This window comes from Chiloscyllium punctatum, chromosome 17 (genome assembly GCF_047496795.1).
Source record: "Chiloscyllium punctatum isolate Juve2018m chromosome 17, sChiPun1.3, whole genome shotgun sequence".
Lineage (NCBI taxonomy): Eukaryota > Metazoa > Chordata > Chondrichthyes > Orectolobiformes > Hemiscylliidae > Chiloscyllium > Chiloscyllium punctatum.
Window position 1 is genome coordinate 51,062,297 of NC_092755.1, and position 144,179 is coordinate 51,206,475.

At 41.1% G+C, this 144,179-nt stretch overlaps 2 protein-coding genes across 4 annotated transcripts in view; both read left to right on the top strand.

Annotated features, from left to right (window-relative positions):
• Nucleotides 1-2,890: 2,890 nt before the first annotated feature.
• Nucleotides 2,891-76,738, top strand: top3b (DNA topoisomerase III beta). 3 transcript variants are annotated; one of them, XM_072587109.1, is made up of 17 exons: nucleotides 2,891-3,058; nucleotides 12,337-12,468; nucleotides 12,869-12,975; nucleotides 13,535-13,612; nucleotides 21,667-21,863; nucleotides 25,379-25,535; nucleotides 34,329-34,442; nucleotides 35,886-35,976; nucleotides 41,180-41,334; nucleotides 45,268-45,373; nucleotides 51,407-51,553; nucleotides 52,218-52,391; nucleotides 65,709-65,837; nucleotides 67,669-67,818; nucleotides 70,394-70,494; nucleotides 72,772-72,973; nucleotides 74,717-76,738. In XM_072587109.1, the coding sequence occupies exons 1-17, from the start codon at nucleotides 2,989-2,991 to the stop codon at nucleotides 75,202-75,204; spliced, it is 2,598 nt and encodes an 865-aa protein (XP_072443210.1). In that variant the 5' UTR covers nucleotides 2,891-2,988; the 3' UTR covers nucleotides 75,205-76,738. The 3 variants fall into 3 exon arrangements, with proteins under 3 accessions (XP_072443210.1, XP_072443211.1, XP_072443212.1); XM_072587110.1 differs by having other exon boundaries at nucleotides 13,538-13,612; XM_072587111.1 differs by having other exon boundaries at nucleotides 2,981-3,094.
• A 7,283-nt stretch (nucleotides 76,739-84,021) lies between these two features.
• Nucleotides 84,022-144,179, top strand: part of ppm1f (protein phosphatase, Mg2+/Mn2+ dependent, 1F) — an 82,712-nt gene continuing 22,554 nt past the window's right edge. The window contains exons 1-2 of the mRNA XM_072587112.1: nucleotides 84,022-84,350; nucleotides 123,984-124,105. Of these exons, the coding sequence (XP_072443213.1) occupies nucleotides 84,145-84,350; nucleotides 123,984-124,105 (328 nt within the window). The 5' untranslated portion in view covers nucleotides 84,022-84,144. The remainder of the gene's footprint in view (nucleotides 84,351-123,983; nucleotides 124,106-144,179) is intronic.

Sequence of the window (144,179 nt, forward strand, 5' to 3'; positions counted from 1 at the left end):
ATTAGGAAGAGTCAGTATTGGGATCTTTACTATGCATGATATGGTATTGATCCAGATTTTGATGTGCAGGGGACAATTTCAAAGTTTGTAGATCACACAAAACTTGGAGTCATTGTAAACATTGAGAAACACAGTGTAGAACTTCAGATGGACACAGACAAGTGGTGGAGTGTACAGATATATGAAAAATGAGGTTCAATGCAGAGAAGTGTGAGGTGATGCAGTCTGTAGGAAGAATATGAACAGATAAAATAACGTGAGGGGTACAATTCGAAAGGGGGTGAAGGTGCATAAGGAACTGGGTATATATGTGACAAGTGGAGAGTGCGTTTTTAAAAAAATCATTCAAGGGGTAAGGGTGTCGCTGATTAGGCAGCATTTATTGCCTCTCTTTAATAACCCAGAGGGCACTTAAGAGTCAACCACATTACTTTGAGTTTGGAGTCACATGTAGGCCAGACTAGATAAGGATGGCAGTTTCCTTCCCTAAAGGCATTGATGGGTTTTCTGACAATCGATTCATGGTCATTCTTAGACTTTTAGTTCCAGATTTTATTTATTGAATTCAAATTCCATCTGCCACAGTGGGATTTGAACTCAGGTCCCTCGGTACATTATCTGGATCTCTGGATCAATAGTCCAGAATAATAGTCCAGCCACCAGGCCATCACCTCCCGTTAATAAAACATACAATATCCTGGGCTTTATTAATACAGGCAGGGAGTACAAAGCACAAGGAGATGATGCCGAACTTACATAAGTCACTTGTCAAATCTGAAATAGTTTGCATTAAGGTCTGGGTACCATACAATAGGAAGGATGTGAACACATTTGAGACAGTGCTGAAGAGATTAACAAGAATGATTCTAGAGATGAAAAATTTCAGTTATGACAATTTGGAGAGATTGGAACTGTTCTGCTTGGATTTTAAAAAATGCTAAGAGCACATCTGATGAAAGTTTTCAAAATCACAAGAGGATTGGATAATGTAGAGAGATAAACTGTTCTTGCTCAGGAAAAAAGCAAAAGGGTCCAGATTTAAAGTGATTTGCAAATGAAACAAATAGAAGGTGAAACAAAATTGTTCATGCATTGTTTAAGTCTGGGATGTGCTGGAGGCAGGTTCAATTGAGGCATTCAAGATGGCATTGGATGATTATTTATATGGAAAAAATGTGTGAGAGTACACTGTTGACATCCTGGCTTTCATTGAGTTGGCATGTCTGAGTTCTATCCTGATCTCAATTAAAATGGTGATTAAGGATACTTGAGTTAACTTTAAACGATGATGACGTATGTGAACATTTGAAAGTGTTATCAGATCAAGCAGCAAAGGAGATCTTGAGAAAAATCTACAGTCTTAATCTCAGAGAGAAACACTTTGAAATGTGGCAATATGGCTGCATTCTCATGGGTGCTGATTGTTGAAATAATCTGGTATTGTGAGGAATCCTGCTTTCTCTCAGTGTTCAGTAAATTGATTATGGTCACAGCAATAATAAGACAAAAGCCAATGACAAATTGTACATTGGCTTAATGGGTTGCACACTTGCTTCTGAGCGATGGGATTGTGTGTTCCAAGTCACGCACTAGAGATTCAAAAATACAATTGACATTGACATTCCCCTATTGTGCTGAAGTAAATCAGAGATGCTATTTTTCAGCTGTGACTCAGTTAAGCTCTCTTGGCCTCTGAATTACAAGGTTCTGTGTTTCAATCCCACTCTAAGGCTTCAACTTTGGGCAAATACCATCAAAGATGGTACTGTGGTGCAATACTAAGGAAGTGCTGCACTGTTAAAGGTGTTGTCCTCTGGATGAGAAGTTAAATTGGTGTCCCATCTACTTGTTCAACTGGATATGAAAGATCCCACATAATTTCAAAAACAAAAGTGTGATAAACTGTACCTTTAAGAGAGAATTGTTGTGTCCTGTTTCTTTTGAAGAGGGGTGTTGTAAACCTTGCACTGAGGTCTTTGCTTCATGGAAAGCAGAGTAAATAGCTTTAGTTTTTTTTAAAAGTACACAAAAAAAGCAAGAGTGGGTGGAGCCAGACTCTCAGATCTAGAGTTTTAGTTTTTGTTGAAGCAGTGGTTTGCAGCAAGATGCTGGATACAGCTCTCTCTCTGCTGCTAGATTCGTTCCATCAGTATTCCATCTCCTGGATGAGAGGAGATCACAATTGAGGAAAAACTGTTTTGCTGAATTTGCATGTGCCAAAGGTATGTTTATGGGATGCTGCTATATTGGAACAGTTAATGAACAGAAGTTAAATAATATATAATTTTGTTAAGCATCTCAATAGAGTTAAAGTTATGCCTTTTTTGTTTGTATTTTAACTGTGGTGTCAGAATAAAGTGTGTTAACTTAAAGCCTAGTCAATAAACCAATTGAAAGCATCTGGAATGCAGCTCCTTTCACTTGCCTCTAAAAAAAGATAAAAGTTAGAATGGTCCATAACAGACGGAAAATTTCGTTGATGTGTGCTAGGGCCAATATTTAACCCTTTATCGACAAACAAATAAATTATCTATCATCATAATATTGTAAACCACATTTACAAATGGGCAGAATAAGGCTGCTGGGATGTCAAAACAATCAAAGCAGAAGCTTGTGCAAAATGGTCTTGTTCAGATCCATTCTTTTCATAAAATGGCTCTAATTTTTTTTAATGTACAACATGGCTTTAGCATTTTTTTTTCAAAACAAGTGATAAGACATCAGTTTCACCGATTGTCAAAATATGTAGTAAATGATTTACGTTTTTGTTCTTTGGAAGAGTCCCTCTGGTTTCCTCGGTTTGGTCGCAGCTTCCAGTGCCCCGTCAGCAATGAGCAGAGGCAATCGATCACCTGCCAGACCCCGCGGTCACCATGGAAACCGGCCGGAACCGGAACCGGAAGTCTAGTCAGGAGCGCCGGAAGGCTCGTGCGTGGATGTCATGCCGACGGCCTGAGCGCAGTGGCCGTGCTGTGTGAGGCCGGCATCATGAAGACGGTGATGATGGTGGCTGAGAAACCGTCTCTGGCTCAATCCATCGCCAAGATCCTGTCGCGGGGTGAGTGATCCCGGACCGGCAGTAATCCGTATGAAGGTGTGGGCTCGTTCCTGCGAGCTCAGCCTTTTCGCGGCAGATCCGAGGCCAGTTGTGGCACCGCTTCGGTGGCTGTTTGCGAGTGTGAAGCTGGCGATTTCCTTTTATTTCTCAAGCAGTTTGATGTACCATGATGGCACATTAAAGCGCGTTGGAAACCATCTGTTCACTTTGTAAAATTTGTACCCTGTATTAGTGTAGTCTGATTGTGGCGTTTACAACTCAGGCACAACATTTGAGATGGTTCAAATCTATCTTTGATTATCGAGGACACGTTTTGGTGCGGAGACTTGAGCGAATTTTTCTAAATTTCACGTGTCCTATTTTAGAAGGGGTGACTTTATAGAGGTTTACAAAGTCATGAGGGGTATAGAATAAGGTGAAGAGCAGCTGTCTTTTCCATAGAGTGTGGAATTTCAAGGCTGAAGGCATATTTTTAAAGCGAGAGGAGAAAGATTTAAAAAAAGACACAAGGGGCAATAAACTTCCAGAAGAAGTAGTGGATGTGGACACAGTTTTAGCATTTAAAAGATATTTAGATAAGTATGTGAAGTACAGGAATTCTATGAAGATGTATATAATAGAGTTGACAAGATGTTTGATAAAGTCCTGCACGAGAGATTATTGTGTATGATTAAAGTGGATGGGATTGGGGGAAGTGTATTGAGAACTGGTTGACAGAGAAGAAACAAAAAGTAGGATTTAGTGGATCCTTTTCAAACTGGCAGGCAGTAACTAGTGGGTTGCCAGAGGCATTGGTGCTGGGACCCTAGCTATTCACAATATATGTTAATGATTTGGATAAGGGAACAAGATGTAACATCTCAAAGTTTGCAGATGATACCAAATCGGGCAGGAGGGTGAACTGTGACAAGGATGCAAAGATCCTTCTGCACAATCTGGATAGTTTGGGTCACTGGGCAATTCAATGGCAGATGCAGTATAATTTGGATAAATGTGAGGTTATTCACTTTGAAAGCAAAAACAAGAAGGCAGATTACTACTTGAGTGATTGTAAATTGGGAGAGGGGAGTGTGCAGTGGCACCTGGGTGTCCATGTGCACCAGTCGCTGAAGGTAAACATTGGTTTACCTTCAGGTCCAGCGGATGGTAAAGAAGGCAAATGGTAAGTTTGCCTTCATTGCAAGACGTCTTGAGTACAGGAGCAGGTATGTGTTGTTGCAGTAAGACAGGGCCTTGGTGAGGCCACACCTAGAATATTGTGTAGTTTTGGTTTCTTTTCTGAGGAATGATTTTCTTGCTCTCGAGGGAGTGCAGCGAAGGTTTACCAGGCTGACTCCTGGAATGGTGGGATTGACATATGAGGAGAGATTGACGAGGTTAGGATTATTTTTGCTGCAGTTCAGACAAATGAGGGGGTATCTCATAAAGACTTATAAAATTCTAAAAGGATTAGACAGGGTAGATGCAGGGAGGATGTTCCCGTTGGTGGGTGTGTCAAGAATCAGGGGTCACAGTTTGAGAATTCAGAGTAGAACATTTAAGATGGAGATGAGATATTTCTTCACCTAAAAAGTGGTGAGCCTGTGGAATCCATTACCACAGGGAATAGTTGATGCCAAAATATTGAAAATAAGAGATCTGTCCAGCATGAAAGAAAATCTAATAATCTCTTGGGGGTGTTCCTCAGCGTTGCCATAACTGAATTCCCTATGATCAATGTTGACCAGAAACATAACTATATAATTAAGCTCTATAAATACTGTGGCTATGGTAGCGGATCAGAGGTTGGTTATTCTGTGATGAGTAATTTACTTTCTTACTCCTAAAGCCCATCCCGCCTCCCGTCAGCCTCACACCAGCCACCGCTGCTGCACGGTTAGCTCTGTTGGCTTGCAATACAGAATAATACTAACAACTTGGTTCAGTTGCCACACTGGCTGAGGTTACCATGAAGAACTCTCCTTCTTAACCTCTCCCTTTGGGGCGTGGTGACCCTCAGGGTAAGTCATCACCAGTCATGTCTCGTTAATGAGAGAGGGAAGCCCTGTGGCATGGTAGGATTATCTCAACTTCAATTTTATCACCACTGGCATACAGTAACACAGTGTGTCCCATTTGAAAGATCCAATACAACAACTGACCAAGACTCTTTCAACAACAATGTTGAAACTAGTGCCCACAATACCTAAAATAACAAGAGTAGCAGATACATGAAACTACCACCACTAGCAAGTTCCCCTCAGGTCATACACCATCCAAACTTGAACTGTACAGCATTTCTCTGATGCTAGGTCAAAATCTTGGATTCTGCTCCTTCACAGCACTGGGAGTGTACCTACAGAGTTTCAAGAAGGTGGTTCACTATTATCGTCTCAAGACCAACATTCTTCTTGGGGAGGAGTGTGTGGGATTCATGCATTTATGGGGACTCGGCTATGGAAATGGTCTTAAGGACTTTATAACCTAGATGTTATTGGAGAATAAAGGCATATGCTGAGCCATACATGAGAAGTTAGCAAAGGTAGTTTTTAGCAGGGAGAAGGTTAAGAGGTGAAGCTATTTTCAACTGGGATGGCCAAAATAGTTGGAGGTCTCAAGGACATATTGTGGGACAAAGGTAGGGACAAAAAGCTGGAGTCAGAGAATTGAAAGCTGAGGGAGAGAATAGAGGGCTGGTTGGTGCTGTGGAAGGATTTTGAGATGGAAGATTTTAACATCAGTTTTAAAAATAGAAACAGTTCAATAAATGTGGCAATAAGTGCAAGCACAGTGGTAATATAACTGGATTACTTATACAGAACTCCAGGCTAATGTTCTAGAGACATGGGCTTGAATCTCACCATGGCAGTTAATTAAGTTTAACTCAAGTGAAAAATATCTGGAATTAAAACTAGCTTAAGGTCAACCACGTAACCACTATTGATTATTGTAAAAATTCATCTAACTCACTATTGCGTTTATGGAAGGATATCTACTTACTTGGTCTGGCCTACATGTGATTCTAAACTCATGGCAATGTGACCGCTAGGCAATTAGAGATGAGGAATTTTGTGAATAAATGTGGAACTTGTTGAGGGACAGGATATCAGCAGTTGTACCTTGGAAGTGTTATTCTTGGAACCTCTGCTGAATCTGGACTAGAGACGACAAGTGTGGATGCAGGTTTCAACTGTGGTGAAACCGAGGTCAGATACGATCTGCTAGATATTTTGAAGCTGGGATTTGAAGCTCTAGTGTTGGATGAATAGAATGTTTATTATTCATACAGTGTGATTCATCCATATAGCTGTATTCTGCAAATCCCATCTGAGAGGATAAACATAAGAGTTTTGGGTAAAATGTGTACGGGCAAATCAGCTAAGTACAATCAAAGGTGAATAATTATTAAAAATTCTCAATCAAGTGACTGAAAATGGAAAAATGATGAACTTTGAAACATAATAAAGAAGGCATTCGGACAATGTGGTTAATCAGTGTGGTTGGATGAGTGTAAACAGCTTCACTTGGAAAAGAATTAGTTGTTAAAATTTACTTTCTATGAACCTGTTCATTGAAAAACTGTGAAATGTGCACACTTAAAATAATATGAGACTAAATTTAAGGCAGTTGTAGTTGCAGTATTGGTGCATTCACGGTTATCCCAAATGGCAAGTGTTTGCTTATTTTTGTTTTCTGTCAAATCATGGTTTGCTGCTAGGTTCCACTACCTCTACTCTTTTCCTGTATCCCTTCATTTTATTTTACCTTCATATGCTTATCCAAATTGAATCTGACTTCATCACCCTCTCAGAATGTCATTCTAGACCTTTACTACAGGCTGTACAGGACGTTGGTTCGGCCACCTTTAGAATATTGTGTGCAATTCTGGTCTCCTTCCTAGCGAAAGGATGTTGTGAAACTTGAAAGGATTCAGAGAAGATTGACAAGAATGTTACCAGGGTTGGAGGATTTGAGCTATTGGGAGAAGTTGAATAGGCTGGGACTGATTTCCCTGGAGCATTGGAGACTGAGGGGTGACCTCATAGAGGTTTATAAAATCAGAAGAGCATGGAAAGTGTAAATAGACAAGATCTTTTCCGTAGGTGGGAGAGTCCAGTACTAGAGGGCATAGTTTTAGGGTGAGAGGGCAAAGCTATAAAAGAGACCAAAGAGGCAACTTTTTCCACACAGAGGGTGGTGCATGTATGGAATGAGCTGCCAGAGGATGTGGTGGAGGCTGGTACAATTACAACATTTAAAAGGCATCTGGATGGGTATATGAATAAGAAGGGTTGAAGGTATATGGGCTGGATGCTGGCAAGTGGGACTAGATTAGTTTGGGATATGTGGTCAGCATGGACAATTTGCACCAAAGGGTCTGTTTCCGTGCTGTACATCTCTACGACTCTACAGACTGCATAAGAAAATATCTCCATATCATCTTTGATTCTTTTACCAATCATATTCAGTCTGTTTCCTTTGGTTTTTGACCCCTTCACCAAGTAGAACAGTTTCTCTCTCTTCATGATTGCGAACACCTCTATCAAATCTATACTCAACGTTCTACTCTTAAAGGAAAGAAAATCTCCATTTCTTCAAAAGAAAAATAATGCGATTCTAGAAATCTGAAATAAGACCAAAAAGTCCTTAAAAGCTTAGCAGGTCAAGCAGCATCTTCAGAGAAGAACATAATTAAAGTTTCAGGTCAGTGGTCTTTCATCAGAACCGAACAGAAGTAGGAGTGTAAGTATAATTTAGACAGTGGAAGGGGAAGAGGAAGCAGTTTCTGAAACCTTAGTTTCTTCAATCCATTCTCATAATTGGTTCCAGAGATAAGAATTTCATTCTTGTAAATACTTTCTGTAGTCTCTTAAGTCTTTGCACGCTTTCTAAAGTATGATGCCCAGAAATGGGCACGATATGCCCATTGACACCCAACTGGCATCTTATAAAAGTTTATCAGGGCTCCTTTGCTTTATTTTTTAACAAACCTAGAATCTTATTGAGTCTTTTATCCACCTTTTCACCCTGTCTGTCACCTGTAACAATTTGTGCATGGATAGTGCCATGTGTTCTTGTTCCTGTACCTCTTAAGAGTTATGTTCTTTAGTCTATATTACCTTTCCTCAGTCTTCCTACCAATATGTCTCACTTCACACTTCTCTCCATTAAACTTCATCTACAACGTCTCAGCCTGTCCACCAGCCATGTGTGTCCTTTTGAAGTTTAGGTTGGAAGATTATGGCTAGTCACTCTGCAGCCTTATCCCTTACTTCACCCAACATCTTATCATCCCATCAGGTAAACTATAAAACTAAAAGATATGGAAGCAGAAGCAGGCCATTCAGCCAATCGGATCTGCACCACTAATCAATTAGATCATGGCTGATCTGATCATCATTAACTCAGCTACCTTATCCCCCATGACTTTTGATTTCCTTCCTGATTAAAAATCTGACAATCTCAGAAGTACAGCCAAACATTTTAAATAAATCTACTAGATCATTTATCCAATCCATTATCAAAGTTATTTCCTCATTTCCTATTGTTTTTGCTATTCCTTGTTAAATCACGTTTACCTAGGTGTCTGAATTACTAATCCAGTGACATTGTCTCGTTCTCCAGTGGCAGTACAGTGACATATAAAGTCATTTTATAATCTTGACAATACATATGATTAAAACTCAGATCTGGCATAGGCTTGATAGACTAAACGCACTCCTCCTTGTAACATGTTATGAGTATGTATAGAAATCACCCTGATAATAGAAAATTCTTACCTTGAAGAAAGACATGGTTGCCTCATAGTATGGACTCTGCAGGTACCAGAGAATACTGTGGATTTGCAAAAGGTTCTACAGAAAGTGCTGTTTGTTCTTCATGTTATATAAGGAATTTCGCCTACATATTAAATTGTTGAATGGCTCATTTCTCATTTACGTAAGTATATTTTAGTGACTATGTACACTATTTAGATCATCTATGTCTCTTGAATAATCTCAGTTGTAATTCATTATTGTTGTTGGATGCTCTTTAATCCCAATGAGCTTTTGGGATTACAGCTAAGGCTTCCTTAAGTGCAGAGGTGGTTATGGTGCTCTGCATCTGTCAGATGAGATTGCAAATGAAAAGGTTTGTCATGTGAAATATTAAATTAATTTTTCATCTCCCATTCATTTCTGAAAATTGAATAGAAGGGAAAAGAATGCTTTGCTCCCTAGGAAGTGCAAAAGGTTTATTGATGCTGTGGTTGTTTAGCTAGGAGAAAGTGAGGACTGCAGATGCTGGAGATCAGAGCTTAAAAATATGTTGCTGGAAAAGCGCAGCAGGTCAGGCAGCATCAAAGGAATAGGAGAATCGACGTTTCGGGCATAAGCCCTTCTTCAGGAATGTGGAGGGTGTGCCAAGCAGGCTAAGATAAAAGGTAGGGAGGAGGGACTTGGGGGAGGGGCGTTGGGAATACGATAGGTGGAAGGAGGTTAAGGTGAGGGTGATAGGCCGGAGAGGGGGTGGGGGCGGAGAGGTCGGGAAGAAGATTGCAGATCAAGAAGGCAGTGCTGAATTTGAGGGTTGGGACTGAGAAAAGGTGGGGGGAGGGAAATGAGAAAGCTGGAGAAATCTGCATTCATCCCTTGTGGTTGGAGGGTTCGTAGGTGGAAGATGAGGCGCTCTTCCTCCAGGCGTCGTGTTGCCATGGTTTGGCGATGGAGGAGGCCAAGGACCTGCATGTCCTTGGCGGAGTGGGAGGGGGAGTTCGTGTTCAGCCACGGGGTGGTTGGGTTGGTTGGTTGGTGCGGGTGTCCCAGAGGTGTTCTCTGAAACGTTCCGCAAGTAGGCGGCCTGTCTCCCCAATGTATAGGAGGCCACATCGGGTGCAGCGGATGCACTAAATGATGTGTGTGGAGGTGCAGGTGAATTTCTTACGGATATGGAAGGATCCCTTGGGGCCTTGGAGGGAAGTGAGGGGGGAGGTGTGGGTGTAAGTTTTGCATTTCTTGCAGTTGCAGGGGAAGGTGCCGGGAGTGGAGATTGGGTTGGCGGGGGGTGTGGATCTGACGAGGGAGTCGCAGAGGGAGTGGTCATTCCGGAATGCTGATAGGGGTGGGGAGGGAACTATATCCTTGGTGGTGGGGTCTGTTTGGAGGTGGCGGAAATGACGAAGGATGATATGATGTATCTGGAGGTTGGTGGGGTGGTAGGTGAGGACCAGTGGAGTTCTGTCCTGGTGGCGATTGGAAGGGCAGGCTTCAAGGGCGGAGGAGCGGGAAGTGGCGGAGATGCGGTGGAGAGCATCGTCAACCACATCTGAGGGGAAATTGCGGTCTTTGAAGAAGGAGGCCATCTGGGTTGTCGGTATTGGAATTGGTCCTCCTAGGAGCAGATGTGGCGAAGTAAAAGGAATTGGGAATATGTGGTGGCGCTTTTACAGGGGGGCAGGGTGGGAGGAGGTGTAATCTAGGTAGCTGTGGGAGTCAGTCAGTTTATAGTAAACGTCCGTGTTGAGTCGGTCGTCCGAGATAGAAATGGAGAGGTCTAGGAAGGGGAGGGAGGAGTCTGAGACGGTCCAGGTAAATTTGAGGTCGGGGTGGAAGGTGTTAGTAAAGTGGATGAACTGTTCAACCTCCTCGTGGGAGCATGAGGTAGCGCGATACAGTCATCGATGTAGCGGAGGAAAAGGTGGGGGGTGGTGCCAGTGTAGCTGCGGAAGATGGACTGTTCCACATATCCTACAAAGAGGCAGGCATAGCTGGGGACCATGCAGGTGCCCATGGCTACTCCTTTGGTTTGGAGGAAGTGGGAGGATAGGAAAGAGAAGTTGTTCAGAGTGAAGACCAGTTCAGTCAGTTGAAGGAGGGTGTCAGTGGAAATTGCGGTTGAAATTACTGGTTGGTTCGGCGGGAAAGGAAGAAGCGGAGGGCTTTGAGTCCTTCGTGATGGGGGATGGAGGTGTATAGGGACTGGATGTCCATGGTGAAGATAAGGCGTTGGGGGCCGGGGAAGCGAAAATCATGGAGGAGGTGGAGGGCATGGGTGGTGTCCGACCGTAGGTGGGGAGTTCTTGGACTAAGGGGGCAGGACCGTGTCAAGGTATGCAGAAATGAGTTCGGTGGGGCAGGAGCAGGCTGAGACAATGGATCTGCCGGGGCAGTCAGGCTTGTGGAGTTTGGGCAGGAGGTAGAAACGGGCGGTGCGGGGTTGTGGGACTATGAGGTTGGAGGCGGTGAATGGGAGGTCCCCTGAGGTGATGCTGTTATGGATGGTCTGGGAGATGATGGTTTGGTGGTGGGAGGTGGGGTCATGGTCAAGGGGGCAGTAGGAGGAGGTGTCCACGAGCTGGCGTTTAGCCTCAGCAATATAAAGATTGGTATGCCAAGCTACCACCACGCCTCCCTTGTCTGCCGGTTTGATGGTGAGGTTGGGTTTGGAGCAGAGGGAGTGGAGGGCTGCACGTTGCGAGGGTGAGAGGTTGGAGTGGGTGAGAGGGGTGGACAGGTTGAGGCGGTCAATGTCGTGGCGGTAGTTGGCTATGAAGAGATCGAGGGCGGGTAAGAGGCCAGCACGGGGTGTCCAGGTGGATGGGGTGTGTTGAAGGCGGGAGAAGGGGTCGTCAGAGGGTGGGTGGGAGTCCTGGTTGAAGAAGTAGACGCAGAGGCGAAGGCGGCGGAAGAAATGCTCAATGTCTCGCCACGTGTTGAATTCATTAATCTGGAAGCGTAGGGGGATGTGGTTGTTTAGCAGTGGTTATGTGTAGGGATAAAAGCTATAAGGCTTAAGATTTCAATAGACATTATTGATGTTTCCATAAGTTAGACCTTATTCAAGCTACTTAATTCCTTCCTGGCTATTAAGGCTATTGTGGCACAGTGTAGTGACCATACCTCTGAGACAGTTGACCTGGGTTAAAGTCCCAATTGCTCCAGAGTGCCTAAAAACATCTCTGAACAGGTTGGTTAGAAAATATCTTTCCTGGCTGTGAGGAAAACACATGGTGCAGTGATAGTGTACCTATATCTGGGCCAGGAGGACTGGCTTCAAGTCCCACCTGCTCCGCAGGTGTATCATGGCTAAGGCTCTTGCCTCTTGTCAACGTGGGAATACTCCATAAGCACTCCAAAGCACTTCACGCTTTGGAGTGGGTTTCACGGTGAAACAGTCCTGAAAAAAAGTGTTGAATGATTGGATTTGAAAGCAAAATTTGAAAAGCTGACTGACAGTGGGTGTGTGAAGTCTGTATTTGGCCTCAGCAGCTCTGAAATTCGCTGTTCATTGAGCTTTATTTTCATTTATCTTTAATACAGGTAACTTCAACTCCCGGAAAGGGTTAAATGGCGTATGCTCAGTACATGAGTACACTGGAACTTTTCTGGGGCAGAATGTTCGATTCAAGGTGACATCTGTCTGTGGCCATGTGATGACCTTGGATTTCATCGGTAATATGGATCTTGTTGTGGCTGTCCATTTGTGGGGGAAGAGGGGGAATAGAAGAGAATGAAAATTTCTTGTTTTTAGTTTTTAGTAATTAGCTTACAAGTACATTCCAGAAATGAATATTCCTCTATCTGCTTTGTTTAAAAATCATACATTTTGAGAATGTGATTGTTCGCAATTCCTTCATAGCTTCATCATTGGTCCACATCCATAATGAAAGTCTTATCACTCATTAAAGTGGAAAGCTCTTAGATTGGATTCTGGAACCGGACTTGGATAACATGGATGGCTTTTCTTGTTTGATTGCCATTCTTGTGTTCAGTGTTCTGTGACAGTAGGAGTATTTGACATTAATTGTTATGGATGAAGCAATTTAGACTATGTCTTCACGTTTATTTTCAGGTAAATATAACAACTGGGATAAAGTTGATCCAGCAGAGCTTTTCAGCAAAGCTCCAACGGAAAAGAAAGAAGCTAACCCCAAACTCAACATGGTGAAGTTCTTACAGGTATGAAAATTGAGACCCTCAGGCAAAGTGGTCATGTTCTTACTGGCATTGTAAGTTCCACCTCCAAGCTCAATTGATTAAGTATGGGTAAGTAGCATACTGGAGTGCGCATAACTGTGATTAATTTTTAACAGGTTCTGGTTACTTACTATGAAGCTGTATGTAAGTTTGTTTACTGACTAGATGTAGAGTTGCTACTTATTCAGTATGATAGGGTCACTCACTGTACTAATTAGTTGTTACCATTTATTGAAGCATTACAGCACTGTGATTTTTGGCAAAGTTCACTTAAATAATGATAATGTTGTGTCAAATAATATACATCATATAGAAAAAGAGTGCAGCAGGTTTGGCAGTATATATGGATAGAAAAACAGCTTCAAAGTTTCAAATCAAATATAATTAATAAGGTTCAATTTGCTGAGTTTCACTAACAGTTTCAGTTTCTTTTCATGTTTCAAGAATCTGTAGGATTTTGCTTTAATTCAACATTAATCAAATATTGCTGAGATTTTTTGAGCGCTTAATGACATTCCTTCATAAATTTGTCTGTTTTGAGCAGGTAGAAGGGCGAGGCATTGACTACATTGTGCTGTGGCTGGATTGTGACAAGGAAGGTGAAAACATCTGCTTTGAGGTAAGGTGTTTTTTGTTCTGGGGCTCTATATAATCAAGTTCTATTGCTATGTCATTTTCCTAGTATTTCTAAGCTCTAGATAATCAACATCTAAGTTCAAAACAGAAGCTTTTAACTTGGAACCAAAAGTGAGAATTGGACAAAGATAGCAAATTACATCCATTACTCATTACAGGATGAATCTTGTTCCATAGTGTCGTTTAGGTGTGAGTATTCAATAATTGGGTAGCTTAAGAAAAATAGCAAGCTCTCTGGAAAAGTGTGTTTGTGAGATTCTTTATTAACGTTTAGAACCTTCCATGGCCTTATCTCTCCATAACTCAGTCATCTCATGGAGCCCTGCAAACCTCTGAGATATCTATTTCCTCTAATTTTGCCTACTTGTGCATTCCACATTATAATTACGCCACCACTCATAGCTGCATTATCAGTTGCTTCGGCTCCAAGTTCTCTGTACTCTATCTCTACTTCCCTTCTTCAAGATATTTCTTCAAATATACCTTTTTAAACAAACTTCATTTGACGTATACCCTTATTAGGTTCTATGGCACACTCATTTAATATTGCTCTCTGAAGCACTTTCAGAAGTATTATTGCATTTAAAGTACTATATTAATGCAAATTGTTGTTAGGTGAGCAATGGGAGATTCTTCCATTACATTTGTCTATTCTAAAATTGAAATGTCATCCTTTGAAAGCGTAGTGATAAATAGCTGAAGTTTGTCCACACCAGTATATAATTTAGGGCAGTTACTGCTTTGATTTGAATGTGCAAAATCACATTAAAATTTTGAAAATCGATGATGGTCTTGATTTTAGTAAAGGTATGTGCTAAGAACCTATATAATTTTGACTTCACTAATACCTTGTAATTCTTGATGCAGGAATGCAACATTATTCCATAGACTTTAAACTCTTTAGACTTTGAGTTATAATGTCAATGCCTTTATCAGTACTGGTCAGAACCAGAAACGTTCCTTCAGTGCACAGAAGGGTCTCAGAACTCAAAATGTTAATTCTGTTTTCTCTCCATAGATGCTGCCAGACTTGCTGAGGTTCTGTCTATACTTGCCTTCTATCGTGGTAGTTGCATAAATGCTTGTTGTCATAGCATGGCACTGCAATCTGCCATACAGACCTGTAAAGTCTGATTCTTTCTATTTGCTCATATTATTCAAATATGACAGTTGTGCCTGAAACCAGGAATGTTTAGAACAAAGAACAGTTTAACACAGGAAAAGGTTTTTCAGCTCTCTAAGCCTGCGTCACCACGTTTTGCCCTTCCATACTGATCTTGCCTTTATTTAGGGGATCTGTATCCCTCTATTCCCTTCCTATTCATGTATTCATCTCGGTGCTTCTTGAATGCTGCTGTTGTGTCTGCTTCCACTGTCTCCTCTGGCAATGTGTTCCAGGTAGTAACCACCCTTTGTGTGGTAAAACCTGCCTCACGCATCTCTTTTAAACTCTTCCCCCACCCCCAAACCTGTGTCCCCTAGTAATTTGACCCTTCCAGCCTACTTTCCACTCTATCCATGCTAATTGTAATTTTATAAACCTTTATCAGATCACCAGTCAACCTCCTGCATTCTATTGAAGACAAACCCAGGCTATCCAATCTTTCTTCATAGCTAAAATCCCCCATACTAGTCACATCCTGATAAACCTTTCTATACTCTCCAAAGCATCTGTACCCTTCTGGTAGTGTGGTGACCAGAAGTGTATGCAATATTCCAAGTGTGGCCCAACTAAAGTTCTATAAAGCTACAGCATAACTTGTCTATCTTTATACTCAATGCTCCTTCCAAAGAAGGCAAGCATGCCAAAGCCTTTTTTACTACTTTATCTACCTGCGCTGCCACCTTGAGTGATCTGTGGACCTGTACACGCAGATCCTTCTGCATATCAATACTCCTTAGGGTTTTACCATTCGTTGTCTAATTTCCATCTGTACTTGACATTACAAGATGCATTACCTCACATTTGTCTGGATTAAACGCCATCTGTCATTTTTCTGTCCATGCCTCCACCTGATCTATATCCTGCTGTATCTTCTGATAATCCTCCTCACTATCTGCAACTCCACTAATTTTTGTATCATCTTCAAACTTATTAATGAAACCAGCTAAGTTTTCCTCCAAATCATTTGTGTAGAATGCGAACAGCAGAGGTCCCAGGAATACCACTGGTCACATCCCTCCCTTTCGAAAAGCACCCTTCTGTTGCTGTCCTCGTAATTTGAAACCTCTGAACACGCGCTGGCTCTGATTAATGTTAAGGAAATTATGGCACTTGCTATTGTTGTATTACATTGAATAGATGCTGGTATAGATTGGAATTAATCCATTGTGGCAATGATTGGCACAAAATATGTGGTAAAAGCGGGCACATTAAGCATAATTCCTATAACTATAAGCTGACAGTATGAGACATTTCTCAACAATGAACTTTCTAGCACAAAAGTCCTGGAAGCTCAGAAACTCTGGTTTCTGTTTGTGATACAGCAACATAGGAAAGGAGTAGACCAATCAACCTGTTGAGCTGTCCTGTCATCAGTATGATCATGGCTAACTGAACACCTCAGTGCCTTTTACTCACCCCATCCCAATTACCCTGTTTGCCTTTGACAAGCCAAAATCTGTCAACCTCTACCTTAAATATAGTCAAAGATTAAGCTTCTGCAAATCTTTATGGTAGAGAATTTCAAAGGTTCACAACCCTCTAAATTAAGAAAAACTTCTAGATTTTAAACAAAGTGGCATTCTTCTTATTTTTATAATGTACCCCATGGCTCTAGAATTGTCAACTTAGTGTAACATCTTATCTCATCTACCTCTTATCCCATTTAAGTGTATTGTAGGTTTCAATGACGTCACCTGTCATTTTTCAAAACTCGAAAGAATATAGGCCCAGTTTATCTAATCTCTCTTAATAGGATAGTCTGGCCACCCTGGGAACAAGTTTGGTGAACTGTTGTTGCACTCTTTCTGTGGCAATGACATCTGCCTTGAGATAACGAGACTAAAACTCTACCCAAGTACAATCTAACCAAGCTTCGATACAATTGAAGTGAGACTTCACAGCTGTTCTCAAATCCTCTTGCAATAAAGACTACCACTCTAGTAGCCTTCCTGATAACTTGCTGCACCTGCATGTTATGAGTTTGTTTGATTTATTGTCACATGGACCCCGATATAGTGAAAAGAGTTGTTTTATGTGTTATACAGGCAGATAGTACCATACAAAGTGCATCAGGATAGCAGAACAGAGTGCAGAATACAGTGTTACAGAGACAGAGAAGGTGCAGAGAGCGAGAGGTCAACATGAAAGTTTAAAAGCTCCATTCAAACGTTTGATAAAGTCGAGAGGAAGTTGTCCTTGAATATGTTCATACGTGTATTCAAGCCTTTACATCTTCTGCCCAATGGAAGAAGGTGGAAGAGAGTTTAATCAGATTCGGAGGTGTCTTTGATTATGTTTGAGGAGAAAGTGAGGACTTCAGATGCTGGAGATCAGAGCTGAAAATGTGTTGCTGGAAAAGTGCAGCAGGTCAGTCAGCATCCAAGGGGCAGGAGAATCGACATTTCGGGCATTAGCCCTTCTTCAGGGTTCCTGAAGAAGGGCTCATGCCCGAAACGTCCATTCTCCTGCTCCTTGGATGCTGACTGACCTGCTGTGCTTTTCCAGCAACACATTTTCATCTTTGATTATGTTGGTTACTTTTCCAAGGCAGCGGGAAGTATAGATGGAGACAATGGATGAAAGGCAGGTTTGCATGATGGATTGGGCTGTGTTCATAACTCTGTAGTTTCTTGCAGAAGAGCAGTTGCCATACCACGCTGTGATGCATCCAGAAAGGATGCCTTCAATGGTGCATCTTTAAAAGTTGTAAGAGTCTTTGTGGACAAGCCAAATTTCCTTAGATTTCTGAGGAAGTAGAAGTGTTGTTGTACTTTCTTGACTGTCATGTTGACGTGGGTGGACCTGGACAGATTGTTGGTGATCATCACTCCCAGGAACATGACGCTCTCGACTTCAGCACTATTGTTGCAGACACAGGCATGTCTTCCACTCCACTTCCTGAAGTCAATAATCAGCTCCTTTGTTTTGCTGACATTGATAGACAGTTTGCTGTCTTTACACCATGCCACTAAGCACTCGGCCTCTTTCATGTACTCTGTCTCTTTGTTGTTTGAGATCTGACATGCAAAGTGATGTCGATAGCAAACTTGTAAATGGAGTTGGGGCAGAATTTGGCCGCACAGTCAGAAGTGTATAAAAAGTATAGTAGGGGGCTGAATACACAGCCTTGTGGGGCACCGTGATTGAGGATTATCATCAAGGAGCTGTCGTCACCCCTCCTTACTGCAGTCTGTTGGTCGGAAATTCGAGAATCCAGGGAGCAGAAACCTAGATCCTGGAGTTTAGAGATAAATCTGTTTGAAATAATGGTTGACATAGGCATTCTTGTTCCTGATGAAGAGCTTTTGCCCGAAACGTGGACTCTCCTGCTCCTCCGATGCTGCCTGACCTGCTGACATGCTTTCAACTCTAATCTCCAGCATTGGCAGTCCTCACTTTTGCATAGGCATTTTTGTAATCTGGACATTCCAGGGATGAGTGAAAGGCCCAGGACCTGGCGCCTGCTGTGGACTTGTTGTGATGGTAGACGAATTGCAAAGGATCAAAGCAGTCTGGTAGACTGGAGTTGATGTGAGCTATGACTAACTTCTTGAGGCATAGCCTTTCGTGATTTATTGACAAGGACACCAAAGTCCCTTAATACATCTACACTTTCCAACCTCTTACAATTTAAGAAATACTCTACACATCTGTTTCTCTTACCAAAGTGGATAACCTCACATTTTTCCACATTATATTCCATCTGCCATGTCCTTGCCCATTCATTAAATCTGTTCAAATTCTCCTGAACAACCAGGGCCCAAGTACTGATCTTCATGGTATCCCACTAGTCACAGCCTATCAAAGCTGTAAATGGCCTATTTATTCCCGTTCTGTTTTCTGTCTGTTATAGAGTCATAGAATTGTACAGCACAGAAACAGACCTTTTGGTTTTACTCATCCATGCCAACCAGACATCCTAACTTAATCTAGTCCCAATTGCCAGCACTTGACCCATATCCCTCCAAACCCTTCCTATTCATTTACCCATCCAGATGCCTTTTAAATGTTGTAATTGTACCAGTTCCACACTTCCTCTGGCAGATCATTCCGTGCACACACCATCCTCTACATGAAAAAGTTGCCCCTTAGGTTCCCTTTTAAATTTTTCCCATCTTAGCCTAAACCTACTCACTCTAGTTCTGGACTCTCCCAACCCAGGGAAAACAGTCCTCTCCCTATAGCTCAAATCCTTCAACCCTGGCAACATCCTTGTAAATCTTTTCTGAACCCTTTCAAGTTTCACAACATGCTTCTGATAGGAGGGAGACCAGAATTATACACACTATTCCAAAAGTGGCCTAACCAATGTCTTGTACAGTTAACTAATCATTTATCTATGACAGTACATCACCACCTATCCCAAGTTTCTGACCAGGCTCCTGTGGGAGACTTTATCAAAGCTTTCTAAAAATCTAGTTAAGCTGAGTCCATGTGCCCCCCCTTATCAATTTTGTTAGTAACATCTTCAAAAAAGTGACAAATTCTCTGCCTGATCAGATCATTATTGTCCAAGTGTCTTTTTATCACATCCTTTGTAATAGATTCTAGAATTCTCCCTACAACTGATGTAATACTAACAGGTTTGTAGTTCCCTCTCGTTCCCTGCTTAAATAGTGGGAAAGCTGTGTCACTGTTCAATCCACAGAAATAATTCCAAAAGTATTGGAAGATAATCACCATTGTATTAATTTCTCTAGCTACATCCTTCAACAGCCTGGGACTTAGAACATAAGATCATAGGAATTTAATAATTTGCAGTCCCATTAATTTATCCAGTACAATCATCTTATTAATACTTAATTTCCTTCACATCCTCATTCTCCCTAGCTACTTGGATTTCTAGTTCTGGGAGATTTCTTATATTTTCCTCAATGGAAACAGACTCAAAGTAATCATTTAACAACTTTGTCACTTCTGTCTTCGCCATTATAAATTCTCCTGTAATGGACCCATGTTCACTTTAGCCAATATTTTCCTTTCTGCATACCTATAGGAGCTTTAAAAGTCCATTTTTATTTTTTGCTCGATTGCATTCATAGTCTGTTCTCCCTGTTTTTATTGGTTTCCTGGTTCTCCGTTGCTGTATTCTCAAAACCTCCCAATCCTTCAATTTACTGCTATTTTCTGGCAATTCTTTTGCCATTTCTTTTAACCTTGTGTGATCCTGAACTTCCTTTAATAGCCATGGTTGACTGATGTTTTTATAAGTTGTTATAAGTCATGTCATAGTTTTTTGAAGTCTACCTGGTACCCTGTCCAGTTATGCCTTTTGTTGTATTTTTCCAGTCCGCCTCATGCATTCAAATTTCTCTTATTCATATTTAACACCCTTGATTCAAATTGAATCACCTCATTACCAAATACAATGTAAAATTTTGTCATATTGTGGTTACTTATCACCAAAGGTTATTTTACAACAAGATTGTTAATTAACCCTTTTTCATTATGTAAGAGGTAATGGTGCAATGTATTGTCGTGGGACAGGTAATCCAAGTAATCAGTAACATCCTGGGAACGGTAGATAGTGGAATTTGAGCTGAATAAAAATCTGGAATTAAAAATCTAATGGTGATCATGAGACCATCATTAATTGTCAGGTTCATTAATCTCCTTTAGGGAAGGAAAGCTGCTGTTCTTACCTGATCTGGAATACATGTGACTAACTCTTAACTATCCTCTGAACTGGCCTAGTCTTTTAGTTAAGGACATTTTTAGGGATGTGCAACAAATGCTGGCCTAGCAGTGCCACCCTCCTCCCATGAATTAATATTAAAAACAAAAATTAGATCTAAAATATCATGTCCTCTAGTTGGCTGCTAGAAAACTACCCCAACACTCCAGAAACTTGTCCTCCTTAGTCGCAGTGCTCAGTTAGTTTAACAGTCTAAATACGATTTGAACTAACTCATAACAGTAATGCCCATACTTTTCTTCTCTTATCTCCGAATTAATACCATGCCTCTCACAGCCGGTACTATTTGGAGAGCCTATAGAAAGCTCCAATCAATTTCTGCTGCCTATTGCTGTTTCCTAGTTCCATCCAAACATTGTTCTTCTGATCTGACATCTTCTCTTACTGATTTATAAATCCCATCTCTAATTACAAGCAGAATTGTCTGTCCTTCCAAAATGTCGATTATCATTGAATATTCAGTCCCAGTACTGGTAATTCTGCAGCCAGGTTTCTGTCATGACAATTAGATCTTATGTATATATCTCTACATCTGAAAGAAAATATCTCAGAATTACGTTACAAGTCTAGTAGGCCCACCTCAGTGTCTTTAGTCTCTTGCTGTTAGGTGTTATCATCTAGTTTAGTTGGGCAGGGATGCCCAAGACCAAATGGAAGTTGGAACAGGTGAGTGATTATGTTAATTAGGTATTCATTTGTTCTCCATATATGTGTACATGGGGAACAAACAAATCAGTTTGTTGGAGTTTAGTGATATGTAAGTTGAAATAAAGCTCTAACCAGAAAAGTATCTGTCTGAACTCTGTCCAATCAATCTTTCAACCTCTGTTTGATAAAATAACCTCCTGTAAATTGATTCAAAAGTATACCAACAGACTTCCTGTATAGTGAAAGACTTCAAATTTAAATGTAATTTGAAGCTTTTTTTTCCAGTAATCTGCATTAGAATCACAGACCAGAGTTGTACGAATTATTCAGTTTCCAAAGTAGAACATGTGAGCATAATCAATACAAGCCTTACCCACATCTTCAGAGACTGACCAGCTGCCCGCCAATCCCTAATGGTCACAATACCAAAGACGTTATCACTAGATGTTTAATTAGATTCATTTTTATACACCAGTTAAACTTTACAATCAGAATACTGTACTGTTCTGTGTTTTTTGTACTCATTCAGGTAATTGATGCTGTTCGACCTGTTATGAACATTGCTCGTGGGAATGAGAGGATGATTTATCGTGCAAAGTTCAGTGCCATAACAGATACTGACATTAATAATGCCATGAATCAGTTGGGTGAGCCGAATCGGAACGAGGCACTATCAGTGGATGCACGTCAAGAGCTAGACTTGCGAGTAGGATGTGCTTTCACGAGGTACGGCAAGTGTATATGCATACGTTATCTATTAACGCTGACTGCCGTATTATTTCTATTCACTCGAGTGATGTGGGCATTGCTGGCTGGCCAGCATTTATTTCCCCATCCTTGATTGCTCTCAAGAAGGCGGTGGTGAGCTGTCTTCTTGAACCGCTGTGGTTTATATGCTGTAGTTAGACCCACAATGACATCAGGGAGGGAATTTCAGGATTTTGACCCAGCAAAAGTGAAGGAACAGCAATGCTTTTTCAAGTCAGGGTTGTGGGTGGCTTGGAGGAGAACTGCAGGTGGTGCATTTCCCATGTATCTGCTGCCCTTGTCCTCCAGATGGAAGTGGTCGTGGGTTTGGAAGATGCTTTCAAAGGATCTTTGTGGAATTTCTGCAGTGCATCTTATAAATAGTACATGCTGCTGATACTGACCATCAATGGCAGAGGGAGTGGATGCTTGTGGATGTAGCGCTAATCAAGCAGGCTGCTTTGTCCTGAATGGTGTAAAACTTCTTGAGTGTTGTTGGAGCTATACTCATCCAGGCAAATGTGGAATGCTCCATCACACACCTTGTTGATGGCGGACAGTCTTTGGGGAGTCGGGAGATGAGTTACTCGCTGCAATATCCCTAACTTCTGACCTGCTCTTAGCTACTGTATTTGTATAGTGAATCCAGTTGACGATAACCCACAGGATGTTAATAGTGGAAGAAATTCAGTGATGGTAAGGCCATTGAAAGTAAAGAGGCAGTGGTTAAATTATCAATTAATGGAATTGTCATTATTGGGCATTTGTGTGGTCCCAGTATTACTTGCCACTCTTCAGCCCAAGCTTGGATATTATCCAGTTCTCGCTGTATTTGAACATAAACTGCTATAGTATCTGCGGAATCGCAAATGGTGGTGAACATTGTTTAATCTTCAGTGAACATGCCCACTCTGAGCTTATGATGGACAGAACGTCAGTGATGAAGCAACAAAAGATGCTTGGGCATGGGACACCACCCTGAGGAACTCCTGCAGACGTGTCCTGGAGCTTAGATGACTGACCTCTAACAAACACAACCATCTTTCTATGAGCCAGGTATGACTCCAACCAGTGGAGATTTCTGTTGATTCCAGTTTTGCGAGTGCTCCTTGATGTCAAGGACTAACACTCTCAGCACGCCTCTGGAATTCAGATGTTTTGTCCATGTTTGAACTGAGGCTGTAATGACGTCAAGAATTCATTACCCCGACCCTCGGCGTCAGTGAGCAGGACATTGCTGAGCAGGTATGGCTTGATATCACTGTTCATGATGCCTTCCGTTGCTTTACTGATGATCGAGAGTAGACTGATGGAATGGTAATTGGGTGGAATAGATTTGTCCTGCTTTTTGTTTACAAGACATACCTGGACAATCTTCCACATTGTCAGGTAAATGCCAGTGTCATAGCTGCACTGGATAAGCTTGGCTAGGTGTGCGGCAAATTCTGGAGCACAAGTCTTCAATATTGTTGCTGGAATATTATCATAGCCTTTGCAGTGCCTTCAACCATTTCCTGATATCACGTGGTGTGAATTAAATTGGTTTAAGACTTGTATCTGTAATGCTGGAGATCACTGGAGGAAGTCAGGGTGGATCATCCACTTGACACTTCTGGCTGAAGATTACTGTGAATGCTTTCGCCAAATGTTTTCCACTCATATGCTGGGCTCCTCCACCTTTTGAGAATGGGGCTATGTATGGAGTCGCCTCCTCCAGTGAGTTGTTTAATTGTCTGCTACTATTTGTGACTGGATGTGGCAAGATTGCAGAAGTTAGATATGATCCACTGGTTCATGGATCACTCAGCACTCTGTTATTTGGTGTTTACTAGCTTCACCAGGTTCACATCTCATTTTTAGGTATGCCATGTTCTTTTTCTGTCATGTCTTCCTGCACTCGCCATTAAGCCAGGGTTGAATATCTGGCTTGATGGTAATAATAGAGTGGAGCCTCTGCAGTGCCATGAGATTATAAACTGTACTACAGAATGACTCTGCTGCAATTGTTGGCCCAGAGTGCCTTATGGATGCTGAGTCCTGAATTGCTAAATATGTTAGAAATCTGTCCCATTTAACACGATGATGGTGCCACACACAGCGGAGGGTATTCTCCATGTGAAGGTGGGATCTTGACGCCACAAAGACTGTGCAGTGATCACTCTTACTGGTACTATCATGGACAGATGCATCTGCAGCAGACAGCTTGGTGAGAATGAGGTCAAGTATGTTTGTCCCTCTATTTGATTCCCTCAGCACCTGTCGCAGTCTAGCAGCTATGCTAGTTTCTTTAGGACCTGACCAGCGTAATATTGCTGCCGCTGAGCCACTCTTGGTAGTGAGCATTCAAATCCCCCAGCCCAAGTACATTCTGTGCCCTAGCCAAGTACATTCAGTGCTTTCATCAAGTGTTGTTCAACATGGAGGAGTGCTGATTCATTGGCTAAGGGAGGCCAGTATGTGGTAATCTGCAAGAGGTTTTCTTGCTCATGTTTAAGCTGAAGCCATGAGCTTCATGAAGTTTGGAGCCAATGTTGAGGATTTCCATAGCAACTTCCTCGCAAATGTATACCACTGTGTTGCTGCTTCTGCTGGTGTGACAGGACTTACCCAGCTAGCAATTTAATGATATGTCTTCAAGGAAAGTGGGTCAGTATTGGTAGATGGTAGATCATCAATTAAGTGCTTATGAAGTAAGTTGATAAAACCCCTATTGTAAATTCAGTAGAAATTGGTCACTCATTCCCAGTGCAGGTTTAGCACCGATGCTTCCAGATTCTATCTTAGCATTGAAAGTCTCCCATATGGGCGTTGAGAAGATCATCAAGGGGTATTAAAAGCTACCGAAGCTAGTTCTTAGTCATGTTTTGACCACAGTTAAATTATCATTTGAAGACTGACCTGGAAGTTAACAGTTGACCATCTCTTTTAAAGAGGCCTTGTGTTCTTGGTAATTTGTTTGGTGCAATTGGATGACATTATATTTCTTCAAATTCTAACTGATGGTACATGGGATTTTAAAGCTGTGTTTGGTTGACTTTTTTTATTCAGTCTGCAGTATTAAGTTGAATTTGCGCCCCTTGGGAGTTTTCTCCTTGGTGGAAGAATTGGTAAAATAGATAATTTCCCTTCAAGGATTCTAATTCTTCAAATTGAAGCACCCTTTACACACTGCTCATGGCCTTCTGGCTATTTATTGTCTGCTTGTAAAATCTGTTGTTGTTCATTGTGCACTCTGGGAATCATTTATTATCTTTACTATGGATACAGTAAACTTCTGGTCTTTGGGAGAAGCCTCCATTTTATCTTGAAGTGTTGATGAAAGATAGTGATCTAACTGACAAAGAAAAAAAAATGCTTGAAGAGTGTTGCTTCTCCAGAACCCTTTGTTGCTCTGCCTTATTGATATGTGGAGTGTACTCATTGACTAATAATGTGCTGAAAACCTATTATTTCCCATTGCAGAATGATTGCTTTTGATGCCATGTTTTTTTCAGGTTTCAGACCAAGTACTTCCAGGGAAAATATGGGAATTTGGACAGTTCCCTCATCTCATTTGGACCCTGCCAGACACCCACTCTCGGTTTCTGTGTTGAGAGGCATGACAAGATCCAATCTTTCAAACCTGAGGCTTACTGGGTCTTGCAGGCAAAGGTATGTGTTGAAATTTCCTGAACTCGAGTAGTCTGCATCAATTTAAAGAGAAGTCAAGTAACATTAATACAGTGAGTGGTTCAAACTTGATCTTGTTAAAGTTAAGGTCAACAATTTAAGACTAAAGTTACTTTTATTGTGATTGCTACCTTCTAAATTCCAAGATCTCATGTTAATCCTGTCTCATTACACATGACTCAACCTAAAATAGCCTGTTCCTAGGTATGTTGTGCAGCATATTGTTCCAAAAAGCCAACCCTGATGCACTCACAAATTCACCACTCATGTTACTCTTGCCCATCTGATTTATCCAGACGAACTGCAGATTAAAATCACCCATGACAATTCCAGTGACCTTCTAACACTCCTCCATTATTCCCTGATTTATTATTATCCTACAGTAAAGCTGTTCTTCACGGACCTATTGATGACTCCCACCTGTGAGTTCATTCTTTTTGCCATCCTTTATTTCCACCCAAACTAATTCCGCTTCATAACCTATTGCACCTATATCATGAATCACCACTGATTCCTTCCTTCATTAACAATGCTATCATACATCATACTTACCCTTCTTTTCTGCTTATTTTTCTGAAACGTCAAATACGCTTGAATATGGAGTCCCCAATCCTGGTCACAGTGCAACCTCGTGATTGCTGTCAAGTTATATTAATTTATTTTTGTTTGTGCTGTCAACTCATCTATCTTGTTTCAAATGCTGTGCACATTCAGTAGAGTTTTGACTCTTTACCTTAATTACTTGCTCTGGTTCTAATTTCTACCTTCTTTGATTTATATTTTCTACCCCTTCCTGTAATACTTGGGTTATTGTTCACCTGTTCACAACCTGTCACATCTGGCCCCTCATATCTTTTGAAATTTTGAAAACTTTTCTTCAGTTGACCCCACCCCTTAATTAGTTTAAAGTCCTATGTAGAACTCTAATTATACGATTCATCAGAAGTATGCCCCAGCATATTTCAAATGAAGCCCATACTATCAGAGCAGCTTTTTTCCCCAGTCCCAGTACCAGTACCAGTGCCAGTGCTCATGAATCAGAGCCCATTTCTCCTCTACCAATTTTTCAGCCACACATTTACCTCTCTAACCTTATTTGCTCTATGCCAATTTGCATGTGGCTCAGTGACTTATTTGGAGATTAAAACCTTCGTGGTTTTGCATTTTAATTTAACCCTGAGATGCCTGTAATCCCTCAGCAGAATGTCTTTCCTAGCCCTAGCTATCTTATTGATACCTATGTGGACTTTGACAACCCAATCCTTCTGAAGACAGGTTACATTAACTCTGCTTTCTCTCCAGACCTGCTGAGTTTCTCCAGGAATTTCCTGTTTGTTCTTACCAATTACCTACCTGATCTATAGATTCCTGTGATGTTACACATCAGCTCAGACAAGTAGAAATGGGTTAAGGGACTCTCTGCCACTGAATTTTATCTCCTGTCACTGCAGCCCTCCTCATACAGGTCAGCTGTCTCAGTCTGCTTCATAATAATGCCAACTTCCTCATGGCCCTTCAGGTCTGCTTCACAGTGATGCTGACATTCTGTGCACTCCTTCCAGCCTAATGGGATTTAATAGTTTTGGATAAAAATTGGAGGCGTCTAGTTGTAGCAGTTGCCATTCCTTTCTAGCTGTGACAGTTGTGGGGGGGGGGGGGGGGGTGGAAAATGATATTTGTTTCCTTAAACTGATACTTATAAGTAAAGAACTATACTGTAGTGTTGTGGTACAAGAAAATACTATGACTGTAAGACTATTTAAAAAGTAATTAAGTATTTAAGAAATAGTCAATTCAGACTTAGGGGGTGAAAACCTGATAGTTATATGAAGCAATGTAGAGGGAACACAGTAGCCTCCATCCTTTGGAAAAGGTAAATTTGATTAGAATACCATGATTATCTTTGATTCTAACAGAGCGCAGTTATAGACTGAAGAGAGCAAGTAGAACAGAGTCAGTTACAATTTTTGCTGTCTGTCTGCTGAGCAATCCATTCACTACTCTATCTAAATGTAATCTTCCAAGTTTACTTCCTTCAAGTTGCGATCAAATTTCTTTTCCACCATTCTGCTTACACCACACTCCTGAGTAGTGAGTTCCAGATCATTGACACGTGTTGTGTCGTTCTTCCACACATTTCTTCTTCGTTTCTTGCCCAAAATCTTATTTCTGCGTCCCCTCGTCCTTGGCACCATAACTTAATGCAGCTTTTCCTTGCCAACCTTATCCAAACCCAGTCATAATCCTGTGCACTCTTTTCAATTCACTCTAAATCTCCTTTGATCCAACCAGCACAATCTCAGTTTCCCCAGTCTAACTTTATAACTAAAATTCCCTTCTCCAGGACAATTCTGGAAATTGCCCTCTCAAGGTCTCTTGCATTTTTCCTGAAGTGTGTTACCCAGAACTGGATGCAGTATTCCTCTCACCTTCTACCTATGACCTCCAGTTTTGGACTTCCCCACCCTCAGAAAAAGACCTTGGTTACTCACCTGATACATGCTCCTCATGATTTTATAAACCTCTATAACATCACCCCTCAGCTTCTCCTTAAAACTCTAAGCCTCCAGTCCAGACAACAGCCTGTCTAACAACATCTTTCATATAGAAGGGTGTCCAGAATTGAATGCAGTAATCTAAAAGTGGCCTCATCAATGTCCTATACAGCTGCAACATGACATCCCAACTCCTTTACTCAATGTTCTGATCAATGTAGGGAAGCATGCCAAATGCCTTCTTCACCACTCTGGTCACAGTCAAAAAACTGCAGATGCTGGAATCCAAGGTAGACAAATGACGGCTCCTTGCTTGTCTACCTTCTTCACCACCCTGTCTACCTGCAACTTTACTTCCAAGGAGCTATGAAACTGCACCCCAGGTCTCTTTGTTCTGCAATACTCCACAGGACCTTAGCATTAACTGTATAACTCCTGCCTTGATTAGCCTTACCTCATGTTGATCTAAACTCCGTGTGTCGCTCCTTGCCCCATTGGGCCGTCTGATTGGGCCACTGTTCACGACACCATCTATTTTGGTGTCATTTGCAAGCTTATTAACCATACCTCCTATATTTGCATCCAAATCATTTATATCATGACGAAATGCAGTGGACCAAGCATCAATTATTGTGACACGCTGTTAGTCACAGTCCTCTATCACCCTCTCTCTCCTTTTTCAAGCCAATTTTGAAATAATTTGCTAGCTCACCTGGATCCCATGTGATATAACCTTATTAAACAGTCTACCAAACAGAACCAACATTTTACTGAAGTCCATACAGACAATTTCTTCCACTCTGCCTTCATCAATCTCCTTTGTCACTTCTTCAAAACTCAGTCAAGTTAGTGAGTCACAATTTCACACACACACAAAGCCATGTTGACTATCCCTGATCAGTCCTTGCCTTTCCAAATGCATGTAAATCCTGTCCCTCAGCATTCTGCCCAGCAAATTACTCACCAATCTATATTCACCTGGCTTTTCCTTACAGCCTTTCTTAAATAACGGCACAACAGTTTTCCGTCACCTCACCTCATGGCTGTCAATGATAAAAAATATCTGAGCAAGAGGCCCAGCAATCTCTTCCCTAGCGTACCACAAAATTCTGGGAAACACCTGATCAGCTCCTGGGGATTTATCTATCTTTATATATGTTTTAAGACCTCTAACACCACTTCTTCTGTAATATGAACTCTTTTCAAGACATCATTGTTTATTTCTCTAAGGACCCTCGCTTCCACGTCCTTCTCCACAGTAAATGCTGACGCAAAATATTCATTTATTATCTCACCTATCTCCTGTAGTTCAGCAAATAGTTGGTCACATTGATCTTTAAGGGGCCCTATTCTCTCCCTAGTTACTCTTTTGTCCTTAATGTACTTATAGAATCTCTCTATAACTCTATTTGCAAAAGCTATCTCATGTCCCTGTTTTGCCTTCCTGATTTCTTAAGTATATTCCTACTGCCTTTAGGGATTCACTTGATCCTAGCTGTCTATACCTGTTATATGGCTCTTCCTTTTATTTGACCAGAGCCTCAATTTCTCTGGTCGTCCAGCATTCCCTATACCGACCAGCCTTGCTCTCCACACTATAGATGGAATATAATGTAGGAAAATGTGAAGTTATGTACTCTGGCAGGAAGAGTAGTGGAGCTGAATATTATTTGAATGGAGAAAGACTGCATAAAACTGCAGCACAGAGAAATTTGGGGATCATCACGCATAAATCACAAAAAGCTAGCACCAAGTTCAGTGGAAGGCAAATGGATTTTTGGCCTTTATTTCAAAGGGAATGGAGTATAAAAATGGGGAACTTGTGCTAAAACTAACATGGTGGTAGTTAGACCACACCTAGAATATTGTGAACTGTTTTGGGCCCATTATCTAAGGAAAGATATAGTGGTATTGGAGGCAGACCAGAGAAGGTTCACTAGGTTAACCCAGGTGTGGAGAGGTTTTCTTATGAGGAGAACAAAGAACAAAGGCCATCCAAGCCTACACCAATCCAGATTCTCTATCTAAACCTATTGCCTATTTCCCAAGGATCTGTATCTCTCTGCTCCCTGCCCGTTTATATATCTGTCCAGATACATCTTAAATGACACTATTATGCCTGCCTCTACCACCTCCGCTGGCAATGCGTTCCAGGTATCCTCCACCCTCTGCGTAAAGAACTTTCCACGCATATATCACTTAAACTTTTCCTCTCTTACCTTGAACTTGTGACCCCGAGTAATTGAGTCCTCCACTCTGGGGGGAAAAAAGCTTCTTGCTATCTACCCTGTCTATACCTGTCGTGATTTTGTAGACCTCAATCAGGTTCCTCCCCTCAACTTCTGTCCTTTTTGTGAAAATAATCCTAATCTACTGAATCTCTCTTCATAGCTAGCATCCTCCATACCAGGCAGCGCCCTGGTGAACCTCCTTCGTACCCTCTCCAAAGCAATCACATCCTTCTGGTAATGTGGCAACCAGAACTGGACGCAGTATTCCAAATGAGGCCGAAGCAAAATCCTATACGACTGTAACATGACTTGCCGACTCTAGTACTCATACCCCGTCCGATGAAGGAAAGCATGTCATGTGCCTCCTTGACCACTTTATCGACCTGCATTGCCACCTTCAGGGTACAATGGACCTGAACACCTAGATCTCTCTGTACATCAATTTTCCCTAGGGCTTTTCCATATACCGTATCGTTCTGGAATTGGATTTTCCAAAATGCAATCACCTCGCATTTGCCTGGATTGAACTCCATCTGCATTTCTCCACCCAATTCTCCAATCTATCTATGTTCTGCTGTATTCTCTGACACTTCACCAATCTTAGTGTCATCTCCAACATCCTTTCTCGCTTCCCCCAGTTACCTGGGATAGATCCCATCCGAACCTGAGGACTTATCCACCTTAATGCCTTTTAGAATACCCAACAATTCCTCCCTCCTTGTGCCGACTTGACCTAAAGTAATCAAACAACCATCTATGCCTAACCTCATGTCTCTCTCCTCGTGAATACTGATGCAAAGTACTCATTAAAAATCTCACCCATTTTCTGACTCCATACATAACTTTCCTCCTTTGTCCTTGAGTGGGCCAACCCTTTCTCTGGTTACCCTTTTGCTTCTTATATACAAATAAAAGGCTTTGGGATTTTCCTTAACCCTGTTTGCTAAAGATATTTCATGACCCCTTTTAGCCCTCTTAATTCCTTGTTTCAGATTTGGGTCCTACTTTCCCGATATTCTTCCAAAGCTTCATCTTTTTCAGTCACCTTGACCTTATGAACGCTTCCTTTTCCTCCAAGCTAGTCTCACAATTTCACCTGTCATCCATAGTTCTCTAATCTTGCCATTTCTGTCCCTCATTTTCACAGGGACATGTCTGTCCTGCACTCTAATCAACTTCTCTTTAAAAACCTCCCTCATATCAAATGTGCATTTACCCTCAAACAGCTGCTCCCAATCCACATTCCTCAGCTCCTGCCGAATTTTGCTATAGTTGGCCTTCCCCCAGTTTAGGACTCTTCCTTTAGGACCACTCTCGTCTTTGTCCGTGAGTATTCTAAAACTTACTGAATTGTGATCACTATTCCCAAAGTAATCCCCTACTGAAACTTCAACCACCTGGCCGGTCTCATTCCCCAACACCAGGTCCAGTATGGCCACTTCCCAAGTTGGATTATTTACATACCGCTCTATAAAACCCTCCTGGATGCTCCTAACAAATTCTGCTCCATCTAGACCTCTAACACTAAGTGAATCCAAGTCAGTGTTGGGAAAATTTAAAATCTCCCATCACCACCATTCTGTTGCTCCTACATCTTTTCATAATCTGTTTATATATTTGTACCTCTCCCTCACACTCACTGTTGGGAGGCTTGTAGTACAGCCCCAACATTGTTACCGCAGCCTTCCTATTTCTGACCATATTGCCTCACTGCTTGAGTCCTCCATAGTGCCCTCCTTCAGTACAGCTGTGATATCCTCTCTCACCAGTAATGCAACTCCTCCACCACTCTTACCTCCCTCTCTATTCTGCCTGAAGCATCTATGTCCTGGGATATTTAATTGCCAATCTTGCCCTTGCCTCAACCAAGTCTCAGTAAGAGCAGTAACATCATACTCCCAGGTACTAACCCAAGCACTAAGTTCATCTGCCTCAGGTACAACACTTCTCACATTAAAACAAATGCATCTTAGACCACCTGTCCCTTTACGTTCATCATCTGCTCCCTCCCTACTCTTCCCCTGAGTCATGGTGACTTCGTTGTCTAGTTCCTTACAGGCTTTAGTTACTACATCTTTACTGTCCACTAACCACTTCCCATCCCCCTGCCACATTAGTTTAAATCCTTCCCAACAGCGTTAATAAAAGCACCCTCAAGGACATTGGTTCCAGTCCTGCCCAGAAGTAGACCATCCGATTTGTAATAGCCCCACCTCCAACAGAGCAAGTCCTAAAGTTCCAAAAATCTGAACCCCTCCCTCCACCATCTCTCAAGCCATTCATTCATCCTTGCCTATTCTTTCATTTCTACTCTGACTAGCACGTGGCTCTGGCGGCAATCCTTAGATTATTACCTCTGGGGTCCTACTTTTTAACTTGGCTTCTAACTTCCTAAATTCTTTTGTCGGATCTCATCCCGTTTATTACCTATATCATTGGTGACTATATACACCACAACAGCTGGCTGTTCACCCTCCCCCTTCAGAATGTACTGCAGCCAATCTGAAACATTCCTGATCCGTGCATCTGGGAGGCAACATGCCATTCAGGAGTCTTGTTTTCGACCACAGAGCCGCCTATCTACTCCCCTTACAATTGAATCCTCTATGACTATAGTCCTTCCACTCTTTTTCCTGCCCTTCTGTATAGCAGAGCCAGCCATGGTGCCATGAACCTGGCTACTGCTACCTTCCCTTGGTGAGCTACCTCCCCCAACAATATCCAAAACGATATACCTGTTTTTGGAAGGAGATTTTTCTCCACTGGCCTCCTGCTCTTGCATGCCTTTTGGTCACCCATTCTCTTTCTCCCTCAGTAGTCCTAATCTGCAGTGGGACTGATTCGCTAAACCTGCTATCCACGACCTCCTCAGAATCGCGGATGCTCCAAAGTGCTCCATCCGCAGCTTCAGAGCTGTCATGCAGTCTAATGAGAGGTGCGGCTGGACACACTTCCTCCATGTGAAGGAGCCAGGGACGTCAGCCACATCCCTGAGCTCCCAATTGAGCAAGAGCAACATGACACGGATCTGGGATCTCCTGCATTTTCATTCTTAAGCTTAACTTAGTCAACTGTAATATCAAATAATAGATAAATGAAATAAATGTTTTTCTTTTAAACCAATCACACTACTTCTCAGCACACGATAAAAAAGAAAAAGAGAAGCCTTACCTTATCAACACACTAGAGTTTAGTAGGTTGGACCTGTACTTATTGGAGTTTGGAAAAATGAGAAGTGCCCTTACTGAAGTACATGAGATTCTTAGGGGACTTGAAAGGGTAGTTGTGGAGAGATTGTATTCCTTTTCGGGAGAGTCTAGTCTCTCAGTCATGGGTCACCCAGTCAGAACAGAGATGAGGAGGAATGCAGAGGCTGTATCGTAAAGTGTATTCAAGGCTGTGATAGTCAGAATTTTAATCGGTAAGGGAATCAAGGATTTTGGGGAAAAGTCAGGCAAAAGCAGTTGAGGATTTTCAGACTAGCAATGATGACACTAAATGGCGGGGCAGACCCATTGCCAAATTATCTATTTCTGCTCCTACATCTTATGGTCTTAAATAATTTTTCTGCTTCTGATATTAATATATAAGACTTTCATTTAATTTTTTTTTAAATGGAGTGTTGCTAATGTAACTCAACCATTGAATCATTAGTGATTCCCCAATCATTCCAGTGCGACTCCCACTAGTTATGTAATATCTTAGATTCTCATTATTGCACACTTGCACCAATTTGCCATCTTGCTACTACCAGTTTGCTCCAGGAAATTTTGTAACAAGCCTCATCAGTTCTCTAGCTTTTGTCAGTGATTAATCGACAACTGATTGATCAGGATTATTGTCCATGTTTTAATTTCCTGTCCAGTGTTTTAAGTTGTGCTGATTTTTACATACTGGTGCCCTGCTTGGAATGCTGTTGATATTGATATTATCATTTTAATCCTTGTTATAGATTTCAGAAATTGAAAATAATGCGTTTCTGGGTTATGAATAGCTCTAGAGGTTCAAACCAACAAAATGTTTATTCTGAACCTCTTTGTTCACACCAGATCAGTAACTGTGCTGGGGATTCCATGGTTCTGGACTGGGACAGAGTTAGAGTATTTGACCGGGAAGTTGCACAGATGTATCTGAATATGACAAAGTCCACAACAGATACAAAGGTAAACAAGGGAAAAACTATAGATCTTTAATCCCTTTCCTTGCACAAGGATTGCACCTTTTGGGAATGGGTAAAAAGGGAGCAAGATAGCCCTTGGCTACTGACGTATGGTATTGCGGTGGTTTTGGTATTGAACCAGTAATCTCAAGATCTGGAATAATGATTCAGAAAATTCGAGTTCAGATTACATCATATTAGTTCAGGAATTATAATTTATTTGAAGAAATTTTGAGTTATAAAGAAAATCAGAATAGCCTGGGATCTTTTTCACTGGAGTGTAAAAGCTTGAGAGGTGATCTGATAGAAGTTTATGAAAGAATGAGAGGTATAGGTAGCATTGATGGGAGTTGTCTTTTCTCTAAAGATGGGGAGTTTCAAGATAAGGGGACACATTTTTAACATGTGAGGAGAGAGAGATTTAAGAAAAACTTAAGAGAATGTTTTTTACGTAGAGGGTGGTTTGCATGTGGAATGAACTTTGAGAAATTAGTGGATGCGGGTACAGTTAGAATGTTTAAAATCCATTGGATGGCTACGTGAATAAGAAAGGGATATGGGCCAGGAGTAGGCAGGTGGGACTGGTTTAGTTTGGGTTTATGTTCGGCATGGATTGTTTGGACTGAACGGTCTGTTTCCATGCTATAGGACTCTGACTCTCTAAATCTGCAAATGAAAAGCTGTTATCAGTAAAAGTGATTTGTTGTAAAACTTTTACTTTGAGAAAAATACTTGCCTTTTCAATCAGTTTTGATTTGTGTGTGACTTATTGTCTCCAGTTACCTTCTGAAGTGGCCTAAAAATCACAGTTGTAGCCAACTGCCTAGAATTATGGACGACAGTGGTCCAAAGAGAAGGCATACTACTTTATCAATTAAGAATAAACTTTTGCCTTGGCAATGATACACATTCTGAGAATGAAAATGATTAAATACATAGGAAGAAAATAAATTGCGGAATACACAGGTTTGCCTCATTGCCTGGATTGAAAAAGAGTACACAATCTGTAGAACAGAGAGAATCTCTTAAGCAATCCAGATGTGAAGGGGTGAAAAGCAAGTATATGGTGAAGGGGGCAGGAGAAAGAAAAGAGATTGGAGAGCTGTAGCTGGTTAAAAAGTGAGAGAATTATTTCAGTTTAAAAGTGAAAATGGTAGATGCAAGATTCTACAACTTACAGAATCGAAGGTACTTTTGTACCAGGAGGAAGGCCAGTACCTAAGTGATCCTTACACAAATAGTAAGCCTTCCGAATGTAACTCCAAAGAGTTCCTTCTGTTTGTAGATTGTTTTCCTCAGTCAATTTTTGGACTTCTGATTTACTAAGTGAATGCTGTTCTCTGTGTCATGTAGCTGCTTGTGGAAGAAAGCTGCTACCTTAATATAGAAGCTTTCTTAACATCATAAGTATCTTGTAACTGGATTTGTATGTTAATTTTTGTTACAGGTGGAATCTGTGAGTAAAAAGGAAAAGGTGAAGCAGAGACCACAGGCCCTGAACACAGTGGAGATGCTGCGTGTGGCCAGCTCTGCCCTGGGTATGCTTGTGTTATGCCCATCCTTAACTAATTATTGCTTTGGGATGAGTTGGATTTCTTAGCTGCTTAAAGTATGTTGCTGCAAAAAAGACACATTTTGACAATTTTTGTCTTGCACTCAGAACAATGTGCAAGAATAGCAATTCAAGGGAAAGCCAGCATTTACAGAACAACCTGGGTTACCCAAACATCAATTATCCAAATTTTGGATTATTCGAAAAAGATCTCAACATCCCGAAGATTGAGATTGGAAACTGGACTCTCTACCTGCAGAAACTCTCTTTCCAAGACAGAATAGCCACCAGGGAACTCAGCAACTCCTCTCTTGCTCTGCCTCTGTCATTTATTTTCTTTTATCCTTTCTTTCTGCTTCTCGTTTTAAAATATAAAATGATTGAGATGAACTTAACAGGACAGGACATGGTTGACTAGCTCCTGCAACAGGTTTCCAGAAGTGGGTGGAACTGTTGTGAGAGGATCCAGAGGTAAACTGTGTTGCACCCACTTTGTGCCTTACCTACCTGGTCCGAGGTGGTCTCTGAGTCTAGCTGAAAAGGTTGGAGATGGTGGTTTGGTATACACCTGAGGGTGGTTTTCCCACTAGCTGAATTGTCTGGTGCAAGTTTTTAATTATTAAATTAATTCAACCTCCTGGTCATTTTAACTTCATTTAAGATATTTACCCAATTCTGACCAGTTATCCAAACAATCAGTTATCCAAACTAAATACTCCCCACCCGTCTCATTCAGATATTTGAGGTTGTTCTGTATACTGCATGAAAGGAGAGTGCTGATTCATTGGCAAGAGAACTCGGTAGAGGCGTTTCTGTAGAGAATTTACAAATTAATGTTGATTTACATATAATAGTCAGTTTTTCTCGAAATTTTAAACCAGAGTGGGTGACTCCGATCAGGGTATTGCTGTGAGAAATGACCCAACAAATGCCTGTGATCTATTTTGTTGAGTTGAAACAGGTGAGATGTGTGTACGCGTTCTTTCTGTCTGCAGAGAGCAGGGCCTGATGTATTAATAGATGTAGCTTCCAGTAGACGTGAGTGTGCCACACTGTAAACTGATTAATACTGAGAAATTATTTGGCATTGTAATTCTTCGCACATTGAATATTTTCCAGCAAGTATTATCCAATTACTAGCATGATTCATGTTTGCAATGGAACAGTCAAATGAGCTCCTTTTCTTCAATGTCCAAGTTGAGAAGTTGGCCAGAGAGTTCTCTACTACTGTCTGCCACAAACCGATTCTCACTGGCAAATATATACGTTGGGATTCCTACAGTGCATGCACCTTAAAGTTGGCTTTTTCCGAAACCTTGTAAGTTGAGCTTGAGCCATTTATCCACCTAGCCAATTTGATATCGATAAAGGCACAGTAGAAGCATTCACATCACCCAAATTCAGGAAATGCCCTAAGACAGTCACTTTCAGTCCTAAAAAGTGTCCCGTCTGCCTTGGATTAAGACATCTCGTTTGTTTGAGCAACAGGTGAAACTAGTATTTTATGCTGCCACGGTACAGTAGGAACATGGGTGATGTCTTCAGCACTAAGAGTATTCTGCTATCAAGTTTAAGAGATGTTTGGCCCATCGCACAAATGAGTAAAGTGGTTTAAAAATTTCCATGCCAAAGATTGGAAAATTATATAAAACAGTATACGCCTTTGGCTGTTCCTAACAAGCAAGGTACTGGCCCAACCCAACCAGCCAAACAGCATGGTATCTGATGTTAGATTTGTTGGATAATCCTGAACATGCGAGGAATTGTGCTGACTATAAATTTAGAGTTGAGATTTGGGGTCAGTTTGTGGCACACCTGCATGTATTGAAAGCTACATTTATTGATACACAAGACCTTATTCTTTGCAGACATAACATGTACACACACTGTGCCTGGTTCATTTCAACCAAATGTGTGACAGATATTCAGTTAGTTTTTCAGCAGTATTCTGACCAATCAGGATCAACTTGTGTAGTATAAAATATAAACAAAATCTGGAAGTTTACTGCTGATCATCACTAGTTATTAAATTCTTCATGGAAGTGCCTCTACCAGTCAGAGTCCATTTGCCAACCAATCAGCACTCTACTCTCCTAGAATATGTGTTTCATCCCCCTTGAATTACTATTCTTATGAATTGTCCTGATAAAAATATTTTCTTGTCCGCATGCTCAAGTTTTGTACTGCCAAATACTGGGCGGCTCAGTGGCTAACCCTGCTGCCTCATAGTGCCAGGGACTCGGGTTTGTTTCCACCCTTGGGTGACTGTTTGGACTTTGCACATCCTCCAGCTGCTCCAGTTTTCTCCTAAAGTCCAAAGAGTTGCAGGTTATGTGAATTTGCCACGTTAAATTGCCCATGGTGTATAGGAATATATAAGTTAGGTGGATTAACCATGGGAAATATAGGGTTACAGGGATGGGGTAGTTGCGTGGGTGTGGATGGGATGCTCTTTGGAGGGGGCAATGTGGGTTCTATGGGCTGAATGGCCTGCTCCCATTTTGTAGGGATCCTATGATTGTATTTATGAAAAGTTTTTTAATGCTGCAAATTATACAGTTTCCTTTTGTCTTTTTATAAAAACAAATTTATTCATGTTTGTTATGAAAACATTTTGGACCTGGCCACTGTGAGCTGTGGCTCTAAAGGTATAAGCTTCCAAATCATCTAATCTTGGACTTCAGAACAGTTAGTCATACGTTTTGCATAATACTCCTCCTGTATTCTAAGCAGTGTGAATTGTGTGCTGCATAATCAGTTCTGCGCTTGGGCCTGTGCCTACTTGGGTTCAAGCTTCCTAAACTGATTTCACATGGGACTGTTATGGATAGCAAACAGAGATACAGCAGGTCTACTATGTAACAGGATTATAATTCCTAGATCACATGGTGAATTCTAATACTGACTGAAAACTGCTACATTGAGCACATTTGTGTTCATTACAGCCACTGTGCTGGGTATTGCCAAAGCAGTGCAGAGTGTGGCTATAGAGGTGTGGTGAGATGTTATTCCAGTTTCAGTAACTGAAAGTAAATAAGTAAATTCTGAAAGTCTTCAAGACTTGAAAGACAGCCCCAGGACGTCACTGTATTTTACAGGTTAATATTATAGACTACAGCAAATCCCCTCAAAACATATGTAAACATAGCCTATACCCTGACTTTTATCTTAATTAAAGGCAAGAGTAAGGTGCTGCATTCCAGTTGTGTTTCGATTGGTCAAACTACTAGGCTTTAAGCAAACCCCACTTTATTCTGACACCACAGATAAAATATACACCAAAGAAGAATTGGTGTTACTTTAACTCTGTCAAAATACTTAACAAAATAATATATATTTTAACTACTACTCATCAACTGTTCCAATACAGCAGCATCCCATAAACACAGTCTTGGCACAGGCAAATTCAGCAAAACAGATTTCCTTCACTTGCTGTCTCCAGTCCAGGAGAAGAAACACTGACAAATCTAGCAGCAGAGAGAGAGCTGAAGCTTTTTGCAACAGCAGAGCGAGACAACTGTATCTAGCAGCTTCAATTCCAAAAACCCCAACTTGACCACTGAAAGCAAGACTAAAGCCCTGGCTCTGTGTGAGCCTGACTCCACCCAATCATGCTGCTTTAGTTTAATTTTTTTTTTAAACCCAAAGCTATTTGCTCTACTTTCCATGGAGAAAACACCTCGACATCAAGTTTATAACATCTGTCTTCAAGAGAAACAAAGCCAATCAAATCACTCTTAAAGATACGTTTTGTAAACTAAGTGTTTCAATTCTGATCAGCTATGTTCCGTAGAAAGTAGACAGGATTTTCCAATTAACATTCATTGTTTTTTCGACATTCTGGGAGTGGTAGTGGTAGAAAATGTGGTTGGGAGACTTCAAAATCTGGAATTTTCTGCAAGAAATGATGTTGCCTCTGAAATCTACTTCATTGAACATATTTACTGTTGTTAATATTTTAGTCACCTGGGTGTCAAGAATGCTAGTAATTGGCCAGGACATGTTAAGTCACTTTAATTTGGAAATAAAAAATAAAGAAGAAGTTGCGCTTCTTAATTTTCCCTACTCACTTTTCTGATTGTATATGTGTCAGCCTCTTATTTCCAGTTCTGCAGAAGGGTCACCACTCAAACTGCAAACTTCTCTGTTCTCTCCAGCGATACTGACAGTTGTTTTTTCAACCTTTCTTCTCTTTGTTTCAGATTTCACTGCTGCTAGTGAGTGTTATTAAAGTAGCTGAATGGAGCTAACATGTTGCCTAACATATGATGAAAAGCTGAGGATTCTGGGCTTGTATTCATTAGAGTTTAGAAGGTTAAGGGGAGATCTAATAGAAACTTACAAGATAATGCTTAGCTTAGAAAGGGTGGACGTGGGAAATTGTTTCTGTCAGGCGGGGATACTAGGACTCGTGGGCACAGCCTTAGAATTAGAGAGGGTCAATTTAGAATGGGAATGAGGAGACATTTCTTCAGCCAGAGAGTGGTGGGCCTGTGGAATTCATTGCCACGGAGCACAGTGGAGGCCAGGACGTTAAATGTCTTCAAGGCAGAAATTGGTAAATTCTTAATCTTACAAGGAATTAAGGGATAAGGCAGAGTGCAGGTAAGTGGTGTTGAAATGCCCATCAGTCATGATTGAATGGTGGAGTGGACTCAATGGGTCGAATGGCCTTACTTCCACTCCTATTTCTTATGGTGTTATGGAGCATTAGCCATTCATTTTAACGGTGCCAAACCATTGCATGATTGTTTAATTATTTGTAGGCAAAGATCATCTCTAGCTCTGAAGAAGAGTCATTGGACCTGAAATGATAACTCTGATTTCTCTCCACAGATACTGCCAGACCTGCTGAGTTTTTTCAGCCATTTGTTTTTGTTTTTGTTTCTGATTTCCAGCATATGCAGTTCTTTCGGTTTTTGTTTAGTAATGACCTCTCATGTTCTGCAACAAATCAAGTCTTTAGTTCACATTTCTGTTTTCTAGATTGTAGAGGTGGTAAAAGGTGAATCTGTATGCTCTCACTCCACCTATTCAAAGGCCCTTCAATCATTGAACAATGCAGAACAGTAAATTGCTATATAGATATAAAGGTGAATATCTAGAATGTGCTTTTTTTCCCAAAGATTATCTTAGAATACCACAGTTATATAGAATGAAGAAAATGATGGATTTCCTTGTGTGAATAGGGATGGGCCCACAACATGCCATGCAAATAGCTGAGAAACTCTACACCCAGGGCTACATTAGCTACCCTCGAACAGAGACCACCCAATATCCAGAAAACTTCGATCTCAAAGGAACTCTTCGACAACAAGTGAACAGCCCCTACTGGAGTGAAACGGTTGGTAAATGTGTGACCTTTGTTTAAAGGAGTTGCTTCAGTTGTAGGGGAAATTGGAAAACCCAGATTAAAGGAGGAGGTAACAGTGCAAGTTAGCAATGTGGCAGATAATAACTGGACAATAAAGGTGAGGGACAGAACTGATGAATGTCTTTATGCACCAAGGAATTATAAAAAAGTAGGAAAATTTACCTGTCGAACAAATTTAAAAGCTTTGTATCTAAATGCACAAAGCATTCAAAACAAAATTAATAAATTAAAGATGTAAATCAAAACAAACGGGTACGATTTGATAGCAATTCCTGAAACATGGTTACAAGGAGACCAGAGTCAAGAACGTGGTGCTGGAAAAGTACAGCAGGTCCGGCAGCATCTGAGGAGCAGGAGAATTGACGTTTCGGGCATAAGCCCTGGAAATTGAATAGCCAAGAGTACTCAGCATTTTGGAAAGATAGACTGAAAGGAAAAGGAGACGGTATAGCTTTGCTGGTGAAGGAAGGGATCAATGCTATAATGAGAAATAACAGGAGCTTAAGATGTGGAGTCAGTCTGGGTAGAAATAAGAAATAGCAAAGGGAAGACTTACTTGTTAAGAGTAATCTATAGTTCTGCAATGGGGTACAGTATAAATCAAGAAATATTAGAGGCTTGCAAGAAAGGTACAGCAATAATCATGGGTGATTTTAATATGCACTGAGATTGGAAGAATCAAGCTGGCAAGGGTAATCTGGAGACAGAGTTCATTGAATGTATTAGAGATTGGTTTCACAACATACTGTTGTAACAAACAATCAGGGAGCCAGCTACTCTAGACTTGATATTGTGTAAAGAGAAGAGATTAATTGATTACATCATAGTTAAGGATCCTCTAGGGAGTAGTGACCATTGTATGATAGAATCTAAAATTCAGTTTGGATTTGAGAAAGTGGAGTCCCACAATAGTGTTCTGCAATTAAACAAAGGAAATTACATAGGCCTGAGTAAATTGGGCAGGAAGGCTAAATGGTAAGACAGCAGATGAGCAGTGACAAATGTTTAAGGAACTATTCAATTCCTCACAACTAAAATATCTCCCATTGAGGAAGAAAGATGGTAAGGTGGGTTAAAAAAAAAATCCATGGCTAACCAAGGAAGTCAAGGGCAATATGAAAGTCAAAAACTAAGGTATACCATGTTGCAAAGGGCAGTGGCAGGCTAGAAGAATGGGAGACTTTCAAACACAAGCAAAGAAATACTAAAAAATTAATAAAAAGATCTAAGGTCAATTACAAAAGGAAACCCAGCACAAAATATCAAAACGGATAGCAAAAGCTCCTGTAGGTACATAAAGGGTAATAGAGTCGCTAAGATGAATGTGGGTCCCTTGAAAGATGAAACTGGAGAGTTAATAGTAGGAGACACTGAAATGGCAGAAATGCTAAATCAATATTTTGCCTCAATTTTAAAGTGAAGGACAATAGTACCATTCCTATTGGAATGGACAAGTCAGAGGCTATAGAAAAGGTACAACTTAGAACCATCAACATTGATAGGGAAAAGGTACTCAGCAAAGTATTAGGATTGAAGGCAGACAAGTCCCCTGATGGTCAACATCCGAGGGTGTTAAAGGAAGTAGCAGTGGAGATAGTGGATCCATTCAGTACAATGCTCCAAAATTCGCTGGACACTGAAAAAATACTAACGTAACGCTCTTATTTAAAAAGTGAGGGAGGCAAAATGTGGGAAATTACAGATCAGCTAGTTTAATATGTGTTGTTGGGAAAGTGTTAAAATCAATTATTCAGGAAGCAACATCAGGACATTTTGGAAAAACAAAACGCTATCCATCAGAGTCAGCTTGGTTTTATGAAGAGGAAATCATGTTTGACTAATTTGCTAGAGTTCTTCAAAGTTGTAACAAGCAAAGTGGATAATGGGGATCCTGTAGATGTAGTTTATCTGGATCTTCAGTATGGTCGGCAAGGTGGCTCAGTGGTTAGCACGGCTGCCTCACAGAGCCAGGGACCTGGGTTTAGTTCCATTCTCAGGCCACAATCTGTGTGGAGTTAGCACATTGTGCATGGGTTTCCTCCGGGTGCTCCGGTTTCCTCCCACAATCCAAAGCTGTGCAGATCAGGTGATTCGGCCATGCTAAATTGCCCAGAGTATTGGGTGCATTAGTCAGGGGTAAATATAGGGGAATGGGTCTGGGTGGACTAATCTTTGGAGGGTCGGTGAGGGCTTGTTGGGCCAAATGGCCTATTTCCACACTGTAGGGAATCTAATCTTCAAAAAAAAATTTATGAAATGCCGCGCAAAAGCTTAATTCACAAGGTCGGATCATATGGGATTAGGAATAATTTATTATCTTGCATAGATGACTGGCTGATTGGCAGAAGACAGAGAATCAGGATTTTTTTTCTAGATGGCAAAATGTAAGTAATATGGTGCCACAGGTTTTGGTCCTTGGACCCCAGCTATTTAAAATCTACATTAACAACTTGGATACAGAGATAGAAGGCTCTAAAACCAAATTTGTGGATGACACAAAACTAGGAGAAATGGTAAATTGCAATAAGGAAATAAGAGGCCTTACAAATGGATATAGATAGGTTAGGAGAGTGGGCCAAATGTGGCAGATGGAGTTTAACTTGGATAGTTGTGAGGTCGTGCATTTTGGTTGAAATAAATGGGAGGGTGAGCTGTTCTCTAACTGGGGAGAGACTTTGGTGTGCTCCAGTGCAGAGGGATCTGGGTGTCGTTCACGAGTCACAGAAAACTAGCATGTGGGTACAGCAATTAATAAAGAAAGTGAATGGAATGTTGGCTTTTACAGCTAAAGGAATAGAATATAATGGTAAGGAAGTATTGTTGCAACTGTACAAGGCATTAGAGAGACCGCATTTGGAGTATTGTGTACAGTTTTGGTCCCCTTATTTGAAGAAAGATGTAGTGGCATTGGAGGCGTTCAAACGAGATTCACTAGATTGATCCCAGAGATGACGGGTTTGTCATATGGAAGAAATTGAACAGCTTAGGCCTATACTCTCTGGAATTTAGAAGAATGAGGGTAGATCAAGGTGAGGTTTTCAATCTGATAAAAGTATGGATAAAATAGACATGGAGCGGTTGCTTCCTCTTGTGGGGCAAATTTAAAACAGTTGAGGAGAAACTCCTCCTCCCAAAGGATTGCGAATCTGTGGAATTTGCTACCTCAAAGTGTGGTGGATACCACGACAGTGAGTAAGTTTAAGGAGAAGTTAGACAGATTTTTAAATTGGTAATGGGTTGAAGGTATATGGGGAGAAGGCAGGAAAATGGGTGTGAGGAGCATATCAGCTATAATTGAATGGCGGAGCAGTCTTGATGGGCCAGATGGCCTTATTCTGCTCCTATATCTTCTGAACTTCAGTTTCAAATGTTTTAATATTCAACAGGAGACTGTTGGCACATTTATCTCAGATATTGTCACTTGTTGCTTGGCAGGGGGGGGAAACTATTCTCTTGAAAAGTTTGAACCCTTTAAGATTTTCAACAAGTCACAGAGGAACTGCATAATCCAGATGGCAAACTAAGAGCAGTAGTATGTGTTTGTAGATAATGGAGAAGGAGACATTGCAATGTGTGATTCACTACCCAGATTTAAATGTTTCAATGATTGGGCCCCGTTTGCTGATAGAATGGACAACTGACTAGAGCACTGTAGTGATAAGTTTCCAAAAGTCAAAGTAGCCATCTCTGTCTGTTCACTGCTACCTCTTCAGCAATGTATTCTTTTTCCTGTCTCTGACCTTTCTTCTAGTTTGCCAAGGTACTACACATAAATTATATCATTTGTTCTCAGTAACTCGATCACAGTCTTTATTAGTTTACCAGATTATGTTGACAGAAAACTAATTAAGGGAGAAGGTATGACTTATTTGACAATGATGCTTGGTTATATTATTTTTGTAGGTGAAGGCATTACTCACTGAAGGCATCACTCGTCCTCGAAAAGGTCAAGATGTTGGCGACCATCCTCCTATCACTCCCATGCGATCTGCCACAGAAGCTGAATTAGGTACGTCTTAATAGCTTTGTCATTGCAGAATTGTCCAAAATATATCCCTTGTGAATCATAAAGCCTTGACAATATTTATGCCTAGCTGTGAGTTATTTGTGGAACTTTCTTGTTCACGTAATTCTCTGAGTTAAATTTCACAAGTTTGAAGGGTTGGCTGGGACTACTGTTGGTAATGTTGCATCATTGATGGAAATGGGGGGCAGACAATGACATAGTGGTATTATTGTCGTAATCCAGAGACCCAAGTAATGTTCTGGGGACTTGGAACCCAGGAAATCCATGTCAGATCATGGAATTTTAATTCAATAACAATCTGGAATTAAAAGTCTAATGGTGACCATAAAACTATTGTTGATTATTGGGAAACAATCTTATTCACTCATGCCCTTTAGATTAGGAAACTGCTGTCCTTACCTGATCGGGCCTCGATGTGACTCCAGACAAACAACAATATGGTTGATTCTCAATTGCCTTCTTAAATGACCTAAGATATATTCAGTTGTGGCTCTTTGGTTTACATCTAACTGACTCATGGTGTGCAAAAGCATGGATAGTCCTGTTCTGTGGAAAATGAAGTATCAGATGATGCTATGTGGTCAATGTGGTTTCTTTGAATTCTTAATAAAAGAATTGTTAATAGAACTGTTTTATCCCTGATCCTAGCTGAAGGTCTCTATGGTATGGAAAAGAAGTGAAATCTCTTAACATGAACCAGTTTCTTTCCCCACCCTTCCCCTAACATACATGATAAATAGTCCTACTTTGCAGAAGTTCTTTTCAAAAATCACTAATTGCAGGAGTTTGCAAATATTGAAATGTGGTTGTGTCACATTTGCACAATTCATTTTTTCTTCGCATCTTTTTGTTCTGCAGTAAAAACATGACCATCTGCAAGTTCTCCTCCAAGCTACTTGCCATCCCAACTTGGAAATTTATTGCCATTCCTGCAGTGTTTCTGGGTTAAAATCCTGGAATATCCCTTCTTAATGGCATTGAGAGTCTATGGATAACACATGGACTGCAGTGATTCAAAAAGGCACCTCCCCACCTCCAACACAAGGGCAACTGTGATGGGAAATAGATGCTAATCCAGCCAAGCTACTTATGTTGTGAAATCGGTGCATCCACAGAAAGCAATAAAAAATATAAACTTGTATTGTAAAGTATATTGGCTGAACTGAAATAAAAGCGAAGTGTGGGAGAAATTCAGTTCTGGCAGCATGTGTAGAGAGAGAAAAACCAAGTTTTTGTTTCCATTTCAATGACTCTACTTCAGTTTCTCCAGCACTTTCTGTTTATCTTTCAGATCTGCTGTATTTTGCTTTTAATTTGCTTGTACTGAGTTAGCTGGTCTTTAACTGAAGTGATGATATAGATATATGCAGCATTCAGGTTTAGAGGAAAGATTAGCATCAATTCCTACTCCTGATTGTTACCTGGGGCCTTCTGTGGGAAATGCAATTAAACATTGGAAAGGTCAAAATTGTGAGAGGAAATGGAAGGAGAATTGTGCAGTCAAATTAGAATGATGAATAAGAATAGAAAAATTACTGTTCTGTGAAATAGTCAAAATCCAATTAATCAATTGGGACAAAGGGAAAGAAATGGAATCCCACAGGTTTCTGTCCTTCAGCAGTATACCAACAGCCTCTAAAATAGTGAATATTATTTGCTCTGGTTTAGAGTAATGAATGAACTAAGTAGATGAGCTATACATGGGGGTGAGCATCTTGAGTGTAATAATCACTATACAGGTTTGAATTTCAATTGTGAAATTAAATTCAAGGATCAAAACTAAAAACCAGATTGGATTAGGGCAGACTTTAGAAAGTAGAGTGAGCTAGATGAAGTAAAATAGAAGGAGGTTATGCTTAGAGAGATTGCAAATGTATACAGTAAAAATATTCAGGTAAAGAAATGAGGCGACTGTCAGTTTTGGGATACTATAGATAAATAAAGAGTTTAAAAAACAATTAAAATCCACCAGACCAGCCTGTATGAGCACCTGCAAAGGCTAAAATTGAATTGGTAGTCACAAAAATTCAAGTTTCTTCCTGCTTCTACTTGTTCCCATAGATTCTAACCAATGATTAAGATACAGTTAGAATCATTGAATCCCCACAGTGCAGAACGAGACTATTCAGCCAATCGAGTCTGCACTGACCCTCCAAACAGCATCCAACCCAGACCCCTACCCTATCCCCATAACCGCATATTTACCATGGCTAATCCACCTAGCCTACACACCCCTGGATCCTAACTGGCCCATTCCTTTTATTATTCTTTATTTATAAGCCTGTACAAGATTTTATATTAGCTGTCAGTCTCTTTTCATATATTTCTTTGTATGACTCATCTATTTTTAACTTCCACTCTGAACAATTTATATTTAGATGCTGCCTGAACTGCTGTGCTCTTCCAGCACCACTAATCCAGAATCTGGTTTCCAGCATCTGCAGTCATTGTTTTTACCTCGACAATTTATATTCAGCCTGGTCCTCACTTGTATTTTCCACCTAACCGTTCTGCATTTGGCCTCTTCTGCATCCCACCAGGTTTCCCTAGAGTCCTCTTTGAAAATCATATTCTAGCAGAATTTCAGTGGAATTTAAACTAAGCACTCACTTCTTTGCAATAGGGCATTGCTGATTTCATTAAGGTCTTTGAGGAGTTTCACACCTCTACTCCCTTCAACAGCATAGCGATGGCCTGGTGGCTTGGTGGTTAGCACTCCGACCTCACAATGCAAGGAACCCAGATTCCAGCCTTAGGTGACTTTCTGTGTAGAGCTTGCACATTCTCCCCATTTCTGTGTGTGTTTCCACTTTGGACTCTGGTTTCCTCCCACAGTCTAAAGATTTGCAGGTTAGGTGGATTGGGCAAGCTAAATTACCCTGTAGTGTCCAGGGATGTGCAGACTCAGCTGATGCTGGTCAGAGGGTCTGTGCTGACTGAGTGGCCTCTTTCTGCATTATATGGAGTCTATGATTCTGTGATTAAAGTCAGTGGAATAAATTAAGTCAGGCAGGAACTGTGGTCTCTGTTTAGCAAATAGACTTGGTTTAATCTTAATTCCCCCTACCTCCAATGTCATCCTTGCTGGTTTATGGGAGTTGAAATTGACAGCAGTGTTAGTAAGTATCAGGCAATTTGTTTTCATAGAAAATGAAAATCCAATGACTGTTCTTTGAATGGAACAAGGCCCAGTGCAGTTGAAGAGCAGAGCCATTTGAGTTACAGGTTCATAAAAAATTAAAGGCAGAGTTTTAGATTGATAGAATTGTATTAAAAAAGAAATCTAGTGGTTTGGAATATAAAATCTGAAAGTAATTATGAACCCTTACAAACCTTTACTTGTTATACTATGACTACAGAAAAGATATCAAGGTTTCAGAAGGGCTAAATTGCAAATTTGTCATGATGCTACCACCTCTCAGGAACTGAAAGGCATTGTTGCTAAGTTTGCAGATGATAGAAAGAAAGGCTAGACAGGCTAGAAGAGTGAGCAAAGAGGTGGCAGATGAAATACAGTGCGGGAGAGTGTAAGGGTATGCACTTTGGTTGGAAAAATAGAGGCATAGACTACTTTCTAAATGGGGGGAAAGCTTTGGAAATGTGTAGTACAAGGGGATTTAAGAGGCCTTGTTCAAGATTCTCTTAAGGGTAACATTTGGAAGCTAGCAGTTTGGAAGGCAAATGTAGTGTTCGCATTCATTTTGAGAAGGCTAAATTATAACTGCAGGGATGTCCAGCTGAGGCTGTACAAGGCTCTGGTTAGACTACATATGAAATATTGAGAGTAGTTTTATGCCCCAAATCTAAGAAAGGTTGCGCTGGCTTTGGAATGGGTCCAGGGAATGAATCCAGAAATGATGGACTTGTCATATGAGAAGTGGTTGAGGACTCTTAAATCTGTAATTGATGGCGTTTGGAAAGACGGGGAGAGGGGGTCTTGAACTTGTTGTATGTAGAAATCTAATGCTAGCGAGTTTTGATAAGACTTGTAACTTTGGTTGAGGTTCTGGATGTAGGTTTGCTCACTGAGCTGGAAGGTTCGTTTTCAGACATTTCGTCACCAAACTAGGTAACATCATCAGTGAGCCTTCGGATGAAGCACTGATGGCACGAACCGCTTTCTATTCATGGACATCTTCTAGGCACAAAAAGACATGACCCACTCACCCTGTATCCTTCTATGCAGATGAGGAAGGTCACTACTTTGACTGGGACAACACCTCCATCCTAGGACAAGCCAAACAATAAACGCACAGGAGTTCCTAGAAGCATGGTATTCTAACCGGAACTCTATTAACAAACACATTGACTTGGATCTCATTTACCACTCCCTGAGAAAAAGAACAGGAAATGACATCACCATAGGAAATGACTTCACCAACCCAAGGAAACCTGAACACATAAATAGAAAGTGAGCCATGCCACCAGTGCTTTATCTGGAGGCTGACTGATAATGTTACCTAGTATGGTGATGAAATGTCTGAAAATGAACCTTCCAGCTCAGCAAGCAAACCTACATCTGAAATCTAGTGCTGTTGGAAGAGTTCCGAAAATTTGATGCAGTAACACTGAAAGAACAGTGATACAGGTCCACTCAGGTTTGTGAGAGACTTGGAGGAGAGCTTGCTGCTGATGGTGTCCCAGTGCATCTTTGGTAATATGAATCATGGTATTGGTAAATGCCTAAGTGAGTATTATTCTTTATTGACTATGTCAGGCAGTTCTTTGACTAGTCTGTAGGACAGTTCTCTTAACTTTGGCAGAAATCCTCTCACATCAGGATGTTTAGGATTTTACAAGAAATGACTGACCTTTGTTATGTTTGAATAGAATGCCTAGACTGTGTAGTCCATCTAGTTTTGCTCTTATTAAAGGTGTTTGTATTGGTTTTATACAGTTTTAATATACCAGCTGCTCAGCCACTGGGGAGGGGAGTTACAGGTCAGCTACATTGTTATAGGTATGGAGATGCATGCAGAATAGATCTGGGAGCCTAAGATTATTAATGAATCAGTTATGGTTTTTGAGTCAGCCTGGTAGATTCATGTTCACCCTTACTGATGCAGATGTTTTCTGAAGCTTTTCATTTAATTAACTGCAATTAATTTCAGCAGCAACTGCTATGATGGGATCTGTATCCATGTCTCCAGATTATTAATCCTGGTTTTAACATTATTGGTCCAATATTGGTGTCGTTATGCAACCATAATGTTTCAGCGATTTGCACTAGAGTGTAAACAAATGAATCTTGTGGACATCCTTCTGAAATTCATCATCTAGGCTTTTTGATGTATGTTGGTCCCATGGTTGACCACCATTCCACCTCCATTCATGTTAGTAAAGTGAAGCCATTATAAGTACCAAGCTTGCTTCATTTTGTCTATAGTTCCTAAGCAATGATTTTGGGGTGTCATATACTTTATAACAAAGAGTTACTGCTGTTTGGGTACCTACTGTCACCTTGTTTTATTTTGATATGTGTACCATGTAATAGCTAAGTAGTTAATGAAATAAACAAGATATCACCGTTTTTGTTAGACAAATTTGACTTTCAGAGAACGAGAAGCTTACTGAGCCAAGTTCTGAAGAAGGGTCATTGGACTCAAAACATTAACTCTGATTTCTCTCCACAGATATCGTCAAACTTGCTGAGTTTTTTGCAGCAATCTCTGTTTTTTACTGAGCCACGGACAGAATTGTAGAATCTCCACGATATCAGTGAAAAGAATTTCATCAAGTGGAAATGAAATTTCACTTAATCAGTTGTAGCTTTTTAATCACTAATATAAATATAATGCAATAGGATATACTTTTCTTTTTCTGATAACTTTTGAAGAAATAACTTGTTAATAGTTTAAAGGAGAGGTTTAGATCAGAATAATTTTGTGCGTGTATCAGAGGGGCAGAATGATTCAGCTGATATGTGGGAAAGATCTGAATGGACCTTATTCACTGTTCCTGTCCATTGGGTGCTAGCTTTCTTGTAAGATGATATTTCATCATCTACTGTTTCAGGTAGTGATGGCTGGAGGCTGTATGAGTACATCACCAGGCACTTCATCGCTACAATTAGCCATGACTGCAAGTATCTCCAAACCACCATTACGTTCAGCATCAATATGGAACATTTTACGTGTGTGGGGAAAACTCTGATTTCACCTGGTAAGAATAAAGCACCCGTTTACACAGCAACTCTTTTGGGAGGGAATACATTGGAGAGTACCTCATAGATTAAACATTGCTGCTACCCCTTCTTGTCAAAGGTGGCACTGCCATAGTTGTATAGTGAACTGGGAATGTTGTAATTCCAATTGACCTAGATATTTTCCTATGTACATGTGAATATACAAATTTACACGTATAACTTGACCAAAACTACCTATAGTTGTAAGATTTTGTATGTTGATTTTTAATTCATATTGTACTATGGGCTGTCTCCATTGTTGAAGTGCCATTATACCACTGGCTAGGAATGTGTTCTTTTGAAGTGTAATACTGGCCAAAGCTTTAGAAGTGAACAATTACTGAGCTTTTAGAGCATTTTCAAAGCTTAATTAAGTTAACTTTGTGAGAATGAAACAGGTTTTAATTAAAGAAATTTTAACTGGGAGAAAAGTGCTGTATATCTCAGAAGTTTTTATTATAGATTTATTTGACTGATTTTTTTTTCATTCCTCAAACTATTTGTTTGTAGAGAATCCAATTATTATATGTGGATGAGTGTTAATTAAGATGTGTGTTAATGATAGGTTATAGATATCTGCTCACTCAGTATTTCTAGATGTATTCCATGTTGTGTATAAATAGTTTTGTTGTCCCATACTAGGTTACACAGCAGTGATGCCATGGCAGAGCCTGGCAGAGGAGGAGACTCTTCCGATCTGTGAGAGGGGAGATGTGTTTACTGTAGATGAGGTTAAGTTATTAGAGAAGCAGACTAATCCACCTGACTACCTGACTGAGGCAGAACTCATCACCTTAATGGAAAAACATGGGATTGGTAAGTCAGTTTTCTATGTAATGTGAGCAATTCCTCTACATTTTTTAGGACACTTTTAATGTATTGTTTAATACCATTGTGTAAATATGGATATTGTGTGTCAGAAGTGAAGTCTAATAATCAGTGAAGGTATATGAAAATGTTAAGTAAAAAGTGCAATAAATGCATGACTTAGATTACATATTTAACTTTTGCAGTTGATTGATGTGGCAGTTAGCCGTAGAAATATCTTCACACAAGGCCATTAAGTTCTTTCACAAGATGACAGAGGGTGACTATATAAAAGAAAAATAAGCTAGATGGAAGACAGTTGGAAGGTTCTTAAACAAGCATCAAAGCAAGTTTCAGTCTGTTTCCGAACACCATCTGTACAGGCACTTAATCCCTTTAAATCTTTTGATCAAACTTTAAATCTTTAATTACCTGATACTTTCTGGTTTCTTTGTGTTGTCCTGTCCAACAGTTATAAACATTTTATTGATTAACACTACAAGGCATTCTATTGCTTTTTTGGAAATGATGTTTTAAGTCACTATTCCAAATTGACTTTCTAACCTATTTTAAAATAAAAATCTTGACAGAACCAATCCAAACTTACAAAAAAGATATTTATATACGAGACATTGTTCATTACTGCGTATGCTCCACTTTCTCCTTCATGTAATGTGCAAGTTATAGCCACTTCAATACCAGCAGTTTCAGGAGGTGTAGTTGTCAGGCTTGGAGCCCATGCTATTATTTTATTTCAGAAAGTAATCCCACTGCATTTTGTGTTTATGTCAATTCAGCATTTGCGCCATTTTTTCTTTTAGTCTCTCATTTTCATAAGATTTTGAGTTTTCAGTTCAGATTGTATTCTTCTTTACTGTTTAGTTGACTGCCAAGCTGCCTTAAATGAATCCTTGATTATAACAGTGAGAACTGTAGTGTAATCTTCGAGTGGGGCTCTGCCACTTCCATAGGGTAGGAGAGAATGCCGTGGTGTGCCCATATGGTGAATGAAGGCAAGGAAGTGGAGAGTCTGCAGTAGCAGCAGCCTGTAAAGGAATCCCCTTCATGCTGAAAGGAACAGTGTTGGAATTTTTGAAAATAAGCTTCAATTATGGGGCTGGGGTTCCTGACTTTCCTTGTGTGTCATCTTAGTCTTGAGTCAAGTAGAGCCCATCACTTGCTTATCTTGATGAGAGATAGGATAGAAACTAAAGAAAGATGTAAGTTCAGGATTTGCAATGGGGGATCCTTCGAGAACTTTGACCTAGTAGGATAGTGGAAGGGAAGGATTCAGTTAGTCAGATGTCCTTTACATTCATGATGAAATGTCCACAAGCTGCTCTCATTTATTGTGAAGGTGAGGAAGACAAATCTGTTGATGAATGTCACACTATTCTACTGTGATTGACTTAATGGACGAGTGGTAGAATGGTATAGAGAGGTTTCAGTAGGGGAAAGGAAGTCCTCCCCCCTCAGCCATGTTGATGCAATCATGCACAGCAAACTCACTGATGGTCATGGCCTTTGATCACCAGTGAACAAATATTCTTTAGGGGACTAACTGAAGTGATGGTGAGGATTGATCTGTCAACAGTGTTCACCAGGTGGAGATCGGCAAGATAAGTATCCAGTGGGTATGCTTGATGGGAGCTGAATGCTATTGTGCAATTAACTCCATGTCCTCATAATGTGAGAGATGTTGCTACAGAACACATCATTATGATCATGTAGAACACTACCTCATTGCCCGAAATCCTTTTGTTGATCAGTCTTTATCATATTGCCAATTTATTTGGAGGCTTTAAAAGCAACGTCCACATGCAATCTAGGAAGATCCCAGAATTGATTTTTAATCTATACAGTATTATTTGATTTCAGCTGGAGCAGTTTGTTTCAGAATTCTGGGATAGAAAGTGGACATAATATTTTGCTTTAACTGATCTCACCAATTTACAGTAAGAAATGTATACTGGTGATGTCCTTGTAATTTATTAACCTTCAAAAATGAACTGTTTGGCCCAGTGCATGAAGAGCAGATGGCACACATGGAACTGTATGCCAGTAAGACTCAGCATCTTCAGAAGAGAATGGGTGAACATTTAAAAGAAAATGGTTGCACTAAGTCAGCCTGATCTTATTTGGGCAATATATTTACTCAGGATTGCAGATAGAGATGTGAATCACTTCTGCTCTACTATATTCCGTGAATGCCAGTTAATATTCTTCCTGTTGGTCTTATCATTACTGTTCATTGAACTGCTCTCTGAGTGTTTTGCCTTTGGGTATTGCAATTCCCTTCCCTTGTGTGTTGCTCTTCACCTGAAAATAAACAGCAAAGCTGTGTGAAACACAACAATCAGCTTTAATTCTGACATGTTGAACTTTCTCATCTGAATTATAACATTTTCAGACCTGAGTGGGTATAGTTTTATAATATCAACCTTTGGTACTACTGGACAAGTCAGATCCCTGAATGAAACCTGGTCAGATAGTTTTTTTTGGTTTAGTTAATGTGGTGTTTAACCATTGAATCATATTCACTTGGGGCTACTGATGTTCTTTCATAACAGAAAATTAGTTTATTATGCAAAAGAAAGAAAGTATGCTATATATTTGTATGTATTAGTTAGAAAGATTTTAACACAAACATTAAAACTTGTTTTAACAAGTTTCAACTTGTTTTCCAACACTATTCACTCGAGATTCAAGTCCAGAGAAATGACACTCCTGTCTTACTATTTAAGTTTCTACTTAACTGACTATTTCCAATCATTTTCTTGAAATGTAGAGAAAATTTTATGACTTCCGTTTCAGACTGATGACATAAATTTTTGACAATTCAGATGGCCTAAACGTTTTATTCTAACGATGTGAAGATTTCAGTGCTAGACTTTCCATGGTTTGAAAATTATGCAAACTAGAGAAGACAATGCTGCTGCAGTGATTTGGTTTCCTCTGAACTAAATGGACTCCTGCTAGGAGATAAACTAAAAACAATTCTTAGTTCTGAACTGAATTCATAGCTCCTCTCAACTAAAACTCTGTTGGTGTCTGAACTGAACTGAGAACAAAACCAATTCTACCTCTCAAAAACCTGTAAACATAAACACCTTATTACATGAATACTGCAGTGGTTCTCCAAGCCCTTGTTTGCAGTCATATGCCTTCTTGAACTGATGCATTAAGGGTAGTGTTCCAGACGTTTTTTAAAAGACCCTTCACAGACTAACCCACACCCATTTGCTTCTAATTTTAAAACAATCTGAAATGTTTTACACACCATTCGTTACAATAGTTAAGATTTTACTGTCTAGTTTTATAAGGTTGCCTTTCGGGTCTTGTGGTGATGCCAGCATGAGACATGGAACTGTCTCTTTGAGTTAGGAACAACAAACAGAAATGGATAATTTATCCTTCAATCATGTTCTGCCATTCAAATATAGCTGATTTGTGACTTAATTCTGTTTACCTACCTTTTCCCAATTTTCTTCAATACCTTTGGACCGAAGAAGAAGCAAAACCTGACAATTGCAATGACGAAGTGAAATGTGTAGTCTCAGACCTTTCTTGCTTCAACTAGCCACATGACAAATACAATACTAATTGACTAGAAAGTACCATTGATCCACATAGTACCAGAGTCTGAAACCATGATATCCTTTCGTCTGCTCAAGTACTGTACTGAAGATGTTTTTGATATGAGAGATTTGAAACACAGCTTGGGTTTCTTGCCTGATTCATCTGGTTTGGTATGTGTAGTCAACTACTCAAAGTTATAAAATCATACAGCATAGTAACAGGCCATTCGGCTTACCATGTCTGTGCTGACCAACAATAATCCCATTTACCTGCATTTGGTTCATAGCCTACTAGGCTCTGGCATGTTTTTAAATGTGACAGTACCTGCCTCCACCACTCTCTTAGGTAGCACATTCCATATTTCTACCACCCTCAGATCCTCTCCATACTGCTTACTCCTCAACTCCAACTTATGCCCTCTGGTCTCAGACATGCCTCCCATGGGGAAAAGATTTCCACAATCCACCCTGTATATGGCTGTCGTAATTTTGTATACCTCAGTCAGATTCCCTCCTCAGCCTCCTCAGTTCCAGGGAAAACAAAACCAAGTATTCACAGCAGTTAAGAGACCTCCACAAATTTATATTTTTTTAAACAAATGCGCCGGAGCTGACCATCTTTATAATTCTCAACTATTGTATGGGTCATTGTCCCAAGACTCAAGTCAGGACTGACTACTTTTCACTCACTCCTCAAGAATGAGTTTCTGGTTGCTTGTAATTTTAAGTCTCCTTCATGCTTACACTTTAATATCTGTTCACAGCCATTACAGTGGTAATGAAGTTTATCTTTTATTTCTTCTGTACCTCATTGCCACCAATTTTTACCTTTTATCCTTGTTACAACATGGGGTAAACCTTCTTGCTTAATTTACTCCAGCAACACAGAAAAGATTTATCCTATGCGGTAATCTGTGAAAATTCAAGAGGTCAAGAACTATTAAAGTAAAAATCAATAACTTTATTTCTTAAAGTATAACATAATAATTAACAACAATTTACAACTCCTTCCTCTAACCTATCTTTTATCTTCCCTTCTATAATACTTGTCTGATTAAAACCCTCCGATTTAGATTTACCAAAAATTCAAGTTTTCAAAACCAGCCAGCCATCGAATCTTCTATTTAGATCTTCTTAGGGATTATGCTTCACAGGTCATGGATCAATAAAGGTACCTTTTAAGAGATTTTTTTTTGGCAGTCTCTACATGCTGATGGTGTGGCAGTTCTCCTCCCAACTGTTCAATTTTCCCCGGTCTTGTACCTCCAAAGCATCAGATTGTGTCATTTGGCTTTTAAGATTGTCAATACACTCATTTCAAATTTAATTGGCGGTTGGTATTTTGGGGCATAATTTAAACTGACCATTAGAATTTGAATTTCTTGTCTCCAGGCAACCAGCTAATCGAATTGTTTGACCAAATGTTACATTATATTTTTTTCAGAGCACTTGGTGATGTCAGGTAGTTCTACTAGCTTTTAACTTTCTTAAAGGTACAGTACACTCACATCTTCATAACTCCTTCCCCCTTAAAAGAAAGAACCATCATAATGAATAGATGGCTTCACTTTTTTTTGTTTTTTTAAACACATTACCCGAACATACAGATGACTCTAATCTAAGTTCACCTTAATTTCTTCCCATATGACTGTGTATATGTTTGTATATTGTTCATGACGTGCACATTAAAATGTTGTGAGGTCAGTACCAAATCAGTAGTTCTTTTTCGATCGTGGAGTATTTTCTTTAGAGGATGTTGATCTTCTTTGAAAAGTAACCAACTCGCAGTTTAATCTCATCCTCCTCATCTTGTAGGAGTACAGCTCCAACTCCTATGTCATTAGCATCAATGGCAACTTTAAAAAGTTTTGAAAAGTTTGGTGTAGTTAAAACTGATTTGATGGTTAATATTGATTTCAAATGGTCGAATGCCTCCTGGCACTGTTCTGTCCACTGAAACTTTGTGTTCTTCTTCAACAAATTGGTTAATGTGCCACGACACTGCTGAAGTTTGGAACAAACTTCTGATAGAATCTGCTGAGTCCTAAGAACTGAAGCACCTCTTTCTTCAAGGTTGGTCGTGGAAATTCCTCAATGGCATTTGTCTTTGTGTTCCTTGGGGTCAACCTTCCATTACTGATGTTATATCCCAAGAACATCACATCTGCTTTCGCAAATTCAGTTTTATTTATTACCAGTTTTGCTGCTTGTAGTCGTTCAAAGAGCTCTGCCAACTGTACCATATGATCTTTCCACGACTTACTACATCGTCCAAATACACTGCACAGTTTGTTAGCCCAGCCACAAGTCTGTTCATGAGTCTTTGGAATGTGGCCAGTGTTTTCCTTCCAAACAGCATTGCTTTAAAGTGATATAGCCCATTTGGGGTTACAAACGCAGAAATTTCTTTCACCATCTCTGATAAAGGTACCTGCCAGTAAGCACACATTAAGTCCAACTTGGTGATGTAACTGGCTTGTCAGACTTTCTCGATACAGTACTCCAATCTAGGAATTGGATATGAGTCCAATTTTGTAACGGCATTGACCTTCCTATAATCCACGCAGAATCGTTGAGTCCCGTCGGTTTGGGAACTAAGACAATTGGTGAACTCCATTCACTCTGACTTCGATAATGTCCTCGTCAAGCATGGTCTCCACCATCTTCTGGACCTGATGGTTTTGAAAAGATTAAGCCAATAGGGGTGTTGTTTTATTGGAGCAGTATTCCTATGTCTACTTCTTGTACAATAGCATTAGTCCTCTCCATCTGATTCTTCCATACCTCCCTATACAGCAATAACAAATCTTTCAGCTGTGTTCTATGCTCCTGAGACAGACTGCTTACTAACCTATCCCACTCCTCAAGGACAACTTCATTTTTTAATCTATTTTGAGGCACATCAAAATCCACTTCGTCTGGATTTGATTCCTCACTCTGCAGGGGAGTAGCTAACATCTGTTTCTCCAGTTCTTTCTCTCTAGTAATAGTATGGTTTCAACACGTTCACATGACATACCCAATACTTTTTTTTCTATCTGGCATCATTACTAGACAGTTCACCTGACTCAAGTTTTTCTCAATTTGATAGGATCACTAAACTTGGCCTTGAAGGGATCGCCCTATCACTGGTAACAGTATTAACACATTATTTCCTCGGGAAAACGTCAGAATCTCAGTTTTTATCTTCCACCTGCTTCATTCTATACTATGAGCTCTTTAGGTGCTGTTTAGCTAACTCACCTACTCTATTTAATCTCTCCCTCACCTCTGATACATAATCTAAGTGTGAAATCTCTGACTTTGGTCCTGTCAATTTTTCTTTAATTAATTTCAAAGGGCCTCTCACTTCATGACCGAGTATTAACTCAAAGGGAGTGAACTGAGTTGATTCGTTTGGGGCATCTCCAATGGCAAACAATATGAGTAGAATACCTTTTATCGGTAGTCCTGACAGTATGCTGGAAACATGGTCTTCGAGTTTTGATGCCACCCTTCCAAAGCTCCCTGGGCTTCAGGATGATACGAGCTGGATTTAAAGTGCTGCATACCTAAGATTCCACAACCTCCTTAAACAGCCTTGCTATAAACTTTGACCCTTGGTCCGACTGATTCTATCTTGGTAGCCCAAACAGTGTGAAGAAAGCTGCTAACTCCTCGACTATCCTTTTTGCCTCAATACTCTACAATGGAACTGCCTCTGGAAATTTGGTAAACACATCCATTATGGTTAACAAGTACTGGTTCCCACTTTTAGTTTTTGAGAGAGGACCTACACAATCAATTATAACGCGTGTGAAAGGTTCTTCAAATGCAGGAATTGGCAACGAAGGTGCTGGTTTTATTACTGCCTGTGGTTTACCTACCATTTGCCATGTATGACGCGTACAGCCAATGTTAACCACATCCTTTTGCATTCCAAGCCATTAAAAATGTTTTTGTACCATAGCCTGAGTTTTTCATACACCTAGGTGACCTCCTACAGGTAGTTCATATGCTACCTGTAACACCGCCTGTCTGTATGCTATCAGGAACTGAATCTGATGCACGTCGGCCCATGTCTCCTCTGCACTGACCTGCCATGGTCTCCGTTTCCGTCTTAGAATTCTATCTTAGAGATAATAACCCTTCAGAATATTCTCTGCCTCCTTTTTGGAGTACGCATCCACATACAATCTTTTATTGTCATGTCTCACTGTTGCAAGCCCCTTAGCCTTTCAGGAGTAAACACTTCTGTCTGACCCTCTGCCTGTTCAGGTTTTTCCTGCACCATTACATCAAACAGGGTGTCTGCTAACTGAACCTCAACTCCTTCATCTTTCTCTTTACTTTTCGCTTCATGCTGTGACTTATGAGAGTGGGATCTGGTTACCACACAATCTGGGAAAATACCAGGATTTTTCTGTTTTAAGCGTTCAGTGTCTTGGTCTTCCTTGGGCTTCTCCACAACAGGGTATTACTCCCACCTTGGATCCTGCCAAATCATTTCCAAGAACAAACTGAATTCCTGGAATTGACACTCTGTCAATCACTCCCACTGTAACATCCCCAGTCTTGAGTCAGTACTCCAACCTGATCTTATATAGGAGAATGCTAAATTTCTGTCCATCTATCCCACAAATTACCACATTCTTGGGTAACAGATCAGAAAGAGTGCATATTCGCTTGTCCCTTACTATCAACGACTGGTTAGATCCTTTATCTCTCAAAATTATAACTTCTTGTCCTTCTCCTCCTGTTCTTTCCAAGTAAAGTTTACCCACAGACGTGAATTCTTTGTAGAGATCAGGTGCTAACTCCATACTCAGCCTGCTTAGGTTGTGCACTCTCCTGCAGCTCCTCGGCTCTTCTTGGGGTCTGCTTTACTATCTTCACTAATGCCACTGGCTTAGCTACTTTTACCACCTGTTTACCCACAGCACCTTTCTTTAACAACCAGCACTGTGACTTTACATGTGTCACTTTACCACAGTGGAAACACATGAGTTCTTCCACCTCCTTTCCACCCTCTTGGGCTTGTTTTTTATCCTGTGGTAAATTCTTAGCAGTACTCTCTATTCTTTGTTTTGTAGTGTAGGATCTCCCCTTCTCCCAACTTCTAACCCTCACAGAACAACATTCTGGCCGGAAGCTTATCTTAGGCACCAACGTGTTTTCAACTGTTAATTCTGCTGCCCTTCTCACTTCTTGAACTTTCTGTTCCTCCACATGAATCCTTACCATCTCTGGAAGTGAGTTTTTAAACTCCTCCAGCAGAATAATCTCTCGTAGAGCCTCAAGGGTCCTATCTATTTTCAAAGTGCGCACCCATTGATCAAAATGACTATGTTTAATTCTTTTGAACTCAACCTAAGTCTGACCTGGTTCCTCCTTTGTGTTTCTGAACCGCTGTCTATATGCTTCTGGTACCAATTCATAAGCACTTTAAAATAGCCTGTTTAACCTCTTCTTAATCTCTTTGACACCTCATCTGTCAGCACGGCAAATGCCTCACCAGCTCTGCCTACCAGTTGAGTCTGAACTAGTATTACCCATAAATCCTTGGACTACTTCATCTGCCTAGCCAATTTTTCAAATGAAATAAAGAAGGCTTCAACATCTTTCTCATCAAATGTGGCAAAGTTTTGACATATTTATATATCTCACTACCTTCTCTTTTAACCTCCATTCTGTTGACTTGACTTTGCTGACTCAATCGCAACTTCTCAAGTTTGAATTCTCTTTTTGTCTCTCCCTTTCTTCTCTCTCTTTGCTCAGCCAAGCACCTTCTCTCCCTCTCTGTTTCCACTCTCTCTTTGTTTGTCTTCTAACTCCATTTCTTCTCAATTGTAATTTAAGGTTTTCTACCTCTCCTACATTTGTCTGCTCCTCTGACACACCTAAGTGTCTGAGTAACTCCCTTACAATGTCAGCTTTATTTTTGTCCTTGGTTAAACCCAAATCCAACGTATTTACTAATTCTATAAGTATGGCCTTTTTCTTTCCTTCTAAACTTTCTTGGCAAATTTGAGAATCATCTTCAAATCCCAGAACCTCTTTTGCAATTTTAAGTGCCATTTCTCTCACTTTTAATTTAATCAACCACAACTCACCGAAACTAAACAAATTTACTCACCTACATTTTATTTAAAGATCTAGGACACTAACCTGCAAGTGTTTAAATCTGCTGGGATTTCTCGCACCCCCCCCCCCCCCAAATCTATTCAACTCTGTCTAAACTAGTTCAAATCCCAACAACAAGTCCCCAAAGCACCGGATTGTGTCATTGCCTTTTAAGATTGTCACTATACTCAATTCAAACTTGATTGGAGGTTGGTATTTTGGGGTATAATTTAAACTGATTGGCCGAATTCAAATTTGTTTTTGTCTGCAGACAACCGGTTAATCGAATTGTTCAAAATGTTATTTTGTTTTCAGAACACTTGGTGCTGTCAGGTAGTTCTACTAGCTTTTATCTTTCTTAAAGGTACAGTACATCCACATCTTCATAACAATCCTATCAATCTTCTTGTCAATAGATCTGTTCTGCCTTCCATCCTGCCACATCTTTCCTGTTGTCCTTTACTCCTTACCCCTCCCACCCTCAGCACATATTGAAAACCTTTTACTTCTCGACTTCTTTGTCAGTTCTGATCATTGGGCAACAATCTGAAGCATTAAGGTTGTTTGTGTCTGCACTGATGTTACCTGACATGCATTTTCTGTTTTTATTACTGTTACTTGCCTTGGCTGTTATAGGACCTCATTCATTATTCCATTCTCAACCTGATCCATGTTGGGAGTAATCATCCTGTTATCAGTTATTCTCATCAGTTATCAAACCTGGCTGTCCCATAACCAACTAATCTATATTGTAGTTAATTTTCTTAAGTGAGTTTCCAGCCTGGGCGGCATGGTGGCACAGTGGTTAGCACTGCTGCCTCACAGCACCAGAGATCCGGGTTCAATTCCCGCCTCAGGCGACTCTCTGTGTAACGTTTGCACGTTCTCCCCGTGTCTGCGTGGGTTTCCTCCGGGTGCTCCAGTTTCCTCCCACAGTCCAAAAATGTGCAGGTTAGGTGAATTGGCCAAGTTAAATTGCCCGTAGTGTTAGGTGAAGGGGTAAATGTAGGGGAATGGGTCTGGGTGGGTTGCGCTTCGGCGGGTCGGTGTGCACTTGTTGGGCCAAAGGGCCTGTTTCCACACTGTAAGTAATCTAATCTAATCTAATCCTTCATTTATTATCACAGCTGACCTTCCCTGTTTATAAGATGCACCAATATCACTCAATGCTCTATTGAAATATGCTTTATGTTTAATGATGCAGTTGCATGAGGATTGATTATCTAATAACCTCTCCGGTACATAGTGGAACTGAGGATCATATTACCAATGACAATCATTCTCAGTGTAGAATGTTCCCAACCTTGCCTATTATTGGGGTTTATGTTCTCATAAAAGAAAGTCTCTTCTATGAAAGTTGACAACACTGTCCAATGTTGGCCATTCTGTTACTAATCCATTTGTTTGAGATTTGACAGTCCCGTTACTGGTTTATTTTTGGATCTGGGCTTACAATCCTATTAACAAGCTGACCATTTCTATAAGGCCGACCACTCCTGTAAGAATCTAGTTTTTGGCAGAACTGACTGTCCATTTACCAACGTGATCCACTTTGGAGAGCAACTGTTCCATTATTAATCCCCTATGCATACCAGGACTGATGTTTTGAATGATCGGAACACAGGTAATGGTATTCTAGTTGGATTGAATTTACAGATATTACTCCATCTGCTTCCAGAATACTTGGCATGGTTTTGAATTTTTAATATCTCTTTGTAATGAAGATATTAGTGTCTAGGTAACTTTCAATTGTCGTGCAGAAATAACCATTCTAATTTTCTGACGTCAATTGAAGTTCCTTTTGGGAGCTAAAAAACAAATAAATTGACTCTTGTTTAATTTTCACAGCAGTTGGTTTAACAGTTTTGTGTAAGATTCACTCCAGTTATTTGCTGAGTCACATTTATAAACAGTCCAGTGACATGTTAGTCTTGAAGATAGCATCAGTAACAGTCAAAGCATTAGGTTGAATAGAAGTTAGAAAAACAATTAGAATTTTGATATTTGCCTCTTTATAAAATGGTAGAATAGGTGTTGTTATATGAAGGGGCTCTAATGATGCACATTTGTTCTTATTTATACTGTTTTAAAGAGTGGTGATGCAGTTTTTATCTGTATTCAAACAAACCTGAGGAAGTTCTGTTTAAAGCCTCAAAGCTCAGCTCTCAGAACTTGAAATCAATGGATTTCTGAAATAAAAAAGAACAAAACTTTCCATAACTATCCAAAAGGAAAAAATTACAAAGGAGGTTTTTTTTTTGGAATAAAATTGCTAATTTATAATTATCAAAGCAAAGACCTCGGCCAGCTTGTGGTATCTCTCTCTGCTGAATTAGTTGTCCAGTAGTAATCAAAACTGAATTGGACCAGTCACATACATAATCTCTGTAGCTTCAACAGCAGGTCAGAGGCTAGAAATTCTGTGGTGTGGAACTTACTTCATCCTATCTCCCCAATGTCCATCCTTATCTACCAGCCCAAGTCAAGATTGTGGTGGAATACTCTCCAGTGGCTTGGAGTTTCTTGGCTTGGAGAAACAGTCAAGTTTCTTAACACCATCCAGGGCAAAACACCCTGCTTTGACTGGCACTCCATCCACCAACTTCAACATTCACTGCCTTCACCATTGACAAACAGTGATAGCAGTATGTACCATCAAACAAGATGCACTGCTGTAACTTGCCAAAGTTCCTCCAACAGCATCTTCAAAATGTGTGACCACTACCACCTTGAGGGACAAGGGTGACAATTAGCATGAGAACACTGTCAACTACAAGCCCACCACCAAATCACATACCATCCTGACTTCAAACTATATTGCTGTTCCTTCACTGTTGCTGGGTCAAAATCTTGAAATCTTTTTGACATCACTGTAGTTCAAAAAGCAGCTCACCACCACCCCAAGGCAGTTAAGATTGGGCAATAAATGCTGGTGTTACAAATAGCGGCCACATGCCACGAATGAATTAAAGGAAAAACCAGGTTTGTTTATCAATAGCTGCAACCCATTTTCATTGTAGGTACACAGTGATCTATGGTGTTGGACACAAAGCTAAGAGAGTTATTTCTTGTCAGAGCATCTACACCACCTCTTTTTCCAGAGGTAGGCAATGATCAGATTATGTTATACCTCTGGCCTCTTATCCCATTCACATTGTGGGCTTCAGGACTTTGAGGCCACCATGGGATGATGTCCCAAAGTCAACCCTCACCAATTATAAATGGAGGTGGAGGCAGTGTTGGAAAAGATTAGAAGGAAAACTCAGGAAAGACAACCAGAGTGAGTTCTCTGAAAGAAACACAGCACATGAAATTGAATACCCAAAGAAGTAGTTTAGATCTTATCTAATCTAACTATAAGACATTGGTATATTGCTGATTGCCTTGTATAATAGTATTTACAATGAAAGTATAGTGTTAGTTTGAAGTCTAAACCTGGAGGAAGTTGTTGTTTTGCCTTCTGTGTAACCAGTCTTGAATCTAAACACACAGTTTGACATCCAACCATTGAGAAAAGACTTTAGCTGTGAGTTTCTCCCAGTGGTGAAATGGTATAGGTTGTAAGTTGACTCCACTCAAGGCTTTATCTGAATATTGACTTGGAACTGTTTTACTGAAACTATGTTTACCTATTCTTCACACTTAGGGACGGATGCCAGTATCCCTGTCCATATCAACAACATCTGTCAACGTAACTATGTCACTGTGGAGAGTGGCCGCAGACTGAAGCCTACAAACCTTGGCATTGTCCTTGTTCATGGATATTACAAAATCGGTAACGTTGAAATTGAAGGAAATAAAGTATAACACCCTATATTTAACATTCAGCAATACTGTAAAACTTGCCCTATTATGTATTTTTACATAGTTTATAAATGTGATATAATAACCTTACTTTCCCAGTTTCTTTCTTTCTGGATGAATGTCATCTTCCCACAATGTGTACTCCCTAACATGGTAAAGGAGTTACATCAACAGGCAACTTAAATAATCACACAGATTGTATCAATCTGATGTTCAATGGTTCGAAGAAGTCTTAATGCCACCTCTCAGGATAACCAAGGATGGACAATAAATGCGGCTCAATCTGTTTTGCTGTATTGAAATTATAACCATCCATTGGGTACTTAGCCACGTAATTAGATCTGATTGTGCTGGAACAGTATTAATGGTTGGAATTCATTTGGAAAGTACCTCTCTTTGCACTAGTGTGACTACTGTTGTTCAGTAGTTCTGTATTTAATATTTCAAAAATTGAGATGTATTAATTACATATAACTAGCTACCAAGGAAGAGAAATACTGACATTTGATTGTGATTTTTGACTTGTTCTTGGTCAAAATGCTTAAAACATTAATACATTACAACAAAAAATTTGTAATATAAGATTAAAAGAGAATATAAACTATCTCAATATGAATGTGTTAATATATCCATTTCACCAGCTAAAGCAAGGTCAGTAATAGTGTTGCGGTACAACAACCCTTGAGTTTGTTTAACAAGAAGCTTGCACAATGGTGTTGTGTTCCAGGATCGTGTGAGGTGATGGTGTTTGCCCACAAATGTAGGCCATGCATCAACAGGTAACCACTGAACATAGCAAAGCAACACCTTGAGAGAGGCTAAAGACAACTTGAACATTCACTATGGACCACATTAGGCATTTTACTGTCAGAGGTGCGCTAGCTGTGCACAAGGAATGACACCTTGCCTAACAGTGAGAAGGTTCACTGTTGATCTGCTTCTGAAGCACTGACCGTTTTAGAGGTAGCTGGAAACCACACAAGAGCAGCTCATATACATTAACTCATTTACTTAGTTCAATTCCTTTGAAATTAAGCAACCTTTTTTCGTCTACTTTTTTGTTTTCCCAATGAAAGCATAGGAAAGCTCATATAACAATCTCATGAACTGATCACACAGGTCTCTTTTAGCAGCTATCATGGAGTTGCACTCTGATGACATGTACAGAAATGGTTAATATGCACGTGTACATAACCGTGTGTACAGTGGTTATGTTGCTAAGCCATAATTCCAGAAAATCTATGAAAAGTTGAATTCCATAATTATAACCATGAAACTGTTGGGTTGTCATATAGAGCCAACTTGTGCATTCATTTCCTTTAGGGAAGGGTATCTTCCTTACCTGGTATTTGGCGCCAGTTGCACACCAACATGGTTGACTCTTAACTTCTCTTCAGATTTGCTTTACAACCCATTCAGTTGTAGCAAACTACTCCACTGCAGTTATTGAAGAAAACAGTCTGTCACCATCTTACCTGGGCACCTATAGATAGTCAGGAATGGTAATGCTAAGAATGAATAATAACAATAAACACACCTTCCACTAGTTTCCTGTATCCTTTGCAATTTATGAACCCTTTGGACTCTGTTCATCCTGAATGCAATGCATTGTAAAATCTCTGTCCATACTTCCAACTCCTCTCTGTCAAATCAATGAGCACCTTGATGGCAGAGAATTGCTTGAATGGGGGTGGAGGGTGGGGTGGGGAGTGTTGGTGGGGTGCAGCAGCAGCTATTAATCAGTTGCATGAATCTTTGTGATTCTAGCTGGTAATTTGCATGATCTCTTTATGTTTTGACAGACCAGGAGCTTGTCCTTCCCACCATCCGCAGTGCTGTTGAGAAACAGCTAAGTCTCATTGCTGCAGGCAAAGCTGATTTTCCACCAGTCCTAGAGCATGCCCTAAATATCTTCAAGAGAAAATTCCATTATTTTGTGGACTCCATAGCTGGTACAGCTGATTTTTATAATGTTTTGATTTGTAATGCTTTCTTTCGTGACAAACGTCTTTGACTAATTATTACGCTGTTCAATTACTTAGTCACAAGAATGGGTTTTATAAAGGTCCTGTCGGACATGGAGCCTAAATTCCCCATTCTGCACTTGTGTCAACTGTGCTGCAGCAACGCCTTGTGAAATTTAGCCTGTGGTCTGAACAGTTAAACATATGTTAATCAGTAGATTTGTACTACTAAAAATCTTGCATTTCATAAAATCATTTGTGACATAGGCCATTCATCCCACCAAATTGATTCTGACTCCCATGGATCATTGCTGAAAATGTGTTGCTGGAAAAGCGCAGCAGGTCAGGCAGCATCCAAGGAACAGGAGAATCTACGTCAATTCTCCTGTTCCTTGGATGCTGCCTGACCTGCTGCGCTTTTCCAGCAACACATTTTCAGCTCTGATACTCCAGCATCTGCAGTCCTCACTTTCTCCTCCCATGGATCATTGTCAGTCTCACTACCTTGTTCAATCCACACAGCCCTGCAAGTCTATTTCTATCAAGTTTCTACCCAATTTCTTTTTGAAATCTTTGATTGTTTCCACATCCATCACCCTCACAATCAGCAAGTTCCAGGTCATTGTCACTTGTTGCACTACATTCTCCCTGTGTCACTTGCTCAAAATCTTAAACATACATATCTAGTTCTTGTGAAAACAACTTATGAGAAGAACTTTCCCCTTCTACATTGTCTGTCATTATCATGTATATTTCCACTAAATCTTACCACCTCAGTTTCCTCTGTTCCAAGGAGAACAGTTTATAGGTCTATATTTTAAAATAGTTCATGTGTTTGTAAAAAATCTATTTATAATTAGAGCAGCATTAGTAAAAGGCTGTAATTACCTTATGAAACAACAGCTAATTTGGTAGAAGGTTTAATCACAATAGTTTCATCAAGAATCTTGCATGAAGAACTCATCAAAATGAGCATTGTTATCAGTTCCAACTGTGCTTGTATTCTGAATCCTCCTAAGACTGTGAACATTTCAGTGTGCGTGAACTGATTTTCAATCTTGAGAAAAATCTATAACTGCCATTTCACCCAGTACATCGTATACTGCCAGGAAATTCACTTCTATGGTTTTTATCTCCATGCACACACTAGACTGGGAGACACTATGCCCAGTCGTTCCAACAGCACTCAACCTTTTCTTATCAACCACTGATGGAAATACTTTCAAATATCTTGAATTAGAGGATTAATTCATCAGAGCTCCCATGCATAACTGGAAAAAGATGTATTTGTTTAGGTTTCAATTATATAGGATGTTGAAATTATTTCTGATCCATTGCGAAGAAGTCATTTTGAGCCAACACACAATTTTCGTTCCATTGTAACTTTAGGGTCAGATTTCTTGCCAATATCTTTACAGGATTAAGGCACTTGTCTCCATGGTGTTTAGTTCAAAATTGTTAGTTAGCTGTGGCTAAGTTACTCACACTCTCACTTTTGAGAGATAAGTTTTGGGATTCAGTTCCCATTCCACGGGCTTGACGACAAAAATCCAAGTTGATGCATCTGTGAAATCCTGAAGGAATTTTGTCTTTCAGATAAAATGTTAAACTGAGCCCATATATGCTCACTTGGAAAGTAAAAAATACCATTTCTTCAAATAAAGATAGGGAGGGTAGAGAATTTCCAGGATTCTGGCTGATATTTATCCCTCCAACAATTTCACAGGATTTTGCTATGCACAACTCAGTTGCTCCATTTCCTATATTATGGCAGTGACCACATATCAAAAAGTATGTAATTGGCTATAATTTATTTTTGAACATCCTGAGGTCCAATATCCTGTGCTTTTGCTCAACAGGTGCCCTGAGTTGGAGCAGACTGCGCCTCCACATGGACTGTTCTTTCTCAGTGGTGTACTGCTGGTGGGTTCGATTTCAATGATGTGTTCTGTGGAGAGCACAAAACATTGAATTTTTCCTCTTCATTTGCTTATTTCGGTCCTTGGAACTAGTTGAATTTATGCAATTTGGCAGTCTCTCCGAGGTATTGAGGCCACTTATCATGTCCAATCATTCCCTTTACCGAGATAAGTTGCCACAGCACAAGCCTGTGCTTGCATCAGTACTAAATTGGGCACCGTGTTCACGCACCAGATCATTAGTAGATCTTTGGAGTGCTTTATGAGGGGTTCCTTTTTATTTTTAGCAGGGTTATGACAAGTGGCGATGAATTGGCTATTCTTGGCTCACAGCAAACATCTTTGTACGTGAATACTTTTGTCTTATTAGATTGCAACGCTGTACAAAATCAATAATTTGCATCCAAACATTGAAACTTTTCTGCCTGTATCCTGCAGTGATGCATTCTTTTTTCACTGGGCATATATATGTCCAAAATGTATTTTTCTTTGTCAACGTGATACAATGATTGCTATTGGATGAAGTTTGAACTTCAATGGAAATGTGAAAGAAGTTTACTGTTCGAAAATCATAAGAAAATTACTTTTCAGCCTTTAGCGCCCCCTTGTGGATACCTTGCTTAGTTTATTCTGTTTCCCTTCAGGTATGGATGAATTAATGGAGGTGTCATTTTCTCCAATTGCTGAGACAGGGAAGCCTCTGTCCCGCTGTGGTAGATGTCATCGATTCATGAAGTACATTCAGGTTAGAGAATTCAATGTATCATTGCAAGGAGATGGAGAGTTAGTTGATTTCAAATAGACATGAATTTAGTTGTCAGAAGTGTGGTGCTGGAAAAGCGCAATTGGTCAGCTAGCATTCGAGGAGCTGATGGAGAGCTTATGGTCAAAACATTGAGTTGCCTGCTCCTTCAATGCTGCCTGCCCGGCTGTGCTTTTCCAGCTCCACACTTTTTAACTTTGATCTCCAGCATGTGCAGTCGTCACTTTCCCTTTTGGATTTAGTTATGGCTTTCAAAAAGGAGTCGGGTTAAATACTTTGAGGGGAAAAAAATCAGCGATATTAAGAAATATCATTGGAATGGAAATAGGTGGATTGGTCTTTAAAAGAACCAGCTTAAATTTGATGGACTAAATTTGAGAGACTGAATCTCTCTTTGTGCTATATTTTCATCCGATTATTTTCACTCTAATTAATATGCCGTCTTGAGGAACCAAGAAATTCAATGGTTATACCCTTATAAGAAGGTATATTCTAGGAACAATAAATTCAGGTTTGTGCTTGGAACATATATTTTTAATATTCTCAGAAACTGAAGCAGTCATGTTAAAATGCAACAAGATCTGAACAGTATCCAAGCTTGGGCTGACAACTGGCAAATAACATTCAAGCCACATAAATACCAGGCAATGACCCCTCCAGTAAGAGATATTCCATGTTGTTACCATCACTGATTTCCCCCATTGTGGACACCATCAGGATTATCATTGATCAGAAGCTCAAGTGAACTCAACATATTAATACTGTGGTTACAAATGCAAGTCAGTAGCTAGGAAAACTGTGGTAAGTAACTCACCACCTTCCTTCCTAAAGCCTGTCTACCATCCAAAAGGCACAAATCGGAAGTCTGATGGAATACTCTCCACTTGCCTGTATGGGTGTGGGTGTAGTTCCACCAATGCTCAAGAAACCTGACATCACCACATCCATTAGCATCCACTTTCTCCACCGTCAATGCTCAGCAGCAATGTATACTATCTACAAGATGCACTGCAGAAATTCACCAAAGATCAGCAAAGATCAAATACAGCATCTCCCATATGCCTGACCACTTCCATTTAGAAGGACAAGGGCACCAGATATACTAGAACAGCACCATCCCTCAAAGCCACTCGTCATTCTGACTTGGAAATAAAGTGCTGTTCCTTCACCACCTGGATCAAAATCCTGGAGTTTCCTCCCTAAGGGGATTGTAGGTCTACCTACAGCACATGGGCTGCAGCGGGTTCAAGAAGGCAGCTAACTGCTGATTTTTCAAGGACAACTAGGGAAGAGCAACAAATGCTGGCCAGCTAGCAATACTATTGCCAATGAGTGAGGTTTAAAAGAAAATCATGTATTGATGCATCCTAGCTACTGGTTTACCCCATTTGGAGTTGTTAGGTGAAGAACCTTAACCTATCAATTTGGCCAAGCATTTCTGGGATCATGCTTATAAATAATTTCTGCACCCTCTCCAGTACCCACTCCCTTTTTTAATACAATGACCAGAACTGCACGTACTACAGTCAGTTCTACGATAATGCAGTAGATCTATTCTCGAGCAATCCCGTGTTATAAGAAAGTCATGTAGTAGCAGCACTATTTAAACTATTAGGGATGGAATCACGTTATAGCCAATACAAGCTTTAAAACTTTGTGCTTCAGAAACAATGTCCCCAGTTCATCAATCATGTTATAATGAATTCATATAAATGAAACACACGTTATAGCAGAATGACCCGTATTTTTAAATGTAGTCTACACAAGTTTTGACACAGCTTTGGTTTAATTTCCCTACTTTACAGTTCTATTCCTTGAAATTATACATAGTGATTGGTTTGTTATTTTTTTAAAATGACCTTTCTTTACCCATTGCATAACTTCTAATGATTGATGTATTTGTAACCTGAGGTCCATTTTTTTCTATAGTTAGCAGATCAATTGGTGTCCTGGATTACATCATATAGTTACCAGATCTGCTGATCATCGTCCAAGGTTTAATTTCCTAGTTAGGTTTGTGAATGGATATCTAAGGTACTAGTTTTAGTTATATAGTTCAGTTACAAATGGAAGTTCACTCACTATCAACAAGTGTATCAATGAGAATTCAGGGCTCTGAACTTAGCACTGTGTAGTTTTAGTCTTTGTAAAGTAGTCTTTGGACCAAAGCATGTAATCCCAGATGTAGAATATTCTGAGCCTGCTTTGTGAAAACCTTAGTAGTTATTAGTATTGTGAATGTTTCATTGTTCTCTCCAGGCTAAACCCAGTCGGATGCACTGTTCCCACTGTGATGATACCTACAGCTTACCCCAGAATGGGACCATCAAACTGTACAAAGAGCTCCGCTGTCCCCTTGATGAGTTTGAACTGGTTCTCTGGTCATCTGGTTCCAAGGGAAAGAGTTATCCACTGTGTCCATATTGCTACAATCACCCACCATTCCGTGATATGAGGAAAGGTAAGGTCTGTCAAATACAATGCTAACTCCAAACAGTGGTTCTTCTTTTTTTGAATGAGTTTGCTGCAAATAAAGTCATCCTGATCCACTATGTCTGTTTTTATTTATATTTTTCCCCTCCTTCCTGAGCATGCTAAATCTGCTGGGTAGTTTTATCCAGCCAAGTTGTCATTGTCAATGGGTGAGCCTAGTCACTGAGTATTAATGGACTATTTGACATTCTGAATATCATAATATTTCCCCAAGTAGACTAGCTACTAGGAATTAATTGATCAATTCTAGGACCCTTGATCCTAATGGCTCAGTGCCACACCACATACTGAAAAAGGCACATCCACACTTACTGAATCATAGAATCCCTACAGTGTGGAAACAGGCCATTCGGCTCAACAAGTCCACATCAACCTTCCAAAGAGTAACCCACCAAGACCCATTCCCCTACCCAATTGCCCGACATTTACCCCTGACAAATGCCTACATGCCTAAATAACCTACACATCCCTGAACACTACAGGTAATTTAGCATGGCCAATTCACATAACCTGCACATCTTTAAATAAGAAGCACCTGTTATGCAAGCATAGACTTCTAACCAAATCCTGGGATATGGTCATAGCCACAGCTTAATCCACCAGTTTCTCTGGTCATTTACCTGACAAAGAACTACTTATTGTGCACCTGTTGTCTCTTCTAAGCATTAATGCACAGTCAGCAGTTCAGTTCTTTTTATTGATAAATTTGGATTCTGGCTGGAGGCCAGAGTATAGGCAACTGGTAAATCTAAGGGAGTAAAGGATGAAGTAAATTGGGAAGGGTACAGGCTTTAAAGAACAGAAAATTGTACATGAAAGGGAAAGATGGTAAGAATTTAAGAGAATTCTATTTGCAAATAACTAGATAGATGTAATTTGAATTGGGCTAGAAAATATAGTCTGTATAATTTGTGATTTTTTTTTAATATATCATTACTCATTAATGCACTTTCTTGCAGGTTTTCAGAGTTTAACATTCCACCTCCCTGTTGCCCACTTGTTTTCGGTACATCCCCAAACACACCTTTACCTGTGGGTTCATGGTCACATAACGCATTAGTGATTACCTTCCCACCAACGGTCCCTCTAAGCCATGTGACCGCCGGGAGGTTCCACACATGCCAATTGGTGTGCTGACACATTGGCTTCCACTTGAAGAAGCCATTGTCATCCACAGAGATCCGCACAGTAGAAAAAAAATTAATAGAGAGAATATTGCTCCCTATCCCCTTTTACATTCAAAACAACTGCTACATTTGCATTAAGACATGGTAACGAAGGCTCTGAGCTCCCTCTGCTTCAGGTTAATGCTTCAAGACATTGTGTCACTAGGCAACAGAGTCACCATTGGTATCCATGTGTTATTCATCTCTAGCTATACTTTACCTCATTAATAGATAAATTTTAAATCGGGACAGCAGGATTTCTTAACATCAGCACTTTTAAGATTCATATACATTATTGGAATGTGGATAACACATTTATAAACCAATATTTTTCATCCCAAATGTATAATTCTAAGAGCCCATAAGAATCATAAAGACTTTAACAACTTGGTCATTCACAATGAATGGTGTGCATCATTCTAATGAGCAAAGTTTGAATCCTAGGAGTTCTCTAATCCGTGTTCAAGACCGGATAAAATCGATATAAATGTTACTGAGATATAAAAGGAGTACTTTGTGACAGGATTGTTCTTCTTTTTCCTTAGGAATGGGTTGTAATGAGTGTACCCATCCAACATGTCAGCATTCATTTAGTCTGCTGGGGATCGTCCAGTGCGTAGAATGCGAGAGTGGGGTGTTGGTCTTTGACCCCACCTCAGGCCCCAAGTGGAGGATGGCTTGTAACAAATGCAACGTGGTGGTGCACTTTTTTGAAAACGCCCACAGAGTGAAGGTGTCATCTGAAACCTGTGATGTATGCGAGGCTGCAATTGTTGATGTGGATTTCAACAAGGCAAAATCACCACTGCCTGGTGAAGCAACACAGCATTCGGGATGTGTCTTCTGTGATCCGGTGTTTCAGAATCTCGTTGAGCTTCAGTATGCCAAAATGAAGCATCCAATGCACAGGGGCGGAGGGGGCCAGAGTCGAAGACGAGGACGGGGGAGGGGCAGAGGACGTAGACCACCAGGCAGGAACAATCCAAAGAAACCCAAAGACAAAATGGCAGCACTAGCTGCTTATTTTGTGTAAAGAGTCAGTAGTCTTGATTAGTCCATATACAGAGGCATTTTCACTGAATTTGTGGTCAGTTTTGTCTCTTGTGCCATTTTGTTTCATTTTCTTATTTTAACTGATTTGGATGAGCTTCCCTAATGGCTGAACTGGAAAGTACATGACCCAGTGCAGAACTGGGCTGAACCCTTTCAGTCCCAGCTTAGCTGTCATCACCAAGGGCACGAACAGGCATGAGAGCTTCCTTTAATTCGCTTGGGTTAGGAAGGGAATTGGTTTGAAGGTTCTTGTTCTTGAATACTGTCCAGATACTCGTTCTGCATAGTACATTTATGTGACTGTCAGATTGACAATGGCTATGGTGCCTTTCAAACTTGAATATGCTGCCAACAGTAACCATCTCATTCATTAATGCAGAATAACCACACAGTAAAGTTAGAGATTTTTTTTAAAATGATGAAGTTACCAAGTTAAATTTCTGCAATATTCAGGAAATAATTATCCAGCCATGGACAAATATTTTATAAAGAATGTAGTGAAAACAATGAGCAACGAGATTGGTCAACCTTGCTGATTCACCGTACAATTGATGCCTAACCTGGCTATTTGACACAAAGCTGGCATTATTTCCAAAAGGTGAACACTGTGGAGAAGAGGCACGACTGAAACCAATTCTCAAAAATCAAAAAGTCTAAACTTTTCTCAGCAATATTTATAAGTAAGGAAACTCTTGTATTTATATAGTGCCTTATAACATCTCGCAGAAACATCTTAACGATTTCACACACAATGAATTACTTGAAGTACATGATTGCTGGAAATCTGAAATCAAGACAGCAGATCAACTTGCATCTAAAAGAGAGATTAAATATTCCAATTAATGTGAACATACCTTTTGTTCTTCTGCATCAGTTGAGCTGCTATGACTTTCCAGCCCTTTCTAGTTTTATGAATATTCAGACTGCTTTGTTTTCCTGTTGTTTCAGTTAATAGTTAGAATGTGGCAGAAATTCAAAATCGCTTTTACTTTGAGGTTGTCTGTCATATTTATGACCTCTTTCAAACCTCTCTGCCTGTTCTCAAGGGAATGTCCCAATGGTTGGTATTCAATCAATCATAAGGAAACCTCTGACAGATCAAAAATATCATGGAGCTCTTAGTAAGCTGAAAACATTTACATTTGATTCTACCCTTAGTCTTCCAGTTAAAATGTAGGGTGTGTTGTGTCCAAGTTATTTTCACTGTTTTTGGTTTTACCTGCCAGTTTTAAAATTAAAAATAATAATATTCAGTATAACACTGCCTTTTCAAACATGGAAAACTGCCAGAGGGAAGGATATCTGATTTCTGTACTAATGACAACTAGAACTAAGCAAAGATCTCAGAATATCAGTAGAAAAGCTGAGATCTACTGAAGAATCATAATGATACAAAATCTGATGCATGATATTAAAAAGGCACTTGTTACTGTGAGTATGTGTATATCTGAAGAACTACATAACACTTTGTTATACCCTTCAGTTATTCAAATAAACATACTGATTTATCTGTAGTAATTATTTTAAAATTATCTTTATCCTCAGCTTGACTTTACTGTATTTTCCCTGAGTCAGCTGAGTTGGATAGTTGAGGTTTCCTTATCTGTGCTCATCTTTGAGCTGTTGAGTTGAACTGAGAAGGCCTTGCTGTATAGTTACTTGAGTTACTGAGGCAATTTAACATTTTCATTTGTTCATGGAATGTGGATGTTGCTGGCTGCCTTCGTCCTTCTAGGTGACAGAGGTCACAAATTTGCAGTATGATGTTGAAGGTGTCTTGGTGAGTTATTGCAGCGCATCATGTAGATGGTACATATTGCTACATAGTGGCACAGGTGGCTTCAGTAGCTGAGGAGTCATAATAGTGCTGAACATTATGCAATTATCCAGGAACACCCTTACTTATTTGATGGAGGGAAAGTCTTTGAAGCAGCCGAACCTAGGATACTGTCATGAGAAAATTCTACATCTGCGGGAATAAAGTTATAAGGTTTTACGGCACAGAAAGAGGCTTCGGCCTGAGATGATTTAATTTTGAACAAACACGACCATCTTTCTTTCTGCTAGGTATGACTCAACCAGTGAAGAGATTTTCCCCCTGATTATAATTGGCTCTAGATTTGTTAAGGCACCTTAAGAACACAAGAGCTAGAAGCAGAAATGGGCAATTCAGCCCTTCGAGCCTGCTCCACCATTTAATACGATGATCTTTTTCATGGCTGATCTCTTAGCCTCAACTGCACTTTCCTGCCCGCTCCCCATAACTGTTTACCTTGTTACTAATTAAAGATATGTCTGTCTCCTCTTAAAATTTATTCTGCATCCATCATACTGTGGGGTAGTGAATTTCACAGCTTCACAATCCTTCGAGAGCAGTAATTTCTCCTCATCTCTATTTTAAATCTGCCATCCCTTGGCCTAAAACTATGACCTCGCATTTTAGATTGCCCCACAAGGGGAAACATCCCCTGTACATCTACTTTGTTGATCCTCTCTCACCTCTTATATTCCTCAATTAAATCTTCATTCTTCTAAACACTAGTGTGTATAGGCCTAAACTGCTTAATCAATCTGGTAAAAACAGTGACTGCAGATGCTGGAAACCAGATTTTGGATTAGTGGTGCTGGAAGAGCACAGCAGTTCAGGCAGCATCCAAGTAACTTCGAAATCGACGTTTCGGGCAAAAGCCCTTCATCAGGAATAAAGGCAGTGAGCCTGAAGCGTGGAGAGATAAGCTAGAGGAGGGTGGGGGTGGGGAGAGAGTAGCATAGAGTACAATGGGTGAGTGGATGAAGGTTATAGGTCAGGGAGGAGAAGGTGGAAAAGGAGATAGGCAGGTAGGACAAGTCCGGACAAGTCATGGGGACAGTTACTGAGCTGGAAGTTTGGATCTAGGGTGAGATGGGGGAAGGGGAAATGAGGAAACTGTTGAAGTCCACATTGATGCCCTGGGGTTGAAGTGTTCCGAGGCGGAAGATGAGGCGTTCTTCCTCCAGGCGTCTGGTGGTGAGGGAGCGGCGGTGAAGGAGGCCCAGGACCTCCATGTCCTCGGCAGAGTGGGAGGGGGAGTTGAAATGTTGGGCCATGGGGCGGTGTGGTTAATTGGTGCGGGTGTCCAGGAGATGTTCCCTAAAGTGCTCTGCTAGGAGGCGCCTAGTCTCCCCAATGTAGAGGAGACCACATCGGGAGCAACGGATACAATAAATGATATTAGTGGATGTGCAAGTAAAACTTTGGATGTGGATTGCACATCCAGTAATATCATTTATTGTATCCGTTGCTCCCGATGCGGTCTCCTCTACATTGGGGAGACTGGGCGCCTCAAGCAGAGCACTTTAGGGAACATCGCCTGGACAACCGCACCAATCAACCACACCTCCCCATGGCCCAACATTTCAACTCCCCCTCCCACTCTGCCGAGGACATGAAGATCCTGGGCCTCCTTCACCGCCGCTCCCTCACTACCAGACGCCTGGAGGAAGAACGCCTCATCTTCCGCCTCGGAACACTTCAACCCCAGGGCATCAATGTGGACTTCAACAGTTTCCTCATTTCCCCTTCCCCCACCTCACCCGAGTTCCAAACTTCCAGCTCAGTAACTGTCCCCATGACTTGTCCGGACTTGTCCTACCTGCCTATCTCCTTTTCCACCTTCTCCTCCTTGACCTATCACCTTCATCCCCTCCCCCACTCACCCATTGTACTCTATGCTACTCTCTCCCCACCCCCACCTTCCTCTAGCTTATCTCTCCACACTTCAGGCTCACTGCCTTTATTCCTGATGAAGGGCTTTTGCCCGAAACGTCGATTTCGAAGCTACTTGGATGCTGCCTGAACTGCTGTGCTCTTCCATGCTTAATCAATCTGCTTTGACAAAGGGTCAGTTAGACTCGAAACATCAGCTCTTTTCTCTCCTTACAGATGCTGCCAGACCTGCTGAGATTTTCCAGCATTTTCTCCTTTGTGCTCAATCATTCCTTTCATTTTTGGACTTAATTTGGTGAACTGTCTCTGAAATCCTTATTATTATCCGAATACACCTTGCTGTCATAATCTGAGGAATGCTACATTGATGCCAAGGGCAGTCACTCTCAATTCATCCAGAATACAGCTCTTTTTATCCGTGTTTGGACAGAGACTGAAATGGGTTTAGGAGCTGTGAGATCTTGGTGGAATCTCAAATTGAGCATCAGTGAGCAAGTACTGTTTAGTGGCACTGTTGATGACCCTTTTCATAACTTTGCTGATGATCGAGAGAAAACTGAAAGCGGTATTTGGCCAGGTTGGACTGGTCCTGCTCTTTGTGTATAGGTCACAGGTAGTGCATGTTGTAGCTGTACCAGAACATTTTAGCTCAAGGTGTGCCTAAGTCTGAAGCACAATTCTTCAGTTCTGTGGCTAGAATATTGTCATGTCCATACTTTTGCAGCATCCAGTGTCTGAGATATTTCTTGATATATTGAGTAAATTGAAGTCTGGCATCTGAGATACAGGGACCTTTGGAGGAGGCAGAGATGGGTCACTAACTAAACACTTTTTTGGTTGAAGCTGGATGTGAATGTCTTTTGTGCTGTTGCGCTGGGCACCCCATCTTTGAGGGTGAGGATATTTGTAAATCCTCCATCTCTTGTTACTTATTTAACTTTACACCTACCATTCATAATTGGATATGGCAAGATTGTAGAGCTAGGATCTGATCTGTTGGTTTTGAGATTGCTTAGTCCGTTGCTTTTTTAAATCATGGGATATTGCATCGCTAGCTAGGCCAGTATTTACTGTCCATGCCTAATTGCCCAGAGGGCAGTTAAGCGTAAACCACATTACAGTAGGCCTGGAGTTGCATATAAGGCTGGCAGTTTCCTTCCCCAAAGCATGTTAGAGAACCAGATAGTTTTTAATTTTTCTGATAATGGATTCATGGCTATCATTAGACTCTTAATTCCAGATTGCATTCAAATTCCACCATTTGCCATGGCCACATTTGAACCCCAGCCCCAAGAATGTTACCTGGATCTCTGGATTATCAGTCCAGTACCACAAGGCTGTCATGTCCCCTTATCTTGTGTTTGTACATGGAGTAACAGGTATCTGGGAGTGAGCTGGAGGCTGATGTCCACTTGGAGTTTAATTGATTTATGTAAGAGATTTTAATATTTCTTGCCTTTGTAGTTGATGACCTTTTCGTTTGGCAGTGGTTTCTTTGGATGCACCTTTCATTGTCCTCAATGTTCACACAAGAATTTGCAATTAAATAGCGCTATTAAAATAGAAAACAAGTGTGCAGATGTTTCAGAGAAATATAAAGGGATAAAATAGGCAGTAACACCAAAGAAGGAGGGATTAGGAAGATTAACCAGAACCTTAGACTAAGTTTTGAGTTTTAAGGTAAATCCTAAAGAAGGAGCAGAATATGGAGGATTAACAAGGCATAGTGAATGACTGTTTGGTTTCTCATTATAGTCAATCACTGGGATTTCCCTGGACTGAGTTCACGTTCAGTCAAGACCATAAGAGGTAGGAGCAGAAATTAGCATGTTTTGTGCAGTGATACAATGAACCCCCTATAATGCAAAGCAATCATATACACATTGCAGGGTAACATATGAAAATGGAAACCAAGACTGTTCTACAGTAGATGCTTTTCTGAGGTTTATATTGAGATGCACTGCTGGACACATCGAAAGGGCAGTTAATGAAATTTGCACAACAAAATGTTTTTAAATGCAATCATTTTCAGATTGGCATGTGTTTTATTTATGCCTACAGGTCAGTCAGATTGTCAAAGCTCTATTTCTAGACAGCAGTTTACACTGCACGCCATATCATTACTCAATAGGGAACATTACGCCCCTTTGGGGCTTGTTTTTTCATCTTTTCATGCTGCATTGATCTGGAATAAAGTTGCCATCTAGAGCCTTTTGTGGGAAGTACAACAATAACACCACAGAATACTCTGATCACTTTCCCAAGTACAAACAAAACGTTTGCAATTTAAGAACTAACAATGTGATTAGATTAGATTAGATTCCCTGCAGTGTGGAAATAGGTCCTTCAGCCTAGCAGGTCCACACCGACCCTCCGAAGAGCAACCCACTCAGACCCATTCCCTTACATTTACCCCTGCACCTGACACTATGGGCAATTTTGCATAGCGAATTCATCTAATCTGCACATTTTTGGATTGTGGGAGGAAACCGGAGCACCCAGAAGAAACCCCTGCCGGAGGCGGGAATTGAACCTGGGGGTCTCTGGCGCTGTGAGGCAGCAGTGCTAACCACTGAGAGCTGTATAATGACTAGCCAAAATATATTGTTGACATGAACTGCCAATAGAGTAAGTGTAAGTGAAAATCTTCCTTTTGAGGGGAAAAGAAAGAAGAACCAAAAGATGCAAGATTTAAATCCTTACTGTAGACATTGCTCCCAGTGCCAAAAAGCCTCCTGAGGCACGCTGCAAGTGGTATGATTCAACATCTTGAGAAGACTGCTTGTAAGGAGGCAACTGAATGTGGCCTATCAGTGATGCCATACATTCCAACTAACTTTTACGTAAGATGATTTTAATGAACTTCTACTATTGTGAAATGGCAAAGTATGCAAGTGTTTTTGGAGATGTTTTAGGGTAGCATGGTGACTCTGTAGCTAGCACTGTTGCCTCACAGCGCCAGGGACCTGGGTTCGATTTCACCTTCGGGTGACTGCAGACTTCACACAGATATTCTCCCTTTGTCTGTGTGGCTTCCTCGAGGGAAATTTCTCCTATGGTCCAAAGATGTACAGATTAGGTGGATTGGCCATGCTAAATTGCTCATAGTGTCCAGGGGATGTGCAGGTTATGTAGTCGAGCCATGGGAAATGCAGGGTTACAGGGATATTGTAGAAGGGTGGGGATGGTTCTGGGTAGAATGCTGTTTGGAAGGTCGGTGTGGACTTGATGGGCCAAATGACACTGCTGAGGGATCCACACTAGGGATTCCTCTTCTGGTATTCTTGGGTGCTTTCAGACATCCCAAGAACTGCTGCCTGTCTAACCAGAGCAGTACCAGGCGGGGGAAGAGAGTAACACCTGACCACTGATGAAGGTGCCATTTTATCTGATACATACTGACACTGTATGAACCTAGAGGCTATTATGGAGATGATGGTGCATTACGGTGAGATTTTGAGGAGCAAACACAGGAGGTGTTGAATGGTTCATAGATCGACTAGAATTACAGATGCCAATGTGCATTTATTGAATGGTCCTGGGTTTCCTGCTGAGCTGAGGACTCTGCAGCATAGGAGTTGCTGGTCTCTTAGCTATTGCAGGTGGCAATACATAATTTATGTGCTATGCACTTCCACCAGAATGAAAGAAGGCAATATGATTCATGACTCGTGTCCAAATAATTCGCAAATCAATTTTTAGCTCAAAGTATTACAATGTGAAGTACAATTGTGCAAAATTTAACACTCCGTATGTTTTGAGTCCCAACTGCTCCTTTTGTGCACATTATGGCCTCAGGATTCTGTCAGTCTGACTGTCTCAATAATTATTATCTACTCCTTGGCGTTCTGTACTTAAATTATGGGTTGGACTGTGCAAGCATGTTTATCATGTTCAGACTGATTACTAATGCACAGAAATGCATCAATTTCTAAAATATGTGCAGGCCTTTAACTCTACAGCACATATTTGAACTTGTAACTTACAGGTGTGGGGAAAAAAAATTCAAAAATTTACAGATCAGGAATGTGGGGACTCTCATGTTGTGTGCTATCTCCTCACAGATGCTTCTAATGTGGGAGTTTGCCATTAATTTATGTTTTTATAAGAATTTACATTGCTGTTGGTTTAGAGTCACGGGTAGGCCAGACCAGGTAAAGACGGTGGATTCCCTTCCCCAGAGGACCATTGAACTTCTGATTTGGCAACATGGTTATCATTAGACTAACTTTTTTTTATTCAAGATTTTTATTGGAATTCAATTTTCACTCTACTACGGTGGGGTGTTAACCCTTCTGCCCAAAACATTTAAGAAAAAAACTGCTGGGTAAAGTCAGCAGGTCAGGTCGCATCTGTGAAGAAAGCAGAGTTAACGTTTCCAATCCAGTGACCATTCTTCAGCTCTCCTTCCAGGTTAACTGTGCCCTCTCTCTTAGTCCGCTGGGGCACGGATAAATTTGTATTCGGGGTTGTACAACAAGTCGCAGTAGTGATGATAAGGTCGAACTTGCATTTGGTTCTAGTCACATATTTTTTCCCTAAACAACGTGTTCAGAAATGTTACAGTGCTCCTTTGGAGCAGGTGGGACTTGAACCTGCGCCACTTGGCTTAAAGATTGAAGGGCTCATGCCCGAAACGTCGATTCTCCTGCTCCTTGGATGCTGCCTGACCTGCTGCGCTTTTCCAGCAACACATTTTCAGCTGAGTGGTTGGGAACCCTAACAATGTGTCACAAGTCTCCGACTCCTTAGTTACTAAAGAAATGTGATTTGTCAGGACTTAGGATCATCACCAAAAACTCTGACCTTGCGCTCGAGTTGACAGAGCGCATGTGTCCTTGATGGTGGGCTTGGCTCCTGTAATCTGAGCGCATGCGTTATTTGGTGGTTGGTTGGTTGGTTGGTTGGTTGGTTGGTTGGTGGGTGGGTGGGCGGGGCTCCAGTAACAATGGGGGATGGAGAGTAGCGAAACTGGAAGCGTGTCGCTATAAATACAGCGCATGCGCTAATGGCGCATGTTGGTGGGGAGGGCGTGACAAGATTGGGACCCACGCGTTCCTGGAACCAAGCGCATGCGTTAATTGACTTGAAGTGGGGGGGAGCTGTTGGGTCAGCGCATATGCGTAGTCCAGCTGCCAGCGGGTGGCTGACAGTTGGAGGCGCGTGAGCTGTCGTTTTAGTCCGGCTCAGGCAGCGGCCGGAGATGAATTAGCCATGACATCTGCGCCCGAAAAGAGCGGGACCGTGGCAGCACCGGAGGAGAAAACGGTGCAGCGGGTATTGGACTCCTTCGTGCAGGAGTTCCCGACTCCTCTAGGCCCCGAGGATTCGTTGCCCGTGCGCTTGCAGAGCCCGGCGCTGAGCTGGGAGGAGTTGGAGGGGGAGTGCGCCGAAATGGGGCTGAAGCTGCTGCGGGACAGGTGAGGGCACGGGCTGGGAGTGGGATTGGCCTTCTACTGTATTTGCAGCCCCTTTCCCCGATAAGCAGCAGGGTTGCAATTCACTCTGAGCTGCCACCGACCGATTTATGTCAAGCTTATACAGCCAGGAACTGTATGGGATGCTTGAAATATTTGACAGATTTAATTGTTAGAGTTCTTTTGAGGATTAAACAAGCGGGCGGATGAAGAGTGTCATCTAAGTTACTATTGCAAGATAACACCCTAATAGGGGCGAGATTATATTAATGTGGAGACAGATTGGCTAACCGACAACCAGAATCTGGACGGAAAGGTCGTTTTCACGTTGGCAAGTTTTACCTTGTGGGATCAGTGGCGCGAACTGAATTGTTTACCGTATGTTCTGCATCAATCGTTTGACTCCTTTGTCGCCAAATTTGCCGATATAAAGATGCAAAACAGTACAGTTCGTGAGTGGTGGGCAAAACTTTGACCGAATCAATATTAATATGGGGAAAATGAGGGGGTCCACTTTGACAGGAAGAATAAAAAAAGTAGAATATAGTTTAATTGGAGAGATTGGCAAACTATGTAGAGGCATTTGGGAGGTCTTCATACATGAAATGTAAAGTTAGCATGCAAGCAGGTAATAACAGTAAATTGAGTTCTCATTGTATACCTTCACGCTATTGTTATGAAACTGAAACCATTACATAGTCCTCCTGGGAACTTCTCCTTGGTTGATACTCTGTAACTATATATCTAAACAAAACACATATCTAAAAATCTTAAGATTCATAGAATCCCTACATTGTGGAAGCAGGCCATTTGGCTCATTTGAATCCAGTGACCCTCTGAAGAACAACCCTTCCAGACTCTTTCCGCCCCCCGCCCCCCAAAATCCCTGCAACCCTGAAAGCCTGCATGTCTTTGGACTGTAGGAGGAAACCAGAGCATTCAGAAAACCCACACAGGTATGGGGAAAATGTGCAAACTCCACATAGACATTTGCCGAAGGCAATTTGGGTCCCTGATGCTGTGTGACAGCAGTGCTAACCACTGAGCCATTAATTCAAGGTTTTAGCCCAATTTTATGTCTTAAAAATCTGTTCTGTTCACACTTGGGCACAATTTGTCAAAACTGTCACACAGCTGAGAAAATATCCAGCATTCTAAATAAAGAGAAAGTGGGGATTGCATATGCTAGATATCATAGTTGAAGAGTGTGGTGCTGGAAAAGCACAGCTGAAGGTGCTGGAAAAGCACAGCTAACATTTATGTTAGAAATGTCGATTCTTCTGCTCCTCAGACGCTGCTTTGACTAGCTGTGTTTTTCCAACACCACACTCTTTTGACAGAATTCTAAGTAAGCCCATATACTTTGTTAAAAAGTCAATTTGCCCATCTCCCAGTTTAATGGATCCTTCTGAGGGACTCTTAGATCTATATCTTTGCCATAAATTAATCAGTTTTTAATTGGGTCATAGCATATATGTGTAACAAGTTTTTGGAAATCAGTCATTTAGCAGCAGATCTGATAAGTTAAGCAAGGAGGAATTTATTTTCTAAGAATTGTTAATCAATGGAGTCCAGATTATTGAATATATTCTATACTGAGCTAGATAGATATTAGATCTACGAGGGGTAGACAGCCGTGAAGTTAAAGCCACAATTGGAGCAGTATTGAATAGTGCAGTAGGCTCTAGGGGCTGAATGGTTAACTCCTATTTCTGTCTTGTGTTCTTGAATGCCACCACATTCATGACTCTGAATTAAGTGAAAATTGATCAGTTTGAACATTCTGCAAGAAAGAGGGTCCACGTCATTTCCTGAACTTTTTATTTAAGAACCAATTTGAACACTATGTGTAGCCCTGCATGAACTGTGTCAACAGCTATTCAGAGTGTACTTCTTCCTTGTAAGAAAGGAAGTGCTGCAGACACACAGCGTTTGAAGCAATGATTAGATTAGATTAGATTAGATTAGATTATTTACAGTGTGGAAACAGGCCCTTCGGCCCAACAAGTCCACACCGCCCCGCCGAAGCGCAACCCACCCATACCCCTACATTTACCCCTTAGATTAGATTAGATAAGGTGCAGATAAATTTATTTGCAAGAATGAAACCAGTGGGCATAGTCTCAGAGTAAAGGGATGCCAACTTAGGACTGACATGAGGAATTTCTTCTGGAGGGTTGAGTCTTTGGAATAGTCACAGATGTGGGGGCAGCAACCTTGTGTACATTTAAGGCAGAGATAGACTCTTGATCCGCATAGGAATCTAGGATTACAGGGAAAAGCTGGAGAGTGGATCTGAGGAATGTCAGATTAGTCATGATCCTTTCAAATGGTAGAGCAGGCTCAAGGGCAGAGCAGCCTATTTCTGATTTTTTTTTACAGTGCCAGGAATGGAAAAGTTGGTGTTCACTCTATAGCACAGAAGGTGAAGAGATTTGCTGGTAGTGTTATAACCATAAGTTATTTTGATAGTGAATAAGGTGATACTGTTTCCTATGGCAGAAGACCTACTCTTGGGAAATAAGGCAGGGCAGGTGATTGAGGTGTCAGTTGGGGGAGCTCTTTGGGGCCAGCGACCATAATTCTATTAGTTTAAAATAGTGATGGGAAAGGATAGACAAAATCTAAAAGTTGAAGTTCTAAATTGGAGGAAGGTTAATTTTGACAGTATTAGGCAAGAATCCGCTTTCAAAAGCTGATTGGGGGGGCAGATGTTCGGAGGTAAAGGGATGGCTGGAAAATGGGAAGCCTTCAAAAGTGAGATAACAAGAGTCCAGAGAAAGTATATTCCTGTTAGGGTGAAAGGAAAGGCTGGTAGTTATAGCAAATGCTGGATGACTAAAGAAATTGAGTGTAGTTAAAAAGAAGGAAGCATATGTCAGGTATAAACAGGATGGATTGAGTGAATCCTTCGAGTATAAAGGCAGGAGCAGTATACTTAAGAAATCAGGAGGGCAAAAAGGGGGCATGAGGTAGCTTTGGCAAATAGAGTTAAGGAGAATCCAAAGGGTTTTTACAAAAATAGTCAGGACAAAAGAGTAACTAGGGAGAGAATAGGTCCCCTCCAAGATCAGCAAGGTGGCCTTTGTGGAGCCGCAGGGGGTGGGGACGAATATTTTGCATCAGTATTTACTGTGGAAAAGCACATGGAAGATATAGAATGTAGGGAAATAGATGGCAACACTTTGAAAAATGTCGATATTACAGAGGGGTAAGTGCTGGATGTCTTGAAATGCATAAAAGTAGATAAATCCCCAAGACTTGATCAGGTGTACTATCAAACTCCATGGGAAGCTGGGGAAGTGATTGCTGGGCCTCTTGCTGAGATATTTGTATCATCGATAGTCACTGGTGAGATGCCGAAAGACTGGAGGTTGGTAAACGTGGTGCCACTGTTTAAGAAAGGTGGCAAGGACAAGCCAGGGAACTTTAGACCAGTGATCCTGATTTTGGTGGTGGGCAAATTGTTGGAGGGAATCCTGAGGGACAGGAGGGACATGTATTTGGAAAGGCAAGGACTGATTAGGGATAGTCAACATGGCCTTTTGCGTGAGAAATCATGTCTCACAAACTTGATTGAGTTTTTTGAAGAAGTAACAAAGAAAGAAGTCTGAGGGCAGAGCAGTAGATGTGATCTATGTGGACTTTAGTAAGGCGTTCGACAAGGTTCCCCATGGGAGAATGATTAGCAAGGTAAGATCTCATGCAATACAGGGAGAACTAGCTATTTGGATACAGAACTGGCTCAAAGGTAGAAGACAGAGGGTGGTGGTAGAGGGTTGTTTTTCAGACTGGAGGCCTGTGACCAGTGGAGTGCCACAAGGATCAGTGCTGGGCCCTCTACTTTTTGTCATTTACATTTTGGATGCGAGCAAAAGAGGTACAGTTAGTAAGTTTGCAGATGACACCAAAATTGGAGGTGTAGTGGACAGTGAAGAGCGTTACCTCAGATTACAACAGGATCTTGACCAGATGGGCCAATGGGCTGAGAAGTGGCAGATGGAGTTTAATTCAGATAAATGTGAGGTGCTGCATTTTGGGAAAGCAAATCTTAGCAGGACTTATATACTTAATGGTAAGGTCCTAGGGAGTGTTGCTGAACAAAGAGACCTTGGAGTGCAGGTTCATAGCTCCTTGAAAGTGGAGTCGTCGCAGGTAGATAGGATAGTGAAGAAGGCGTTTGGTATGCTTTCCTTTATTGGTCAGAGTATTGCGTATAGGAGTTGGGAGGTCATGTTGTGGTAGTACAGGACATTGGTTAGGCCACTGTTGGAATATTGTGTGCAGTTCTGGTCTCATTCCTTTCGTTAAGATGTTGTGAAACTTGAAAGGGTTCAGAAAAGATTTACAAGGATGTTGCCATGGTTGGAGGATTTGAGCTATAGGGAGAGGTTGAATAGACTAGGCCTGTTTTCCCTGGAGTGTCGGAGGCTGAGGGGTGACCTGATAGAGGTTTACAAGATCATGAGGGGCATGGATAGGATAAATAGATGGGGTGAGAAGTGGTGGAGGCTAGTACAATTGCAGCACATAAAAGGCATCAGGATGGGTATATGAATAGGAAGGGTTTGGAGGGATATGGGCCAGGTGCTGGCAGGTGGGACTAGATTGGGTTGGGATATCTGGCTGGCATGGACGAATTGGACCAAAGGGTCTATTTCTGTGCTGTACATCTCTATGACACTGTGACTAAGAATCCATAACCATAGGAGACAGAATTAATGTGTTTGCTAGGTTGTGACCTAACCCTATCACACTGTCTTGAAGCAGATTCTATAGTGTAATTCCAAAGAAAATTACAAAAGTATTTGAAGAGATAAAATCCAGGACTCTGCAAAATGCAGAGGAGTGGAACTAATTGGATAGCTCTCCTAAACAGCCAGTTCAGACACAGGAGGCAGAATGACCTCCTAAGCTGCATTATGAGATGAAGGGTTAATTTTTTTATTCAACACTTTCCACGATTGACATTTTGTCTGTACAATTACTTACCCAAGGGTAAGGGGAGAGTGGAATGGCTGCATATATTTTTCTGTTACTGCTTTGTTTGTATATCTGTAAATAGTTAACTACATCCTGCAAAGTGTTCAAGTTGTTGTGCATGGTGTGTTACACTTGACTCTAAACCTGTTGCAAATTGGTTGTACTAAATTTTGTAAAAATGAAAAATTCGGATTATGTGCATCAGTGCTTCAAATGTTTAATGACATTGGGCCCCCTGAAAGGAACATTTTAAAAGTAGAAAACTGCATTCAAGCTTTTCAGCAACTTCTCCAACTGACTGGATCAGGGAGGAAAAGAACTGCCAGAGTTAACCTTCCAGACAATAATTACGCCCAGTCAAAATTCATGTAAATTTAGGAGACGAGCTCACCAGTCTTTGATTGTGCTAATCTGGGGATGGAGATTTTAGACACTTCTTTCAGGGAGGGTAGGCAGCGATGGAGGGCAAAGCAGACTTAAAATGTAGTCTGAGAGGTAAAATAGTTATTTTGTGTGGTTTTGCTCTTCTACTGGTCCCAATGTTTTTGGCCATGACTTTTCTGCCAATCTGATTCTAGGTGACCACTGTCCCTCATGTTTGATCGGAAATGTTTCCATTTTTATGTTGTTTTCATTAAAGTTTTTATAGGCTTGGCAACACTTGGTCAAGCCTACCCATCAGAAATTGCTGGGACACAGTGGAACATGTCATCCTGCCTCTCTCCTTCTGGAAAATTGAGTTGTGGGAAGCATAAGTTTTAATTTCATCACACCAGTATAAAAGAGAATGAAAGAATGATGTAAAGAATTTGGACTGGAAGACCAATTCAATGTCAAGTTCATATCTGCAGTCTGATGCTTTACGGTATAGAACAATCATTTATAAACCTTTTCTAAATCACAAATTTCAAGTGTTCAGAAAGCTTCTGAAATATTGAAGCATTATTTAACCATTCCTTTCTTCAGTTATGAATTGTAGCAAATGGTAACTAGTATGAGAGAACCAATTTTCCTGGAAACAATTTGAATGTTACAACAACTAGCATCAATAAAAGTATTTAACACAAATACCATAGATCACAATGCGACGATAAACCAAATGAGGAGACATTAGATGGATTGAGGTGTTGCATTTTGGTAAGGCAAACCAAGGCAGGTAAATCGTAGGATCCTGGGGAGTGGTGCCAAACAAAGACCTCTGGATGCAAGTGCATATTCCTTGAAACAGGAGTCACAGGTCGACAGGGTAGCAAAGAAGGCATTTGGTATACTTGCCTTTATTGGTCGGAACATTGAGTAGACGAACTGGATGTCATGTTTCAGTTGCACAGAACATTGGTGAGGCCACCTTTATAATACCACATACCATTCTGGTTGCCTTTCTATCAGAAAGATATTAAAACTTGAGGGTGCAGAGAAGATTTACATAGATGTTGTCATGAATGGAGGGAGTTATAGGAGGAGGCTGGGGCTTTTCTTTCCTTGGAGTGTCTGAGACTGAGGGGTGACCTAATAGAGATTTATAAAATCATGAGAGGCATAGATTGAATACCCAAAGTCTTTTTTTCCTAGGGTGGGGGAGCCCAAAACTAGAGGACATATGTTTAAGGTGAGAGGGGAAAGATTTAAAAAGCACCTGAGGGGTAACATTTTCACACTGGATGGTGTGTGTTGGAGCGGGCTGCTAGAGAATGTGATGGATTACAGCCTTTAAAAGACATCTTCATGGGTTTATGAATAGGGAGAACTCAGGGATATGGGCCAAATGCTAGCAAATAGGACTAGGTCAGATTCGGGTATCAAGTCAGTGTGGAAAGGTTGGACTAAAGAGTTATGCAGTATGAAAACAAACCCACTAAAGGGGAGCTAAAGAAAAATGAGGGAAGGGGCATAGGCAGGAAATTTCAGCATCAGGTTTTAGCAGTTGAGACACAGCGGCTGATGTGGCATACTCTTTGCACTGGTCAAAAATAGCAATCTGGGATTGGTGAATGGAAGGTCAAAGGCAGTTACAAAAATAGAGAGGTGTGAAGCTGTTAAAGATGAGAATTTAAAACTGGAAACACTGGTCAACTGAAAGCCAACGTATCAATGGCAGAGGCTGTATAGGAATTTGGACAAAAATGGTTCCCCATTGAGTCTTGTTATCAACCATAATGTTGATGTATAATCACCCAACAGATTGTGGTTCAACTGACGTTGCTGAAAGATTATCCCCCATTTGGACTTGCATCAACAAAAAAGTAATACATGTCCAACTTGATCAGTTCTCCAGACTAGAAAGTTTAAAACCTAGGACTTAAAATTTACAGATACTCAAACTATTAGTAGCATTGGTGGTGGACATCTTAGGAAAGTTAAGTGGTAGGAAAATAACAAATGTAAGATAAGAGCAGTGTAGGAAATGATGATAAAGAGCAAATGATAAACAAGGTGCCTCTGGTGTAGTGCATATTTGAAGTTTTGTGTATGTTGTCAGCCAAGGCTTGCCTGTTTATGATGTTGTATTTAAAATTAAGATTTGGGTCATGTGAAGCAATCAGTCACGAGATCTATTGTGGTTATTTTGTGCTGTCTAATTAGAAACTTACCAGGATCACTAGGTTAAAAGGTTTTCTGAAGATGAGAGATATTATTGGGATAAGCATATGAAGTTAAATTCATCTGACCATCGAACTATGACAATTCCTACTCCGTTTTCTCAACCTTCCCAGTATAAATTTGAAATCCATGAAAAGGTTAACTTCATATAGTCGGGCAGTCCAGAACTAGAAGGCATACAGCGGATGGTACGTGTATGGAAATGAGCTGCCAGAGGAAATGGCGAAGGCTGGTGCAATTGCAACATCTAAAAGGCATTTGGATGGGTATATGAATAGAAAAGGTTTGGAGGGTTATGGGCCAGGTGCTGGCAGGTGGGACTGGATTGGGTTGAGATACCTGGTCGGCATGGACAGGTTGGACCGAAGGGTTTGTTTCCATGCTGTACATCTCTATGACTATATAAATTGCTCAGCGAGTGGAAACTATATTATAAATATATTTACAGTTCTAGTCAAACTGTCATTAACTGTCTTGTGAAACATAATAGGTTTGGAAAAAAAAGAGTGGGAACTTCTGAAAGCTTTTCTGTGTATTTTTAAAAAGTATAGAAATTCACATTTTTTTTAAGCAAAATGGAATTGATAAAGAACTTGAAACAAATGGAAGCCATTAAAATATGGGTGAGTATTCAGTTTTGACTCCTTTTAACTTTTCAGATAAGAATTGGGGAAACAGAAGCTCTCTATCCTCAAGTTGGAGCCTTGTTGTTTCCTTTCATTTGTTGTGTACTTCTCTGTTATGGAAGATAAAGGAATTAGTTTCCTTTTTTTGTCAGCTGGCTTTTTGTTTCACATTTACAAGCTTTGTTAGTGTTTCCTTTTTTCTGAACTGTTCAACTTAATTCATAACATCCGCAATTGTGCTTCATAAAATGCTGAGTGCCATAATTCTGCAACTGTCCTGCACACCATTTTAAAAATGAAGATCAAGTGTAACTTGCAGAATAATCTCACTGAACAAAAAATTACTGTAATATCCATATAGCTGCAGATTGAATTTTGTTTGAATATTTGAGACTGCAGCTTTATGAATTTGATTCTGTTGGCTGGTGTGCAAATCACTTTGGCAATTGTAACTAGGAGTCAATTTTCTATTACGCAATGTATTTTCCAAGAATCCTTATTTTGCAACTGGTGCTAACTTGCTCTTTGACCTTGTATGTAGAAAAGACAAAAGTAATAGTCAGTTTTACCAGTTTTTAAGAGTAATATGAAGTTAAGTTACCAGGACACATTGAGATTTTAGGATTAATGAATATTTGTAGCAATACCTCTTTTGCTTTTCTAAATTGAAACTTCAGGTGTATCTGCAATGATTGGAGAATGCATCTTAATGTGATGTTGATCATCCTGTTGATTAGTGTACTTGGCTTTAGATCGTATGAGCAATTAAGTTATTTTTTCCAGGAATCTTTTGGGCATATTTACACTCTGTTCATAGGTGGGAGGGTGTGTGCATGTCTGCAAGATAATGAATAAAACTGAGGACCTCATTCAATAGTATTAGGATTTTAAATTATCTTTTTTTAAATTCTGGGAATTAGATACAAAAATGGGTTAAAATATTTACTTTGTCTTTTGATCATTGAAGCAGAAGACAGTCTGTAGCAGTTAGCAAATGGCTTTTGAGGGGAATAAACTCAAGTCCTCCCAAAAGGAAGTTACTAATGTGACTGTCAGAGCCATTGTGTGCATGAAATACACTTTCAGTATATTTGGTTAGAACTGGAATCCTAATCATTGTTAGATTTCCTTTTATAACCTTTAAATCAAGAATTTTGTGTAATGAAGTTTAAGAACTCTTTGCCAATGTCAAATACAGTACTGTATCACCTTGTATAATATTCTCTATAGTGAGTACGTTAGATATGTTGTAGAGGTAGATTATACAGTCTGACTTTTGGCATTTTGTTTAGGTTAGATTACTTAGTGTGGAATCGGGCCCTTCGGCCCAACAAGTCCACACTGACCCACTGAAGCACAACCCATCCAGACCCATTCTCCTACATCTACCCCTTCTCCTAACACTACGGGCAATTTAGCATGGCCAATTCACCTAACGTGCACATTTTTGGACTATGGGAGGAAACTGGAGCACCCAGAGGAAACCCACGCAGACACAAGGAGAATGTCTGTGTGGAGTTTGCACAGTCACCTGAGGCAGGATCTAAGTAACTGTATGATATTGCTTTGTTATTATTCCAATCTTTTTACCCAGTATTTGTACCCACACGTTATTTTTGTTCTTTGGCCTGTATTATGTGTGTTCTGCTCCGGTCTGGTATATAGTCATCAGGTGTTTAAAACAATAGGTAATGGTGATTGCCCCACCAGTTTTTAAAGTCTGCAGCCAGAAGAGAATGTCCTCTGCAGTTCTTGGAATGTGAGGAATCCTTGCAATGCTGTGTTCCTCCATCTAGGAGGTCACACACTATAATGACTTGTGGGAAGGGGGCTGGGTGGAGGATTGTAATGTGGACTACTTCAGGGTGGGGGCAAGAAACAAGAGTTTCTGTGCTAATTGGTAGTGCCTGGCAACATGCTTCAAAAGCATTTGTTGAAGCACCGATTCAAGAAAATTGTACTGCAAAGTCAGGTATTACCAATTCTGCTGACTGAGGCATTTACTTCACTGTTGATCTTTTTTGGGGTCAAAATGAATGTTTAATTGGGCACCCTGTTGGAAATTAGTGTGTACCTTTTTTAAAACTGAATTTTCCTGGTATTGTAAAGCATGAGATTTCATTTTAACTGCTATTACAGCAGTAACTAACTTGTGCATAAAAGCAAGGGGAAAGATCACAGGAATAGACAATAGACAATAGATGCAGGAGTAGGCCATTCTGCCCTTTGAGCCTGCACCGCCATTCAATATGATCATGGCTGATCATTCCTAATCAGTATCCTGTTCCAGCCTTATCTCCATACCCCTTGACTCCACTATCTTTAAGAGCTCTATCCAATTCTTTCTTAAATGAATCCAGAGACTGGGCCTCCACTGCCCTCTGGGGCAGAGCATTCCACACAGCCACCACTCTTTGGGTGAAGTAGTTTCTCCTCATCTCTGTCCTAAATGGTCTACCCCGTATTTTTAAGTTGTGTCCTCTGGTTCGGCACTCCCCCATCAGCGGAAATATGTTCCCTCCTGCCAGAGTGTCCAGTCCTTTCATAATCCTATACGTTTCAATCAGATCCCCTCTCAGTCTTCTAAACTCAAGGGTATACAAGCCCAGTCGCTTCAGTCTTTCCGTGTAAGGCAATCCTGCCATTCCAGGAATTGACCTCGTGAACCTACGCTGCACTCCCTCAATAGCCAGAATGTCTTTCCTCAAATTTGGAGACCAGAACTGTACACAGTACTCCAGGTGTGGTCTCACCAGGGCCCTGTACAGCTGCAGAAGCACCTCTTTGCTTCTATACTCAATCCCTCTTGTTATGAAAGCCTTCTTCACGACCTGCTGTACCTGCATGCTTGCCTTCATTGACTGGTGGACAAGAACACCCAGATCTCTCTGAACAGCCCATTTACCTAATTTGATACCATTGAGGTAGTAATCTGCCTTCCTGTTCTTGCCACCAAAGTGGATAACCAGACATTTATCCACATTAAACTGCATCTGCCATGCATCTGCCCACTCACCTAACTTGTCCAGGTCACCCTGTAATCCCCTAACATCCTCATCACATTTCACCCTACCACCTAGCTTTGTGTCATCAGCAAATTTGCTAATGTTATTGCTGATACCATCTTCTATATCATTTACATATATTGTAAAAAGCTGCGGTCCCAGCACGGATCCCTGCGGTACCCCACTGGTCACTGTCTGCCATTTCGAAATGGAGCCGTTAATCACTACCCTTTGTTTCCTATTAGCCAACCAATTCTCTATCCGATCTAGTACTTTGCCCCCAATCCCGTGCACCCTAATTTTACTCACTAACCTCTTGTGTGGGACTTTATCAAAAGCTTTCTGAAAGTCCAGGTACACTACATCCACTGGATCTCCCTCGTCCATCTTCCGAGTTACATCCTCAAAAAATTCAAGAAGATTAGTCAAGCATGATTTTCCCTTCATAAATCCATGCTGACTCTGTCCTATCCTGTTACTATTATCCAGATGTGCCGTAATTTCATCCTTTATAATAGACTCCAGCATCTTTCCCACCACTGAGGTCAGACTAACTGGTCTATAATTTCCTGCTTTCTCCCGCCCACCCTTAAAAAGTGGCACAACATTAGCTGCCCTCCAATCCTCAGGAACCGACCCCGATTCTATTGAACTCTGGAAAATGATCACCAGCGCATCCATGATTTCCCGAGCCACCTCCTTCAGTACCCTGGGATGCAGGCCATCAGGTCCCGGAGACTTATCAACCTTCAGACCTAACAGTCTCTCCAACACCAAATCCTGGCAAATAGAAATTCCCTTAAGTTCAGGTCCTTCAGCCACTGTTACCTCAGGGATATTGCTTGTGTCTTCCCCAGTGAACACAGATCTGAAGTACCCATTTAATTCCTCTGCCATTTCTTCGTTCCCAGTAATATATTCCCCTGCTTCTGTCTTCAAGGGCCCAATTTTTGTCCTAACCATTTTTTTGCCTTGGACATACCTAAAAAAGCTTTTACTATCCTCCTTTATATTCTTGGCCAGTTTACCTTCGTACCTCATTTTTTCTCTGCGTATTTCCTTCTTACTAATCCTCTGTTGTTCTTTAAAAGCTTCCCAGTCCTCCGTTTTCCCGCTTATCTTCGCTAAGTTATACTTTTTCTCTTTTAACCTTTATATGTTTCTTTACTTCCCTCGTCAGCCACGGCCACCCATGTCTCCTCCTGGGATCTTTCTTCCTTTTAGGAATGAACTGATCCTGCGTCTTCTGCATTATACACAGAAATATCCGCCATTGTTCCTCCACGGTCTTCCCTGTTAAGGTATTGAACCATTGAACTTTGGCCAGTTGCTCCCTCATAGCTCCATATTTCCCTTTTATTCAACTGAAATATTGTCACATCAGATTGTACCCACTCCCTCTCAAATTGCAGATTGAAGCTTATTGTATTATGGTCACTACTTCCCAATGGCTCCTTCACTTCGAGGTCACTGACCAATTCTGGTTCGTTACACAATACCAGATCCAGAATCGCCTTATCCCTGGTCGGCTCCAGCACCAGCTGCTCTAAAAATCCATCTCTGAGGCACTCCACAAAGTCTCTTTCTTGAGGCCCGATACCATCCTGATTCTCCCAGTCTACCTGCATGTTAAAATCCCCCATAACAACTGTAGTAACATCTTTGCGACAAGCCAATTTCAGCTCCTGATTCAACTTACCTCCAACATCCAGACTACTGTTTGGGGGCCTGTAGATGACTCCCATGAGGGTCTTTTTACCCTTAGTGTTTCGAAGCTCTATCCACACTGACTCTACATCCCCTGACTCTAGGTCCGCCCGCGCAAGGGACTGAATATCCTCCCTTACCAACAAGGCCACCCCACCCCCTCTGCCCGTCAGCCTATCCTTACGATAGCACGTATAGCCTTGAATATTCATTTCCCAGGCCCTGTCCCCATGAAGCCACGTCTCCGTTATCCCCACAATATCGTATCTGCCAATTTCCAAAAGAGCCTCAAGCTCATCCACCTTGTGTCTAATGCTTCGTGCATTCATATATAGAATTTTTAATTTGTTACTGCTCTCACCCTTCCCCTCAACCCTTATTTCACTCAACTTTACAGCATGATGCCTTTTCCAGTTTTCTGCCTCCTTGATACAGTTGTCTTTCTTGACTTCTCTTGTTCTAACTACCCCTTCAATTTCCTTTTTAAACATCCAGCTTGTCCCCTCCCCCCCGCTACTTAGTTTAAATGTAGCGGTGTTGCAGCAGAAAACCTGCCTGCCAGAATGCCGATCCCTGTTCTATTAAGGTGCAAGCCGTCTCTCTTGTAGAATTTATGGTTACCATAAAATATACCCCAGTGATCCAAGAACTTGAAACCTTGCTTCCTGCACCAGTTCCCCAACCACACGTTTAAGTCCATTATCTCCCGGTTTCTGGCCACACTAGCCCGAGGAACTGGAAGCAAACTGGAGATAACCACCTTGGACGTCCTGCTTTTTAGCCTTCTTCCTAGTTCTGCGAAGTCTCGCTGTAGTATGTTCCTCCTCTTCTTCCCGACATCATTTGTGCCGACGTGTACCACCACCTCGGGCTCTTCACCCTCGTCCTTGAGGATGTCCTGCACTCTGTCCGCGATGTCTTTCACTCTAGCACCAGGAAAGCAACACACCATCCTTAAATCCCGTCTGCTGCCACAAAAACCCCGGTCAGTTCCTCTCACGATGGAGTCCCCTATTACCACGGCTCTATGCGATGTCCGACTCTTCCGCTCTGCTTCTGCGGCAACTTTTGATTGACAAACATAGCCGCCTTGCGAACTGGTAGTGTCATCAGACTCTACTGTTTCCAAAAGCTTCAACTTGTTCCTGACAGGTACTTCTCCCGGCGTCTCTTGCACCTGTCTCCTCTCTGCCTTCCTCATCGTCTGCACTCTTCTGCTCTCTTCTGGCATGATTGGTGTAATAACATCACTGAAGGTCTTGTCCAGAAAGATCTCGTTCTCTCGGATGAGCCTAAGGTCTTCGAGTTCTTTCGTCAGTGCTGCAATATGCTCGGTCAATTGCTGAATGTGCGCACACTTTCCACACATATACGAGCCAGACACACCAGAGTCGTTGACTTGCCACATCAAACACGTAGCGCACTGAACCAGCTGAGCAGTCATGTCTTCACCCTCTTCAACTGTGGCGTAATCTCTTTACTCAACCTCCTTATCAAGATTCCTGAGCTGAAGCCTCACTCTTCGATCTAAACTTCCTTAGACCCTCTTCCTATGGCAACTCTGTGGACTCTTAATTAAGGTTAGAGGAGGAGGGAGGGAGGGAGACCCTACTTTGTAGGACCTGGGGTTTAGAACACACCCACTCTAATAACAATCACTTACCTACCCGACCAGCTTTGCGCTCCGTCTGAGCTTCCGCCCAGCTCCCGCCGCTCTCTGCTGCGAAAAGGAGAGAATCTGGGGTTGCAATGCCCTATTGAACTATCGTCAATGATTTATCTTGCGCCATGTATACCTTTTTATTATCATCATTATTATTTGTTTGAGAAAGTACATTTCTTCTAAAAAGAATCATAACCTGAACATTATGGAAAGGTGGCAATGTTTGCTCTAGCTTCAAAAGTAGGCACCTGTGGTCGTTATCCAAAAGGGTTCAGACAGATGACTGACATAGATTGCACGCTCTGAAATATGATGTATTAACAGGGAGAGCTTGGCAATGAGTGAGTAACGAGAAGTTCCAAGGTAATGGGCTACCACCCACCTGAAGAGATGGCAAGGTGATGGAGCTGACAGGGTAGGTGGTGTTTCAGGCTGCTGGGCCATCTGCTCCCTCTCATGACTGACTACATCCTTTTTATTGTTGTTTTTTACATTTAACTTTTTGAATCCCATTTATTTTTTTTATCCTGCAGCTGTGGTGGTGGAGAGGGGTTGCAGGAAGCTGTTGAGCAGTTCTTTCCTCATGGCCATCACTTTGCGGCTAGACCAACTGTCCTAGTGTCAATGAATTGGGGTCTGTTATTTTCCTCTGTTTTGGCAACACCAGCAACGGCAGGGGGTTGAATGATATCTTAATTCTTGGGAGTTAATTTGAATGGTCAACCAGTTCTTGGAAGTTGAGGTGAGTCCTGGTCTTGAGAGTTAAGACAGTCTTCTGGCTATGGTGGCAGCTGGATATCAGCAGCGATGAGGCAGCCTTGGCAGAGGCAATGCCTGGGTCTCTTTGATGGCAGGGTCTGCTTTAGTATGCTGACTCCCTGGTGTTGCAGCCTCGGAATGGTTTGGCGGTTGCAGAGTATTGTGGTATCCAGTATTCACTTAGGAAATTAAGAAGGTGTGGATACCACAAAAGATTAAATTTGTCCTGACAGCTCCATAGTTACCACCCTCCTCATCCTTGAACCATGCAAGTCGACATCTAACAAGTTGTATTGAGTATTTTGTGAGTAGTTTTGGGCCCAGTACCTAAGGAAGAATGTGTTGGCTTTTTAAGAGGGTCCAGAAGAGGTTCATAAGAATGATCCCAGGGATGAAAGACTTGGTACATAAGGAATAGTTGATGACTCTGCTCTGTACTTAATTGAATGTAGATGGATCCGAGTTAGGGAGGGGCAGTATCTCATTGAAACTTACAGAATACTAAGAGACCTGGACAGAGTGGCCATGAAGATGTTTCCATCAGTAGGAGAAACTAAGACCCGAGGGTCAGCTTCTGAGAAAAGAGGCAATCCTTTAGTACTGAGATAAGGAGGAATCTCTTCATTCAGAGGATGGAGAATCTGTGGAACTCATTGCCACAGTGGTCTGTGGAGGCCAAATCATTGAGTGCATTAAAGACACAGATAGCTAGCTAGATAGATTCTTGATTAGTAAGACAATCAAGGGTTACAGGGAGAAGGTTAGAATGGAGTTGAGGAACACAAGAAGGCGTTTAGTATGCTTTACTTTATTGGTCAAAGCATTGAGTACAGGAGTTGGGAGGTCATGTTACGTCTGTACAGGACTCTGGTTAGGCCACTGTTGGAATATTGCATGGAATTCTGGTCTCCTTCCTATTGGAAAGATGTTGTGAAACTTGAAAGGGTTCCAAGAAGATTTACAAGCATGTTGCTAGGGTTGGAGGATTTGAGTTATAGGGAGAGGCTGAATAGGCTGGGGCTATTTTCCCTGGAGCGTCGGAGGCTGAGGGGTGACCTTATAGAGCTTTACAAAATTATGAGGGGCATGGATAGGGTAAATAGACATAGTCTTTTCCCTGGGGTGGGGGAGTCCAGAACTAGAGGGCATAGATTTAAGGTGAAAGGGGAAAGATATAAAAGAGACCTAAGGGGCAACTTTTTCACGCAGAAGTGGTACGTGTATGGAATGAGCTGCCAGAGGAAGTGGTGGAGGCTGGTACAATTGCAACATTTAAAAGGCATTTGCATGGGTATATGAATAGGAAGGGTTTGGAGGGATATGGGCCATGTGCTGATAGGTGGGACTAGATTGGGTTGGGATATCTGGTCGGCATGGATGAGTCAGACCGAAGGGTCTGTTTCTGTGCTGTACATCTGATTCCATTATTTATGTAATGGTGCTGGCTTCTGGTGACTTACACTTTTTACTGTACTTTCATGAAGCTTAAAAATGTGTTGCTGGAAAAGCACAGCAGGTCAGGCAGCATCAAAGGAGAAGGAGAATCGACGTTTCGGGCATAAACCCTTCTTCAGGAATGAGGAGGGTGTGCCACCAGGCCAAGATAAAAGGTAGGGAGGAGGGACTTGGGGGAGGGGCATTGGGAATGCGATAGGTAGAAGGAGGTTAAGGTGAGGGTGATAGGCTGAGGAGGGGGTGGGAGCGGAGAGGTTGGGAAGAAGATTGCAGGTCAAGAAGGCGGTGCTGAGTCTGAGGGTTGGGACTGAGAAAAGGTGGGGGGAGGGGAAATGAGGAAGCTGGAGAAATCTGTATTCATCCCTTGTGGTTGGAGGGTTCGTAGGCGGAAGATGAGTCGCTCTTCCTCCAGGTGTCATGTTGCCATGGTCTGGCGATGGAGGAGGCCAAGGACCTGCATATCCTTGGCGGAGTGGGGGGGGGGGGGGGGGGGGGGGGAGAGAGAGAGTTAGTGTTCAAGCACTGGGACACCTGCACCAACCAACCCAACCGCCCCGTGAACGACTCCTCTTCCACCTAGGAACCCTCCAACCACAAGGGATGAATACAGATTTCTCCAGCTTCCTCATTTTCCCTCTCCCCACCTTTTCTCAGTCCCAACCCTCGGACTCAGCACCGCCTTCTTGACCTGCAATCATCTTCCCAACCTCTTTTTATACCCCCCCCCTCACCCCCTCTCCGGCCTATCACCCTCACCTTAACCTCCTTCCACCTATCGCATTCCCAACGCCCCTCCTCCCTACCTTTTATCTTAGCCTGCTTGGCACACCCTCCTCATTCCTGAAGAATGGCTTATGCCCGAAATGTCGATTCTCCTTCTCCTTTGATGCTGCCTGACCTGCGCTTTTCCAGCAACACATTTTTAAGCTCTGATCCCCAGCATCTGCAGTCCTCACTTTCATGAATGCATGTAACAATAAATTACTGTTACTATAAATTACTATCGTTAGAGTGGTGAAGAATTTCTTTCAGCCTGAGGCAACAACACAATGTTATCAGTGAAGACTGTCACCAAAGACTGCAAAACTGAGGTCTAGGATGAGCACTCTGTTGCAAAATTGTGAGAGTCCTGCATGCCTCTTTCTCCATTTTACCAAACAACTTCGGGATTGGTAAAGCACTCTTATTCATAAGTCTTACGTTTTCTTTCACTGTCCAATTAAATAAAGCATTATACCTAAACTATCAAAATCGTACTGCTTAACTCAATACATTATCTGAAAATTGATCACAAATTGTCGATTGCCTACATTAGGTGAGTGTGATCTTGAATCTCTAATTTGAGAGTTGTGAACCTTGGTGGGGTTAAAGTACTTAAAAGTTGAGGTTTTCTGCCTCGGCTATCCTCTCAGGCAGTGCTTTCCAGAACCCCCATTACCCTGAAAATGTTTTTCTTCAAATCCTGTCTCCCCTTCTGCCTTTCACTTTTTAAAGATATGTCCCCTTTGTTATTGACCCTTTGATTAACTGGAACAACTGCTTTCTATTCGCCCTATCCATGCCCCTCATAATCTTGTAGACCTCAATCAGATGCCCCCACAACCTTCCATGCTGCAAAAAAGAAAGTAATCCAAGTTTTCCTGCCTCTCTTCAAAGCTGAAATGCTTCATTCATACAATAGTGTCGTAAATGATCTGACACTTTATCTCAAAAGGGTTGGAATATAAAAGCAGCAACGTGCTTCTGAAATTTTATAAAGCTCTAGTTAGGCTCCATTTAGAATACTGTGTCCAATTTTGGGCCCCACACCTCAGGAAGGACATACTGGCACTGGAGCGTGTCCAGTGGAGATTCACACGGATAATTCCTGGCATGGTAGGCCTAACATACGATGAATGGTTGAGGATCCTGGGATTGTAATTATTAGAGTTTAGAAGGTTGAGGGGAGATCTAATAGAATCTTACAAGATAATGCATGGCTTAAAGGGTGGATGCTGGGAAGTTGTTTCCATGAGGTGGAGCGACGAGGACCCGTGGGCACAGCCTTAAAATTAGGGGTCAATTTCGAATGGAAATGAGGAGACATTTCTTCAGCCAGAGTGGTGCTCATGTGGAATTCATTGCCATGGAGTACAGTGGAGGCTGGGACGTTGGGTGTCTTCAAGGCAGAGATCAATAAATTCTTGATCTCGCAAGGAATTAAGGGCCATGGGGAGAATGCGGGTAAGTAAAATTGAAACGGCCATCAGCCATGGTTAAATGGCAGAGTGGGCTCGATGGGCTGAATGGCTTTCCTTCCACTCCTATGTCTTATGGATGCTCCTCACTTCCACTTGCATGCCCATTCCCCATAACACTTGATGCCCCTACTGATCAAGGATCTATCTATCTCAGACTTAAATATTGACAAAGAGCTGCCATTATGACTGGTAAGGAGTTCCAAAGACATTCACCCCTCTTCATCTTACTCTTAAATTGGTGCCACTTTACTCTGAGATGATTTCCTCTGCTCATAGATTCTCCTGTGAGGGGAAGCATCTCAATATTTACTCTGTCATGTGCTTTAAAAATCTTATTTGTCACTTTTCATTCTTATAATTCCAAAGAGTCCCAACCTGTTTAACCTTTGCTTGTCACACAATCCCTCCCTGTCAGGGATAATCCTAATTTCTTTTAAATTACTCAGTGTGGAAGCAGGCCCTTCGGCCCAACAAGTCCACACTGACCCTCCGAAGAGCAACCCACCCAGACGCATTCCCCTCCACCTAACATTCGGGGCAATTTAGCATGGCCAATTCACCTAACCTGCACATCTTTGGACTGTGGGAGGAAACTGGAGCACCTGGAGGAAACCCACGCAGACACAGGCAGAGCTTGCAAACTCCACACAGACAGTTGCCAAGGTGGGAAGTGAACCTGGGTCTCTAGCACTGTGAGGCAGCAGTGCTAACCACTGTGCTCCCCCCAATTCTGGTCTCCAATGAAATGATATCTTTCCTTAAATCAGGGGACCAAAATCATACTCAGTATTCCTGATGTCTCATTAGCACCAATGCATAGTTGCAGCAGGACTTCCTTACTCCCTTGAAATACAGGTCAACATTCCAATAGCCGCCTTGATTACCTGTTGCTTTTGCATGCTTATTTTGTCTTGTCTGAAACTTCTGTAATTTGAGTCAAGAGATGTACTTTAAAGACTGTCCACTGCCTATTACATAGCTCACAGCAACTATATATAACTGTGTCTTTTAATGTATTTTCCAAATCTAGCTCCGTCAACATGTGTCTTATGCTTTCCATAAGACCATGAGGCATAGCAGAAGTAAGCTATTCAGTGCATAGTCTGCGCTACCATGTGATCATTTTTTCATCAGATCATGGCAGATCTGATCATCTTCAATGCTGCTTTCCCCATAACCCCTGGTTCTCTTACTGTTTTAAAAAGTCTATCTATCTGAGCCTTGAATGTTCCTAATGATCCAGCCTCAGCAGCCCTCTACACTGAAGGCTGGAATTACGCATGCTGGTCCCAAAGTGTACCATGAGGCAACCATCTTTGAGTCTAGAATGCTTGTATGCTTCAGTAAAGTCCCCTCTCATTCTTGTACCTTCCAACAAACACAGGCCCAATCTACTCAACCTAGTCCTTCCATACTGGTGTCAACTTGGGCCTCTTCTGGACTGTCTCCAATACTAATATATCTTTCCTTGGATAAGGTGCCCAAAACTGATCACAGCATTCCAGCTGTGGTCTAACTATATTGCCTGTGTAGTTTTAGTAAAACATCTGAATTTATACTCCATTCCCTTTGAAATAAAGGTTCGCATTTCATTTACCTTCCCACTATCTGCTGAACCTGGATGCTGGCTTTTTTGATTTGTGAATGAGCATAACTTTGCTTATTAAACTGTAACAGCCTTGCTTCAGATTGAACTACCACCCTTAACATAATGTAAAATTGTATCGTTGTTAGCAAGTTTTGAGAAGATTTGTAGCTCGGGTTGAGGTTCTAGATGTAGGTTTGCTCGCTGAGCTGGAAGGTTCATTTTCAGACGTCTTGTCACCACACTAGGTAACGTTTTCATTGAGCCTCCAGACGAAGCACTGCTGGTGTACCCTGCTTTCTAGTTATGTTTGGGTTTCATTGGATTGGGTGATGTCATTTCCTGTTCTTTTTCTCAGGTGATAAATGGGATCCAAGTCAATGTGTTTGTTGATAAAGTTCTGGTTGGAATGTCATGCTTCAAGGAATTCTCATGCACGTCTCTGTTTGGCTTGTCCTAGGATGGATGTGTAGTCCCAGTTGAAGTGGTGTCCTTCCTTTATCTGTATGTGAGGATACTAGTGAGAGAGGGTCATGTCGATTTGTGGCTAGTTGATGTTCATGTATCCTGGTGGCTAGTTTTCTGCCTGTTTATCCAATGTAGCATTTGTTACAGTTCTTGCATGGTATTTTGTAAATGACCATTAGTTTTGCTTGTTGTTTGTATTGGGTCTTTCAAGTTCATTAGCTGCTGTTTTAGTGTGTTGATGGGTCTGTAGGCTGCCATGATGCCAAGGGATCTGGCAGTCATTTCAGAGATGTCTATGATGTAGGGGAGCGTGGCTAGGGCTTCTGGCCGTGTTTTGTCTGTTTGTTTGGGATTGTTGCTGAGAATTTGGCAGACTATATTCATTGGGTACCCATTCTTTTTTAATACACTATATAGGGGATTTTCCTCTGCTCTGCGTAGTTCCCCTGTGCTGTAGTGTGTGGTGGCTTGTTGAAATGTTCTGATGCAGCTACATTTGTGGATGTTGGGATGATTGCTTATGTAGTTTATTACTTCATGTTGCCAATTTCTCAGCAGCAAACCCAAATAAACAGACAAAACACGGCCAGAAACCCTAGCCACTCTCCCCTACGTCATAGACATCTTGGAAATGACTGTCAGACTACTCCAATCCCTAGGCATCATAGCCCACAAACCCACCAACACACTAAAACGGCAGCTAATGAACTTGAAAGACCCAATACAGACAACAAGCAAAACTAATGTCATTTACAATGTACCGTGCAAGAACTATAACAAATGCTACATTGGACAAACAGGAGAAAACTAGCCGCCAGGATACATGAACATCAGCTAGCCAGAAAACGACATGACCCTCTCTCACTAGTATCCTCACATACAGATAAAGGAAGGACACCACTTCAACTGGGACAACACATCCAGCCTAGGACAAGCCGAACAAAGATACACATGACAATTCCTAGAAGCACGGCATTGGCACTCTATCAACCAACACACTGACTTTGCTCCCATTTACCACCCCTGAGAACAAGAACAAGAAATGACGTCACCAACCCAAGGAAACCCAAATATATAAATAGAAAGCAGGAAACACCAGCAGTGCTTCGTCCGGAGGCTTACTGAAGGTATTAGTATGATGATGAAACTTCTGATAATGAATCTTCTGCTCAGAGAGCAAACCTACATCCATTGTATCATTGTGGTTTTTAATCCCTCAAGCCGCTCTTGCAAGATTATGAATTAGTTTGACATTACATAACAGGAGATCGAAAATAGCTTGATCTCTAGTCTTCAACAAAGTTGAGACTACATTTCTATAAAACATTGATTAGGCTTCATTTCAAATGCTGTGCCCCCGTTTTGTTCACTGACAAAATAGCTTTGAATATTTTTGGAAAAGGTGCCAAATCATGGAGATAGTATGAAGTATTTAGGTGATATATGTTTAGTGGCTCTTCTATCTAGCGAAACTAGAAATAGAACCTGTTTAGTATTAAATTAGATGATCATGAAATTTAGTAAAGTGGTATTAGGTGGTACTTTTTAAAAAAAAATAAAGTCCATCAACTGAAGATAAATGTTTTAAACATAAAACACTTTGTCTAGCTTTAGACTGACCTGTCAGAATTGATATTATAGATTCTGATTTAATTATCTTTTCAGAGTGGGGCAGGTGCGGTCTATGAATCACTCAGCAGTTGAACTAAGTGCATTTGGTCAAATGGAGTCTTAACGTAAAATGCTTTGAATTATATGTAGATTAGCTTCTCACTTTAATTTTGAATTATCAGTGCCAATGTAAAATTTAACTATATTGACCCAGTTCAACGGAGTTTGGGGGAACACCACTTCAGTGCAGGTAATTGCACAGCTTCACTCAGGACATATGCTGATCAGAGTGAGTCCACTTTGGCCCACAGCAAAACCTCAAAACAAAGTCATGACTCTGCCAAACTGTCAAAACTTTCTTCAGGATCCTGGCTAGCAAGCCATTGTAGTTGTTGCTGGTCTGTGGACTTGTGGCTACTAGACCAAAATTTAAGTAAGAGAACTCATTATACCAGTATTAGGAGAGTTCATGCCCTGGAAGGTCCACCTTCATCTGGTTAAATAGTCAACGGATTCTAATTGAAATTGATACCGAAGTGGCTATATTAGTGATGGGAGAACCAGTTTTTAATAAAACTTCAAACTGGACTCCAGCCCTTAACTTTGCACAAGACCTCCAGCTAGGCTGAGAACTTATACCAGTGAATGTTTACAGACTTCTCATGAAAAGCAGCTGATTCAGTTACAAGTGACTGTAGTAAAAGGCTCTGCCCCAAACCAATGGGGTGAAATTCGTTGCAAGAGATTGCTGCCTGAGTGAAGTCCTAATTAAGCTTCCAGTAAGCTATAGGGACTATCTGAGGAGCCAAGGACATTTTGCATATTGTCCAGGAAGCCATCTTCAAGTCCAGCCTTGTGCCATTTGCCTTTGTAGGCAACGGTAGAAGCAGAAATAAAAAGCTGGAAAGTGAAGGAATCATCAAATCAGTCCTGTCAGTACAGGAAGTTCATATGCAACTTGGCATCCGTCCTGGCACCGATGCATCCACTCCTTTAAAAGGTCAACCTTGGAAATGGTCTCATCGACCAGCTCTACCCATCAATAAAGAAAAGAAACAACTATTATCCTCCTAAGGTGTTAGCATTCTATGATCCCAAGAAAGATCTGATCTTGATGTGTGATGCCTACCTGTATAGCATCAGATGATATTAGCTCATTAATGGCCCAATGGAAAAGAATGCCCAAAAGTGCATGCATCCAGAATTTTGGCTGTGCAGACCATAAGTATGCCAAGATAGAAAAATAAAGATTGTTACTCATGTTTGGAGTCAGGATGTTCCATCAAACCTTTTTGTGTTTAATGAACAGAAATTTGATAATCATGGACCACAAATCCCTACATTTGTCTGCTTAGAGGACATAGCACTGCCATGGGAGAAAGTGGTGTTGAAGCGTGGTGCTGGAAAAGTACCGCTGGTCAGGCAGCATCGAAGGAGCAAGAGTGTCAATGTTTCAAAAATAAGCTCTTCATCAGGAATGTCATCTACAACCTTCAGGCTATAATCAGAATTGGGTTGTAATACTGTGTGTAATTACAGGTTAGAACACCGTCAAAGAGGCTGAGTAGTGAATGCAGATACATTAGCTGCCTCCCACCGCCGAAGAAAGAGTCTGTAATGATGTTACATTTTTGAGATATGCTACTAGTCAGAGCTAACAATATCAAATATTGGGCACAAAGCTTCAGCCCTTCCAATCTGAAACAACTTGTATTGATGGTAGAAACCAAAGGGCCATCACAATTAGAATTGAATCCATTTTGAACCTAGAGAGACCAACTCACAATAGAGGACAGCATATCATTATGGGGAGTGAGAGAAATTGTCCTGAGCAAAGGTCGCCATCAAATACTGGCTGAGCTCCATCAGGGTCTCAAATCAGGAAGTTCTGGTGGCTAGGCTTGGACAGAGAAGGAGCTGCATTGGTGGGCCAGTGCCCAGAGAGTCAACAAGGACAAAAATTACTGCCAGCAGCTCCTCCACATCCATGGGAATAGCTGAGTAAACCATGGACTCAGTTGCATATTTACCATGCAAGTCCATTCATGGGTTTAATTTTCTTCGGTGCCCAATAAAAGCAGTTGGACATGCACAGGGTTCATTTGTCATGCACTGAGATGACAATACGAAAGTTGCATGCAATTTTTCTCACACTGTTCCAGAAATGTTGGTCACGGACAACGGGCTATCATTTACCAGCAGTGATATCTCTTATACGTCAAGACCCATTTGACTTTAATGACAGCTCCATATCACTCCTCATCCAATGGTCTGGCAGAAAGAGTAGTCCAAATTTTGAAGGATCAATTGAAGAAACCACCTAAGTTAGATACCAAGCTGTCATGGTTCTTGTCCAATTATAGGCACGCCTCATTTCCAACCACAGGGAAAGAACCAGCAGAGTTGTTAATTGGTAGAAGACTCCACACCAGGTTAAGTATGATCTTTGGCATGGGGTGAGGGTGAAACCGCATCAGAGCTCCAATGCTGGACCCAAAACTTTGTGAAGCAAAGTTTTAATGCAGGGAACAAAGTTTTTAGGTGTTAAGAATCATGGACATGGCCCCACATGGATAAGAGGCATGGTCGATGTGAGGACAGGATCAGTGATGTGTAGAATTTGGTTAGGTCTGATGGTCCTTTAACAGCATGTGGATCATATGAAAGCCACAAATTCTCAAATGGTATAGGAGCAAAACATGCCCTGCCCCTTAGAGCCATCTGAATTGCTGCCAGAGCCTGTGAATTTGCCCTTTCTATCAAATGTTTCAATTCTTCTGACTGCGACTTCTGTAATGTCCAGCCCTAATTCAGAAGACGATTGAAGTTCTGCCAAAATGCTCTTGGTGCAGGACACCAGCTCCCATGTGTTACACACCAACGATGTTAGATGCTAAGTTGGAGGAACCTAAGTCAGTGCTAAAATGTCCCAGGAGGCTTTCCAAGAAAGGACTGATCTCTGTCCACAGACTTGTTGGGGGGGAGCTGTAGTGATTGTGATGAGATCAGCCAGCTAGATCTTGTAGCAAATAAGTAACAGCCCCAGCCAGGGAAATCTGGTTTTGATCCGAATGAGTGTCAGAGGTATTGATATTCTGGTGCCTGACTCTGTATGAGGTGGTAGTACAGTCAAGGACTGTACATGTATAAGTAAAGGGTAACTTAGTGATAGGGCTTCTGTGGATGCCTTATTTGCAAGGTTTGTGTATGTTTCGGAATTTCTGAAGCCACATGGCATTATAGTGGCAAGCTAGAGTCACCAGTTGCATCAGTCACCAGCTAGTGTTTCCCACACATAATTATCCATGAATCAGAACTTTAAACACCCAACTTGTTTTATGGCACAGTCTACCACCCTGTGTAGGGTATTGTTGGAGATGTGGCCATCATGCAATCTGAAAACACATCCTATTCAACAAAACCTTCTCTGTTTGATCAGTGCTAACATGCTGATAATGTTTGTCCTAGATTGCACTGCTACCTTGGTGATTGTCTTTCCATGTGATACCAAGGATGCCACACAGACTCAGGAAAAACAGAACCTTTACTCTTGGTTTTGTTGTCATAAAGAGATTACGCTGAGGATACAGGCCTATAAATGAGCATCTTGGTCCTATTGATAAGTTTATTGTTTTCTATCCTCATTTTATTCTCAACAATGCTGGTGCTGAACTCTGTCAATTCAAGCATAATTTGCTAACTGCTTCCAGTAGTGCATTGTTGAGTCTGATCACAAGTAGAAAAGTAACACCCTATCGCAAAAAAATGGCACTGGTGAGACTGAGTTTTTGCCCACATAGAAAACTAACTCAAACTAGTATGGCATCATCAACATAAACAAAATGTTGACAGAGGGATATCACCATTTTCTGTATGGCTCTTCACTTACTGCAGAGATTGAGCATCTGCAACCAGTTCATACTGACCTTAGCTAAAGTTAATCGTGGCTAGAGTGAATTAGTGTTCTTTGGAAACTGAGATGACCAATCATGAGTCCAATCTGATACTGACGGTGGTGATCTGAAGTCCCTTGCAATTTGATTTGAAGGGGAGTGTATGCCAAAAAATGGAAAGTGCATGTAACCATATTGCTCCTGCTCCATTATGAGGAAGAACCTGATCATCTGATCTTTGCTTATGTGTGATGCAGATTGGGTCCATACCCCACTACTGCATTGGGTGATACACTAGCTAAATTGTCTGTTTGGAGATCAAAAATGGATTTTACACTGGACCACTGCTAGCCAAGGGGAAGAAATATACCCAACGTATACATTATCCTGTTGATCACATTTGCGTGTGGCTACATCATGCTGTGCATAGACCCTATCCATGGGTATCAAGTGTCTCTTGCCAGGATTCTATCCATCTCCGTTCTTGGGAAGAATAAGTCTGACGTTGCATGCAGAGTCTAGTGCTAAAAAAATACAGCAGGTCAGGCAGCATCTGAGCAGGAGAATTGCCTTTTCGGGCAATTTGATTCTCCTGCTCCTCGGATGCTGCCTGACCTGTGTTTGTTTTTTTTTTCAGCACCACACTCTTGACTCTGATACTCCAGCATCTGCAGTCCTCACTTTCTCCTGACCTTGCAGGTAGTTGTGCCATGCTGTTCCCTGTGTAGAAGGGCAACATTTCACCACTTCATCAGGCAAATAATGTCCATGAAGCCCTATGGAAAAAGGAGATGGTACATCTTTTGGGCAAAAGCCCTTCAACCCTAAACGTCTATTTTCCTACTCCTCTGATGCTGCCTGACCTCTGTGCTTTTGCAGCAGCACTCTGATCTGACATCTTTAGGGTGGTTCACTGAGCAGATTGTCAAATAAATTTGGCAGAATGCCTCATTGCCAGGATGTTTCAGATAAGCACCAAGATGTAATTTGGCTGATGATAAGTAAGGGCCTCTGTTAAATGCTGCTTGCACTCTGGTGTCTTGCCCCTTCTGTATGATGTCCTGCAGGTAGCTGTAGTGAGGAAGAGACTGGTACCCACCTTCTGCATTGTGTCTTTGCAAAGGAGGTCTGGAAAGAGATTCAAAGTTTTTTTGTATCATGGAGCTAGCTACTGGAGATGAATTTTGAAAAGTACCCTGCCCTACAGGTTGTTTCAGAGAAAATTCAACTGCTGCTGAAGGGCCATCAATTTAGTGAGAGATAACTTTCATTTGTCGAAAACCTTTTAGTCTTTTAGTGCAAAGAATTGACCAGGGTGGTAAGTGATGGACTGACCAAGATCTAAAACTATGATGTGCTCACTAAGCCTTGGGCCAGCTGGTGCAAAAGCTCCAAGATGAAGGGTATTATCCGAGGTCTGCCTGTGATCAATTGCCAAGGAGCTTGAAACTTTATAATCTCTCAGTATTTCTAGCATAGAATGTCTATTGTAAAAATCACATGTAATTGCAATTCTATTGAGGCACCTCTTGTGCCAGGTTTATTTGGAAAGAAATCGAACTTCATTGCACTTCAGAATTTCCAATTTGAACTATTGTGGAAAGAAATTTGATAATTCTTGTGCAAGAATATATTTTAGAAAAGTGCTAAAGGCACATTATGGGCAGTACGGTGGCACAGTGGTTAGCACTGCCTCACAGCGCCAGAGACCCAGGTTCAATTCCCGCCTCAGGCGATTAACTGTGTGGAGTTTGCACGTTCTCCCCGTGTCTGTGTGGGTTTCCTCCGGGTACTCTGGTTTCCTCCCACAGTCCAAGAATGTGCAGGTTAGGTGAATTGGCCATACTAAATTGCCCGTAGTGTTAGATGAAGGGGTAAATATAGGGGAATGGGTCAGGGTGGGTTACGCTTTGGCGGGTCGGTGTGGACTTGTTGGGCCGAAGGGCCTGTTTCCACACTAAGTAATCTAATCTAATCATTTCTATTGCAGCCTGTAATAAGTGTTTTTAAAGTCACTGAAACGAGCTAAACCAGGCAATTTGCTGAAATTTTTATTTTGGCTTTCACTTTTACATTTAAAAAGTCCCATCTGTGTCTTTTGAAGTCTGGGCTGAATTAGATAATGGATCCCTGAAACAGGACAACAGTTTGAACCATATGACACAGTGCAAGCTTGTCTATTCATTTTGAGTTACCATCTGTGACAAGTTACTGTATGTATTCCTTTTGTGTACAGCACAATGGTAATGAACCCAGTAGTCAGCAGTGTTTTATATCATTTCAGCCACTTGCAGCTGCTTTGAAAGGTGTTGAATGAGTGCCAAATTGCTATTTCAATACAGCTCAAATTTTTTTTTGTTTCAGCTTCCTAATTAAATGAAGTATAATGTGTTTTGTTAACTGAATGAGATCAGTTAATAATTGGAAGCTTCTGAACCATCTAAGTGGTGGTAATTGTGAAATCCATAAAAACCTGACTAGCAACTATAATTGCATTCATTTATTTCAACTGAGCACCCACCCAATTTCAACAAGCCATGGCAGGTTTATAAATTTACAAAATTCCGTTCCATTCACCATGCCCAAAAATCTCCTCCCAGAATATCTGAGGAAAATATATTTTTGTTATTTGCAATGGCAAGGAATGCATGTCGTGCACTTTTGGTTTTGATCAAGATCAGAGTATGTAAAGAAACAAAATTTACTCAGTGAAGGTGTTAATGACTTTGTGCTTGTGATGTTCAAAATAAAGAAAATTGTACCCTGAAGGGAGAGATGTGGGTATGCAAGGGGTTGTTTAAAAACATGACTGTGGTCAACGTGGGTGGGAAATGAATCTAAAGAATGTAGCACTTTAATTAGATCAATTGGAAAGTTGGAGTCAGGTTCATACTGGAATGCATAAGTTATTTCTATTGATGTCCTCGAATTCGGTGGCCTATTAATGTAATTTGCTGAAAATTGAGTAAAACGTGTCCAAAAGCTAATTGTGTATACCAGACTGCTAGTGTTTCAAAAAGTATTCAGTCTTATCTAATTTTGGTTTTACCTTTACAACAGTTAAACCTTCGTGGGTTGTCCCCAAGGTATGTTTTCTTCTGTCTGTGAACCTCCCATTCCCCTGATAGGAGCTGAAGAGAAGCAGTAATGCTACAATTCTGTAAATACTTGAAATTTTCATTTGAACTAATTCTGAATACCTTTTAAATATTGGAATATTACTTCTAAATGTGAAAACTCCAGAGCAAAGATGAATGCTTTAAAAACACCATCAAAAGACTAGCAAGATGGTGATTTTAGGAGAGACGTAGCTCATCGCTAGAAGCGTACAAAGTACAAGCAGGAATAGGCCCTTCAGTTCCTTGAATTTGTTCTATCATTCATTAAGATCATAACTGATCTGATTACCCCACCTATTCTTGATAACCTCACATCCCTTGGCTGATCAAGAATTTATCTACCTCTGTTTTAAAAATAACCAAAAACTCTGCTTTCACTGCTGTTTTGGGGAAGTGAGTCCAAAGACTTGACAATATGAGATGAAAGAAATTCTTATTTTAAATGGGTGATCCCTTACTTTGAAACAGGGACACTAAATTCTAAATTATCCCAAAAGAGAAACATTAATTCCGCAGCTATTAAGACCCCTCTGGATGTCTTTTGTTTAAATAGTCTTTTTTTTTTAATCTTCTATACTCTCAGGTACAAACAAACCTACCCTGCCCATCCATTCCCCATAAGACAACTCCTACATCACAGGTTTTAGTGTGGTAAACCTTCTCTGAATCTCTTCCAAAGTGTTACATCTTTTCCTTAAGGAAGCAGGCCATGCTGTCTACAGTACTCAAGATATGGTCTCATCAGTGACTTGTCTAATTGAAGCATAACTTGCTACTTTTGCATACAGTAAAATTCTGCTACTACTTGCTGTAAGTGCTTATTAACCTTTTGAGATTCATGTGCTAGGACATCCAGATGCCTCTTCCTCTGAGGCCTGTAATCTCTCTCCATTTAGATATTGTTTCCCTTTTAAAATGTATAAATTCATATTGCCCATTTGCCAGATCTTACCCACTTGCTTTACCTATCTATATCTCTTTTGTAGACTCCTCTTGTCCTGTTTGAACTTAAGTACTTTCCTACCTGCTGTTGTGTCTCAAATTTAGCAGCCATACTTTCAGTTCCTTTGTCTGAACCACCTAATGAAGGAGCAGCACTCCGAAAGCTAGTACTTCCAAATAAGCCTGTTGGACTATAACCTGGTGTTGTGATTTTTAACTTCATACACCCCAGTCCAACACCGGCACCTCCAAATCATTTGTCCAGGTCATTTGTATAAAGTTGAGGTCTAACATTAATCCCTGTGCACATCATTTGGTGCTTCTTGCCAACTAAAAGATAAGTCACTGATACTTACTGTGTTCAGTTATCCAATCAATCTTCTATCTATGTCAATCTTACCCCTATGCAACAAGTTTTGTTTTTCTGCAACAGCCTTTAATCTAGCACCTAATCAAATGTTTTCTCAAAATCTAAATGCAATACATCTGCTTGTTCCCCTTTTATCCCCAGTACTTTAACCAGTTTATTTGTGCTTCTTTAAGGTATGTAATTTTCATTTCTCAAACCATGTTGACTTTGCTTGAGTGCACTACTATAACTTTATCTTTTAACATTTTCTCTTTAGGAGATGTCAAGCTAACTGGCCTGACATCTCAGTTCAATCTCATTCCCTTTTTTGAATAAAGGAGTTAGTCACAATTTTCCAATCTAACGGAATTTTCCCAGAATCTGGGAAAGTTTGGAAAATTTAAACTAACAAATGAACATTCTCACTAGCCACTTCTTTTAAGACTTTGGATGAAATCCATCCGGCCCTGAGGGCTTGTCAACCTGCAGCTGCAATAATTTACTTAATGCCACTTCTCTTGATTGTGTGACTTTCCTGAGTTGCCCTTCCCTTCTATTTCCTGAACTACAACTATCTCTAGAATTTTAGTTGTATCTCCCTAGATGTAAAATACCTGTCATCCCTTTTTCATCTTGATTTTCCAGACTCCCTTTGTATCAGGACCAATGTTCACTTTGACTTCTCTTAAAAATATCTATAGAAATTATCTCATATGATCATATCTAATTTTTCTTTCCTTTTTTTTCTATACGTCCCAAACTTCTGACCTACCACCAATCTTTACATAATTTTGTTTTTTTAAATTCTATCTTTGACTTTTTGACTTTCTTTTAGTTTCTAACCCGTTATCCAGTAGGTTCTCCTCTTTGGAATTTTATCTTCCCCATTGAAATGCATGTATTCTGAAATATCCCATTAAATGTCTACTACTGGACCTCTATTACCACGTGCCTTATTTGCCAATTTACTTCAACTAGCTCTGCTTTCATGCCCTGCATTGCAATTACTTGGGTTTAAATTGTGAGTGCTGAAAGCCCACTTTTCCACAAATTTACTTGAATTTTATAATTATATGACTGATGCTACCTAGAGAACCTTTCACTATTGTATTAATTAATCTGACCTCATTGCACAATACCAGGTTTTTTAAAGCCTGCTCTCTACTGCTCTAAGGAGCTATCCTGAAAAGATTCTTTAACTGCTCGTCTGGGTTACTATTGTCCATCTGACTTCCAGTTGATAAGTTGATTAAAGCTCCTCCGTTATTGCTGTATCTTTCTGACAAGCTCCACACTTTTTTTTAATTTATCCATCACCTCACCATATGATTACTGTAAGAGGGCCTCTGCGCCACTCAGTGACTTCTTTCCTTTGTCACTTTCATTTCTACCCAGACCATTTCTACATCCTGGTTTTCTGGACATCGATTGTCTCTCTATTTTGTCCTGTGACAACTTGCATATGGCTCGTGTGTTAATCCTGAGAACTTTACCTTTTGAAATTCTTATTTTGGTGCCTAGCTCCTCATACTGGCTATACAGAATCCAATTCCTTGTCTTGTTTATGTCATTGATTCTAATATGGACTATAATGACAGAATCCTCAGCCTCCTATTGCAACTTTCTCCCCAGTCCTGTGCCGATGTCATAAATCAGGACAGACAAATACAACCTTCTTGACTCTTTTTACAGAGCAGTGTCAATCGTTCTCACGACTGTCTCCTAAGCCACTAATATTTTTTTTTGCACCCCCACTTTAAATGTTTTTCTCTGCATTGGTGCTCTGATTAATTTTATCACTGGACCTACAACCTTCACTTTTATCTAAACAAACTCAAACTTGGACAGCACAAATGCTGAGGCTCCCTCACTCCTCTTTGGGTCTCCTTTACCAGCCTTACTCACAGTCACACCTTCCTCTTCCCTGATCAGGAACCCAATTAGAAGGCCTCGTCTTAAGGGATGTGACTGTCTCCTGGAATAAAGTATCCATGTAATCTTGGCACAAATTCCAGAGTGTTAGTGAGAATTTTGCTGCATCAACTGGGCCAGTTGTATCTTTACTGTCTGGTGTTTGGATTGCTGCATGGTCATTCTGATTTTACTATCATTCTTGAACATTTGCATAACTATTTGATACATCAGAGTGGCTTGCTGAACCATTTCTGGGAGCACATAAGTCAGCCACAATGATGTAAGTCTGAAGCCAGCAAGGTTACTGAGAACAAGAATAGCACATGGCCAGAATCCAACTTGAGTGGCAATAAGCACCACATGAAATGTGCAACATTTCTGTCAAATCCTAGCTGCCTTTTGGGCCTCCCATTTTGATCTGTCTTAAGAATTTAGAACTTCACCCTAAGTCCCTTAAACACTCCATTAATCAGGTGGATTCTCTTCTCCCATGTATCCCTGCATTCAAATATGAAAATGGCATAGCCTGAAAAGTAATGAACTAAAATACTGAGACAGGAGAAATGCAATCAAATCCATAGTGTGAACTCCCCTGGACTAAGTGCATATGTGCTAAGTTCAGCTGACAAGTCCCCCAGCTATAGACCCAGCTGTAAAAAGTGTACTATATTTCAGTATCTAAAGTTGCTAACTATAGATTGAAGTGGAAGATGTTAACCTGGATGCCAAGCAGATTTGTAGAACTGAGATGATCAAAGATGAATGGATGATAATCATAGTCATAATCTATCTTGGGACAGGTCTTTTTGTTTCTCCAAACTTTCTATTCTTGCATTTCCTCTTCAGTTGCCCATAAAAGCATTAAACGTTCAATCTAAATGAGCTATATGATTACAGAAAGGAACATGAGATTTCCTGTTGCTTTCCTGGTGTGTGTTTAAAGGAAATGTTTGTTTTTCCTGAACGATACTCTTCCCATAACCAGTCATGTTCACTTGAGATTCGAGCCCTTCCGCCAGATGTCTCAGAACAAGTATCAATGGCATTTATTCCTTTTCTCAAGTTGCACAAAAAAGTTGTTTAAACAAGAGAGGTTCAATCCTTAAACGGTGTGTAACAGAACATGATTCTAGTAGGGAGCAATGTTAGACAAACCAGAGCAGGGCTTGCTTGCTTGCTTGCTTAATCGTAGACTCCTGGCGAGTGTTGTCGAGCAGAGACCTATGGGTTCAGGTACATAGTTCCTTGAAAGTGGCATCACAGCTAGACAGGGTGGTAAAGAAGTCATTGGGAATGTAAAGTTGCTGTTGTACAAGAATAGTACTTTTGGAGTACTATTTGCAGTTCCAATTGCCCTTCTATAGGAAGGATGTTATTAAATTGGAAAGGGTGCAAAAAAAATGTTGCTGGCATTGGAGAGTTTGAGTTATAAGGAGAGACTAGATAGGCTGGGACTTTTCCATTGGAATGTAGGAGATTGAGGGGTGATCTATTGAGATTTATATTTAAACAAGAGTGCAGCACCTCAGAACCATGGGAAGCTGAGGAGAAATGCCTTTACAAGGTATTCAGGAACAACAGTTACCCGATTAAACGCAGTTTGAGAATTCTGCAACACAGGAAGACACAACGCACCCAGAGACTATAGTCATCCTATTGTACAACAAAGACATTTCAGAGATGAACCATCTGACTACTCCAGCCTTTAAGCATTAGGGTAGTCCCCAAAAACCACTAATGAATTTAAAGGACCCTGTACCCACAGCCAGCAGAATGAATATAATATACAAAATGCCCTGCAAGGACTGCAACAAACATTATATTGGACAGACTGCCAGGAAACTAGCCACCAGAATACATGAACATGAACTAGCCACCAAAAGATACAACCAACTACCACTAGTATCCCCACACAGCCAAAGAGGGACACCAGTTCGACTGGGACAATACATCCATCCTGGAACAGACCAAATAAAGGCATACGTGGAAATTCCTAGAGGCCTAGCATTCAAACTGCAATTCCAATGTACAATATACAAACTTATAGATTTGCACCCATTTATCAACTGCTCAGAAATAGAACGAGAAATGATATCATCCACTACAACAAACCAAGACACACAAATAGCAAGCAGGACAGAACACCAACACTTCAATGATGATGTTACCTGGCATGGTGACAAAACAACTGAGAACAAACCCACCAGCTCAGCAAGCAAACCGACATAAGGGGCATAGTTAAGGTAAATTGCAAAGGCCCTTTTCCATAGGGTAGGGAATATCAAAACTAGACAACATAAGTTTAAAGTGAGAGGTTAAGATTTAAAAAGGACATGAGGGACAACTTTTTCACACAGTGATGTGTATATTGAATGAATTGCCAAAGGAAGTGATGGAAGCAGATACAATTACAACATTTAAAAGAACTTTGAGCAGGTATGTGAATAGGAAGGATTTGGAAAGATATGGGCCAAAAGCAGGCAAATGGGATTAGTTTAGTTTGGGAAACCTGGTCAGCATGAATGAATTGGACCAAAGCGTCTGTTTCCATGCTACATGACACTAACTCTAGTCTTCCTCCTTTTTGTATCACTGGGAGGTAAGTGCTTTACTGATGACCCAGTCTGTAAGTACATCATGGAATAACGAGACATATACACCAGCAGAGTGCTAATTTCATCTTAAATACATTGGCTGATGCTACAGAGGTGGGAAGTGCAGCAATTTATTGCCTTGAGGATTCAGATGAGGGAAAATTTGGAGTGCAAAAACACTGCAGATGTTGGAGATCTGAAATAAAAATAAATGCTGAAGTAGTAGAAGGAGTTGTGTAAATACAAATACTGTCATTTTAATATTCAAACATTTGGGGAGGGAGCCAGCAGGTCTGGCAATATCTGTGTAGAGAGAAACAAAGTTAACATTCAGTCCAACGACTTGATTTATGAAGAATGACCCTAATCTACCAATTACGTGCCATTTCAATATATTATCTTGCTCTAATGTTGACATTTCCATCTCTGGCCTGCTGCAGGATTTCTGCAAAGCACACTGCAAGCTGGAGGAATGACATCTTATTTTCCACTTAAACAATTTACAATCTTCAGAACTCAACACAGACTTCAACAAACGTCCCGTTTCTCCCTCCCCCCCCAACAAAAGAACTGTGCCTTTTGGAGTTGCTTTCGGCAAGTATTTGCACCTACCATTAACACGTAGTTTTCATCTAGTTCATTTCATTCTGAAGAGGTATCATGAAGAGAGGAGGACTTTAATCATCCATTCACAGATGTTGCTAGAATTGCTAAGTTTCTCCAGCATTTTCTGTTGTCTGCCCAAAACTTGTTGGTCTTCCCGCACAAAGAATTGACTTCAGCCAAGTGTTGCAAGCTGGCACATTGCCAGTCCAGGACTGTGTGCTGAGGGACTCATTAAAATTTGGGGCAATTGTCATCAAGGTGAAGAAAGACCACAGTCTAACGTCTTCTAAAATATAATGGGGATCTATCAAGTTTTGAGATACATTACCATTAAGGCTATGAGGGTAAGTAGTTTTCTTTTATGATTAGAAAATGCCCATTTGTTGCAACTGAATTGAAGATTTGGAAGGAATGTAAAAATTCAATGTATTTTCCGCAAACTGTCTGTGCAAGTAGTGTGATAATGGGATCAGTGCAATAATTCCCATATTGTAATAGTCCATGAAGTTCAGTGCAGAACCGAAGTAGTGCTGCATAGTTGGAGGTGTCATTTTGTAAATAAAATGCTAAACTGAGGTTCTGCCTGCTCTTTCAGGTTAATGTTAAAAAGCATGGCACTATTCGAAGAGGAGCAGGAGGTCTCCCAATTCTTTACCAACATTTATTACTCAGCCAGCGTCTCAAAAAACAAACATTTATTTCCATTGTTTGTGATTCTTGCAGTGCAGTTTTGCTGTTGTTTTCTGTTTTATAATAGTGACTATATTTCAAAGATACTTAATGGGCAGCAAGTTATTTTGGAATGTCTTGAAGTAGTGGGAGGAGTTGTATAAATACAAATACTGTCATTTTAATATTCAAACATTTGGGGAGGGGGTGGCATAATGATGATGTCATTGGACTCAAAATCCAGAGGCCAAAGGCTAATGTTCTGGGGCATGAGTTCAAATCCAGCCTGTAGAATTTAAATTTTAAAAATCTGGAACTGAAAGCTCATCCCTCAATGCTAACAATGAAGTTATTGTAAGTATGTAAATTATCATGCTGAGCTGGAAGATTTGTTTTCAGATGTTTCGTCACCATACTAGGTAACATCAGTGAGAGTCTGTGGTGAAGCGCTGGTGGTATGTCCTGTCCCCCTCTTTATAGGTCTTGGTTTCTTAAGGTGTATGTCATTTCCAGTTTTTTTTTCCCAAGGGAAGGTAGATAGGATCTAAGTCTGTGTGTTTATTGATGGCGTTCTGGTTAGAATGCCGTGCCTATAAGAATTCTAGTGTATGTCTTTGTTTCACCTGTCTTAGGATGTGTGTGTTGTCTCAGTCAAAGTGGTATCTTTCTTTGTCTGTATGGGAACTAGTGATAGTAGGTCATGTCTTTTGGTGGCTAGTTGGTATTCATGTATCCTGGTGGCATGTTTCCTGCTTGTAAGTCCGAATTTATTGTTTTTTACAGTTCTTGCGTGATATCTTGTAAATGACGTTACCATTGATGTGTTGTAAAAACCCATTGAGTTCATTTTGTCCTTTTGGGAATAAACCTGCTGTCCTTGTTCAGCTTGATCTAGATGTGGACTCTTAACTACTATCTGAAAATGATGTAGCAAGCCACTTGACTCAAGCGCAGAAATGTTAGCCTTACCAGCAACATTCATGGAATGGAATTATCAAGGAATATTCACAAGCATAATATAACTTTTAATATTAGGGATAAAAGGGCAGTTGAAGATATCACGATGTATGAATAAACAGCAACCCTCAAAAGAATATGAAGTGTTTTGTAAGAATTGCATTTAAACAAGAAGTAAATTACTTCAGGCAGAAAATATAAAGCATATATTGCATTTAGAAAGATCATAGGCATTTGCAAAGAGGGAGGAAGTAGGAACGCATAGTAGTTTTTGGAAGACTTGGAAGATGGCTGAACAACTTTCACTTGCCATAACCTGGAAGTTGAGCAGTTATCTTAGATCATAAGAATGAGGAATTTTTAAGTTGAGATTCTTGAAGTTAAATTGGTAGAGCCACGGAAGCCAGTGAAGTTGAACAATGACACTTCAACTGTGTAGATTGTTACTAGTGATTCTGCTAAGAGCATTTTCCCCTCTAGATTGAAATGTTCAAGTCCCACTCCACGACTTGAATACAACACTCTATGCTGATACTCCATTGCAGGACTTCAAATGTAGTACAGTGTCAGAAGTTGTGTCTTTGAAATGAAACATTAAATAGAGTCCCTACCTGCTGTCTCAAGTGGACATTAAAATTTATTTGACTCTGTTTAGAAGAATAGGTGGAGTATTGTGCTCTGTTTCATGGCCTTAGTCAGCTTCATACAAGACATTATCAAACTGCAGTTTATGGGAGTTGGCTATACACAGTTCAGCTATGTTGTTTCCTATCATACTGATTTACAATACATACTGCGTATTTATAAGAAAAAGCTGCCTCTGGTTGTAAAGGGCTTTGGGATGCCAGTTGGTTGTGAAAATTACTGTGTTCATGTTCAGAAGCAGCTGAACCTTTTTGGATAAGTGATACCATCTGAGAACACTTCCAAAATTGATTTTCAGACTGAACGTGTGAATGAAGGTTTTAATAGTAAAGCAGGTGGGGAACATTACACATGCAATTGCTCAGACAGCAATTAATATTAACCATATTGTGCATCTGGAGTCACATGTCACTGAAACTAGGTCAGGATGGCAGATTTCCTTCCCTAATTGATATGTGAATCCAATGTGCTTTTATGACAATCAGCAATAGTTACATTATCAGCACTAAGATAACTTTTAATATAAGACCACTATTGAATTCAGACTTCACAATATACTATGGGTTGTAAACAGTATCCTCAAAACATTAGACTGGGCCCCTAGTTAACTGATGCTGTGACATTACCACTACACCACCACTTGAATGGGATTCATGGCTCTACTTATCAAAAATGACATGCTTGTCTATCATTTGATTCACCCTTATCAAACATCAAGAGAGGCCAATTGAGGTGTGCCAGGGCAACATTGATAATCGGCAAGAGCTGAACAAAATGATTTAAGTATTATCAATATTGAACCTCTGTTCATCAAGGATTTGATGTTGGCTAATCATTACATCTACAGCTTTGGAGTTGTAACAGTGGTGAAGTAGAAAAGCTAAGTGCCACAAGGATGTTTAGGAGATGACCTTATGGGTGCAGTGTACGGGTATAAGTTGACAGTTGCTGAAGCATAGCATGTATAGTATGAATATAAAATCATCAAGGAACTAGTAGTACAGATGCCAGAATAAAGTCTGAGTTTGGAGGGGATTTAATGAATGGTGTTGGTTCAAGAAAACGCGAGATAAAGCTAGAAGTAATCAGCCATCAGTAATCATCTGCAAGCCCAGATTTGTGTTCATTTGTTCCTTCCCTACACATTATTGCCACTCTACCTTCTGATTGTAAATCAGAGGGTGTACCTGACTGTTTAAAAATGTTGAGAAATACTTACCTTATATTGCTTTATTATTCTTGTAGAAATCTGCCACCTGTCCTTGCTGCCACTTTGATCCATGCTGCCATTGCACAGATGCTACAATTGGATAGCTCTACGTTTAGAAACAAAAAGGAATCTGATCAGGACGAGGAAGAGCTTGTCTGTAGGTATTTTGCTTTTTTAAAAAAATGCTTTGGAATATGATAAAACTAATGTGTTCACTGGCCTTTTTACACTTGTCTGAAGGCTCTTTTTTTTGCTGTTTCCAACTTCTGTTGTAATTAAGCCACATTCTGCTGATGTATTACTTTGGTGCAGTCTGTTTGCATCACTTCAAATTAACGAGAAAATTAGATGAGCGACATTTGGTATGTGGTCTTTTAATGTAGTTATTTTCTTTAGCAAAGGCAAATTCCTGAAGCCAAACAATGGTCTCTTCATTTGCTGAGTTTAAGATGATTAGTCTGTCACTTGGTCTGTAGAGGAAATGCTCTTTGGTAATGTGCATTGTTCGTGTGTGTCTCCACGAGCCCATGAGGGGTTTGTATTGAGGCCCCAGGATGAAAGATGGCTTTGCAGGTGCCATATCATTTCCTGAATCTGTTTCACAAGGACCTATTTTGTAAATTAAAGTCCAATTTATTTTTAATCCTGTTTTCATTTATTTTGGTGTTTTTATAATTTAGTTGTGCACATAAGGCATAATAATAATCCTATGTGTTTCTCTTTCTCGTTTGGAGACTAAGTGCCTCACTTGAGTATGATTAACAGTCTAACAAACCAGCAACAGCACCAGTAAAATAAGAAAATATGTGGCACACCCAATTTAATGTGACTTGCTTGAGGTTATTTCCTGTTGTACAACTCAATTCATAGTTGAGTCACTTCCTTAATCTGCATATTTCATCCAAATGGTAAACCAGAAGAAACATCTGATTTGTGTTCAGTATCCAGAGGAAGTAAAGTATATCTGAACTCCTCAGTTTTGCATATTTCTTATTGTTATATTGTGTGAATATAATGCATTGAGAATACAGAAATTGTTCTTGATCATTTTTATCACTGTTGCATAGTAGTAAAGATAATTGAATAATCTGAGCTATTCAAGGTAAGTATCTTGAGTTGATAATAACTGGAAAATTATATTTGGTAACTTTGAAAAAAACAGTGAAGAGCACCTGACAACTTGTTGGGCCTCTTGTTAAAAAGCCCAGATATGTTTGAATTCCCCAGGTTAGAATCTAGCCCAAAAATGTTTTCTTATTCATCGGATGCAAGTATCACTGGCTAGACCAGTATTTACGTCTCATTCAAAATTGCCTTTCAAAAGATGGTGGTGAACCGCTGACTTGAACCACTGCAGTCCTTGATGTGTGCTGTTAGACAAGGAGTTCCAAGATTTTGACCCAGCAGCACCGATAAAATAGTGATATAGCTTCAAGTTAGAATGGTATGAGACTGCGCAGAATGTCTAGGCAGTGGTGTTCATATGCATCAGCTGCCAATATCCTCCTAGGCGGTAGAGGTTGTGAGCTTGAAAGTTGCTATTGAATACTTGAGTTGTTGCAGTGCATTTTTTTGATTGAGACACAGTGCTGTTGCTGTTGCTGTTGATGGTAAAGGAACTGAATATTGTAGGCATTAGATTAGGGTGCCAATCCAGTGATCTGCTTTGTTTTGGACAATGTCAAGTTGCTTGGGTGTGGAGTGCTCTGCCTAGCTGAGAAAGTGGACAGTATTCCATTGTACTCTTGACTTGTGCCATGTAGATTGTGGGCTGTCATTAAGCATATAAGAGATGGGTTATCACTGCAGGATTCCTACCTTTGATCTGCTAGTATGTGTATGTCTGTATGTCTGATCCAGTTTAATTTCTGGTCACTGATAAGCCCAACATGGTGGGGACTCAGTTTATTAATGTCATTGTCAGGGTAGAGGTGGCTGCATTCTGTCTCATTTAGATAGTTATTGCCTGGCCTTTGCATGGCACAACTGTTATTTGCCACTTAACAATTGAAGCATGGATATTGTCCAGATCTCGTGCATGTTGACATTGGATGCTTTAGTATCTGGTAATAGCAAATGATAGTGAGCAGTCTGCTTTGCCATCCTCAATGAACATTCCTGATTCTGATCTTTTGGAGGGAAGGTCATTTGATGCAAGTGAAACTGTGTGGCCTAGGAAACTACATTCAGTAACACCTGAAATGAAGTCCTTAGACTAAGATGATTGTCCTGCAGCATCTTCCATTATGCTAGGTATGATATGAATCAGTGGAGAGTTTTTGCATTGACATCCATTTTGCTAGGTCTTCTTGCTGTTGTATCTGTGACCGTAAGATATATGAGCAGAAGAAAGCCATTCATCACATTGGAGAGATCATGGTTGATCTGATGATCCTGAACTCCATTTTCTTGCCTTTCCCCATAATCCTTGATTCTCTTAACGAATAAAAATCTTGACTACTTCAGCCTTGAATATACTTGAGCACCCAGCCTCTGCAGGCCTCTGTTGTAAAGAATTTCACAAATTTACTACCCTCTGAGAAGCAAAGTTTCCTCATCTCTGCCTTAAGAGGGTAACCACTTATTCTTAAGTTAGATTCTCCGACAAGGGAAAATAACACCTCCATATTGACCCTGTCAGATGTCCTAAGAATCCTGCGTTCTTCTAAATTCCAATGAGTTTGGCCCCATCTACTTGATCTCTCCTCAGGAGACAGTCCCTTCATACCATGTTAGCCTAGTGAATCTTCTCTGAACTGCCTTCAATGCCAATATCCCTTTCCTCGGATAAGGGGCTCAACTGTTCAGACTATTCGGTCTGACTGGTGCCTTTGTATTGTTCAAGTAAAGCTTCCCTATTTTTATACTCCATTCCCTTTAAAATAAAAGCCAACATTCCAATATCATTCCAATCTTTTGAGATTTGTGGACGCAAATCCCCCCTCCTCTGCTGTAGCTTCTGCAGCCTTTCTTTGTCTAAATAATAACTAATCTGTCTGGTTTACCTGCCAAAGTGCATAACTTTGCATTATCCTCCTTGTTACGTACTTCCTCAATGAATTCTAATAAATTTCAGGCATGATTTACCAATATTCTCTACCATATTGTATATTTTTATTTCAATTTAATGCTATCCTTAACTGTCCTGCTTAACCATGGTTGTCTTAAGGAGTTCCTAGAATCTTCCTTCCTCACTGGGATGTATCTGCTGTGAACCATTAACTATTTTCCTAAATGTCTGCCATTGTTCCCCAACTGTCTTTGCTGCTAAACCCCTTTATCAGTCCTCTCCAACTAGCTCAGCCCTCATTCCTTTGCACAGTTGTTTCTAACCCATGTTCCTCTTTCTCAAACTAAATTCTCCTGTTATAATGGGGAAAGGTCGAATCCCTCTGATAATTGTAATGGAGCACCTCACCTTTATAATCTGTTAAAGAGTGGTTAAATGAAAGAGAAAATCTCTTGATATTCACTTTATAAACAACAAGTAACAATTTATAGATTTAACCCGAACAGTGAACAAATTAACAGAATTACTAATAAACCAAACAATTCCTCCCTAACTGAACAAAAGTCTACTGGTATGCTGTTCCAATAAATACATGTCCAGCTTATATAAACCCAAGTAATAGGGGGAAGAAAATTAAAACTTAGTTTAGTAAAGTCTACACAGAATGGTCTTCCAGAATTCTGGGTCGTCTCTGCTGTCCTTCCAGTCAAAAACACCTTTTCTTCTGTTCTTAGTCATAAATGCCTTTCTTCCACTGATCCTGCTGTCAGATGTTTTCTCTGAATTCTTCTACGACAAATCTTAGCGAGAAGTGTCGTGGTACCTTTTATGGATAGATGGCTCTTTCTTAGAGCTTACAGATTTCTTGTGAGAACTAGATGTTTATTTCTCGGATAGCAGTTTGCTTCCCCGCCCGCCCCCTCTTTCCCCCCCCTCCCCCCCGGCCCGCCCCCTCTTTCCTCGGGATTCTTTTACCTTTTCTTTTTCCCCCATTCACATACTATGGACACTGCTCAGCAGATATTTATTTGCTGTCCCTAAATTCCCAGAAGGCAGTTCAGAGACCACCACATTGCTGTGGGTCTGGATTCACATGTCGGCCGTGTCAGGTAAGGACAGCAGTTTTCTTCTCTAAAGGACATGAGTGAACTAGATGGATTTTTCCGACAATTGACAGTGGCTTTGTGGTCATTAGATTCTTAATTCCAGATTTTTATTGAATTCAAATTCCACCATCTGCCATGGCAGGATTTGTACCTGGGTGTCCAATTTGTGACCTGGATTTCTAGATTGATTGATTGTCAAGTGATAATACCAGTAAGCTATTGCTCTGATGTAAATTATTAAGCCTGGCTCATTACCCATTACTTCATCTAAAATAATCTGCTTCCTGTTGGATCCACAGTGTATTGCTGTTGGAGATATCCTGAACATATACCATGAAATCTATCTTGTGGCTACCTCTGCCAATCTTGCTATCCTAATCTGTGTTGATTAAAGTCACATGATTGTGTTATTTGTCCTTGTTATCTTCTGATTTATTCTCAATCCTATCAAAAAAACTACTGTGAGTCTATAGACTACTACTAACAATGTTTTCTTCCCCTTTTGCTAACCTAATGAAGATTCCTGTACAGGATGTATGGGTCTTAGGTGTTGTCTAAACATGCGCAATATATGAAATAAGGTAACTGAGTTTGTGGTGCAGATCAAAATTGGCAGTTATGATGTGGTGGGCATCACGGAGACGTGGCTGCAAGGGGATCAGAACTGGGAGCTAAATATCTAAGAAAATTAATTTGTCTACAAGATGGCTGTTTGGAGTAGCTTGTGATGGAGCCCATAAAAGGCAATTCTGCATTTAGTGGTGTGCGGTGAAGCGGACTTGATTAGGGAGCCTAAGGTGAAGGAACCCTGAGGAGGTAGTGATCCAAATATGATGGAATTTTCTCTGCAGTTTGAGAGGGAGAATGTGGAGTCAGAGTGGAAAGCCAGAGGATTGGGAAGCTTACAAAGACCAAAAGAGGACAACAAAGGAAGAAGTAAGGAGGGAGAAGACTAAATATGAGGATAAGCCTGCCAGTTTTATGAGGAAAGATTTCAAGAGTTTCTTGAGATATCAAAGGCAAAAGTGGACATTGGGGCCACTAGAAAATGATAGTGGAGGAGTAGTAATGGGGAACAGAATAAGTACTTTGTGTCAACCTTGTGAAAACAGGGCTAGTATCCCAAACATTTGAGAGAGATGGGGGGAGCAGCAATAAGTACAGTGGCCAACAAGAAGGAGAAGGTACTAGAAAAACTGGAAGATCTGAAAATGGATAAATCACTTGGACCAGATGGGCTGCACTCTAGACTTCTGAAGGAGATAGCTGAAAAGGTGGTGGAGGCTTTAGTATGACCTTTCAGGTGTCACTGGAGTCGGGGAGGATCCCAGAGAACTGAAACATTGCTAATGTAACCCTCCTGTTTAAGAAGGAAGTAAGGGAAAAGACGTAAAGTTATAGGTCAATTAGTCTGACCTCAGTCGTTAGTAAACTTTTGGAATCCATTGTGCAGGATGAAGTTTCTGAATACTTGGGAGTGCATGATAAAACAGGGCAAAGTCAGCATGGTTTCATCAAGGGGAGGTCATGCCTGACGAATCTATTAAAATTCTTGGAGGTAACGGGTAGGTTAGACCAAAGAAAGTCAATGGATGTTATTTATCTGGACTTGCAGATTGCCTTTGATAAGGTACTGTTGAGTAAAATAAGGGCCCATGGGGAGGCTGCTAAGTAAGATAAGGGCACATGGTGTTAGAGGCAAGGTAATAGCATGGATAGAAGATTGGCTGTCTGGCAGAAGGCAGATATCAGGGATAAAAGTGTGCTTTTCAGGATGGAAGTCTGACTAGTGGTGGTCCACAAGAATCAATGTTGGGATCACAACAGGCCATTTAGCATTTTGAGCCTGCTCTGTTCTTGTCATACAGTGATGACTGATGGAACACCTCCATGCCTTTTATCAGTACTATCCCAATAACCCATTACACAATTGGTAACTAAATTTATCAATATCTACTTTAAATTTATTCAAAGACTGAGGTACTACAGTTCTCTGGGGTAGAGAATTCCAAAGATTCGCCACCCTCTGAGTAAAACCAATTCTCCTAACCTTGATTGTACATGGCATTCCCCCTTATTTTTAACTATTGCCCTCTGGTTCTGGGTTCTTTAACCAGGGAAATATCTTGTCTGCATCTTACCTATCTATCCCTTAAATATTTTGTAGGTTTCAATGAGATCACCTCTCATTCATTTGAAACTCTAGAAAATATAGGCCTAGTTTATCCAACCTTCCTTCATAGTGCAATCCTGCTAATTAATATGAATTATGTCAATTCAGTTGTTCATTTGTAAATAGTTGAACAAATAGATATGAATTTTCAGTATTTTTAATGGAGGACCAGGTGTGAGAAACAGAAATAGTATGTAAGTGTTGATAGTTAGACCAAGGACTGAAGTGAATGGGGACTGCCAAATGAATACTTTGTGGGTGGCTTAAAAGTGAAGAGAATTTGAGAAGAACCTTGATAGAGATGGCTGAAGGTGGCCAAGCAAGAACAAAAGTCTGAAATGTCAAGAACACCCGGCAAGGGGCCAAAGGCCCACCCAGATCTGGTCTAATTTTTCAAGTTTGGGTGAAATATTTTTATCACCAAGATTAATGGAAATGGCCTGCTCCAGTTGAATTTGCAAGCAACAAAGATAGGGGGTAGCAAGATTCAAGAATTGGTAGAGTATTTTGCAGTTAAAAGAAGTAAGTAATAATTCTAGATGCACCACTAAATTTGAGTTAAACTAGATTTTACACAAAAGAAGATGCACTGAAGAACCAGTCTAAAACTGAGATAGCCCTGTATAATAAATTTTGTACCAGAGAAGAGACTCATTTGACAAGGAGCCGTTCAAACATCTGGAATAAAACATAAATGCAAGGCTGATAGTACTTATTTTCTGCAACAAATCTAGCCTACCTGCTCATTGTCAGAAAATTTTGCCAATTCAATCACCTAAAGCTAATGGCACTGTAGTCGAGTAATGGCAAAGCCTGGAATGACAACGTCAGTTTTTTTTTTAAGAAAACTGGTTCCACTATAAATTCATATCAAATGTCAAAAGCGTCTCAAATAGAACAAACTACCAAAGTTTCTTGCTGCATGATGGTAGTTCTGTGCATCCACCTCTAGACACCTTTGGTAACATGATGGGAATGTCAAATACATCTATCTGCCAAAAAATATACTGTGAATGTTTTAACCCTTCATCATGGTGTCATATTCATCTCAAACAGAACTTGCTGCAGAAGAGAATTGGAGGAAGATCGATATGACAATTTACCCGAAAAAACTTGTGAAAGAGAGAAACTACTTGCATGACCATGCCTGACAAACACCTCTGTAGATGTGCTGTATTCAAAGCTGAAATCAGCAGCAATGGTGTGAAAAATGTCAATGCTTCATCAAAGAAATAAGTGTGAAAGCAAGGAGAATTTTGACTGGTTAAATACTATGCATAGGAAGCTACCTCCAGATAATGAGGTTCTGATCAAATGTTAACCAGTATGGCAGATCAAAATTCTAAAGCCCTCAAGATCCAAGTCAAGTGTGCTGTGGAAGATAATGAAAACATTGCCACTTCCATCATTCATACAGTAATGCATCAGCTCAACAAATTGACATGGTTAGGAGCAATGTAAAAGTTATCTGCTGCAAGTGAGAACATCTTGTACCTAATTCAAATTCTGAACAGTCAAAAATGACTTTTTTTTTTGACGCATCTGCCTCTTCAATAATGACAAAACATGTATGTGTACAAACCAAACTGACAGAAATAGCTTTGGTTTTCAAATTATATGCTGAGGTTTAAAGTCCTTTCAAGTGGTTAACAGTATACAATGACAGGCTGATAAAGTATCTTCAATTTTTGATATCTTTTTGAAGGAGTCAAAAATAGTCATATCTTCCAACTAGCTTTGTGATCATTGTTTGTAGAAGAATTGACTGACCTAGATTGTGTGCGCACAGATCCTCGACTGAAGGGTGACACCTACAGGTTTTGGCCAATACTACAACTTGAGCATTCGAGCGATGATGTAATACAGTTGACATAAAGGTAAAGTTGCCATAGTTCCAGGATACCATAAGGCTGCCACCCATTACAGAAACAGTTGGTTGTGAATTTAATCTCTGGATCACCACACCACTGGCAAGGAGCAAAGTTGAAGATGGGACCTTCACGGTAACCACAGTATGAATTGAACCTGTGCTCTTGGCATCACTCTGCATCACGAACCAGTTATCCAACCAACTTAACTAATTAACAAGTACAAATATGGTCTGTGAAGTACTTGAGCAGAATAATTATAAGAAATTGATACAAGTTTTATGCAGATTTAAAAGTGGATAGATTCCCAGTTCCAAAGGAATTGTTTTTCCAGTATGCTGTGGCAGGCAAGGGAGGAAATTAGAGGAGCACTGATCCAAATTTTCAAATAGTCGCTGGCCACAGGGAAGGTGCCAGAGGACTGGAGGATTGTACTTTGCAAGAAGTGTGGTGGAGATGGACCATGGAAATATGGACCAGTGAGTCTAATATCTGTGGCAGGAAAACTATTGGAAAAAGTAGTGAAGTAGAAAATCTCCATTTAGAGGGTCAAATTTTGATCAGGGATAGTTGGCATGGTTTTGTCAGGGGAAGGTCATACCTAACAAATTTAATTGAATTTTTGAGGAGGTGACCAAGTGTTTAAATGAGGTTAGGACAGTTTGTGTACTTCACTGGATTTCTGCAAAGCCTGACATGGGAAGCTGATAAGATTAAAAACTTATAGGATCCAGGTAAAGTTAACAAGTTGGACCCAAAATTGGCTTAGCAACAGGAACAGAGGGTGGTGGTAGATGACTTGTTTGTTTGTGTGACTGGAGTCTGGTGTGTAGCACTGTATAGCAGGGATTGGTGCTGAGTCCCTTTTGTTTATGATATTCACAAATGATGTAGATGAGAATGTGGGCAGATACAAGTTTGCAGATGGCAAACCGATTGGCCGAGTGGTTGATAATGAGGTGGAAGATGCTAGGTTACAGGAGGATACACAGGTTGGTCAGATGGGAGGATCAGTGGAAATTTTAAGCATGATGAATTTGAGGCGATGCTCTTTGGCAGAAGGAAAAAGACAAGGGAGTATTTGAATGCAACGGCAAGTCACAAGGAAGTTCAGAGGAATCTTGGTTGTCCTCAAGTTCCTGAAGGTGGCAGGTTAGGTAGTTAATGGTAAGTGTGCTGCGTGCCTTATCAGTTACGGCATACATTATAAGAGCAGAGAGGTCAACGTGGTGTTGTACAGAACTTTGATCAGGATGCAGCTGGAACACGCTAGTCACCACACTACAGGTGTGGTGTGATTGCATTGGAGGGAATGCAAAAGAGAATCACCGGTATGTTGATGTGATGGAGAATTTCAGTTATGAAAAGAGACTGGATGAGTTTGTTTTGGTGGGGACCTGATAAAGATGTTGAAGTTTGAGGGACGTGGACATGGTGAATAGAAGGTAAAAACAATGACTGCAGATACTGGAAAACAGATTCTGGATTCGAGTGGTGCTGGAAAAACACAGCCATTCAGGCAGCATCTGAGGAGCAGTAAAATCGACGTTTCGGGCAAAAGCCCTTCATCAGGAATACAGGCAGAGAGCCTGAAGGGTGGAGAGATAAGTGAGAGGAGGGTGGGAGTGCGGAGAAAGTAGCATGGACTACACCCTTCAGGCTATCTGCCTGTATTCCTGATGAAGGACTTTTGCCCGAAATGTCGATTTTCCTGCTCCTTGGATGCTGCCTGAACTGCTGTGCTTTTCCAGCACCACTCTAATCCAGAAACACGGTGAATAGAAAGCAACTTCCTCTTAGTCATAGGGTCAATAATAAGGGGGCACAATTTTACACTAAAAGGAAGGAGGTTTAGCAGGGATTTGAGGAAAAGCTTTTTCATCCAGAAATTATAGTGCATTCCAGATGTCCAATCTGTGCAGGTAGCTAATGTGGAAAACCTCAACCTTTTTAAAAAGTACTTAGGTGAGCACCTGAAATATCATAACATTCAAGGCTATAAGGTTAGTGTGCAAAATTGGACCTAGTATAGGTAGTATATTTTTGAAAGTACAGTGGACTGAAGGGCTCTGATTCTATGACCACAGATACAGTTCCGATGGAGTCGATCGCGCAGTTATGACTTAGAATTCCTAGCCTCAAAGTGATTCATGAGCATTGATTCACTCATTTTACTATCAGCATCATATTGGGCATGAGGATATGAAAGATATTTGGTGCAATGATGACATCCTTGCCTCTGAACCAGAAGGTTCAAGTACCAACTTACTTCATCTATCACTCCTCAGCCCATTGACCAATTGACTGAACCTGGGGATTTACATGAAAGTGGGGTAGCAGACATTACACACTTTCGCCTTTAAGACAGCAATGGTGATTAGTGGAGAAGAAACTATTTAGTTTGGAGATATGTGCAGAACAATCCTGGACCTTCGGGATACTAACAAGAATGTTGAAAGCCATTGGACTTCTGAAAGAAGCAGTGTTTTGCTCTGCAATAAAAAATACGTGAAGCCTGAAAATAGCCAGTTTACTTTTCCTCATTAGTTGCTGTAAGCTGTGGCTCTTAACCAATAAGTCAGAGACTTTCTAAGTGGCAACCAACCACACTAACTTCTGCAAGCAAGTAGAAGTATCTGGAGAGGGAGAATCCGGGAGTAGTACATCCTGACAATCCAGCTGTCCTAAATCCATCTCTGCAAACCTTGTGAGCAGATATCATGCAACTGCTTTCCCAGCTTTTCCTTTCAACCATCATACCTGTTTCTTTTCTGTCTGTAGGGGGAGTTTATAATGTAGTTAGAGTTTTGACTAGTGAAGTTATATGTCAGTAGTTCATAATTGTTTGTTTATCTTTAGCTGATATCTATTTATTTGTAATAATTGTCATTCTTGTCAATCACAGAACCTTTCATTTGTACTTCTTCAACCTGGGTTTAAAGGAAAGGCAAATTGCAGAATTCTGCACACGTTTAAAAATCTTTAACTTCTGTGACAACTCCAGGAGTGGAACTTGATTTCCAGCACGTTATCCCAATGCTACTTAACCTTTTTTTGATGCTTAATTGCTGCATTTTCATACCATAGGATCATGTTAATTTTGGAGCTGGTAAAAGCACATCAGAGGAGCAGGAGAGTAGACATTTTGGGCTGGACCCTTCATTGGGACTGATGAAGGGTTCTGCCTAAAATGTCAATTCTCCCGCTCCTCTGTTGCTTGACCTGCTGTGCTTTTCCACCTCCACTTCTATCAGCTCTAACTTTCCAGTTCCTGCTGTCCTCCATATCTCCAAGTCATGTTCATTTTGAAGTGTTATAAGACTTTGGAAGTAGTTGTTCGGGATCAAGCTTTGGGCATTGGATCTCAACAGAATGTTAATATACTGTGAATAATCAGGAGGTCTACTATTACCATATTTGACCCTAGGGAAATTCTCTCGGAATTTTCTATTCTGACAAGGTGCTTGTGCAGGAGTTTGTCGGTTAGTATCAGATTTTAACATTATATCTACTGTTGATATACTTGTTGTCTTGCTGCTCTAAAACTGACTATTCCAATACATTTCTGATCTTCCACTTTTCACAGTAAACTTGAGCTCATCCAAAAATAGTGTGTGTGCGTGTATAGATACCTTATCTTACACTTTTTTCATCCAGAGAGATGATTTAGATTTTTTTTTAAATTGTGACGAGAGAAGCAGTTTACACTTTGGAATACTGACACTTAAACAGATTAAACGTAATGCAAAAATATTTGAACTAAAACATATTAGATTACTTAGTGTGGCAACAGGCCCTTCGGCCCAACAAGTCCACACCAACCTGCCGAAGCACACCCACCCAGACCCATTCCCCTACGTTTACCCTGCATCTAACACTGCGGGCAATTTAGCATGGCCAATTCACTTAACCTGCAGATTTTCTAGGTTTTTCTCTCCACAGTTGCTACCTGATCTGCTAAGTGTTCCCAATCCTTTTGTTTGTTTCAGATTGGTTTGCTGACTTCTATCAATGCAGCCTATCAACATATCAATTACAAAATTCTCATTCATGGTTTTGTATTTCTCCATGACCTTGCCTCTTGGTTTTGTTAACTCCAGTAGATTTAGAATGCTCAGGGATCTTAACATGTCTCCTTTCATAATCCTAAAATTCACAATTTCACAATGGGCTCCAGACTCTAGAATTCCAATCTCAAACTTTGCAGCTATAAATCAAAGTTCAAATATTGATTCAAGATTTGGGAGCATTATATGGGGATTTATATACATTGAAAGGAACAAATTGTGAATTGACGAAAGCTAGATTGTTGTAGTTTCAGTGGTCGGTTTGGTTTATTTCTTTGGGACTTCATAGCTGTACATACAACTGAGTGGCACGCTAGGCCATTTCAGAGGGTAGTTGAGAGTTAATCATATTACCTGTGGTCTGGACTCTCTCATGTAAACCAGATCAGGTCAGGAATGCAGATTTCCTTCCCTGAAGGACATTAATGAACCAGATTTTTTTTTCTGACAGTCAATAATGATTTGGTGGTCATCAGTAGATTCTTAATTCCAGATTATTTTATTGAATTAAACGTAATGCTGCCTGATTGGGTACATTTGATATGAAAACAAAGGGAAAACCGATCCAGTTTCCTTTCTCCCATTTATTACTGAGTTATTGTTGTGCTGTAAATTTAGCTGTCCTTTGAACTTAAGAGAATGGAACTATTAGGTTAAAAGAGGTCAGTAAATATACTTGATCTCATCCTTACCAGTCTACAGGCTGCAGATACATCTGTCCACACCAATATCAATAAGAGTGACTATTGAACACTCTTTGTGGAAATGAGCCCCACCTATCACTGCTACATGGTTCAGACTTGGAACAGATCTAGTAATTCAAGACTGGGCATCAGTGAGGCACTGTGGGCTTCAACTGCAGCAGAATTGTACTCTAGCATAGTCCTGTATCAAATAGCATAAGCAGTAAGTGATAGACACAGCTAAGCAATCCTACAATGATATGGTGGTAGACAATTAAACAACTCATTGGAGGAGACAGCTCCACAAATATCCTCATCCACCTCGTGTTGGAAGAGCCCAATATATCAATACAAAAGGTAGAGCTGAAGCATTTGCAGCGATCTACAGCCAGGGTGCCTAGTGGATGATACATCTTGGCTTCCTCCAGGTTCCTTCAATTTGTGGTCTGATTTGCTGTGGTAATAGAGGAGGCAAAGGATGGTCATGTCAGAAAGGGAGTGGGAGGGGGAATTGAAATGGGAGATGACTGGGAGGTCAGGTAGACCCCACAGGCCTGACTGAGTTGCTCGGCAAAACGTGCCCTGAGTTTACGATTGGTCTCACTGATGTAGGGAAGACCACATTGGGAGCACTGGATTGAATAAACTAGATTGAAGAGGAGGCAGGTAAACCTCTCTCACCTGGAAGGATTGGATGGAGGTGATGTGTCAGCACGTTTTGCATTTTTTCTGGTTGCAGGGGAAGGTACCTTTGGGGGTTTGGTGGGGAGAGTGGCACAAGCCAAGGATTGCTGAAGGCAGAGAGGGATGAGATGGGGAAGATGTTCTTGGTGGGGCCTAATTGGATTTGGCAGAAGTGTTTAATGATGATATGTTGGATGTGGAGACTGATTGGGTGGTAGGTGAGGTTAAGAGGGACCCTGTCTTTATTGAGTTTGGAGTGAGGTGAGGTTTAGAGTAGTGGAGCGGGGAATGGAGGTGGTGTGGTGGAGGGGTGTCTTGATGACAGATGGGGGGGGAAAAAGCGCATTGTTCAAAATAGGTGGATATCTGGGATGCTTGGGAGTGGGAATATTTCCTTGTCCCAGCAGGTGCAGCGGAGGTGGAAGAATTGAGAAGATGGGATGGAGTTCTTGCCGGATACTGGGTGGGAGGAGGTGTAGTCCAGGTAGTTACAGGAGTCTGTGGGTTATAGTACACATCTGTCTGGAGACTGTTACTGGAATCGGAAATGGAGAGGTCAAGAAAGGGGAGGGATGTGTCCAAGATAGATCAAGTGAATTCCACATGGTGGAAATTGTAGGCAAAGTCAATAAACTGCTCCAGTTCAGCCTGGGTGCAGGATGCTGCATCAATGCAGTCATCAATGTAATAGCAGAAGAGTTGGGGCACAGTGCCTGTGTAGGGACTGAAGAGGGACTGTTTGACATAGCCGACAAAGAGGAAGGTGTATCAAGGGCCCATTTGAGTGCCCATGGCCACGCCATGGATTTGGAGGAAATGGGAAGAGCTAAAGAAAAATTAAGGGTGAGGACTAGTTCGGTGAGGCAGAGGAGCTATCTGTGAAGGGGGACTGGATGGGTCTGTTGGAGAAGAAGCAGCTGGGGAACTGGAAGTCGCTGAAGAGGTGAAGGCGTGGTTAGTGTCATGGATGTAGGTGGGAAGTGTCTGAACTAAGGGGGAGAGGATGGAGTTGAGATAGGAAGAACTACATTTGGTGAGTCAGGAGCATGCAGATACAATGGGTCAGCTGGGATCGTCGGGCTTGTTGATCTGAGAGAGCAGGTAGAACCAGGCAGGGCAGGGCTGGAGGACTATAAGGTTGGAGACAGTGGAAGGTAGATCACACCAGAGGCAATGCGGTCACAGTGCGAGTGATTTTGGCCTGATGGGTCACAGTGTGGCCATGGTCAAGGGACATGGTGTCGGAAAGCTGATGTTTGGTCTCTGAGTTCTGTCCTCCGGACTACCCGCTGCCCCACCTTTTGTCAGCAAGTTTGATGGTTAAACGTAGAGTGCTGCACGTTTGGAGGAGGTGTGCGAGAGGGAGGTGGAGAAATTGAGGCAGCCGATTAGCAGTGAAGAGATTTAGGGTGGGTGTAAGGCAATTGGGAGGCATCCAAGTGGGAGAGGAAGGTTGGAGGTGGGAAAAGGGGTCCTCTGAGGGAGATTGGGAGTCTTTGTCGAAGAAGAAAATGCGAGGCAGCGGAAGAAGAACTCTGCATCTTGGTGGACATGGAATTTGTTGAGGTCGGGGCAGGATGGCACAAACGTGAGCCCTTCACGGAGGACGACTGTTTGGCCTTAGAGAGTTTGCGGTCTCTCTACATCAGTAAGGCAAAATGTAAACTCAAGGCACAGTTTGCCAAGCATCTCCACCAGGCCTGCGGGGCCTACCTTGACCTCCCAGTCACCGCCCATTTTATTTCCCTTTTCCACTCCCTTTCCGACATAACCATTCTTGGCTGCCTCCATTGCCACAGTGAATCAGACCACAAATTGGAGAAACACCACCACCTCATATTCTGCCTGGATGGCCTACAACCCAGAGGACTCAATATTGAGATTTCCAATTTCAAATAACCTCCTTTCCCATCCCCTGACTTTCTTTCCAGCTCCATCCCCCTCCTTTCCATTCCTCTGATCAACCTTTTTTTCCAGCTACCAACTGGATTCATTCCTCCCATCAACCAACTAAGTCCCACCTTTTCCCTGTGTTCACCTATCCCTACCTCCTCCACCATCCCATCCCTCCCCTCTCCCCAGCCAACCATTTTTTTCCCACCCCTTCTTATCTGCAGCTCCCCTTACACCCACCCCCAGTCCTGAAGAAGGGTTACACCTGAAACATTGACTTCTCTGCCTCCACATGTTCTCTGGCTTGCTGTGTTCTTCCAGTGTCCTGCTTAACTACCTTGGATTCCAACATCTGCAGGTTTTGGTTTGTCTCCAACTTACTATGCAGGTGTAGCAAGGTATTAAGAAGGTGGATATTTATTACGAGAGGCATTAAGCATAAAAGTAAGTGTTTTGCTTCAGTTATACAGTGCAGTTCTGGTCTCCTTATTTGAAGAAGAATGTCAGTGCTTTGAAGCTACTACAGATTTGCTAGATCAATATGTGGAATGAGCGGGTTGTCTTATGAGGGCAAGTTGGACAGGCTGAGCTTTTGGTCTTGATAAGTAGGCATTGAAATGATGTTTATTTTTGTGGGTGAGTCCAGAAGAAGAGGGCACTGTTTTAAAATTAGGGTCACCCTTTTAGAACAGATGAGAAATTTTGTGCATTCAGACTTTGGATCTCTCCTCCAAAGACATCAAACACAGAACATTACAGTGCAGTACAGGCCCTTCGGTCCTTGATGGTTTCATAGGTCGATGTAACAATCTAAAGCTGATCTATCCTACACTATTCCTTTATCATCCATATGTTTATCCAGTGACCATTTAAATGCCCTTAATGTTAGCGAGTCCACTACTGTTGCAGGCAGAGTATTCCACACCCTTAGTACTCTCTGAGTAAAGGACTCATCTCTGACATCTGTCCTATTATCTATCACCCCTCAATTTAAAGTTATGTCCCCTCGTGCTAGTCATCACCCTCTGAGGAAAAAGGCTTTCACTGTTCACCCTATCTAATCGTCAGATCATCTTGTATGCCTCTAATAAGTCCCCTCTTAACCACGTTCTCTCTAACAAAAGCAGCCTCAAGTCCGTCTGCCTTTTCTGATGAGACCTTCACTCAATACCAGGCAACATCCTGGTAAATCTCCTCTGCACCCTTTCCAATGCTTCCACATCCTTCCTATAATGCGGCGACCAGAACTGTATGCAGTACTCCAAGTGTGGCTGCACTAAAGTTTTGTACAGCTGCAGCATGGCCTCATGGTTCCGAAACTCAATCCCTCTACCAATAAAAGCTAACACCTTGTACGTCTTCTTAACAACCCTATCAAGCTGAGTGGCAACTTTCAGGGATCTATGCACGTGGGCACAGAGATCTCTGCTCATCCACATGACCAACCATCTTACCATTAGCCCAGTACTCTGTATTCCTGTTACTCCTTCTAAAATGAAAGACCTCACACTTTTCCGCATTAAACTCCATTTTCCACCTCTCAGCCCAGCTCCGCAACTTATCTATGACCCTCTGTAACTTGCAACATCTTTATGCATTGTCTACAACTGCACCGACTTTAGTGTCATCTGCAAATTTACTGACCTATCCTTTACTCCCTCATCCAGGTCATAAAAGTGATGAACAGTGGTGGCTAAATACGATCCTTGCGGTGCACCACTAGTAACTGAACTCCAAGATAAACATTTCCCATCAACCACCAGTCTCTGTCTTCTAGCAAATTTTTGATCCAAACCACTAAATCACCCTCCATCCCATGCCTCCATATTTTCTGCAATAGCCGACCATGGAGAACCTTATCAAACACTTTACTGAGATCCCATATACACCACATCAACTGCTTTACCCTCATCCATCTGTTTGGTCACCTTCTCAAAGAACTCATTAAAGTTTGTGAGTCACGACCTACTCTTTACAAAATTGTGTTGACTATCCCGAATCAAATTATTCCTTTCTAGATTATTAGAAATCCTATCTCTTATAATTCTTTCCAAAACTTTGCTCACAGCAGGTGTAAGGCTTGCTGGTCTATAATTACCAAGGTTGTCTCTACTCCCCTTCTTGAACAAGAGGGCAACATTTGCTATCCTCCAGTCTTCTGTCACAATTCTTGTAGATAATGATGACATAAAGATCAAAGCCCAAAGGCTCTGCAATCTCCTCCCTAGTTTCCCAGAGAATCTTAGAATAAATCCCATCTGGCCAGGGGTCTTAGCTATGTTCACACTTTCCAGATTTGCTAACACCACCTCCTTGTGCACCTCAATCCTGTCTAGTCTAATAACCTGTATCTCAGTATTCTCCTTGACAACATAATCTTTTTCCTTTTGTGAATACTGATGAAAAATATTCATTTAGCACCTCTCCTATCTCTTTGGACTCCATGCACAACTTCCCACTGCTGTCCTTGACTGACCCTAAGCTTACACTCGTCATTCTTTTATTCCTGACGTAGCTATAGAAAACTTTAGGGTTTTCCTTGATCCTACCTACCAAAGATTTCTCATGTCCCCTCCTGGCTCTTGTTAGCTCTCCCTTTAGGTCCTTCCTGGCTAACTTGTAACTCTCAAGCACCCTGAGTCTTCATGTCTCATCTTTACATAAGCCTCCTCCTTCCTCTTGACAAGAGATTCAGCGTCTTTAGTAAACCAAGTTTCTGGATTAGTGGTGCTGGAAGAGCACAGCAGTTCAGGCAGCATCCAAGTAGCTTCGAAATCGACGTTTCGGGCAAAAGCCCCTTGATGAAGGGCTTTTGCCCGAAACGTCGATTTCGAAGCTACTTGGATGCTGCCTGAACTGCTCTGCTCTTCCAGCACCACTAATCCAGAATCTGGTTTCCAGCATCTGCAGTCATTGTTTTTACCTAGTAAACCAAGTTTTCCTTGCTCAACCACTTTCTCCCTGCCTGACAGGTACATACTTATCAAGACACGCAGTAGCTGTTCCTTGAACAAGCTCCACATTTCAGTTGTGCCCATCCCCTGCAGTTTCCTTCCCCATCCTATGCATCCTAAATCTCGCTTAATCGCATCATAATTGCCTTTCCCCCAGCTATTATTCTTGCCCTGCGGTATATGACTATCCCTTTCCATCGCTAAAGTAAACTTAACCAAATTGTGGTCACTATCATCAAAGTGCTCACCTACCTCCCAAATCTAACACTTGGTCTGGTTCATTACCCAGTACCAAATTCACTGTGGCCTCCCCTCTTGTAGACAGGCCAACATACTGTCAGGAAACCCTCCAGCTGTAAGAGAAAATCCACTACCCTGTCCACTCTTAGCATGGCCACAAAAAACATAAGGAACCATGTCTGCCTAAGCCACAACAGAAATTATCCAGAGTGCCTCAGTCTTGACCAAACAGGCTAACTAAGACACTAGCCAGCAAACAGGAAATGACTCAAGCCGCTTCCAGGCTGGGGAATACACTTCCCGAGACAGCCTGACAATAGACTTCCTTGACCTCAATAAGCACAACTACTCCCGAAGCCTTAAGGGCAGCCTCGTTCCTCACACATACTAGAACTCCAGAAAGGGTGCTCAGACTGAAGGGCACCAAGGTACCTCGCTTGCAAACTAACCACAATGGAAACCCATTGATGCCAGGATGAGTGACATTAGCACCTACTCTCTGAGGATCGGAATCTCCTGACTCAATCACTGACTGATTGCTGCTACTAGACAGCTGATCGTCCTCCCATTGATTGTGTTTTACTCTGGATTGTTCTGTTATTCACACCACATTACTGTACCCCTATAAAAACTGCTGGTGCCCACTGCTCAAGTAAGAGAACTGTCAGTTCTGTGTCATCTTTGTCAATTTCTCTTCCAGCTCTTGTAATAAATAGTTTGTCAATTTCACCTGATCCGCACTTGTGTGGCCTCTGTTCAATTGGATAATTTCTCTGATACCTGCACATGCTGGACAAAAACTGGCCCATCTAAAGTACTTGAACTATAGCATTTCCAGTTGATATTTGGAAAGTTAAAGACCCCATAATAACTACTGTTACTTTCGCTCCTATCTCTGAATCATCTCTGCAATCCTTTCTGCTACATCTCTGGAACTTTTTGGAGGCCTATAGAAAACTCCCAGCAGGGTGAGCTCTCCTTTCCTGTTTCTAACCTCAGCCCATACTACCTCAGGAGACTAGTCCTCATCAAACATCCTTTCTGCCACCGTAGTACTGTCCTTGACCAACAATGCCACACCTCCCTCCCGCCCCCTCCCCCCCCCCCCCGCCCCCCCCCCCTTTTACCACCTTTCCTGATCTTACCGAAATATCTAAACCCCAGAACCTGCAACAACCATTCCTGTCCCTGCTCTATCCATGTCTCCAAGATGGCCACAACATCCAAAGTTCCGGGTACCAACCCATGGTGCAAGTTCTCACCTTATTCCGGATGCTCCTGGCGTCGATGTAGATACACTTCAAACCACCTTCCTACCTGCTGGTATGCTCCTGCGACTTTGAAACCCTATTCGTGACCTCACTACACTCAACCTCCTGTACACTGGAGCTACAATTCAGGTTCCCATCCCTCTGCTGAATTAGTTTAAACCCTCCCAAAGAGCATGAGCAAATTTCCACCCCAGGATATTGATACCCCTCTGGTTCAGGTGTAGACCATCCTGTTTGTGGAAGTCCCACCGACCTCCGAATGAGCCCCAATTTTCCAAGTAT

What these genes read in the sequence shown, in the direction of transcription:
- top3b (XM_072587109.1), top strand. Translation starts at nt 2,989, where the DNA reads ATGAAGACGGTGATGATGGTGGCTGAGAAACCGTCTCTGGCTCAATCC. An exon ending in AGTCCACAACAGATACAAAG is followed by an intron (nt 34,443 to 35,885) that starts GTAAACAAGGGA and finishes TTTTTGTTACAG; the next exon opens with GTGGAATCTGTGAGTAAAAA. An exon ending in TGCCACAGAAGCTGAATTAG is followed by an intron (nt 45,374 to 51,406) that starts GTACGTCTTAAT and finishes CTACTGTTTCAG; the next exon opens with GTAGTGATGGCTGGAGGCTG.